Here is a 141665-nt window from a genome sequence, read left to right as displayed (position 1 = left end):
ATGTACTGGGGGGCTTTGGGGAGAAGAAAAAAAAAAGATTGGCAACAGATGTTAGCTCAGCTGCCAATCCTAAGAAAAGAAATTAGCAAATGAAATCAACAACACATAAAAAGAATTATACACCATGACCAAGTAGGATTTATCACAAGTATGCAAGGCTGGTTCAACACTCCAAAGTTAATTAATGTTATCCATCACATCAATAGGCTAAAAAAAACCCCACATGATCATTTCAATAGGTTCAGGAAAAGCATTTGACAAAATCCAAACCTATTCATGATAAAAACTCTCAGTAAACAAGGAGTAGCCAGGAACTTGCTCAACTTGATAAAGAATATCTACAAAAATCCTACAGCTAACATCATACTCAATGATGAGAAATTCGAAGCTATCCCACTAAGATCAGGTATGAGGATGTCCCCTCTCATTACTCCTTTTCAACATCGTACTGGAATTTCTAGTTAATGCAATAAGACAAGAAAAGGAAATAAAAAGCATATAGATTGGGGAGGAAGAAATAAAGCTGTTTTTGTTCACAGATGACATGATCATCTATTTAGAAGATCTGAAAAAATAAACCAAGATAACTCCTGAAACTAACAAGGGATTACTGCAAGGTTGCAGGATACAAGGTTAATATACAAAAGTCAATTGCTTTCTTATATACCAGCAATGAACAAGAGAAATTTGAAATTAACAACACATCATTTACATTACCATCCTCAAAAATGAAAAGCTTAGATATAAATTCGGGAAAACATGTACAAGATCTATATGTGGAAAACTACAAAACTGTGATGAAAGAAATCAAAGAACTAAAGAAATGCAGAGATACTCCATGTTCATGGAGAAGAAGACTCAATATTGTCAAGATCCCAGTTCTTCCTAACTTCATCTATAGATTCAGTGCTATCCCAACCAAAATCTGAGCAAGCAATTTTGTGAGTATTGACAAATTGATTCTAAAGTTTATATGAAGAGGCAAACCCAGAACAGCAAAAACACAACACTGAAGGAGAACAAAGTTGGAGGACTGACACTACCCAACTTCAGGCTACAAGTAATCAAGACAGTGTGGGATTGGCAAAGAAAAGACGAACAGATCAATGGAAAGGAATAGAGAGCCCAGAAATAGACCCACATAAATACAGCCAACTGATATTTGACAAAAAAGAAAAGGCAGTTAAATGGAGAAAGGATAGTCATTTCAACAAATCGTGTCAAAACAACTGGACATCCATGAGTAAAGAAACAAACAAACAAAAAACACCTAATCTAGACATGGATCTTACACTTTTCTCAAAAATTAACTCAAAATGGATCATAGACCTAAATGAAAAAGGGAAAAATATAAAACTCCTAGAAGATAACATAGGAGAAAACCTAGATGACTTTGGGTACAGTGATGACTTTTTAGATAAAACACCAAAGACACAACCCATGACAGACATAATTGATAAGTTGTACTTAATTTAAAACTTCCACTCTGTGAAAGACAAAGTCAAGAGAGCAAGATGACAAGCCACAGGATGGGAGAAAAAATTTGCAAAAGGCATTTCTGATAAATGATTATTATCTAAAATATAAAAAGAACTCTTAAAACTCAACAATAAGAGAACAATCTGATTTAAAAAGGGACCCAACGGGGGCTGGCCCTGTGGCCTAGTGGTTGAGTTCAGTGTGCCTCACTTCAGCGGCCCGTGTTCCCGGGTACGGACTTACACCACTCGTCAGACATGCTGTGGCGGTGACCCACATATAAAATAGAGGAATATTGGGGGCCAGCTCCGTGGCACAGCGGTTAAGTTCACACATTCTGCATCAGTGGCCCAGGGTTCACTGGTTCAGATCCTGGGTGCGGACCTACGCACTGCTTATCAAGCCATGCTGTGGCAGGCGTCTCACATATACAGAGGAAGATAGGCACGAATGTTAGCTCAGGGCCAATGTTCCTCAGCAAAAAGAGGAGGATTGGTGGCAGATGTTAGCTCAGAGCTAATCTTCCTTAAAAAAATAAAAATTGAGGAAGATTGGCACAGATGTTAGCTCAGGGCTCATCTTCCTCAGCAAAAGACCCCACCCCGCACAAGACCCTAACAGACCTCTCACCAAAGAAGATATATAGATGGCAAATAAGCATTTGAAAAGATGCTCCACATCATAATTCATCAGGGAAATGTAGATCAGAACGAGATACCACTAAACACCTATTAGAATGGCCAAATAGCAGAACACTGACAACAGCCAATGCTGAGGATGTGGAGCAACAGGAACTCTCATTCTTTGCTGCTGGGAGTGCAAAATGATACAGCAACTCTGGAAGATATTTTGGCAGTTTCTTACAAATCTAAACATACTCTTACCATATGATCCAGCAATCGTGCCCCTTGATATTTACTCAAAGGAGATGAAAACTTACGTCTGCACAAAAACCTGCACACCGATGTTTACAGCAGCTTTACTCATAATTGCCAAAACTTGGAAGCAACCAACATGTCCCTCAGTATGTGGATGGATAAAGAAACTCTGGTACATCTAGACAATGGAATATTATTCAGCATTTAAAAGAAACGAGCTATCAAGCCCTGAAAAGACATGGAGGAACTTTAAACACATATTACTAAGTGAAATAAATCAATCTGAAAAGTCTACATACTGTATGATTCCCACTATATGGCATTCTGGAAAAGGCAAAACTGGAGATAGTAAAAAGATCAGTGATTACCAAAGATTAGAGGGGAGGGATGAATTGGCAGAGTACAGAGGATTTTCAGGGCAGTAAAAATACTCCTTGTGATACCGTGTTAACAGATACATGTCATTATACATTTGCCCAAACCAGTAGAATGTATATGACCAAGAGTGAACTGTAATGTAAACTATGTACCTTGGGTGATTATCATGAGTCAATGTAGGTTCATCAACTGTAACAAATGTAGCACCCTGGTTGGGGATGCTGATAAAAGGGGAGGCTCTCCATGTGTAAGGGCAGGGAGTATATGGGAAATCTCTTATCTACCCCTCAATTCTGCTGTGAACCTGTAAAATGCTCTAAAAAATAGTCTTAATTAAAAAAATACAAGTGAGAGAGGTCATGATTGATAGAGCGGGTGGGTACGGGATCCAGGGCACAGAAAAAGGCTTAAGCTTTGAACAAGATGAAGGAGCTTTTCCACTAAGACAAGAAGCAAGGGGGTAAAGACAGGTGCCTAGCTATACTAAGAACTTCAATATTACATAATGGTGGCATAATGGCGGGATTTATGCTGTGATTTACAAAGTTACTTGATAAACTGTACACTTCAAAATGGCTAAATGGGGCCGGCTCCGTGGCCGAGTGGTTAAGTTCGCGCGCTCCGCTGCGGCGGCCCAGGGTTCGGATCCTGGGTGTGGACATGGCACCGCTCGTCAGGCCACGTCCCACATCCCACAACTAGAAGGACCTGCAACTAAGATATACAACTATGTCCCGGGGTGGGTTTGGGAAATAAGGCAGAAAAGAGAAAGAAAAAAAAATTGGCAACAGTTAGCCCAGGTGCCAATCCTTAAAAAAAAAAAAAGGAAGATTGGCAACAGTTGTTAGCCTAGGTGCCAATCTTTAAAAAACAAACAAACAAAAAAAAATGGCTAAAATGGTAATTTTTATGTATATTTTACCACAATAAAAAACATACATAAAATTACTTGATTACTACCCAATTTCCATATTCTAAAAGGTTAGCGCTGACCATTACATTTCATGGTTAGCTCAAGTTTAGTTTCTATTTCACTAACTATTCTAGATTTTACATAAGACAAGTCCTATTTAACTTCTTGTGGCCATGGGAAAAGATGTATTCCACTTTTTCCAGTTTACCTATTCCTACTTAATAGAATAAACCAAAGATCTTACCATCTGAAATACATCAGAACCTTCATCAAAATCCACCATACCAAAAAATATCCTGTTGGTTAAATGCACTGGAGTATCGCCAGGAGTTTGCCAGGATCTGGAATTCTTCATCAGCTTGCCTGGATGCAATATGATTTTTGAAGATAACGTATAAAACATTTTTCAAAGCAATCTAGTTCATCAGCAGGAAAACATTCAAAGAAACAAGAGCAGTTTTTACAATGGGGTAAATATTAAAAAAAAAAAAAAAAAAGACAAGCAAATCAGGCACTACCGAGAAGGTTAGGACAAACCTTGGAAAACACTGCCATTGTTTTGGCACAAAAGAAGCCTAATCCCAACTGTTGGGGATTTCAACAGAAAGTAGTAATTACCTGCCTCCGCTTCATAGTTTGTGCCTGTTTTCTTATCTCAAAGCTCTTTCAATAGTCGCTGGAAAAATCCAGCTAATAGTCTCTACAACAATTTTTTTTTAATTAAGATTATGATAGCTGACAACCTTGTGAAGTCCACAACAATTTGAATACCCTAAATTACTTCTAGGAGTTCAAAGACAAGAGTAAAGTATTTCTCCAGAGAAAGTAGACGATAATATTAATCCATTAAAAAAATCTAAAGTACAAAATGCTACTTAGTAAATAAAAATACAGCCGGATGAATTATTAGGGTAAAAGATAAGAAGAATCTAGGGAATTGAGATTAATTGAAATCTCAAGTCATGTTTGACTTTTCCTTTACCACCCGCATTCTTTCAGTTTCCAAGATCTGATAATTCTTCACTTGTGATTATTTTTTAACTCCATCCCCTCCCATTTATTTTCATTGCTATCATCTGAAGTCAGATCCTTAATACCTGACATTAGAATATTAAAATACCAGCTCTAGTTTCTTCCCCTCCAATCTTTCTTACACAGTCTTCCTAAATTACCCCATTTTGAAACTCTTGAAAGATAGCGCCTTAGAGGGTGGTGGCCTCAATGATCACTGGTCTACCTTTCAGCCTTGACGGTCTAAACGAGCTCTGGGCGGGCAGGGGCAGCAGGAAGCAGGAAGCAGGGGGCAGACTGATGGGAACCGACTGGCTGAGGTTTTCTGATGGAGCCAGGAGGATGAGAGTAAGAGGCCGGGGGAGGGCCGGATGCAGAGAGCAGCAGCTAAGGTTATTGGCAACAGCCCTGGGGTCTCCCTCCTCCTCTTTTCAAGAGCAGTTTCTTCCTGAAAGATCCCAGGAGGTAGAAGGCTGGCCTGATCTCTCCCAGCATAAACAACCCCACTCATTATTTCAGAAATTACCGTTCCAGTTGTGCCCTGCAAGACTCGGGTCTGTGTCAAAATCCACAATTAAACTGCGAATACAATGAAAAGAGTAAAGTACTTCAAATTTTTGACAACCTCTCTTGAATCCAATTAATAATCAACAGACTTCTTTTAATTTTTAACAGATTCAACTCAACTATGCAGATTTCACTCTAGTTTATCTAAGCTTAAGAATCAGAAAACAGGCCCGATGAGGTGTAAATACCCAATTTACCAATTTTGGCAGTCGCTTGGAGTAACCATGAATCTCTCTCAGAACAACCCTTGCCAAGCCCAAAAACTTCCTAAACCCAAGTTCCCTATTCGGTAGGCAATTTCTGTCTTTTAAATTGTAAGAGAAAAAAGTTGAATAAGACCATTCCTTGCTTTCCACGACAGCCTGGTGAGGGTGGTAAGCCAGGGATCCCTAGTCCCAATTCATAGAAAAGGAAATGAAACTGTACAAAGGGACTTGTTCAAGGTCGTGCAGCTGAAAGTGACAGGAAGATTAGAAGCAAAGTCTCCTGACTCCTGGTCCAGGACCCTCATCAGCACACAAACTGCTTCCCAGAAAAAGGCGTCCAGTCAAGAAGAGAGAACCTCCCTTAAAGCTCACCCCCCACCCCAGAACACTCACCAGGAAACTGAGGTCCACCCTTTCCCAAGCTGACCTGGCCCTTCTGCCCTGACAATCTATGACTTTGCAGCCTTGTGTGTTTGGTTAAGCTTTTGGTTTTAGATAAAAGGGGTCTTTCGCTGGCTGCTGGGAACCTGACCTCAGAGGAAGGCACCACATCCCAGGCCACAACCCCTGCCCTGCCACCCGACTCCGCTCTGCCATGTAAACAAGTCAAACCCTGGGAGCACTTAAGCACCATGAAAAACAGCCAGGCGAGGCACTTCAAAGCAATGTTTTCCATCTCGGGGGTTCTTCTGCAAAGGGACGGCGACACCTGGGTCACACCGGGCTGGAATGCGAAAGGAGCTCCCCTGGTCTCGTTCGGGGAGGGGAGGGAAAGCTCTTAGAGGATGGAGGCTGGGCAAGACGGCGAGGAGGGGCCACAGACGCCTCCTGAGGAGACGGAGACGAGGCTGGGTTAGGGAGGCAAGGACCCCGCACGTCCGAAAGCCCTGCCCGTGCTCCGGAGAACCCTGGGCGCCGGGAGTGCAGGCGACCGCTGAGGGCCCAAGGGCCACTGGGGACCGCAGCCCAACTTCCCAGGCCGCTGTCACCCACACAAAGCCCTCCTCTCCGAAGCCACTCCAGGGACGGGCCCAGGACTCGGCGTCGTTGGAGGCGGCGGCTCTGACGCCGACCCGGGAGCTCCGGGACGGGTCCGAGCCCTCTCCCGACAGCGCGGGCCAGGCAAGGGGCCCGGCCCTCCGACCCCGTGTCCCCACTCCGCGCCCGGCGGGGAGGAGCCCCAGCCCCCCGCCGACAGCGGGCCCCCCAGCCGAAGTTCGAAGGCCGGACGCTCGTGCCAGCCTTCGGGACCCTGCCCCGCTCTCCGGCCGCCGATGGCGACCACGACGGGGAAGAGGGCGGCTGCGCCAGACCGGAGGGCCGCCCACGGGCCACCCCGCACAGTCCTCCGGCCTCAGCCGCCCCGGGCGGACGAGTCCGAGCCCGGCCCCAAGACAGACGCCGGGGTCCTGGCAGCGGCGGGCCCCTCCCGAGCCCTGTGTCCCCTCCGCGGAGAAGCAGGCACGTTGGAGTCTCGGCACCCCCGGCACGACTCACGCGGCGGTGGGGCCGCGGGGAGCGGGAGGAGGCGCCCCGCGGCCGACCGGAGCGCCTCCCTTTGTCCCGCGCCGCCCGCGCGCTCCCCGCCGCGCCGCGCCCCGGACCCCGCACAGCCCCCCAGCCGGCCGGCGCACCCGCGCCCGCGAGGCCCGCGCGGCCCGCTCACCTGCGTCAAGTCCTCGTCGTTGAGCAGATGGGACTCGCGCGGCTTGAAGCAGTTCTGACACTTGCTCTTGTTGAAGATGTTGGCCTGGAACTTCCTGCACGGGTTCTCCTTGGCCGCCGACATGGTCGCGCGGCGGCGGCGCAGGCCCCGAGACCCCGCCAAGCCCGGCGCGCTGCGCGGCGGACGGCTTGCGGTGCGGCGGCGGCGGCAGCATCCACGGCGGCGGGCGGGCCGCTCAGCGCGGGCTCCGCCGCATGCCTCGCGGCGGCCGCCTCTCACCGGGCCGCGCGGCGGTCGGGGCCTCGCGGGCGCCGCAACGCGGGCGCCTCCCCTCGCGTGGCGGCCCCGGGCGTGGGCCTCACAGAGCGCGAGGTCCCCGCCGCCCGCCCGCACGGCCGCCGAGCGCCCGCCGCAGGCCCATGGACGCGGCCCGCCCCCGGCGCCGGGTCGTGCCGCTCCGGGTCGCTGCCGCCGCCACTGCCCTCGGCGCCGCGCGGCCGCAGCAACTAGGAGCGGGGCGGCTCGCGCGCTCCGGGCGGCGCGGGGCGGGGCGGGGCGGGGCGGGGCCGCGGCCGGGCGACCGGCGGCCCTGCCGGCCTATGGCAGCGGCTCGCCCTGCTAACAAAGGGAGGCCTCGGCCAATGGGAGCTGGGGGCGGGACGAAGGGCCCCCGGGCCCAAGGTAACTTGTGCAGGCGCAGGAAGGTGGGGGCGCGGCCATGGGACGCTCAGGTTTGGTGGACTGGCGCCCAGGCCGCCGAGCCCCTGACCGCTGCGGGGTCGGAGCGGGGGCCTGTCGGGGGCATGCGGGGGCGGGGCAGACCTCCGGCCGGCTCTCCGCAAACCTGGCATCCAGCCTGGTCTTCCTGCGCCCATTCTGGACACCCGGGCCCAGCTCCGAGCTCTTGTTTTAACACCTACTATGCACCAGGCTGGGACTGCAAGAGGCAGGCAACACAGGCGGCCAGCTAGACCACCCCCTCCCTGGACCCCCCATCTGCACCAGGGCCTGGAGGATAGCCAGCTGGCCGGGGCAAGGAAAGGCTGCCGCTCTTCCAGCCTGCAGCCCTGCATGTGGCCAGGCTGTGTTGTGGAGGTTTCTTTGCAGCCCGCATGCCTGAGTTCTGACCCTCTGGTTCACCAGGTCACTGTAGGGGCCATCCCTCTGCATGCGTGCATGCATTTGTGCATGAAAGTTATAGATATAGCATCTCCTTGGGTGTCAGTGTCCGTGCATGTCCAGGTGGGGTCTGGCTGCCTTTGAGAGTGAATAGAGGCATGGCCACGTTATGCATCTACGTGCATAGTGACCTGTTTATCCGTGGGTCCATGACGTGTGAGTGTGCGTGTGGGTTGTACGGAGGCGTACGTCTGTGTGTCTGCTGTGTATGTGTGAGACGGTGCCGCCTGTCTGTGTGTGTCTGTGGGTAGCTGCGCTATCCAGCTGCCCTGATACCTGCATGTCCATGTTTCTGTGGGATTGCCTGTGTGTTTACACTGTGTGTGTGTGTGTGTGTGTGTGTCTGCCTGTCTGCTCTGCCTGGTTGAGTTGTGTTTGCTTGCATGTCTGTTGTATGTATGAGCATCTCGGTGCGTCCATGCCTGTGTGTGAGTGTATGTCAGTTTCTGTAGCTGTGTGCTGTGTCTGACTGAGTGTATATATGTGTGCATGCATGTGAGTGTGTGTGTTGGATGCTGGGGGTCAGGGTTCGAATCTCTCACAATCAGCACCAGCTTCTCAGTTCCCTCTGCCTGTCCCCATAAGACGTACATAAGGTCCAAGCAGCCCCTGCCAGCCTGCTCTGGGGTGCCAAGGGCAAGGGCAGGCTGGCTGCAGGGTCCAGGCTTGGAGGGCTCTGGAGTCCACTCTTGGTGCACTCACACATTGCAGCTGCCAGCCTGGCCTGGCCTGGCTCCTAGGGGCCCCTTGCCCTGACCAGCTGGAGAGTCTGTGATCCGGAACACGGCCCCCACAGCCCGCCACCCCTTCGTCATCTGCCACGAGTGCTGCCTGAGGCCATTTGCTCATGGGCCTGATGTGATCACTCCCCACACACAGCCTGTCTGGTCGCCCTTCCTGTGAGGTGGCTGGGGGGCCCAGGGGTGCCATGGGGAGTTGAGGAGATGCGTAAATGAAGGGCATCTTGGGCATAAGAAAAGGAGCAGGATGCCTCAGAGCCTCAGGACCAGAGGGGCCCTTGGAGACCCTCAGCTCCAGCCCTTTGTTTTATAGATAAAGACACTGGGCCCAGAGAGGGCAAGATCCTGACCTGAGGTCACACTGCAAGTCCCTAGCAGAGCTAGCATTCCGGGGGCCTGCCCCGTGGCACGGCGGTTAAGTTCACACGTTCCGCTCCGGCGGCCCAGGGTTTGCCGGTTTGGATCCTGGCTGCGGACATGACACCGCTTGGCAAGCCATGCTGTGGTAGGCGTCCCACATATGAAGTAGAGAAAGATGGGCACAGATGTGAGCTCAGGGCCAGTCTTCCTCAGCAAAAAGAGGAGGATTGGCAGCAGATATTAGCTCAGGGCAAATCTTCCTCCAAAAAAAAAAAAAGAACTAGCATTCCCTTCAGAGAGCTGGGTAGCTCCAGAGTTCATGGCCCGGACCATAGGAGTCCTTCATTCATTCAATAAATGTGTATTGAGCACCTCCTATGGCCAGGCCCAGTCTGAGCCTGGGGACACAGCAGTGGACAAGACAGACACATTCCTGACCCTCATGGAGCATACACTGTAGTCAGAGAGACAGACAATAGACAAAGAGAGAAGATAAGGTGGAATCATGCTAAGGGAGAGGAAGGGAAAGCACACCTCCAGAAGCCTTGGAGTCGCGCTGTTCAGTACGTCAGCCACCAGCCACATTTAAGTTTCCATTAAGTAAAATTAAAGATTCCTTGGCCTCAGTGGCCACATTTCAGGTGCTCGTAAGCCACATGGGGTTGGTGGGTACTGTACTAGGCAGCAGAGAGAGGACATTTCTGTCATCGCGAAAAGTCCAACTAGACGGTGCCCATCTGGAGAGTGAAGAGAGGCTGGGGCGTTGCGACGGCTGAGGGCGCTGCCCTCTGAGCTGCCCAGTCCCATTGGGCAGGCCGCAGGGCAACGTTCCAGGAGCGAACGGCAGGTGCAGAGTCTGTGAGCTAGGACTGAGCATGGTGTGCTCAAGGGACAGTGAGGGGAGAGGACAAAGAGACGGGACTGGGAGGTCAACAGGAGCCTCTGGGGCCTTGATAAGGAGTTTCTGCTCTATTTTAAGTTCATCAGGAAGCCATGGGTGGTGATTTAAGCAGAGGAGTGACATGGTTTTTAAAATATGTGGAGAATGGATTCGCAGTGGGGCAAGAGTGGAAGGAGGGAGACCTAGTGAGAATGCCATTGTGTCACAGAGAGGAAAGTGACTGTGATTCAGGTGATAAGGGGAGGGGGGAGAGCCAGTTATATTCAGGGTTCCGGGTCAAGCCATACCTGAAGCTAAGATTTGCTTAGCTCCCTCTTTCTCTCCTCTTAGTTCGTGGGCAGTGACCTGAACACCCTCATTAGTACCACCTACCTATTTCCCCCTCCCCCACAGGCTGCCTGAAACCCCTCCAGTTCCTGAATGCAGCACTCAGGCTAGTTCCCCAGGCTACACTCGGTGTCCTGGATCCAGTTTTTTTCCAAGGGCTTTGCCCGTCTTACTGTGTCCCGGGACTGATAAGATAGGCCCATCTTGTTGCCTGGGGTCCGTGGGAAGATGCTTTAGGTCACGTGGTATTTCATTAACGTTCTCCACCGTGATGGTTATCTCAGAGCTGGCGAGGAGGAGGCAGGAAGAACCAGCTTGTTCTGGGTCCAGGGCGCCCTGGAAGAGAAGGCTTAGGCTTCAGATGTGACAGGAGGAACTTTGGTTTGGTCTTAGGAAGAACCTGTTCTCTAAGGAAAGCTGATGGCATAGCTGTGTATTACCAGTGTGGGGGACCCTCCAGAACGTCCTAAGAATGGGACAGGTGGCCCGTTCCCCGGAGAGGTGCTGCAGGAGCCTGCTGTCTGTTCCTCACACACTCCAAGCTCTTCCCCTCCCAGCACCTGCCCTTGTCCTCCTCTCTGCCTGGAGCCTCCTTCACCCAGGACCCCTCTCCGGCCCAATCGGCATTCCCACTCTGAAATCTCACTTGTCTCCTGTATTGGAATGTGAGGTCCGTGAGGACAAAGCTGTAGTTTATCTTGTTTCCTTCTGCGACCCCATGTCTGAAACTGTGCCTGGCCAGTGGTAGAGGCTGCCGTGAGGTTTCCAGAGTGAGCAGATGCTCAGGTGAGCATCAGCTGGCAGCCGCCATTCACACAGAGCCTGGTGTGCACTGCATGCCTCACTGCACACTCTCACTGCACCCCTCTGTGCCCCCCGCCCAGGAAAGGGTTCGAACTCCTGTTGGCTGGATCCAGAAACTGAGGCTGGGAGAGGTGAGGTCTTCCGCCCGAGGTTCCACGGGCAGTTTGCAGCAGGCCAGCCTGGAGGGGTCCCAGGAGGACAGAGGTTGGGCGAGGCTGAGGGCACACTGCCTTTCCTCATGACAGCTCTCAAGTCATGCTCAGGCCTCTGCTTACTGCCCGTGGTCCTCAGGCACACCCCCCCCCGCCCACACTGCCTGAGGGCGCCTGCTGGCGTTGCTCAGTGCCAGGCCCTGCCGCCCAGAGCCACACAGCTAAGGGAAGAGGCACGGCTGAAAATCATGCCCACTGTGGCCTCAGCAGGGCCCTGCTGGAGGAGGGAGGCCGGGCACGTGCGTGGCTCCGTGGTCACAGAGCAGGCAGACCTGCCCTCCGGGGGCTCTTGGCCACACCCTGGGCTTACATCAGCTGGGTGCCGCTGCAGCCTCTCCAAAGAATGCAGCTCATTGTTAGCGCTCCGCCAGGATTCCTTCCCCAACAGTCCCACCCGGAGGCGGGACTGTCCAGGCTGAGAGGGTGGCTGGAGGAGGTGTTGGAGGAAAGCTGGCCCCCTCCTCCCCACAACAATGGTCTGGGCGGCTCGCGGAGTAAGGACCAGAGTCCCCATCACTATCTGACCTTTCGACCACACATAAATATGACTTCTATAATGAGAGTGGAAAAGCAATACATGCTATAAAAATGACATCTATAACATTCACTCAACCCCGGACTATTCTAGTCACTACCTCATTTAATCCTCACATCAACTCTCTGAGGGGAGAGTGTTGCCAACACCCCCATTTTGCAGATGGGGAAACTGAGGCCCAGGTAACTTGCCAAAGTTCACAGAACTAGTGAGCAAGGGAGCCAGCACTCACAGCCAGCGTGGCCCCAGATCCTCCTTGCTCTTAAGCAGTACTCCAAACAGCTCTCAGAATCACGGTGCACACCAGATCTCGCCCTGAACCACGTGGCATGGCTGAGGGTACAGGGCATTTGAAGGATGAGTTCCAACTCCATTCCACTCTTTTTTGTGACCTTGGGCAAGTCGCTTACCCTCACTAGGTCTCATTTCCTCCTCTGTAAAGGGAGGGGTCCTGATACCTACCGCCCCAGCACCATTGGGCCATTCGTTGTGAGAGTGAGATGAAAGCCTGGAGGCAAACTGTCACGTATTCTGTCCCAGTGAGGAGCACCTGTGGCCCCTAGAGCCTGATTTGCAGGGTGATTATTGGTGCGGGATCCTCATCTCTCCTTGACTGTAAGCTCCCTGTATGTAAGAGACCACATCAAAATCACCTAGCCTCCCACAGGGCCTGGCCTGGAGTGACTGCGCGACTCAGCATGCCACGCGGGCTAAAAGCGCCAGCTGTGGCTGGGGCGAGCACTTTGGGAAACAGTTTGGTAGAACCTACTGAAACTAGAGAGACGTGCACCGGGAGACTGAGTCATCCCGCTCCTGGGCATCAGCCCACGGAAATGGGCATGAACGGCCACCAGGAGAGATGTACACAAACGTTCATAGTGGCTTTATTTGTGACAGCCAAGAACTGGAAACAGGGAAATCAGTATCACACACACATTCCCACTCAACGTTGGAAAACACACTGCTGATACATGCAACAGCATGGACGAAGCTGGGAGACGGCGTCGAGTGCAAGAAGCTGGACACAAAAGAAAACGCATAACGTGAATCCATCAGCAAGAATTTCAAGAAGAGACAAATGACTCTATGGTGGTAAAAGTCAGACTAGCGGCTGCCTCTGGCAGAGGAGGGCGTTGCCTGGAGACTGGCACAGGGCAGTCTGCTGGGCTGCTGGACATGCCCTGCATCTTGATCAGTGTGGTGGTCACATGTGTGTGTGCATGTGTTCATAGCAGTACACTTACAATTTATGCACTTTATGGTCTGGGAGTTATATACAATTTTTTTTTTTTGAGGAAGATTAGCCCTGAGCTAACATCTGCTGCCAATCCTCCTCTTTTTGCTGAGGAAGACTGGCCCTGAGTTAACATCCGTGCCCATCTTCCTCTACTTTATATGTGGGACGCCTACCACAGCGTGACTTGCTGAGCAGTGCCATGTCCGCAGCCAGGATCCGAACCAGCGAACCTGGGGCCCCCAAAGCGGAACGTGCGAACTTAACCGCTGTGCTACCGCGCTAGCCCCTATACAGAATTTTTAAAAAAATTAATAACTCTGAAAAAAGATTACAGGCTCAGGAGCCCGGCATGAATCTTGCTGCTACTTTCAAGCTGGGTGGCCTTGGTGAGGCATCTTCCCTGCCTTGCCGGGCCACAGTCTCTCGGTGTGGCAATGACACCCGCCCTGTAACAGTGGGGTCTCCAAGGGTGGAATGAGGCATAAAGCACTGGCCCAGTGCCAAGCCTAGAGCAAGTGTACAGTGTGGTAGCTGTTATCAATAGTGAAAGATTTACGCCCCAAGCTGTGAGACCTTGATTCCTCAAATATTTGCTAAATGCTCCGTGAGCCGGACGCTGGGCTGGGCTGTGCGGGCAGAGCAGACTCAGCACTTCCTTTCATGAGCTGACATTCTGGTTCCTTCACTCAGTCAACACACATACACCGTGACTTGCCCCAAACTGCACAGCTGATAAAGGTTTTGGCCAGGACCCAAGGCTGGCTCTTCCGGCTGTTTGAGAGGTGCCTACAGACCTCTGGGCCCCTGCCCAGCCAGTGGCCCTGGGTGCCTGTCACCACGAGAGGGGCGGATGCAAGTGCTGGGAGTGAGTACCAATGAGAGAGCTGAGTTGGCGAGGGAATCTGTAGCTTCCTTGCCTCGCGGTGGGAAAACCGAGGGGCTTCCCACCATCTTTTCAGGGTCCCCTGAGGGAGTGAGCCAGTGGCAGTCTACTCACTCTTACACACGGTATTGGCCTCCCTTCCTCCTTCCCCCATCTGCTTCCTCACACTCCTATCAGTGCTTCTGGGCGTCATCCCCCCAAAGACGACTCGTCTCCAAATCCTTGTCTCAGAGTCTGCTTTTAGGGAGACCCACCTGAGAAAGCTGGCCATTGACCATCTGATGGGGAACCAGAGGAAGACGGCCTCTGGCTGGGGGTGTGGACCCAGCTGCCCTCCAGGACAGCTAGCCAGGAAGCCTGCTCTCTTTCAGGAAGGTTCTGCAGAGGGCAGAGAGCCTTGCGTGGCCTCGGCCATGACCTGGTTACCCTCCCCAGTCCTGAGTCCATTGGCGGCCACAGTCACCTAGGGAAGGAGGGCTAGCTTCCAGCAGGACAGCATGGTTGGTCCTGGCCCCTGGGAGATGGGACCCACTCACCTGGGGGATGGAGTCAGGTGTGCCCCAGGTGCAGTGCATGTCTAGGGCACCCCTTAGAGAAGAGGATGCCTCAGGCACCCCTGCTGTCCCCGCCTGCTCTGAGCACCCCAAACACCTAGCTCTGGCCCCATGGGGCTCTGCCCCTGCTCCTGCCAGCTACCCAGCCCTGAGGCTGAGTGGCCTTCCATGATGGTCTCTGAGGCTGGGTTTTGATTTCTGCCCCACGCTTCCTGTCTGTACTCTGCTTCTAAGGCCTCTGAGGCTCTCTGACCTTTGCAGGGCTGGGTGTGCTCTTCTGGAGTTTGGTACTGGCACCACAGGGTGCGGGGTGGTGTCAGATCAGGCGTCTGGGGTGAGGGTGGCAGAGCCCCTCGGAGGCCCGGGGAGCTGCTGCAGCCTGGATCCAATGGTCAGGGAGGCTTCAAGTCTATCCTTCTTGCCGTGAGCCCTCCCAAACTCTGCATCAGTAACCACAGTAACAGGAACAATAATAACGTCTCCTTATCTGGAGATGGGGTAGCTACAGAGGTGACCAGGTCACAGTGAGGTCATTAGGGTGGGCCTAAGCAACATGACCAGTGTCCTTATAAAAAGGGGAAATCTTGGTACAGAGTCAGAGACGCACAAAGGGAAGACGACGTGAAGAGTCACAGGGAGACGATGGCAGCATGCAAATGACAGAGAGAGGCCTGGAGCAGCTCTTCCCCCACGGCCCCCACCCACACCTTGGTCTTGGACTTCTGGCCCCCAGAGCTGGAGATGGGAAGCTGGTCTTTTCAGCCCCTGTCTGCTGTGCTTTGTTACAGCAGCTCAGCAAGCTCACACGCAACTTTGTTGAGATATAATTCACACATCACAAAATTGCTCATTTAAAGTGTACAATTCAGTGCTTTCGCTTCTGTTCAGAGTTGCCTAACTCTCACCACAATTTAAATTTAGAGCATTTTCTTTGCCCCAAAGGAAAGTCCTGTACCTGTGAGGCAGTCATTCCTCATCTTCTCTGCTCCCAGCCCCTGACAACTACTCATCTACTTTCTGTCTCTACAGATTTGCTTATTCTGGACATTTCACACACATGGAATCATACAACATGTGGTCTTTTCTGACTGGCCTCTTTCACTTTGTTGTGTGTTCAGAGTTCACCCATGTGGTCGCGTGTGTCAGTACTTCATTCCTTTCTAAGGCTGCGTAATGTTCCGTTATATGGATAGACCACACTTTGTTTTTTCATTCATACGTTGATGTGTAATCTAATTTTGTTTTAGAAAGACGATCTGAAATATGGCAAAATGTTCACATTTGTTAAATCTGGGTGGTGAGAACATGGAATAGTTATGTTCCTTTATCTTTTTCTGGATGTTTGAAAGACTTCATCATTTTTAAATACTAATCAACAGATTTTAAAAATCTATATTGGAAGAGACAGAGAATGAGCCTCCAGCCATTGAAGGAAAATAATAGTTGCCGACATACCAAAGGAAAAGATGGGCACCACTAAGAAAAAAGAGAGGGGCTAGCCCTGTGGCTGAGTGGTTAAGTTTGTGTGCTCCACTGCAGGCGGCCCAGGGTTTCACTGGTCCCAATCCTGGGGGCGGACATGGTACCACTCATCAAGCCACACTGAGGCAGCGTCCCACATGCCACAACTAGAAGGACCCGCAACTAAGAATACACAACTATGTACCGGGGCCTTTGGGGAGAAAAAGGAAAAAAGTAAAATCTTTAAAAAAAAAAAAAAGAAAAAGAAAAAAGAGAAAGGGCTCTTGAAGCTTCTTTCCCAACTTCCTGCTCCCCTGCCGACCCTGATGCCAGGGGGACCAGGAGGTTACTTACCAGCCTTGGATGTGAGCCTGACAGGGACGAGGACCACGTCTGCCCTGTCCTCAGCTGTCTTCCCAGCAGGGCCTAGCCCAGGGTCAGCACTCAGAGAAAGTTTGGACTATTTCCTGAGAATGGTGGGCCTGGCCACTGTGGGAAGGGGCCAGTCAGGCTCCCTCGGCCCTGCCCGGGTCCCTAGCCACTGCAGCCTTCCCCTGTCCCCACCTGAGGGCTCATTCCAGCCAGACTTTGATAACCTGCCTTGTGCATCGACAGGGAGCTCACTCCCTTATGAGGTGGTCATCCAACGGGCAACCACCAGGGATGGACGCTCCAGGATCTCCTCCTGCTGGAGAGAGTCTGGCGGCAAACCCCAAAAGAGCTCAGAGGCCAAATATGTTTGGGGACCATATGTGATCTAACGCATCAGCACCACGTACTGAGCCCCAGGTGTGTGGCAGGCATGGCCCCGGGCTTTATGCTGCATGCCATCCTCCCACAGCTCCAAGTGGAGGACTCTGATTACTCCTGTTTGAAAGATGGTGCTCAGAGGGGCAAAGTCCTGACCAAGGTCCCATGGCTGGTGAGAGGCACTCTCAGGGCTCAGGTTTATTCTGCACCCATGCTCTCCTGTTAACTCACAGTACCAGCAGCAGACAACGGCCCTGGGACTCCCTGGCTCAGCTGATAATGGGATCCCGGCCCCCGTAATCCATGGGAGCAGCCTGCGGGGCCCATCCTGGGCAGTGCAGCTCTGGGCCTCCCACACCAGCTCCATCTGTCAGCCCTGCTCGCTTGTGGAAGCTTTTGCTGGGCGTCTGTGGCCAGGCGCTGAAACAAAGCTTCTCTTCTACGTTTCCTTGAGCCCATTTGGAGTTCATCCCGCTTGCGTCCCACAGCAGGAACGTCTACATTTTCACCCACGGGGATGCCTTGCCTAGCACGAAGGCTGTGACGGCGGAAGTTGAGGCGCAGTGGATGAAACGCAGCCTCAGGCCTGGAGGAGAAGCCAGTTCAGGTCTCCTGTGCGCTGGAGGTGGTGGGGAGGGCAGTGGTCTTGCTCATCTCAGTCTAAGGCAAGGGCTGTGCCTGTGCCACCCCCACGGTGACTGAGCCCAGAAACATCTCAGCGGGTCCCATCCTTCAGGGAGAAGGAACGATTGTGTTTCTTAAGAGTGAGTTTCAGAGAGAGCCAAGATGGGGGTGGGAGGGAGGCCAGACCCACGCTTCCCTCCCACGAGACTGGCATTCTTTCCTCAAAACGTTGCAAACTAAGACCGTGTGGCCTCCCTGCTGTGGCCTCGTGCTCCACGGCATCGCCAAACTGCTGGAAGGGCAGGCGCCCTGGCCGCCCGTGGACTGAACAGTCGCCGGCCGAACCGCCCTGAGCGCATGCAGCTGAGCGGGTGGGCCCTCCCACTGCATCTGAGTCCCAAGAATGTTGTCATCTGGCCACCCACAGCCTTATCAGCTTGGCCTTTCTCAGGATTGCTGGGACAAAGGGCGTGGGTGTTCTCAGGACTCTGGGGGATTCTGGGAATGCATCTTTACCTCCCCAAAATGCCCCCGCTCAGGGCTGGGCAGGACCCTCATCCACCTCCTCAGTGAAGGGGAAACTGAGGCCCAGAGGGGACCGGGACTTGCCTGAGATCGTGACACTTCGTTATGTTACCCCGTTCTTTTTTTTTTTTCTGCTTTTTTTGAGGAAGATTAGCCCTGAGCTAACATCTGCTGCCAATCCTCCTTTTGCTGAGGAAGACTGGCCCTGAGCTCACATCCATGACCATCTTCCTCTACTTTATATGTGGGACACAGCATGGCTTGACAACCAGTGCCATGTCCACACCTGGGATCCGAACTGGTGAACCCCGGGCCACCGAAGCAGAACGTGTGCACTTTAACCGCTGCACCACCGGGCCAGCCCCGTTACCCTGTTCTTGACCTTCTCCCTGGGAGAGAGTGTGCCCCAGACCACTGGGGGCCACGTCAGGGGTCACGGCCCCTTGGAAGCCCAGTCACTGCAGCAGAGGCAAGTGGCAATGGGGCTTCAGCGGGAGGCCCCAGGTGAAGTTGACAGGGCGCTGGGCGAGGAGCTGGCTGGCTTCAGCCCCTGCTCGCCCAGACTTGCCAGAAGGATCTCTAAGGATCATCTCTTTCCAGTTTAGGCGCCTGGAGGCCAGAGGGATCAAACAGGCAGTCAAGGCCGCCAGAATGAGACAGGAAGCAGGAGGAGGTGAGGTCAGCTGCGGGGTTCAGGTCCGAGGTCATCCTGTGGGCCCTGTGGGTGGAGTCAGGGCCCTGAGGAGCCCCTGAGCAGAGGAGGGCCCCATCCGACTTCGTTCCTTCCTCTGCCCTCCAGTTCGCTGACTGCCCAGTTGCTGGCTCGCTGTCCTCCAGCGTTCTTGCTTCCTGGCCAGGGACACGAGCGCGTTCAACAAACAAGACCTGTGAGGGCACAGGGTGGCTGTGAGACAGGGCCCCCGTGTTTCTTGCCCCAGAAACACGACCACCGGGCAGGCGTGGTCAATCCCCTTCCTTCTGTTTTCCTCTCTCTTCTTGCCCAGCATTTCTTCCCAACAGACCCAAAGGCTCTCACTGAAATGATAGGTGCCCCGGCAGCCACCCAAGGCCTGTGAGGTGGTGGGAAGACGACAGCCGTGCATCAGCTGTACCCGTCCAGGTACCATTTGAGGGAAGAAGTCCCTTCCCCTCTCTGAGCCTGTTTCCTCACACGTAAAGAGGGCAGAGGGCAATGGTGGGTGGTGAAAAGGTCACGGCAGAAAGCTGTGTGAGGCTCCATTCATGTCCACGCCCTCCCCAGGGCCCATGTCGAAGAACAAAGCCCAGCAACTGCCTATCTCCCTTCAGTTGGGCTCCCAAGTCCTGACTGCACAGGAGTCTATTGAGAACACAAATTCAGTTCTGGTCACCTTCCTGCTCAACGCACTGCCAATGGCTTCTCAGCCCACCCAGAACTACATTTGGTTGGCCCCCATGGCTTCCTGGCCCCAAAGCTCACACCTGCTTCCCTCTGTGGCTTGATCTCTCTCCTCTACCAGTCTCCTTTTTGGGGTCTCAAAATGCCTGCTCTTTCCTGCCTCAGGGCCTTTGCACTTGCTGTCCTCCTACCCAAACCAGTCTTCGCAGGCTGACCTCTCTGAGCCATCTGCCACACCCACCCCCCAAACTTGCCCATCTGTGCTTGGCCCTCAGAGCTTCCTGCTCGTTCCCTGCCCAGCACTCAAGGCTTTGAGGACTGGCACACGGGCTCCATGCCTGGCCCCCTACTAGCCTTGGCACCCTGTCAGACCAGGCAGCAGATCTCCACTGCCCATCACTGAGTCCTCAGCCCAGCCCTGGTGTTTGGCATGTGGGAGGTGTTCAGTGGTGACAGAAATTCTGGAGTTCATTCTGGACTTTTAGAGGAGCTGAGCACTGTCCCAAGGTGTGGCACCAGGGCAGATCTGGGGTCAGCCTTGTCCAGGCAGGGGCCTGGGACTGGAATGCCTCTGTGGCCCTCTTCTGGTCTATGTGCCCCTGAGTGAGTGGGCAGGGTCCCGGGGGTCTCGCACCCAGCCAGACAGGCTCCCCAGCCAGTTGGGCAGGATTGCCATGGGAAGCACTCAGCCCGCAGAATGGCCCATCCTGACACTCGTGGGCCGGGTCCCTGGTAAAAGGCTTTTGAGCTCTGGGCCCAGGCCTGGCTGAGCCTCTCCCTGGCCTCACTCCCTCAGGCTCCCTGGCCTTCTCTGCAGGAACCACACCCCTGTAACATCCACCAGAGGCCTCCCACTGGCAGGCCCTCTGCCCGGGCTAGGGGGCAAGCAGTGAGCTGAGTGGGAAGGTTGGGATTCCTGGAATTTACAGGTCAGGCGCATCAAACTACATTGACTGGCTGGAGTGTGGGAGCAGGGGAGCATTAGTACTCTTGCAAGAGCTCCACTTTAGTTAGGGTGCCCCCAGCCCGAAATGAGACTCAGCACAGGTGGCTTCCGTGGAGGTAAGCAGAAAACCTCCAGAGGTGACTGGGGAGGTGAGACGGGGAAGCGGAGGGACCCAGATGGGCTGCATTGGTGGGCAGGCCTCCATGGTGGGCACCTGAGGCCCCCTCCCCTGAAGAACTCACCCTACAGCCATCCCAGGCCCACCGCCAGCCAGCCAGGGCACGGAGCCGCCAGCTCCCACCAGGCGTGGGCCTTGGGCTGCTCTGAGATTGGGGTGACAAGGTTAATTCTGCAGTCCCCCCCTGGGGTGCCATGTATCACAGAGAAACACCTTCCCGGGTGAGGCCTGGGGTGGGCTCTGTGACAGCTTCTGCTACAATCTTTAAGGCCCTTTCCAAGGCCATCTGAGGAGTGGCGGTTTCTACGATAAGGCACACCTCTCCCCCCACTACAACATGCACACGTAAGACTTCCGAGGGACACGCAATTATCCCCAAGAATTCTCAGAATAAAAGCAGCCTCTCTGGCCGGGGCAGCCAGCAACAGCGGCACCCTCACTTGGCCTCTTCCCACCTGACTTTGCAGCTTCTGGGCCTTCACACGCCATTCCCTCTGCCTAGAGTGCACTTCGACCTGTTGTTTCCGCTCTTTCCTGGTCTTGGTCAGGGCATGGTCCTCCCAGCCCTCCCCACTGGGCAGTCTCCTGCCAGCTCCTTGCTCCCCGCTCGGCAGTTATCAGGGCTGTGCTTCAGATGGGGTTGGGTTCTTGCTTGTTGAGTGGCCCTGTCTGCACACTGCAGTGCCCAGCTGCTCAGGAATGCTTGCTGCAAGAGTGAATGAATGCTCAGCAGAGATCCAGAATTGGAGTCCAGGCCTGCAGCGTCTCTAACTCAGTGTGTAACCTGGATGAGCGTTTCCTCTGCACAGTGTCTGCTGTCTATGGAGGTGTTGGTCCCCAGGCTCCCTGAGGGCCCTGTGGGCTCAGATCTTTGGGGTTCTGGGACAGAATTATCAAGGGAGAGTTGCTGTCCACAATCCCAGAACTGGAAGCACCAGCAAAGCCTTAGACCAATGACTGCCATTGCCCTCCCAACGAAGGGAGAGGGACCCCTGGCCTGGATCTAAGACGGCGCAGAGGAGGCTGCACGTGCTGGGAAGGCTTACTAGTCGCCTTGGCCTGGAAGTGGGAGAGCTGCAGAGAAAGCAGGGAGTCCAGGCTGGAGGAAGGAGAAGACCCCACTCAGACCCTCCCCCTGGAACCTCGACCTGGTGGGGGAGGGCATATCCACCAAGATTCCTTAAATGACTGAAATCCACGCTGCTAAGTTAAGCCAAAACAAAACATGCAAAGAATGTACTGAGAGTACATGGGCTAGCTCACAGGAGCAAAAGAATAAGTGAAGAGTCAGACACTGGAAAAGACTGGTCTGGCCATGAGCTTTAGGTAACAGAACTCATGGGCAGCCTTTGGAATGAACATACTTTCTCTGCTTCCATCTTTGTGTCATTCCGCTCCAGACTCAAATTTCTTTAATATGTAAAGAGTTCCTACAAGTCACTAAGACAAATCAAATTGCAATAAAAAATGAGCAAGAATACAAACGAATAGTCCACAGAACAGGAAATACAGACGACTCTTAAACTTATGAAAAGATGTTTAGTCTTATTCACAACAGAAGTGCAAAAGGAAACTACAGTCCAATACCATTTTTTACCTATCAGATTGCCAATGATTCAAAACTTCGATAATACTGTGCTGGCGTGGGTATGGGAGATGAGTCCTCTCAACGTTACCAGTGGAAGTGTAAACTGGTAAAGTTGATATAAGAATTTTTTAAATATGCACATGCCTTGACCTAAAAACTCACTCCTAGGAATTCATACTTCCCGAGATATTTGCATGTGTACAAACGACACTAACACAAGGATATTTATTACAATTTTTTTTTGCAATAGCAGAAGATTGAACACAACTTAAATACTCATCAATAGAGGACAATAAACTCCATAATAACATATCCACTCAGTGAACACTGCAGCTGTTAAAAAAAAGGGATGAGGCAGTTTTATACGCTTTGGTCTGGAATGATCTCCAGACCAACTATTAAGTGAAGAGAGCAAGCTGGAGGACAGAGCATTACGTGTGCACGTGGCTGTGTCAAAGCCTCAGTCTCCTGTCCCCTAACTCAGGACACTCCCCTTCGGCCTGGAGCAGGTTCCCACGCACCCCTGCTTTGGCTTCCAACTGTCTGCACCTGAAATTCCTTGGAGCGGACGGTCCTCAGGCTACTGGAGCTACTGTTCCTCCTTGCAGAGAGCTAGAAGTGTCCCCCCAGATGGCCTTAACTGGAAACTGCCAGTTAACTTAACTGGGAGAGTGTGAAAGCTCAGCATCCTAGCTCAGGCTGGGAAACGCTGGCATGCGGCTCAGTGCCCTGCGGGGTCGGCGAGCTCCCCGTGGTAGGACTCTGCCTGGGCTCAGAGCTTTGCCTGGCTGCTTGCCTTCTCGGTGTGCTGCCCCCGCTCCCTCACCACTCCCCCTGGGGGCACTTGCTGAATGGTCAGGCCACATAAATCAGGGCCTACTCCTGGGGAATGTGACCAAGACACCTCCTGTCTTCAACTGCTCCCTCTCTCCTGCCTTCCCACATGCACGAGGGCTAATGTGCTCGATGTCTCCTCGCAGGGGGGCTGTGAATAATATTAGTAAAAATACTAGCGCAGTAACGTTAAGAAAAATAGCTAACACGTGCTGAGCAGTTTTCAGGAGCCAGGCCTGGGTTAAGTGCTGCACCTGCCGTCTCCCGCCAACCCTCCAACAGCCTTTATGACATGGGTGTTAGGACTGTTCTCGGCCCACAGGCAGGGAAACTGAGGATCCCAGAGCTAGGGGACTTGCCCCAGGTCCCGGTTAAGAAGTGGCAAGTGGTTTTGAAGTCTGGCTCCACTGTCAAACTCATCTCCACTATGACATTGAAAATAACCCAACACGGTGAGCAGGAGAGCTCCGTGTGCAAGAAAAATCTGCATTTTCAAAGCAGAGAAAGACCAGGAGATTCTCTACTTTGCGGCATTCCCTTCATACACACACCCCCCAGTCTCAGAAGCAAATCCTAGGATGACAGTTAAGCCATTCAAGGTCGGCAGAGCCCCTGGAGCAGCCATGTCTGCAGAGGTGGGAAGGGAGCCACTGAGAGAGGTGCGCTCGGTCCCACTGCAGTGAGCTGTGGCCTCCCGATTTCCCAGGACCTTGGGTGTGGGAAAGAGCAGGCAGACCGTCGGCAAATTCACATACTTTTACCAGCCAGACTACATGCATTTCAACTCTGCTTCTTCTCCATGAACCAAATGCCACCTAGAACTGCAGGACCCCACCCCTAGCCCTGAACCTCAGTGTCCTGATGCCAGGTGGTGAGTCAGCCCCAGGAGGAAGGAGGATTCCTGGAAGCCAATCCCACACTGGGGTGACTAGAAACAACTTACCTGTACACCTGTGCACTAGACACCTATATGCCATAGGAAGCACCTATGAGCCACGTAAGTACAGCCCATTCAGCCCAAAGGAAGCCTAGCCCAGCTCACCTCCCCACAGCACCCATCCATCCTCCAACGCGCGTGGCCACTCCACCCGCCACACCCGGAGGAGTGTCACAGAAGGGAAGACAGACTGCACAGAGATGGTGGGCTTAGCCCACTGTGGTTAAATATCTCACTTGTGCAAAGTTTTATACAGCACCTGCCCATGTGAACACGTGGCTGGAGGTCTTGGCAGGCCGGCACCCCTGCTGAGGAAGGAGCCACAGGTCAGGCCTTTTTACACAAATCCCAGTCTTGATTCTTGACCCTCCCTTACCACCCTGGCCACAAGACAGACCAGCCAAAGGTGTCCAGCAGTTGGTGGGACCAGCTTCCTAGGAGGCGCCCTGGCCTGGGAGCTCTGCCAGAGAGGACCCTCCCTATTGGATGAATGACCCACTCGCCACCCTCCTTCCTGTGGCATGGGGCTTGAGTTTGAGTCCCACCAAAGACAGCTGGAAAAACAAAGCCCACCTCAGAGGAAGCCGAGGACCCAGGGAGATGTGGAGAAATCAAGAAAACTGCAGGGGTCAGCCCCATGGCCGAGAGGTTAAGTTCACACACTCTGCTTCGGTGGCGCGAACTGCTTTCACCGGTTCGGATCCTGGGTGTGGACATGGCACCGCTCATCAGGCCACACTGAGGCGGCGTCCCACATGCCACAACTAGAAGGACAAGTGAAATATGCAACTATGTACTGGGTAGATTTGGGGAGAAAAAGCAGGAAAAATAAAAAAGATTGGCAGCAGTTGTTAGCTCAGGTGACAATCTTTAAAAAAAAAAGAAAAATGTAGTTGTATTTTGGCAGGGGACCCTAAAGTGATGTCAGCTCCTGATAGGGCCAGGGGATGGGTCACCCTGAACTTGACCCTCTTTCTCCTGGAGGCCCTGCCATGTGGCTCCTAGGAGGAATCTGGACCCTAAGCATCGGCTCTGAGCATCCCTGTGATAAGGCACCTGAGTGCACCTGAGCTGCCACCTGCAACCAGTTGGCTCTGGCACCCAGAGGATCTGAATAGATGTCCCTTGCACTTTCCACTTATTTCACTGCTTTTCTACATCCAGGGTCTTGTATTCAACCCCAGAACTTATGAGTAAATCAGTGGCTTTTGATCACATGGACTGATAACAAATCTCACTAGATTGTCAATTGCAGAAGAGTGAGGACTAGTCTTGTGCCCGCTGGCTCCCCATCTAGAAGAGCGGCTGACAGTAAGAGGCTTCAGGTGGAGGAAGGACAGTGACCGTTTGTTGGGCCCTTTGCAAAAGGCATGGGTACACCCTTAATGTGGATCATCTCCTTCAGCTCGCAGGACAGCCCCATTTTCCAGACGAGTAAATAAAGACTCAGAAAGGAGAACATGCTTGTCCAGCATCACGAGCAAGCAGTGAGGCTGGAATTTGAACCTGTCTGTTAGACTAAATACCTCCTCAGAAAAGGTCAGAAAAGGGAGCTGCCCGAGCCTGCGTTTGGGAACCTGGCCGGGAGGGCCAGAGTGGGAGCTGGGGCCAGGCCTCCCTTGCTCTGCCGTGCGAAGCGTTCTCATGGGCCTCTCCTCCCTTCAGCTTTTCTTCTCTGCCCCCACTCTCCTTCCTGGGGGCACAGAGGAGTGAGCAGAAAAGCATGCTGGAGGGCACAGTGTGCACAGAGGGCCCCCAAACCTGTGCCCCACATGGAGAGCAGCTCCCTGCAAGCTGAGTGTCTGCCAGCCAAGAAGTGATGTGGGCATCCAGGGAAGAGACTGAGGGAGGAAGGAAGGAGCCGCTCCTCTTCAAAGGGGCACCTGCCCTCAGTTCCTGAGGGACCCTCAGTATTTCTGTCCATGGAGACCAGTCCCAAACACACTGGAGCGCAGGCCTTCCTCAGACCCGGGGCCATCCTCAGAGAAGCCAAGAGGACAACCTGTTCATCCCTCGCCGTGGGGCAGGACTTCTGGCCAGCCATCTCTTAGAGCCTCTGAATTACTGAGCATCGAATATAAATATAAAAAACAAAGTAACTTGTGTTCTTTATAGCAGATTTAAAAACACAGAAAAGTATAACAGAATGATAAGATAACCCTCCACTTAGGAATAAACACTTTTCCCCCCACATTTTATGACAAATTTCGAACATCCAAAGCAGTTGGCAGAATCGCACAAAGACCACCCAGGCTCTCGCCGCGGGACGCTGCGTTCGCGAGCCCTCCGGTCTTTACACACCTCTCTCCATCCCCCCACCCCTGCCTCTAGCCGTCCTTCCATTTCCCTTATGTTTTCATGCATTTCAAACTAAGTTGAAGACAATTTTAGCATGAATACTATTAATTAATGTAAAATAACTTTTTAAAAAGCTTTTATTATAGAAATGTTCAAATACACGAAAGTGGAGAAAAATAGTATAATTATACGAGAGCACGCATCTCTTAGCCTCACCAACTGTCAACATTTTTCCAATCTTGTTTCATCTATCCCTCACCTTTTTTTATGAAAAATCACAAATTTTCTAAAAGTAAGTTTTACTTTAAATTGTAAAAGTAATACACACTTGGAATCATCGGGATAATAATTGAGTCAGGCATTTGATGGATGCTAAACTATGAGTAAAAGCTTGGTGGGGAATAGGATATTCACACAGAAATATCACTCAGAAATTACTTATTAATGACATGGGGCCGACCCGGTGGTGCAGCAGTTAAGTGCGCACGTTCTGCACGTTCTGCTTCGGCCAGGGTTCGCCGGTTCGGATCCCAGGTGCGGACATGGCACCGCTTGGCAAGCCACTGCTTGGCTTTATATGTGGCAGGTGTCCCACATATAAAGTAGAGGAAGATGGGCACAGATGTTAGCTTAGGGCCAGTCTTCCTCAGCAAAAAGAAGAGGATTGGCAGCCGTTAGCTCAGGGCTAATCTTCCTCAAAAAAAAAATTTACTTATTAATGACAGAGGGAACAATTACCTCCACACTGGAGGACCTGGCAGACACTACCCTAACCAAGAGGTCAAGGTCAACGTTACCAGTGATGAGAGAAGCCGACTTTGGGTGACTCCTGATAGGATGCACAAGGACAGACACAGTGTCACTGCTGTGAGATCCCAAACCCGCACAGCATGGAGCTAATCACGCGAAAACATCAGACGAACTGAAAGCAGAGACAATATACAAAGCAACCGTCTACACACGTTAAAAAAATCAAGATCATGAAAAACAAAGACAGGCTGAGGAATCGTTCCAGGGTGGAAGGAAAAGAGAGATGTGACGCCTGAAGGCAGTGCGAGGTCCTGGTTTGGGTGGTGGGTCGGGGGAAAGTAACACAGAGGATGCTGTTGGGACACATGGCAAAGTTTGAATATCATCTGAGTTTGACCACCATAGAGAAAGCCCTTGATCCTAGCATCTTAGGAGATCACACTGAAGTAATTGCGGGTGAAGGGCATGAGGTCTGCAGTCTATGCAGGGATGGCTCAGGAGGCAACTTCCCAGACATGTACATACGATGCATCACTATGTATAACCAGAACATATTATATATAACATAACTTAAAAACATTTTTTTTAGGAAGACTAGCCCTGAGCTAACATCTGCCACCAATCCTCCCCTTTTTGCTGAGGAAGACTGGCCCTGAGCTAGCATCTGTGCCCATCTTCCTCTACTTTATACGTGGGACACCTACCACAGCATGGCTTGCCAAGTGGTGCCATGTCCACACCCGGGATCCGAACCGGTGAACCCTGGGCCACCGAAGCGGAACATGCGAACTTAACTGCTGCACCACTGGGCCAGGCCTATATATAACTTATAATGTGTAATATATAATATATTATTATACCATGCATATTACAAAGAGTGAGGGAGAAAACAAAGGTCATAAAATGTTAACAACGGGTGACTCTAGGTGAAGGCTATAAGAATGTTATTTTTTTAATGCTTGTAAATTTTCTGTAGGTTTGAAATTATTTCAGGATAGAACATTTAAAGGTAACGTGTGCACACAGCAGAGGTTCCAGCTGCTCACACGGCACGCGCAGGGAGGCAGGGGCCCCACCACCCAGGCCCCAGGCCCTTGTCCACTCACGGAGGCAGCCTCATCAACCCGCTCATGGGCAATCTTGGCATCTTTTCCAAAATACGCATAGTTCTGTATCCTGCCCTTTTTGTGTAACATCATCTCATGAGCATTTTCCTGTGTTACAAAAATTTCCTCAAAAATACCACTTTTAATGGCTCTCTAGCAGCCTGCCCAAGGTTTCTTTGGGTATTCCCCTCTGTCAGAATGTGTATATTTTTCTGCCTTTTCACCACTGTGAATAATGCTGCAGTGAACAACTTTAAATGCTCATCTCTGCTGCAGCTCTGACCAATCTCTTCAGGAAGATTCTGAGGAGGGAGACCCGGGGGAGTCTTCTAAAGGCATTCTGCAGGTCCCGCCACGCGTGGCCAGGGTTCCAGAATGCTCTGCCGGCGGGAGCGCCGCAGTGCAGGGCGCCTGCTCGGCAGCTCCCGGCACGCTCGGAGCTATTAGAAATCATTCAAACATTTGCCAGTTCAAGACGTCCCTCATGGCTCTCGTTGTCTGCTTTGATTACGGATATTCCCAGCTTTGTTTTTCCCTTTGGTGCAATGTCTGTTTGCCTCCTTTGCCCATTGTTCTCAGTCTGTCCCTGTGTTTTCCTTGTCAGTTTGTGGTGGCTGTGAGGACCCACAGGGGCCCATGCTCATGAAGAGCTGCCGCAGCAGAGAGGCAGCATCCAGCTTGTGCGGGCAAGGGCGCCACAGCACCGCCTGGGTCAAGGTCTGGTTCTGCTGCCTGCTGGCTCTGCCGCCCTGGCTGGGCTGCTCACCCTCAGCGTGCCTCAATTTCCCCTCTGTGAAAGGGGTTGTTGTGAGGGTTTCGGGAGCTCCTGCATGTGAAGTACTCAGACTGTGTCCTGCACACACCAAACACTCCATGAAACTTGCCATTATTTGTACATGAAAGAATTGAGCCCTTCGTCCCTTTTGCTGCCAGTGGCTACCTTCCCCTGTCTGGAAGCTCTGCGATGTGGCTAACCCCGCAGGCTCCCCAGGGAGCCGGGCGGGGAGCCGAGGCTAGTGTTCACTGAGTGCTGTCTTGGAAACAATGTCTACCACTTGAAAACGTTCTCAGAGCCGTAAAGATAGGCCTGGTTGGCCCCAAACCAAAACCCAAATTAGACCCAAGGAAGATGTCACAACTTCCTTTGAGAGATGGCTCCCAGCGATGCCTCCCAGCGTCCCAGGCTTGGGTGGGAGTGTCTTGCTTGAGGGCTAATCCAATTTCTTCCTGCTCTCCTAGCTTCTCCCCAGTCTCCTTGGGTGGAGGTGGCAGGGACTTTACCCCCAAAGAAAGCCCTCCCAGGGTTTGGCAGGTTCGATTCACCTTGGTGCCAGGTGAGGCCCTGAGAGGGCAAGACTGGGGCCTCTCAGCTTCAGCCCACGCCCTGCTTTCATTCCCTTCTTGTGACTCAACAGGGGAGGGACCCTGGTGCCACTCACCCCATCTTCTCAACCTGCCCCTCATCTCTGGATTCCTGGGGCTTCCTCTGCTCTGTATGGAGGAGCTGGGGCAACCTGAGCCAGAAGTGGGCGTCAGGTTGGGGTGGCTTGAAGAGGCCACAACTGCCTGGCATTGGCCTCCTGGCCTCTGGAGAACAGGCTGAGCTTGCAGCCGCATCTCAGCCCAACCTCTGTGCTGCATCACCTGACCTCCAGGGTGACCCCCTTGTGGGCATGTAGGCAACTCCACCCACTGCTCCATACACACCTCTGCCGCCCCTGCTTGAGAATCAGCTAGCTGTGTGATGTTTTAGAAACTTTTCCCGTGTTTGGAAAACATGCAGAGAAGGGCACCACACCACCACACCGTCACAGGAGAAAGCATTTCTTACACCACTGCTCTGTGCAGAGCAGGGGTCCGGACGCTGAGGCCCCAGCCCCCCAGAGAGGACGCCAACAGAATGCCGTCAGCCTCAGCACCCAGCCTGTAAAACCACATGCCTCAGGCCTTCTGGGTGACAGTGCCCAGAGCTCAGGCCTGGCGTTGCCGCCGTGGACAGAACTGTCCAACTCCTGGCTGAGCTGGAAGAAGACCTCCCTCAGCTGGAGGCAGCCTGGCCCTGCGGGGACTTGGCTCCCAGGAAGCACTGCCCATCAGGCTGCAGAGGGACAGAGGAGGACACCGCGCCCTCGCAGAGCTTGGAGCAGGGCTCAGAACGCGCGGGAAGGGATCTGGCATCCAGGCAAAACTGGTGCTTATGTCCACGCAAACGATGCCACCACATTCTACAACCACTGTAAACAAGCGCTCCGCACAGCAGCCTGGACAGAGTGTGCTGTGTTCACACCAGGAGACACCACGCAGCAAAGAAAAAGAGCAAATCCTCCCTCATGCGGCAACTTGGACGAATGTCACAAAGTGGGACAAGAGCATGCAGACACACAAAGAGTGCCAACTGCATGACTCCATTTACACGCAGGTCGCAAACAGGTCAAACTAATCAATGGTGATGGAATCAGGGTAGTGGCTTCCTGGGGGGTTGTTGGCTGGGAGGAGGCGTGAGGGAGCCTTCCGGGCTGCTGGGAATGTTTTAGATTCTCATCTGGGCTGTGGCTACTGCGGGGTACACGTTTGTAAAAAGGCAACACGTTGTACCCTAAGTTTGTGCACTTTGCTGTAAATTATACCTCAATTAAAAAAGGAGAGAAAGGAGGAAGGTGAGACCTGTGAGAATCCGTTGCTGCCGATCCTTGAGCGTTGATTCATTCGGTCCTCCCAGAGCCCAACGAGGTTCAAATTGGAACTCTCTCTGCCAGTGAAACAGATTGCCGGCTCACCCCGGGGCAGAATTTGGGGGCAGAGTTCCTGAGTCAGGAGGTCTGGGGCAGGACCCGGGAATTTGCGTTTCTAACACTTCTGTCGATCAGTCTATCCACAGGCAGCACCAAGGCTGCTGGCGCAGGCAGGGTGCTCTGAGAACCAACTGCTGGTCTGTGCCTCAGAACAGAAGGCAGGAAGGGGGACACGCTACCGTGGTACCATGGGATCTCTCCAAATTGGGAAGGACCCAGGCAAATTCAGGAGGAGTTTCCCTTGAAGGATTAATAAGATCCGAATATGCCAAGTGAGCAGGAGCTGGGGGGTCCAGGGAGGGAAGACAGAGCTAGCCGAGGCAAGGAGGCAGCCGAGTGAGCAGACAGCGTCCAGTGCCCGGGTGCAGAGTGGTGAAGAGGACATTGGGTTTCTGCTTGTGGGGGTTTCTTTTGAGTGATAAAGCCTGAAACTAGGAGGAAGCTGACGACTCCTCTGGAAACATCCACGTACACACCCACTGGGGGTTTACGTTTCAGTCAGAAGGTATAGCAAGTCACCTGTGGTTGTTTACCTGTGACAACCTATCCATGGCCCGTGAAGGGGACACTGGAGCCTGGTCACAACACGTGCTGTTTCACTGGTTGGGTACCAGATGAAAGCATGCATGTGCACTGAGGGGTCACGTGGGGTGACAGCCTGGACGAAGAGGACCCTAGCAGTGCCCTGTAACCTGTGGGAGCTGGGCAGGTGGGCTGAGGCCGAGGGCAGCTGTAGGTAATGTGGGGAGCAGATTTGGGGGCAGCTGGGGTAGGGATGTGGGGGCCTGCACCTGCTGGTAGGTGGGAGGATGAGCTCATTATAAAGGGCTGCCCAGGACCACCTTCCTCCAGGTGTACCAGCTTCTCTCACAGGCTTCCCCGGAATGTTGTCTTTTCAACTTAGTCTTAGAGCTCTCATCCTGAGACACTATATTCATAACTCATTAAAAGTCACGTGTAGAATTAACATGTCATCCAGTAATTCCACTGCTGGGCATACACATAGATTCTCCAAACAACCAAAAGCAGGGATTCAAACAGATATTTGTACCCTTGTGTTCACAGCAGCATTATCCCAATAGCCAAAAGGTAGAAATCACCCAAGCGTCATCGACAGGTGAGTGGATAGACAAAATGTGACATGTGCCTACAATGGAACGTTATTCAGCCTTCAAAAGGGAACACCTACACCTGCAACAACGTGGGTGAACCTTGAGGACATCATGCTGAGTGAAACGAGCCAGACGCAAGGAGACAAACTCTGTGGGATTCCACATATATGAGGTCCCTGGAATAGGTAAATTCATAGGGACAGAAAGTGGAAGGGTGGCTGCCAGGGGCCGGGAGATGGGGGATGGGGAGTTAGTGTTCACTGGGTACAGAGTTTCAGTTTGAAAAGATGAAAAATTTCTGGAGACAGATGGTGGTGATAGTTGTACAATAATGTGAACGTACTTAATGCCACTGAACTATACACTTAAAATGGTTAAAATGGTCAATTTTACATTATACATATTTTATCAATAGAAAAAGTCATCATACCCAAAGGGAGTTCCTCCATCTGCTTCCCCCACCCCCAACTAACCTCCCCTGCTGAGGTGGGGGCCTGCGGCCTGATCCGATCTTTCTCCAGCCGCTATTTGTTGGACAATGTCCTGTTCTGAACAAAGAGATGGGATCCCCATATTCAGGGTCCAGGTGCGTGGAACAGCAGTGGCGTGAGCAGAGGGAAGTCCATTTCTCCCGCACGCAGCCTGCAGGTAGGCAGTGCAGGGCTGGCGCGGCGACTCTGCTCCTCGCAGTCATGCAGGGACCCGGGCTCCTCTCTGGCCCTCCCTATTTCTCTCACCCACGTGGCTCAAGGTGTTTTACCACCACATCCTGTCCTCAGCAGTGGAGGGAAGAATGAGCATGTTTCCTTCCTTTAAGACACTGTCCCTGGGTCTCTGTATTAGAAGGGGAGCGCGACTGCTGCTTGCTGTGTTGTCTGTCCCCTGCATCCCCCAACAAGATGCCAGCTGCACCCATCTCGCCGTGGAGGTGGGCTGCTCAGATCACCTTTCCAGAGAAGCTGACAGCCTCCAGCTGCAGTGCCTTCGGGAACTTCGGCTATGACAGGCTTTGCCCTGGAGCACCCAGCAGACTGGCCGAGGCTCCCTGCCCACCTCCTGCCCACCTCCTCTGTGGGCTGGCGCCTCTCCATGCTTGCTCATGCTCCCTGTCCACTTATTACAGACATTTTCCAACACATTTCTTGCACGTGTAACTCTGTCTTGTTGCTGGCTTCCCGAAGGACCCAAACTGACACCTTTGCTCAAGGTCGCATCCCCAGCACATAGGAGAGTGCTGAGCACACAGTAGGCACTCAATAAAATCTCCCAAGTGACCCAAGAAAATGCAGTAGGAACTCAATAAATGTGTGTTGACCTGAGCAGACTGCAAAGCAGCCAGGACCCAGCCATCTTCCTTCATCTGAGTGGAGTTCCTCTGTCACATTAGCTGGGGCCCTTTGCCAATGAAAACAGGAATGGAAAGTTAGAAACAGATTGGCTCCAGCCACCGGGCCCCCTTCCTGCCACCTGCAAGGCAGGGTCATCCTGAGCCCCAGAGGGCCCAGAGGGAAACATCTGCTCCTGGCCATGCAAACCACCCTGGTATGGGCACCTCGAGAGTCCCGGTCCCAGGAGCCGGGGACAATAAGGATGCTGCCAGGGCTGCCTCCCTGGGACGAGGGCCCAGGGCAGAGAAGGTCCCCCTGGCTTCCTAGCCACAAAGCCGATTGGACTGGATGGGGTTTGTTGGTGGTGACCCTTTTTTCCCTACAGTAGCTCCCCCGTGGACATATTTTCGAGGCCCCTCATGCCACCTACTTCCCCTGCTGCTGGCAGGAGCAAGGAGAACAGCCTCCTAATGGCCTGTGTGTTTATCAGAGGGCCACAGAGTCTGTTGCAGGAGCTTACCTCACGTCTTCTCTGGTCTCCTGGTCTGTGAGAGCTGTGGTGGCATGTGACGAGCTTGGTCTGTAGGTGACGCGCCGCACGAGGCTCAGTAACGGGCAGTGGAGGGGCCAGTGAGGAGCTGCAAGTGGCTCAGGCCACAGGGACAGACAGAAGGAAGTTTGGTCTGAGAAGGCAAGAAGGAGGCACCAGCAGCTATAGATGGTTCCAGGTCATTCCAGAATCATCTGGATGACTGGATGATTCCCTTCCGGTAGAAATGAGGACCTTGTTGGCTCTCTTCTCACCTTTGCTCCCTGGGGTCGCCTCTCTAGAAGGCATCGTCTCAGCCCAGATTCCGGGGTGGAGCACTGAGTGCAGAGCCCCAGGAAGGGACTGTGCAGGTGGGCACCCTGCTCAGGGGCTGGCAGGGCCCTGGCCCCTGGAAGGTGAGGTGGTGATCACCCCGTCATAGCTGACATCCCATTTACAGAGAATCTCGGTGGAGGGAGTGGGAGGGGAGCCTGGGTTTCCTGGTGATGTAGACGGCCGGGCAGGTGAAGGGGCGGCGTGGTGAAAGACTGTGGAAGGCAGCTGCAGAGCCTTGAAGACAGAGCATGGCATCCCTGGGGGCCTGCCGTGAAGGCTGAACAGCTGCAGCTGCTCCCCTGGCATGGCCAGCGTGTGGCTGATCCACGGGGTGGTAGCTGTGGGCCCTCACGGCCCTCCACATCGCGGTCAGTACCCACAGGCAGTGAGGGCGCCCGGAGCCTGGTCAGGGAGGTTCAGACAGGCGCCCCTGGAGTCCTGGGCTCTCTGAGCTGGAAGGGGCAGTCCCTCTCCCTGACAGAGGACAGAGGCCCCCTTACCTGGAGGCCAGAGGTCATGCCAGGCCTCCCAGGCCTTGTGTAAGCATCGTCCTCCTCACCTCGGCTGGTCTCCCCCCGCTCTTCTAGAATAATGACCAGGGTCAGATCCCAGCACAATGCCAGACAGAAATCCTGCAAACAGATTAAACCCAGAGAACACAAACCATCAGGACCCAGGGAAACGGGGCGAGTGGACCCACAAGGACTGGCACAGGCTAGGTGGTGATGAGGGTTGGTGACACGGCTGTGCTGGCCCAGGCTCCCTACTGAGGTCCTGGCCCACAGAGGGTGGTCTTCAGTGAGCTAGGTGGAGGTGCAGCATGGCTGGTCAGTGTGCAGAGAGGGTCAGCTGTCCTCTGGAGACCAGAGCTGACACAGTGGAGCTGGGCCCCTCGAGTCAGCGGAGGCGACTGCAACCCCAGTGGTGGGGACAGGCAGCTCCAGCCACTGAGGCAGGGACAGCTTCTCCAACTAGCTCGCTGGCCACAGGCAGGACCACAGCCCAGGAGTGGGGAGTCACATCCTGCCACCGGGGACCTCGCTGCCCGTGGCTCCCTGCGGCTGTTTGGGTGATGGTGCTGAGAGGCGGGTGGTCCACATGCCAGTCAGCAGGCGTGAGGGATGGAGGCCCAGGGCCTGGGGGGCCACCACTCAACTCACAGCCCCACAGAGCTTCCGCCTCCCCGTCTTTACCTGGTCCCCCTGCCTCTGGGATCACCTTCCAGGAGCTACAGCCTCCCTCAGACTCCGCCTCGAAGAGTCAGAGGCAAACACACTTCGTTAAACTTATTGCTAAGTCACTACCCGCACAACACACATTTCTCTCTAATTCAGAGTGGCTGGTGCCAGGAGTCATCACTGCATCCTCGGCTGTGCCCGGGATGCTGCAGACCCTTCACCGAGCTCTCCCACAGGGCTGGGATGAGGCCCCAAAATCCTCCCCACAGGCAGCAGATGGCCACCCCAACATGACCTGGCTTGGCAAAAAACAAGGGAGCCTGAACACGGGGGAAAAGTGCGGAATTAGCACGGAGCATGAGGACAAAGTCACAGACACCTGGGGAGATAGCACATCCTCAGAGAGGGCTTAAGAGGTCAGACGATTTGGGCCCTTCAGAAAATGCCTCAAACCAAGTCTCAGGGCAGCGTCCTGCAAACAGCGCTGTCCCCCCTTTTTGGGGTGAAGATGGGGCTGTTCCAGCACCAGGCCCTCACCGTGGGTTCTTGTCTGTAGCTGCATCCCGTCTCCCCACAGCTCGGAGGCTAAAACCACACACGCCAATCATCACTGAGTGTCACAGCCGGGCTCCCACTGGGGTCAGGGTGACCGGTCTCCGCGGGGCTCTCCCCGGGGTTGGGTGGGCGGCCGCAGCTGGCTCTTCTCACTCTTGCAGGCTTGGCTTGCGGCTGGTGGTGGCAGGATGACATGGGGAGGAAGGAGTGGCCCATAATTAGGTAACGTGAATGATAATAGAGTTCCCTATGGGACCACTGCACTTCTTGAGGATTGATCCTCTGACACTCCTGCTGAGGCCCTTAGTCACCTAAGGACTCCTTTTGGTAAAGGCCAGGAGGAGCAGGAGTCCCTTTTCTTCAGAGCTGAACCCCTGCAGTCTCTCATTTCTCTATCAAGCAGTTTGTTCAGACTTTACAGACGCAATTCTTTCCAATTTTAAAGCCAAATTAAAAAGGTCAGCCTTCCCCATTCACTCCAAAGTTCCTCAAGGCTGCTCTGGCCTAGCAAATTCCTCCTAGGTTCCTCTTACCGAGGGTATGTACCGGTACCCCTTAAGACACCTAGTCTTAAGACCTTAATGAGCTCATGTAAGCTCTTGGACTGTCAACATAAAATAAGGAGGTCTGGGTTTCAGGAGAATTCACCAGGGTCACCTGAAGAATGCAGTGATCCAGGGGGGCTCAATGGGCCCCTATTGGTACCAAATGCTGGTTCAGTGTAGATTTCAAGTGGTCTCCCTTGGGTTTCTTTGACATCCTGCCACTACTATGCCAGGAAATGTTGACGAAAATAATCCGTAACCAATCTATAAATGAAAATTTTGGTGAGTTTATTCTGAGCTAAAATGTGAGGACCATGGTTCAGGGCCTTTCTTCCCAGTGGAAGGAAGGGCACCAAAGAAGTGGGGTGTACAGAGCGGTTATATACCCCCAAACAGGATGTTTCACATGTGATTGAAATGTCCCTTTTACAATGGTCACGAGACTGCTCTGTCGGCACAGCGATTGATGGACACAGCAGGTAGGTCTGCTGTCTCGGTGGACACAGCAGAGTGGCAGGTCTGTTGTTTTGAGCTGAGTGGTCACAGGTGAGCTGGGTGGTCAAAGATGAGCACAACAATCAGCTCCTAGCCTAAGGAAAGATGCTTATCCTTAAGGAAACGCCAGTGTTGGGGGAAGTTGCACCTTTATCTTAAGGGCATTTGTTCTTGCCATAGGAAATATTTAAAGCAGATATGCAATGCATGCTTGATGACCATGTCAGGCCCCTGTGGAGAAAGAAAGTCAGGCCAATTAGGTTTACACCAAATGGCTTCCTCATATACTCCAATACATCCTATTGCTCGCCATTTCCATTTGTCAGGCCACATGTGGCTATTGAGTACTTGAAGGGTGGCATTGTCATTGGTTTTTATGGGTACTGATTTTTAATGTTACTGAGGTACTAGACTTTTAATTTTATTTAATTAGAATTAATTTTAATGTAAAAAGGCATTTGCCACTCCATATTGGACAACACATCTCTAAGAAGTGACCTGGAGAGAGGTTGCACAAGTAGGGGGACCTGCAACCCTCCCCTGGTGCCCAATGAGTGCTCTGTGTCTCTACCCCCTAGAGTAGATGGCGTAGTTGGCAATAACAGGAACAGATGATTGAAAGTTATAAATGATTTGATGCAAGCCATTCCATACTTGGGATTGGTAATCAGAGAAGACATCCTGAAGGAAATTCCACTGTAGGTGAATCCTGGCATATGACTATGAGACACATGGTAAAGGAGAAAGGGATGAATGTGTTTCTAGACAGGGAAGAAATCATTTGAGAGGGAATTTACAAATTTACCCATGGCCTTGCCAAGTGATGACCCGTGCTCCCCCTCGCCATCATAAGATGGCCTGGTGCAATTTCAGTCCTCTGTGCCCAGAGGTATAAATTTGATTTAATTTGTTACACTCTTGTAATGTGATCATGGCCTTGGATTATGTAGCAAAGTGTCCTAATTTTTCAGATATGCAAACTGAAATGGGGTGAAATATCAGGATGTCTACTTGACTTTAATATTTCATTGAAAATATGGGAGAAAGCATGGGTGGCAGGTCTGAATAATTTACACATTGGATGAAATATGGTTTTAACTGGATGAAGTTTACATTGTTAAATCAGGTCATGGGTGTTTCCAATATTGTTCTCCTTTTCTACCTGTTTCAAAAATTTTATTTAAAAAAGTAAAACACATTCATATGTATTCTCCATTTTATTGACTTCCAGGGTACTTTGCCAACAGAAGTGATGCCTTGACTGAGAATGCGAGTGAGTCTCAAGGAAGTCCTAGCCCAGGTGGGGCTTGTGCTTCATATCTCGATGCTGTGCCTCATCAAAGGGCGCCTTGCACACAGGGTCTTGGCTGATGATGAAAGCTGGCCAGACCATGTCAAGGACTGCTGAGCACAGTGGGCAACAGCAGGAGCCCTGGGGGAATAGCAGGAGGTGGCTCAGCCCAACATTTGTCTCCCCAGACCTCCCCTTCTGTGCCATCGTCCTCATCTGCTTGGCAGGACTCCTGGTGCTCATCACATGCCTGAACTGCTGTCTCCTAGTAAGCAGGGAAGTGGCGCTTGTCTTCTTACTATTGGGTTGTAAGAGCCCTTTGGATATTATAAACATATGTGCTTTGCTAAGGATCTGTTGTGCAGATAGTGTCTCCCATCGGCCAGCTGGTGTTCATAGCTCCTTTAGAGCTTGAACCAGTTGTGAAATTGTCATCTGCCCAACTCTGAGTGACTGACTCCCCTGTCCCACATGTTTCCATCAACCCAAAGGATCATGTTCAAAAATAAATAATTCAGAAACGTATTAACCCACACAAATCCCTGATGGCCGGATTTTGGTCAAACACTCATACAACAGATACCCATTCCTCAAGATCGGAAGTGATGCCACATCACCGTGTTCTCAGCTTAATTTCTCTTCCCCTATTCTGCCATTCCTGCAATCTGTGGTCTGTGATCTCAGTAATTCCCTTGGAGCCGTCCAAAATTTCTTACTGCTCATCATATGTGTCTTGTAAAATTTCAACCCCAGAAGATCCTGATTATCAGCCAGGCCTTAGCTGCTGCCAATCTTATGATCTTATGACAAAACAGGATTTTTTTGGTACCAGTGTAAATGCAAAATCAGCTGCATCAACTGGGAAGCATCCCTAATGCCTGGAAATTCTAATTTCTTTTATGGATTGGCATATTTACGCCTTGATTTTCCACAAAGCCTGTTTTCAATGTTCCCCACATTTCTTTTTCCTTCATACATATTCAGGGTCCCTTAACTTGCCTGATATTTCACAGAGAAATTGCTGTCTCTTCTCCTTCCCTTTTGACATGAACCAGTAAGAAAAGGTCATCTACCTTATGTGTTTCTGTGGCCTCACCTGCAAACACCTCCTCAGAAAACCCCATGCTCCATCTGCTCTCACCATTCTATGGGTTGTTCCCTTGTAAGGCCACACTGACTCCTTTCTTACTAGACCAATAGGGGCTTTTCATCATTCATCTGACATGATCATTCAGTGGGACACTTTGATAAGCTTGGAGCTCCTTAGATACGTGAATCTTATGTTACCTCTGTGAGCATTATAGTATCTCAACACAGATACTGCAGATGAGAAAATATACAACTGACAAATGAAGACTGTGCTCTGAATGGATTTGTAGATCCCGATTAAAACGAAAAAGAATGTGAACTATTTCATTGTTAATTTTTATATAGATTGCATGGACAAATGGTAATAGCTTGGTTATAATGGGTTTAAATATACTATTAAAATTAGTTTCACCTGTTTATTTTTACTTTTTAAAATGTGGCTACTAGAAAAAATTAAATTCCATAAGACAGATTGAGAAATTCTACTGTTGTACAGCACTGTTCAAGCCATGAGAATAAAGCCCAGAGAACGTGGTTATGGACAATTTTTCCAAGGAAAGGAGTCGATCTGAATGCATGGCAAGATGCAGAAAACAGTCTCATACACACATACACACACAAACACACACACACACACATAGAAAACAAGACCAACGTCATCATAGAGTTGCACTACTCTTCTCAAGTGGCAAGAGGTTGCAGTCCTACATTGTCCTAAGTGGACGAACCTCAGGAAAGCAGCCAGGAGTCAAGAGAATTTACCAATCAGGAAGATCTAACACCAGAGAGTAAAGATCAGGATCTTTCGAGAGGTTCCCAGCGGTGGATTCTGTTAGTGATTCAATACATTAGGGAGAACTTTGTAAGAAGCGTTGTTACAGAACTCACCTTTCCTTTCCTATGTAAAAATATACAAGTTTTGTAAAGAATAATAGCTCCTGCCAAACAATGAAAAGATGCTAGAACACGAATATCACTCTTGTAAATCACTCCTGGATTAGTGAGCCAGTCAGGGAACAGATGAACGTGGATTGAGCTGGACCTCATTAGGCTGATTCTGACTTGAAGACCATCCTATGGATCGTCTTGTGCCAGGACCTCTGAAACATGCTGCCCCCGCCACTCTTTCGCCACCAAGGTCCACCAACCAGACAAGTCCTTGCTGAAAAATGCCCTGGCTGGGCCCCTTCTGACCGCACCTGGAGGACTCTCCCCAAATCCCACTCCTTCACGGTGCTCTTCCACCTGCCACCGGCCAGGGAGACATTCCCTCCAAGGCTCACACTGTGTGTGCCCAGCTCTGGGGATGGCACTTCTCCCTCAAGTGAAGAAAAGGATCAGAGTGAAGAGCCTGTGGGCTGCAGCCATTAGGACAAGGCCTGGGGTTTGCTGCCAGAGAGAAGAGAACCTGTAGTGGGTGTGGGTCCCAGGGTTCAAGAAGCCCCCGTGATTCCTGGATAGAATCGCAGAAGATGATGCAGGACAGAGGAGGGATGCTTGGGTGTGATTGTGCTTGGGAATGTCCATAGGGAGGTGGATGTGCCATTGGTAATGCCTTCAACAGTGTTGTTCATTCATCGATTCATCCTGTCTCAGGGAGTGCTGTCTATCTCCTTCCAGCCCCTAGTCTCCCGTCTGGAGCAAACAGATAGCGTCAGAAGAACATTTGCATTTCATTCATAATGTATGTGTACAGGGCATGCAATGTGCTGGATGTTGCAAGCGTTTTGAATCATTAACTCCTTTAATACTCTCCGTATTCTCACAAATTAGGTACGCTTATCATTCTTGCCGACAACAGATGAAGAAAGTGAGGCACCGATGAGGTGAATAACTTGCCCTCTACCAATATCAAGGAAGTGATTGAGCTGGAATTTGAACATAAGTTGTGGCTCCATATTCTCTGCTCTTAACCATGTTCTTTGCTCCCTATGACTTCACACCATGAAGACGTTGGCTCAGTGTATCCATTTTCTTGTTATACCCAGTAGCCCCACTCTTTGATCTCTGTCTGAAAAAGATGCTATTTGCATCAAAACTCTTGCACATACACAACCAAAATGACTTCTCCCCACATCCCATGTCCTGGAAAATACATGGAGAACATTTCAAAACATTTCTTGCCCAGGCTGGGAGTGCTTCTGGGAAATCCCACTGTTCCTCTAAGAAGCCAAGGGCAGACTGGGAGCTGGGTCTGAGGGGAAAGGTGAGCTCAGGAGTTCCCATGGGATTACAAAGCAGATGGGAGGCCTCAGCAGGAACTGACTTCAGGATCTGGTGGTGTTTCAAGATGGGTGCTAATTTTCTGGCTTTGGGTGTAGGGGCTGGTGCCGCATTCCAGGGAGAGGCCAGTCTCCCTGTGTTCTTGGGGAAACCAGACCCTTGAAAGCAAGGGAATGAGAATTTCCTTTCACAATGGACTTGGGAGGGGAAACATTCAGCCCAGAAGAGACAGTCATGATCCTGAGGAAACCAGAAGAAGCTGCCTCCTCGCCCACCAAGCAGAAAGCCCTCCTTCATGGACTCACTTTATCCAGATGAGACCAAGAAGGAGGACATCATGAGATGCCCTTGCAGGTGGGAGACCTGTGACAGTGGAGCCTGTGCCTGGGAGGCTCTGAAAGGCCTCACAGAGGTGACATTTGCTGTGAGCAGAGTGACAGATGAGAGGCACGCCGGCCTGTGTCTGGGAACAGTTTGAGAGTCAGGGAGAAGGCAACGCTGGTGCAGAGACTCACAGGAAGAAGTGAGTGTGACCAGAGAAGGGCGGAGGGTGGGGGTGTGGCGAGAAGGAGCCTGAGAAGGGAGTGGAGGGCAGATGGGGGCACGGCAGGGCCATGTGGTGGGAACTGGTAGGCTGTGCTTTTTGCCATCGCTCTCTGACGACATTGCTCCAAGAGATTGCACCCAAAAAGTACAAATCCTTAACATCTCACAAATTCTGTGTGCCAGGAAGAGGGCACGGCTCGGCTGGGTGCTTCTGCATCAAGGTCTCTCTGAAGCAGGGCCTGTGTCTCTATTGGGGCTCGACTTGGGGAGGGTTTGGTCCCAAGTTCAGTCACATGCGTGTTGATGGGTTTTGTTTGAACTGAAAATCTGAGATCCTGCGTGTCTGTTGGCCGATCATTCCCTCCATTCTCTCCTATGGAGCCTCTTCATAGGACAACTGAAAACATGCACACTTGCTCCCCCAGTTCCAGAGAATTAAGAGGCAGAGAGAGAGACAGAAAGATGGAAACAGGAGGAGGGAAAGAGGGAGGGGGCTGGAGAAAATGGGTTAGAAGAAAGGGCCAGGCTTTTTATTCTTAACCCTGGGTTGCGTGCCATCCCATCACCTTGGCTGCATTCTGTTCAGAAGCCAGTTCCTGAGCACTGTGTGTACCACAAGGACGCGCACAGCAGAAGACAGTGAGCACCAGGAGCCATGGTGGAGGCTGCCCACCACATAGGCCGACACGAGGCACTTGGGTCTGATTCTGTCAAACAGGAGACCGTGCAAGGTTTCATGCCAGTGAATGGAAGTATCTGAATTTCCCCTAATTTCCACCTCTTAAAGGTGCAGACCTGGAAATGAGGCCCAGAGGGGCAGTGACTTTCTCAAGGTCACACAGCTGGAACCCAGTCCTGTTTTGAGGGGTACTCCACACTACATCCCACCCCTTCTTGTCATTCTTTCATCTCTAAGTGTGTGCATCAGACACATGGAAACAGGAGTTGTCGCTATTGTCTCTTCTACACTTGAGGATGTCCCAAGGGAGATATTTCTGGCCTCGTCCCCATCGTGCAGGTTGGGTGATTGAGGAGGCCCTGGGAGGCCCATTGGCATTTCCAGGAGACAGAGCTTGTAGGAAAAAAGAGGTCAGAACTCAGCTGCATGTCCTCAAGCTGGAACCCTGGTTCCGTCTCAAGGTCCTGTGTTGGGATCTGTGCTGGCTATTTGTGTACAGTTCTGGAGGTGACATGGGCAAGGAGGGTGAGCAGTCAAGATCCCAGAGAGGTTTTCGGTGGGTGTGATTGAAGAAGGCGCCCAGGTAAGGGAAACTTGAGCAAGTGACCTCACTTCCTTGGAGACAGACCCCAACAGAACTTAGCACACTGGTCTCCAGGCGCCCACATTCTAGACATAGCATCCTATCGAGCCCACTTGAGTGGTGACACTGAAGACAAGAGGATGTTCTCCTGCTGTCTCCCGAGTTGTGGAGGCTCTGGCTTCAGGAAAGCCAAGAAAAAGAGCCTTTTCAGTCACTATAGACACTGGCTTTGCCCTCACCAGCACCGCCTCTGTCCAATTGGTAGGAGGAGCACTCAGGTAACACAGGGAAAGCCAACAGGGTTAGGCCACAACTGGATGCCACCCGCACAACAATTTGAGCCTCCTTGTGTGTCGGAGGGGAGTGAGAGAGGGACGGCGGTGCTGAGCGGGGACCCACCCTGGGCAGGAGCCATTTGCTCGGTGTTGGAAGCCTGGCAGTGTGTCGTGTTCCCCAGCCTAGGTAGTGGCTAGCAGGTCGGGAGAGTGGGTGCTGGGAACCAAGCTCCTCTACCCATAGGTTAGTCCCGAGCCCTCCAGGTGTCATCTCATTCCCTCCCTGGCTAGAGGTCTATGCAGATGCTGCTCGGTACCTCACCTGTGCTGGGGTTTCCTCCTGTGGCCAAGTCGAGGCAGGCCCCTCAGACCTCCCGGCCCGGCTCTCGGGCACTGTCTTTGCAGAGCTGCACGCAGGAGGGGGTGGAAGAGCTGACGGATGGCTTCGGGTACTCCATCTCCCTGGACAGGGACCAGCTGCACCGCGCCACCATCAATAACCAGGGCTGCTCTGAGGTGAGAGTGGGCACGGAGGGGTCTTCCCACCCAGGCCCCTGAGATGACCAGGGCAGGCCCAGAATCCAACCTCAAACTGCCGTTCTCCTGGGACCCTAACAGGGCTGTCCCCCATGAGTGTCCCACAGTCCCATTCCCAAAGGAATCTGGACTTCCGCTCCTCCCCACCAGCTGCATAGGAGGGTAGGAGGGCACTCTTTGCATTTTCCTAGGAAGATTAGAGAAAACGTTGATGTCGTTGTCACTTCCCAATAGGCCCTGAGTATCTTTGAATTTTGCCTTTTTTGGAAAATGAAACCTCGATAACAAGGGTCTCCAAACTCCCTTTAATGTAAAAGAAATAACCATCAGCGTGTTTGAAAGTCAAAGGGATTCTCAGAACGTGTCACTGCCCTGTACACTGTTTCCAGACCTGGGAGGGGTGAGGTGGCCGCATAACATTTCCCTCCGGGTCAGGGTCCGATGAAGCCTCAGGCAGTTAGAGGGGATGTCCCTCAGCCCTCACTTTGGGCGGTTCTCAGTTCTGAGCCACAGGACCTAGAGAAGCCACTTGGCATGCCAAAGCCTCTGTTCTCCTCTCTAGAGAGGGGTGTCTGTTGGGTGTTCACTGGGCTGGTGCTCTTCACAGAGGGAGCTCTGTTGTCCCTCAGCGAGCAAATGGCCTTGAGGGAGATCAATGTGGAGTCCTTCGCAGGACGAAAGTCAGATTGTACTTTGAGAGCGCAGAACTTTGCTGAGTTGGGACCCCTGTCTCTCCTGTCGCAGATGTCTGGGAGGGGCTAGGAGTTCCTGGGTCAGCTGCAGACCCCGATGACGCTGGTGGTTCGCAGTGGTGACCCTGACTCTGTGTCCCTCCTCGTCCCACCCAGAGTGAAGATGAGTCCACTCTGTCTGTCACTGAGGCCTGCAGGATGCGTGCCCTCCAGGCAGGCATGATGCAGAGGCTCTCAGAGACTGTGCTGCCAGCCTTCCCCAGCAGAGTCCTCTGCAGCGTCATCACCTCCCTCTGCAGCTACTCAGGCTCCAGCACAGCCCACCAGGTGCTGGACCAGCTGTTTCCCAGGTGACTGCCCGCCTCCTCCTCAGCACAGTGGTGACTCTGCCCACTGCCAGCTGTGTGTCTTGCCTTGGGAATGTCACCACATCTCTCTGAGCCTGAGTTGGCTCCTCTGAAACGTGGGGTGGGAGAGGATGAACTTGCTAGGCTTCTCCCAGGGATGAATGGGATCAGCCCTCCAGGTGCTGCCCTGGTGCCCGGCTCTGCAGAGAGGGTGGTGGGCCATGCTGTGGTTGCTGGTGGTGATTATTTCTCTGTCCCCCACGGAAAGTAGTCTTCCTCTCCCTTCACTGGCTTGTGGCTTTTTGAGTTTGGAAAAGCACCTGGAGAGCACCCTGTCAAGGAGTTTGAGATGCCATCCAGCTGGGCCTGGTGCTTGTCCTTGGTGTAGCCAATTAGGGATCTCTAGGGCCACAGAGGGGCCACAGGCCCACTCAGACACCCGGGGTGGTTCTGGTTGGAGGTCATTCAACAATGTCTATGAAGGACCTACTCTGAGCAGGACTTCTGGACACACTAAGTGTCACTCAGTGACTGAAGCAGACAGCCTCCCTGGCCCTCCCCTCTAATCTGAGAGTCACACAGTCACACTTGACATCATTCACAGGTCCCATCTACCCTCCATCCCGGGCGATGCCCTCATCCCCTTTGGGACACACGGAGGCAGCTTGGCCCATTGCGTGCGGGATGCTGGAGGACAGGACCACCTCCCAAAGTGAGTGGTCTTTGGGTCGAGAAGGACGGCCTCCTGTCTCTAGCAAACAGGGTGCGGGGAGAGGATGGAGGCTGTGGCCGGGTCAGGCCTGGGAGAACCCTGCATCTCACCCATCTTGTGATTCCCATGGGAGGGCTGAGTTCTGGTGGCTTCCACTCCGGCAGGACTGGACTCAAAGAGAGCTGTGCATGGGTCCCAGGCCCCTTGAGAATTGGAAGGGAGGCTGGGCTGCGTTGTCCCCTAGAGACCCACTCCCAGCAGAGTCCCAGCCCCTCCTGCCTCCCTTTCTCCACATCCACACCTTGTGAGCACCACCGCCAGGTCCATAGTAGGAGGTGTGTGAGCAAGCTGCTCCCAAATCTGCTGGAGTCTTCATTCCAGTGGCCCACATTCATGCAGGGCTTGGGTGGGCTGTGTCCAGACCCTTGGGGAGGAGAGTATCGGTGGGAACAAGAGACTCTCACAGACTCTGTGTTCAGCCTGCTGGATGAGCAGACCTGCCACAGCCAGGACAGCCAGCCAGGGCTCAGGGCTGGGATGGGGCCCTCCTCTGGAGGGGGAGGGTCTGGCACAGGGGCGCAGATGCTAACAAGAGTGCCTTGGGAGGGCGGTGTTTAAGGAAAGGCCAGGCCACTGACTCTCTGGCCCATCTGCCTCCACGCAGTGCTATCTATTTCCTGCTGGGAACCTGGCTGGGCCAAGGGCAGGATTGCAGGGAGCCCCTGCGGTTTCCCTCTTGGACCCTGCAGCTGGCCACTCTGAACGTCAGCTCTGGTGGCTCCCACGCGGAGGGCCATGCCTACCTTCTGCCAGGCCACCTGGAGCATCTCAAGGCCATTGAGGCCGAACGGAGAGGTGAGGGGACTGGAGTCTGGGAAGACTGTCTGTGTTGAGGTTCATGGGCTAGCGTTCCCTTAGAGGCAGTGGAGCCCTTCCTATCTTTGGAAAGGCACAGAAACCGTCAGGTGTGTGGGTGAAACTTTCTCTTTATCCTGCTCCAGAGCCAGTTCCAAAGCTCCTGCCACTTCCAGAGCCAGAGCCAGTGCCATCCCCCGGGCTGGAGCCAGCTGCACCTCCAGTCTCACCACGTGTGGTAGAGCTGGAGCCAGCAGCCCCTGAGTCGGCCACTCCAGGACCAGAGCAAGGGCCATCATTAAAGGCAGCTTCAGAGCCCAGCTGCCCCTGGGCCGTGACCACCGAGGACCAGCTGCGGGAGGAGAAGCCGAACATCTTGGACTTCCCTCCCCAGCTGGTGGCAGAGCAGCTGACGAGGATGGCTGCGGTGAGCAGAGGAGCTCACTTGGTGGGTGGCCCCTGCCTTCCCGGTGCCATGAGCCGCCCCACACCTGCCATTCCCTGCTAGGGATTCCGATGATCTGGGTCCAAATCCCTGCTCCCTCCCTTATCAACACTGTGACCTGGGCAGCTTTCTTTCTCCCCAAGCCTTCGCTGTCCCCTAGCGAACAGGGGACGGTAGAGACGGACACTCAGCACCTGCTGTACAGGGTGGCTGTGCCGATGAATGAGGTGGGAGAGAGTGGAAGGTGGGCAGAGTCTGGCCCTTTGGTGGGGGATGGGCACTCACTGAAGTGCTGCCAGGTCCTTGGGTGGATCCCCCATCTGCGCAGGTGGCCCGGACAGCCTCAGCACTTATCAGGAAGGTGATGTGTATTGACTCCAGTGGAGACAGTCAAACAAAGCTGGGGGTTGTCCCTGCCTCGGGGGGAATGTGCATGGGAATGGGGAGTGGGACATGAGGGGCACTGGGATGGGTGGATGATGGCCCTTCTGGTGGGCATGTGTGGGCTGCCTTCTGGAGCTTGGAGGAAGTGAGACAGGGCTGGGAGCAAATGTCCCCTCCCTTCCCCACAGTCCTGAGTCCGGGGTCATCCTGGACTGGGTGCATTCAGTGGACACAGACAAAACCCAGGGACTCCCACAAGCCTCAGGCCACATGCTCTGCTTCCTGAGCTCCAGTTCTGATCTCACCCTGCCTGGGCCTATGGGGGACTGTGGACGCCGAGCTGGGCTGCGGCAGGACCGGGTGACACTCCGAATCTTCTGCAGGAGCTGTTCAAGACGTTGGTGCCCGCCCACTGCCTCGGCTCCATCTGGTCCGAGCGCGACAACAGGGAACGAGAGTACCTGGCACCCACCGTCCGTGACACTGTGATGCACGACAACGCCGTGGCCAATTGCATCCTCGTCACCTGCCTTGGGGACGCGAGCATGACAGCGCAGGACAGGGCCAGGGTGGTTGAGGTGTGGATCAGGGTGGCTGAGGTAAGCCTTGGCACGCCCCGTCTGGATGCGTGAGAATTGCCTCTTGTTTCTCAGCTCTCAGGATTGAAGTCTGGGGTCTTAGTCCCTGGACTGTCCCTTGACCCTCATGCCAGGGCCACGTTGACCTTGACTTGAGGTCCCAGTGGGGACAAGCTCACTTCCTCCCTTGTGCTGAGCTACAAATCCTTGTGCCTGGCAGTGTTACTCGTCGGGTGGCAGGTGTGCCCTCCCTGGCTTCCCTGGACATGTGTCTCCTCCAGGACAGGGGAAGTCCATGAGGGGACAGAAACCAGAGGCAGCAGAGCTTCAGCTCCCCCTCACGGCTCCATCTCTTCGCTTCCCCAGGAGTGCCGAGGCCTCGGGAACTTCTGTTCCCTCCACACAATCCTTTCTGCCCTGCAGAGCCCTGCCATTGCCCGTCTCCAAGACACCTGGGGACAAGTTTCCAGGTGGGTAGTGGGTGGTCTGCTCTCCAGCCAAGCACCATGAGGGTGAGGTGGCCCAGGCAGCCTGATTTGGGCCGGCATGTCCCCCAAAGTCAGCTGAGACCACCTGGGAGACAGCGAACGCCGGGCACAGGGACTGACCTGGGTGCTGGGTCTCTGAGTCTCTCAGCGCCCTTAGGCCAGCAGTTCCGTCCCAGGGATTCATTTCCTTCCAGACCAGATCCTGGCTTGAGCCCAGGTGGAGATTGTCAGGTGTTTCCTTTGCAGCAACAGAAGCCTCTATGCAGCTGAAACCAACACTGTTCCAAAGAGATCTGTTTGGGACATCTGGGAATGGAGGCCCCAAGGGACAAGAGGAGAGGCCCCTCCGCAGTCCCATGGGGACCTTAGAGCTCAGAACACCCCAGCGAAATCCCTCATCCAGGCCCCAGGCAGTTTGGATCTGCTGGGTTCTCAAACAAATGGGACTTGCCATCAAGCATCCCACAGTTTTTCTTTCTTTCTTTCCCCACCCCGCAGGGAGAGTTCTCGAACCTGGAAGAAGTGGGTCAGGAGAGAGAAACGCGTGAGCAGGGAGCTGCTGGTGCAGGTAACCTGGAGGCTGGAGATCTGGAAGGAGGCCAGAAGGAGGGGGGAGGGGAGCATCCCGAGGGGATCCTAGGAGGTGAGACTATGGCAAGGCTCGGCCCAGGCTGGGGGTCAGAGAGCCCCGTGAGGGTGGGGCAGGCCGGGGCCACTCGGCCAGGTCCCCCAAGACACCCTGCCCTCCCCCTCCCTGTCTGTTCAGCTGGGGTCTGGACGCACCCCTGGAGTCCAGAGGTCGGGGCCTTGGTCAGATTTGGAGCCAGGGCTGGGATGAAGGCAGCGGGGACAGGGCCTGTAGCTGGCACGGGGAGCAGCCTCTCCCAGTGGGTCCTTGAGCCAGTCGCTGCCCCTCTGGGGGCCTCCGTCTCCTCCTCTGGGAAGTGGAGGGAAATGATCAGCGGTGCAGGCCTCCCAGCGGGGTGCTACCATCCAAGGGAGGACAGGAACGGGAGGAGATTGGTGCCGGCTCCTCCTCGAGAGGTGAGGGCAGAGCAGTGATGACACGCAGATGACTCTGAGTCCTCAGGAGACTCCTGGAAGCAGGTGACGTTCTCCTCACACTTTTCAGCTGAGGAAAGAGGGCCAGGGAGGCCTGGGCAGGCCCAAGGTCACACAGGACTGAGTCCTGGAGCTGGGACTGGTCTAGAATCAGAGCACCCTGGAGGTGGGAGCAGCAGAGGCAGCAGGGGACCGGAGCCGATGGCCAGGGTCTGAGATCAGGGGCCTTGGGGGACATGCGGAGGGGAGTATGGGCGCACTGACCCTGTCCTCGGCCCCGACAGGAGGCCACCTCCGTGTTAAAGACTGCAGAGAGGGCCCGCCAGGGAGCCCAGGAGAGGCAGCGGCAGCAGGTGAGGGTGACTGTGGGGGAGGGGCCCAGGAGTCAGAGGAGAGGGGGCTCCCCCTCCCAGCTGGAGACCTCCCTCAGGAGAGGGGCCTTCCTCCTCAGGCGAATCTGCTGTGGCTGCCAAGCATGACGGGCCTGCAGTGGCAGTGAGCAGGAGGAGGCCTGGAAGGGCTGGCAGCAGGGCAGATTTGGGGTGGGGAAGGGCAGGGGCCACTGCCCCTGGGAGGGGCCAACAGCCAGCCCTGGGACTTGACTGATGGAGTTTGGTGTTCCTGGAGGGGAGCGGGGGAGGGAATTGTGTGTGTTGGGGTATCCCGAGGATCCTAGGCTGCTCTGTGTGGGAGCGTGGGGTGGGCAGGAGGCTGGGCTGAGGGGTTTCAGGGGAAGGTTCATGGGGGCACCTGAGAGCGGGAGCTCATCACCATGCCCATCCCGATGGCGGCACAGGGTGTCATCCCCTCCCTGGTGACGATCTTCCGTTCCCTGGAGCTGCTGGACGCTACGATGGAGGATTATGTGGAGGTGAGTGAGCCTGGAGGTGGGTCCGGGGGCTCAGGCTCCTGAGGGTGGGGAGGAGAGAGTCCTGTCCTGAGCCCTGAGCTCTCTGCATTTGGCAAAGGTCCTCTCAGCAGGGCCTCCAGCCTCGTGTGGGAGTTGGGGTGTCAGGCCCATCTCCCCAGTGGGTGATGCAGGCTCTGCATAAGCCACCGTCCAGGTTCCCTGGGCTGCTGAGGCTCAGAGCTGCCTGACTGTGTGGCCGCAGGAGGTGGTGTCTGAGCTGGACTCAGCCTCTCCCTCTGACCCTGCCAGTGAGGGAAGAGAAGTCGGGCCCCTCCCAGTCAGGAAGCACATCAGAGGCTGAGCTGTCCCTTCCTGCCTGAGGCCTGAGTCTCCCCACGTGTCATCAGAGAGGGTTGGGTCACAAGGTCTGTTGCCTCAGTTGCTCTGCGCCCCCTGCTCTGGAGCCCAGAGACTGGCCCAGGTCCAAGTCCGGGCTCTGGATGGGCCTGCCCACTGGCAGTAGTGCAACATTGCAAGAGGTGTGGACGGGGGCTAGTGCTGGCCCAAGGGGGCTGTTTCTCATGGACTGCGGCTGTCTGCTTTCCAGGGCAATGTGCTCAACTGTCGGAAATGGAATGAGGTAAGCGGCTGCGGCCTCCCGGTGGGGAGGGTGGGGGTTGGAAATCAGAGACCCCCCGTCAGTGGGCAGGACCCCCTCTGGCCCAATCCCCAGGGTGGAACCTTTATTTGCACAGTTCGATATACAGAGCTAGGGATCCTATGGCATTGGCGGGTGGGGGAAGGGCTGGCATCAAAGACTCCTTCCTGGAGGAGGAGCTATTTTGGGCCAAGTGTGAGAGCAGGCAAGCCCTGACTGGAATCTCAGGGAGGGAGGGTTCCCAAGTGGGCAAAGGCCCCAGACTGGCCCCTTGCCCCCTTCCTCACCCCCTCCACGAGCCCTGCAGGGTCCCCCACTCAGGCCCTGTGGGCATCCTGTGCTTGCTCTGTCCTAGCAATTCAAACTGATGGACGAGATCGAGCTGCTCCAGGAGGCTGCAAATCTGTACACCGTGCAGCCCGACGAGCACTTTGGGGCCTGGTTCCAGGCCGTGGAGCCCCTGAGCAAGGAGGAGAGGTGAGTCGGGTCAGGAGTTGGGGGAGGGCAGGGCAGCCTCTCTCTGCTGACCAGCTCCAGAGCCCATGGCCGTTGCTCCATGGTCAGCCCCTGATCTGATTGCATGGCGACCCCTGCGGCCCTTCGACCCCAGCTGCTGGCAGGCTCCAGGATGCACATGTGATGTGTGGCTCCTGAGAGCTCCCAGCTCCGCTCTGTCCTGTAGCTACAGCCTGTCCTGCCAGCTGGAGCCCCGATACCACTGGGTCAGAAAGATTCGACTCTTCTTCAAAGGCAAGAAGAACCGCTCAGGCCAGAGTGAGTGTCCAGACCGGCAGTGGCTGAAACCATGGGCTCAGGAAACATTCAGGCTGAGCGTGGGCCTGGGGAGGCAGACAGCTGGCCCTGGGTTCCAGCTCCACTGCTGAGCAGTCCCGTCCTGGGCGATTGCACTCACGTTTCTGGGACTGGTTTCCTCCTCTGTGAAGTGGGTGACGCTAAATATCAGCCCCTGTGTCAGGGACAGATGGGGTGCTCTTGGCTGACTGAGCACTGAGCACAGGGCTGGAGCACAGAGCGCAGTGGGGGCCGGGATGGGGTGTGCACTGTGGTTCCAGGGCAGGCCGCTCAGGAAATGCCTCTCTTTCTCCAGACACCAGACCCCCAACCAAGGGCCCAGTGGTGGTGGTCGATGACCCTCCTGAGACCAGCTGAGCTACAGCGGGGACACAGCGTTGACACTCAGGGTGCACAGGGCCACCTCCCCTGATTCTGATGAGGAGAACTTTGTGATCCGTTTCTTGGGGTTCCCTGTTGGCCACGAGGGAAGGCACCAACCCCTCTTCCCCCTCCCCCCTTTTGCCCAGCACCTATTTCCCTATTTGGCGGGGCCATATTTTGTTGTCAATGGTAAATGCTCCGTTTGAGTATTATATTAAATTGTTGCTTCTTTCTAATCCTGGGAGTGGAGGTGTGAGTCTTTCGCTCGCAGCGCTCATGGAAACCAGATCCAGAAACTCACATTCCTCCTCGAATTTAGAAATCTCCCAGAGTGAGCGGCTCAGTTTATGTGGAGAAGGGAGAAGTGCCAGTCCCCTCCCTGGCTACTGAAGGACGTGCCCAAGTGCCCCTCCCGCCGAGGACAGGATCATTGCAGTGTGGTTCACCCTGTCCAGGAGCAGAGATGGCCCCTCCGACCTCTTGGGACTAAGCGGTTGGAGGTGTTTTCTCAGGCAGAGCCACAACCACTAAGCTGGGCGTGTCTGTCAAACTAGCACGTGCCTGTCCCTAGCACACGTCCTGCCCAGGACAGTGGCTGCCTTTCGACACTCTGCCAGAAGAGGGAACATTTTCCCGGTTTCTCTTGCACACAGATTAGGACCTTGTTTTCTGATTCAGTCTCCGCAATGGCTTCAGCTCTAAGTGGGGAAAATACCGTCAAAAGCTCAAAACGTGCACATAGAGAGGACGAGGCCAGAGGAAGGTCCTGTGGACATGGACCATGGGCAGGCAGGACTCTTCCTTCTCGGGCCCACTAGGGGCTCCCTGTTCACCTCTGACCTAGACTGGATCCCCCTGGGCTTCTGGTCCCTGACTCCGAATACCATTTCCTGCTTGTTGCCTATCCAATGGGAAAGCTGTGGGATGCAGCTTTTAGGGCCTCAGCCAGGTCTCCCTCCATAAACCTAGTGCTCCCAACAATCTGTTCCAGAAAATATAACCAGAGTCAACACTTTCCAACTCATCTTATGAGCCCAGCAGTACCCTAAAAGCAAAACTAGAGTTTAAAAGTAGGGAAAACTTGAGAACAGCAAGTCTCAGAAATGAGCTGTTACTGTCTTCTACAAATATTAGAAAACTGAAGCCAACAATGTAAAACAATCATACACCAGGACAAAGAGGAAATTTATTCAGGTATGCAAGGTTGTATCAGCATTCCAAAATCAAATCAATGTGATCCACCCTGTCACAGGCTAAAGGAGAAATTTATACATATCTGTCAGTTGATATGGGGGGGCAAGTCATCAAATAGTACATATTAGATATGTCAGGTTCTTTTTCTATCAATTGCACCTCATTAAAGCTCTTACAAAAATGAACATAGATATAGATATAGAATTTACACTTTCACAAACTTTTAGAAAATGGAACAGAGACCTAAATGTAATGCAAAACAATACAACTTCTAAAAAGATTATGCAACAAACTCTAAGTGGACTCGAATCTGGAATTATGTTATTAAGATACAAACTGAAAATGTAATCTATGAAAAAAAACTGATGTTAGACTTTATTTATTATTTTGGTAAGGAAGGTTGACCCTGAGCTAACATCTGTGCCGATTTTCCTCTATTTGGCCTGTGGGATGCTGTCACGGCATGGCTTGACAAGCTGTGTGTAGGTCTACACCCAGGATCCGAACCTGTGAACCCCAGGCTGCCGAAGTGGAGTGCGTGAACTTCACCACTGTGCCAGTGGGCTGGCCCCAAGCTAGACTTTATTAAATTAAAAACTCCTGCTTTGTGGAAGGCAAAATCGATCAGTCAAAGGACAAATTACAGACTGGCAGACGATATTCGCAAAACAGATATATGATAAAGAAAATATGTCCAAGATATATGTAAAGAATTCTTAAAAGTCAACCACAACAGGGGGCTGGCCCCGTGGCTGAGTGGTTACGTTCGCGCGCTCTGCTGCAGGCATCCCAGTGTTTCGTTGGTTCGAATCCTGGGTGCAGACATGGCACTGCTCATCAAGCCACGCTGAGGCAGTGTCCCACGTGCCACAACTAGAAGAACCCACAATGAGAAATATGCAACTATGTGCTGGGGGGCTTTGGGGAGAAAAAGGAAAAAATAAAATCTTCAAAAAAAAAAAGTCAACCACAACAAAAAAATAAACAATCTTATTGAAAAATGGGCAAAAGACCTGAATATATCCCTCACCAAAGAAGACATATAGATGGCAAACGAGCCTGAGGACAGACAACCACCGCCACAGGTCATTCGGGAATTTCAAATAAAACCTCAATGAGACACTTCTACACACCTATTAGAACTGATAAATGCAGGAAACTGACAATACCAACTGCACGTGAGGATGTGGGGCAAAGCAAACTCTCATTCATTGCGATCTGGAAAGCAAAATGGTACAGCCATATCAGAAGACAGTTTGGCAGTTTCTTACAAAGATGAGCATAGTCTTACCACACAATCCAGCAACTGCATTCTTAGGTATTTACCCAAGTAATTTGGAAATAGGTTTACAAAACACCTGTGGGCTAATATAGATAGTAGCTTTATTTATACTTTCTAAGCACTGGAAATGACCAAGATGTTCTTCAATAGGTGAGTGGAGAAAGAACCGGGGTACGGCTATAAAATGCATTATTATTATTTAGTGATAAAAGGAAACAAAGCATTAAGTCACAAAAAGACATGAATGAATTTTAACGCTTATTTCTAAGTGAAAGAAGCGATCTGAAGAGGCTATTGTAGAACACCAATTTTATGTCATTCTAGAAATGGCAAATGTATAGAGACAATAAAATGTCAGTAGTAGCACGGTCTTCATGGAAGAGGAAGGAGAGTCGAATGGATAAAGCACAAGGGATTTTTTAGTGCAGTGAAACTCTTCTGCATAATACTGTAAATATGGACAAAACCTTAGATAGTTATCAAAACTCTGAATTTTACAGCACAGAGAGTGAAACAATGTGTGCAAGCAAAAAGCCACGTATGTGTCCAAGAAAATTCCCGAAGTGAATGAAAACTGTGGAAAAAATCTAACTGTATTACAAATGTATGAAACAGTCTGAATGAAGGGAGTGGGTGAAAAGGTGCAGAAATATGTAATTTGGGAAGTGAGTCGAGTCTGTAAAACTGAAGATGAAAGAAACTGTGCAGACGCACTGTATTGTAGCTGATAAAGTTGTGACCCGGGGGGTATTGTTAACAATGCTGATACTTCTATCCATGTGGACTGAAAATGAGCAGATAAGTAAATGGACAGTGAACAGTGGGCACAAGGTTATTATTTGGAGTAGGAGTTTACAGATAAGCAAGGAGAAGAGGCTAGAATGATCCACGTGGTGATAGAGTTGGAGACATCAGTGTGAACTTACTTTAGCTGAACATAGACACAGAAGGCTGTGTATAGATATATTTATAGGTGTTTGAATACACACAGGCTACTACACACAGATATATTTCCCTGCTATGTCCGCTGAAAGAACCTAATGCCCTGACAGCTGCAAACACACCTGGTACCCAGGTCTTAATTCTAATACCACAGTCCAACAAAAGGAAACAGGGCTCCTTGTAGAAATAACCAATTCTAGGATTCGGGAAGGAAATGTAAGAAAATGAGACTAAAGTGTCATTCAACATAAGAAAGTCATGAAATGCTACTCAAAAAAAGCCAAGAATGCTGGGGGGACGCCAAAGGGACACATCGACTAACTGAAGGAGCTTTCAATCGCCAAAGCTGGAACAACCTGAGCAACAAAATAAATAAAGTTGTTGGATTATAATCCGGAGAATGTATGAATATCAATACTGTACCAATGTAAATAACTGAATAATAAGGAAATGAAAAGACACAAATCTCCTGTGCGGGAGAATACCAATGATTCACTCGGACATTCTGCTCTAAAGGAGGTCGAGGCTAACTCTCCGCTTCTTAGGCACGGGCTGCACAGACAAAAGTCCCTACAAAGGGCACGGTGTGGACAGAGGGGACAGAGTGACTGCGCAGGGGAGACATCTGACAAATGCTGCCTCAGCCAGGTGACCAACATTAACATCAATGGGGGGAAGTCACAGGGAGAGCATGGACCCTTGAAATGATGAGATGAAAATTGCAATTTACCTCTCTGATCTTCTTGCCCCAAATCCATAATCCCAATCTAATCATGAGAATAAAACAGACAAATTCTGTTGGAGAACATTTTACGAAACACCTGACCATTACTCCCTAAAACTACCAAGTTCTTCAAGAACAAGGAAAGCCCGAGAACCTGTCACAGCCAGGGGAGGCTAGGCAGAAAGGACTAAATGTAGTGTAGGATAGCAGACAGGATGTGTTCATAAGAGCAGAAACTGCGAGCGGAGCTGAGGGAAACTCTCTGTACTATCACAGCAAGTTTTTGTAACTGTACAACTGTTCAAAAAATAAAGTGAATTAAAAATCAGAGTACTAGCGAAATGCAAAATACCTGGAAACCATGAGTTCTGAACATGTCTCCAGGCTCCATTATGCGCCCTGCACAAGCACTGTCACTACAGTCACATTCTTCATGAAATAGGATAATGATACCAAATTCATAGTTTCTGGGAGATTTAAATAATGAATATAACATTTCTGGCATTGTTTCTAGTAAAAATTCACTACTTAATGGAAAAATTAATCGGAATTTTGGGATACGTTATTTTTCACCCCTCAGAGACCCGCTCCTCTCCTTCCACTCCCAGGGTTCCTGGGCTGTTTCCGTCCCTCAGTCTCTCTCACACTTTGAAAGCAGCAACAGTCTGTTCCTCACATTGACCTGGGTGACTTTTCCACAGAGCAGACCTGATCATGGCTGTCCCCTCGCAGGAAACCTGCACTTACCGTCCACTAATTTCAGAATCAAACCACAATCCTGTGGCCAAAATATAAGGCTCTTTCTTAACCTGACTGTGTTCTCTCTGACCAGGCTCATTTCCCACCCTCTGCTATGCAGGATTGGTCAAATAGGAATAATCTGCATTACAATTACAATGTCGTATTGCAATTTTATACACACACCTTCCAGTCTAATTACCCCCTAAACGTCCTCCTCTCCCAGCTCATCCTGGAGTGCTCCCACCTCTCGATCACCTGGGAGAATTCCAACACCTTGTTCAAGGCTGAGCGCAGTCACAAGCTTGTCTGTGAAGCTTTCACTAGACTCTCACTGAAGAGTCAACCTCTTTGGATAGACTTCACCAGAGTTCAATGTCACCTCTGGATATTACATTTTTTTACATCTCCCATCATGTTTAGCCAATGAGTGCCTTGTGAGAATAAACAGTGTCTTAGTCATTACTTAACATCCAGAATAAGATTTAGTGCCTACCATACATCAATTGCTGGGAAAAAAAAGATTTTTTAATGACTGCAAAAACAAACTATTGAAGGAGGATAAACAGACATTCCCAAAATGGGAGACAAAGAATAAACCATGAAAGACGGAAATACTATTGAGGAATGAAGACCCCGTGATGAAGCACAGACACTGGAAAAGACAGAACAGAGAAAGAAGCTTGATTCCCGAGTTTCCTTCCAGAATCAGTCTGTACTGGCAGGACTTGGTGTTACTACATTCTCTCTAACTTATTTTCCCTAGTGATGCCCCCAAAGTAACTACCAACAAAAAGGCTCCCTCACACCATCACACGTCCCCTCAGCACTTGTGAAAATGCCGTGCTCACCTAGATGTCATCACAGAACAGCCTGAGAGCACCAATCCACTTTCCTCCGTGGACGAGTCATCGTGTTGGAAGTCACGCCTCTACGAAGGTCAGATGGCCCCTCCCGGGCCCTTTCTCACTTGCTGTCAGCCAGGTTCTACGCTTGACACAGCCCTGCATCATCTCATTGGCTTAACAACTGCTGCAGCGCTGAACACAACAGCAAGCCGTTACCCTGTAAATATCCGTGCAGATCATTCACGCAGATGCTAGCGCTGAAGTGACAGGAGTGCTTCACATGGTGACCTGTTATTAAGTCCAAAAGTTTGGTCACTGTGCCGACCCAGAATCTGAGCGGCACCGTCACGAGGCAGAGAACACCAGCTGCGGCCCCTTCTGCAGAGAAAGCCTTTAAGCGACCTCCCGAGACACCTTCCCTTCTCCAGGGAGCAGAGGAACATCGCCTCATCTACTCAGAAACTTAATGCCAATCACGACACGCCAGTTGCAACAGCATAAACACCAGCAGGACCCAATGGTGACAGGAAATACCTCTGCTTCCCTCTGCAACTGCTTTATGATCATAGACCAAATCCTTCCCCAAACCATCCTGCTCAGCATGGCCTCAAAAGCAAGGGGCTGTCGCTCTGAACTCCTACAAAGAAATGCTGCCCTGTGTTTCCTCCGACGCTTGCGAATTTCAGCCTCGACAGGCGATCCCAGTAAAACAGAGAACAAGAACAAGAACTCAGGAGGCCCTTCGACCGTCCCCCAACCCACCGCCCTCCCACAGGAAAGCAGGGCGTCCCCGTCGTTCCAGGACAGGGAGCTGTGGGGAGACGGGAGGCATCCACACCAGGCGAGGCACAACCAGGTGAGTCGCGGGGAGGCAGGGAGAGAACCAGGCGGCCTCCCGCTCCCTCCGCCCGGACTCAGCCGGCTGTCCCTCCCTCGAGCCCCTGAGAGCGGGGAGCTCAGCAGGCTGCCTCTCTGAGCCTCAGACAGCCGCCAGGACGGCCCCGCCATCGCTGGGGAGCGGGGACGGAGGGGACGGAGGGGACGGAGGCCCCGAGGAGCCCTGTGCAGCCCGCGAGCCCCGCGCCCCGGCCCTCGAGGACAGCGCCCCGCCGGCCTCAGCGGACACGGCGGGCCAGGGCCGCGCCGCCGCCCGGAAGGCTGTCCGGGACCCGTGCCCGGGCTCAGGGCGCGTCTCCCCTCGGAGCGGCCCTCCCGCCCCGCTGCGGCCCTGCCCGCCGTCCTCCGAGGGCCTCCTCGTCTCCGCGGAGCCCCGTCAAAGCGCTCCCGCCCGGGCTCCCCGCGGAAGCGACGCACGGACCCCGGGGGCCTCGCGGGCCAGGGCGGCACAGACCGTCCTCCGCCGGCCGAGCGCCCGACGCGGCGCGCGTTGGACCGGCCGCTCCCGCCCAGAAGGGACGAGGCCTGGACGGGACAGCCCCCGGGCGCACTGGGCTGAGGGGAACCGGATCGTCGCGGACGCCCGCGAGGCCCCAGCTTGCCGGCTCTCCGCGTCAGGCACGCCCCTCACGCCGGTCTGAACCTGCAGCCCCTTTCACCGGCTCCACACGGTGGCACCGCCACGCCTGACGCGGATGTCTGGGGCTTCCCCATTGGCTCAGGGGCGGGGGGCGGAGCTAGTGAGGAGGCGTGGCGAGGGGGGAGGCGCGGAGACAGAGGAGCCGGGGCTGCAGCCTGCAGCCTCACAGGGGAAGGCCCGAGAGCATAACTCTGAGTGACAGGCAGAGCGGAGAGGCGGGGCGGGGGGGGGGGGCGGGCCGAGCAGGGGGCGTGGCCACAGAGGGGCGGGGCAGTCGAGCCGCCCTGAGTTGGGAGACAGCAGGAGCGCGAGGAGCAGTGTGAGCGGAGAGGCTATGCCAGCTCGGGAGCAGAGCGTGTGAGGAGGCGTGGCCAACAGGACGACCCGTGGGGGCGGAGCCCAGGCTGGCCAACTGCCTGCTCACAAACGCCTGGAGCCGCGCCCCTCCCGCCCTCTGCCTGCTGGGAAATGGAGTCTTTTTTTACTGGAAACAGAGAAGCTGCGTGTCTCTGCCCCTTGGCCTTTGGGAAATGTGGTCCACAGTCGGACCTTCGGATCAGATGCCACAGCCCTCCATGCCAGAAAATCTCAAATGAACATGCTAGATCATTGATAACTCTATGTTTAATTTTTTCTAAGCAAAATTCACCTTGAGGTGGAAAGTGGCTCCACGAAGTTGAGTTTCGTCACCCAAAATAACTGCAGTATTTTCCGTATTCTGCCTGCAGGAACCAAAACACACTTGTTTGGGTAGGTTTCCCAGGTTTTCCCTGTAAATCGAGATGAGGCAGTAGGTACAGTCCCGGACAAAGACAGAAGAAAAGAGACAAATCCATTTCCGGCATCCACGGCCTCTGACTCTGTCTTGACCCTGAAACAGAGGTTTTCAGCATATTGCTGCTTAGGAAGACAGAGGCTCGACACAGGAATGTGAACAGCAACTAGAGAAAGCTTTGTGTGCTCGCCCCTGAGGGCTTCCTCAGGGACCCCATGTGTTCTTAGATTTTTCCTAGGTAGGAGCCATCCTTCTTTGTCTCTTTGTATGCCCTGGGACTTTTGGCAGAAAACTTACCATTTGGAATATTATGACGTGACAACTAGGGAAATCATGTTTTCCCCCTCCCCAGCATTTCTGGGGGATGCTGACTGCAATCGATGGTGATAGTTTCTTTAGGGGATACTCTGATCCAACCCTGAAAGTTCTGTAGTGTTTGTCATGTGTGGCCACTGAACACTTGGATCTGTTAGCCTAAGGATCTTCTAGAGATCCTGAGTTCAGTGGGTCTTCGGATGTCCTCCTGGGGAAACAGGGCGAGGGAACACTGTATGTGACGGGGAGAGCGACTGTCTGCTTTGGTGTAGAGAAAGAGCGTGGCAGACTGCATCCAGTTCTCCTTTCATTCTGGCACACACAAGACTAGGTTTCCTAGCCCTCTTGGTTTTCGAATGGATGTGTGGCTACTTCTGCCCAAGGCATCACTTTTAGGCCAAAGGAGAAAGGAGGGTGTGTAAGGCCCCAGGTGCTCTTTGTGTCCTTCAGTGGCAATGGAAGAAGGCGTGAGTTTCAGATGGTGTAGCAACAAGGTCATGGGGTCTCCATCAGCCTTGCCCAACGAGACTTGGGAAGCAGGGTTCCCTTCACCCCGGCGACCAATGTTTGATGTAAATCTGAGGAGAAATACATCTTGAGTCATGGATTTCTTAATCATTGCATTTAATTTCTTACCAGAGCATTACCTAAGGTTGTCCTGAAGATTACGATGACCTACCCTCTCAGATTGTCTAAAAGGTGATTCTCCCAAAGCAGAATTTCCTGAATCTCATGTTGCTATGGTCAGAAGTCGTGTCTGCTGACGGCTGCTTGTCACATATCAGGGCCCTGCCAAGAGACTCTGAGTCTGATGGGGAGTATTGCATGTGGAAAGTGTATGGAAGTGTTCTGGAGAGATATCCCTATGGGAAGGTAGCAAAGCAGAGATGGTCGCAGGAGAAGCTGAAGCCCAAGCCTGCTGCCACTGGGTCTCAGCCAACCCTCAGGGATCTCTGGAGCTGGGACGGCCCTTTGGTGTTGTCCCAAATTGAGACAAGGGAACCAGGCTTCTTACTCTCTTATCTGCCAGACATGGGCCCCTGGCTGTCCCTGGAGAGGGCTGCATCCTCGGATTAGGCGCTTCCCTACACTGTGGGAATGTCCTGTGAGGGACAGAGCTGTGAGCTGTCCTCAGCCAATATTCCCAGGAGCTGTGGGGTGGATGCCTTGGCCTTGAGCATGAGTCTGGGCTGAGTCTCAATGTTTCAACAGCACTTCTCCTTCACCGTGGTCTTCCTTCCCAACCCAGTTAACAATCTCCCCATGGGAGGATGTCCCTGGGAGGACTTATGTAGAGCTCTGCCTTTCCCTGTGATTGGCTGAGAGAAAGGCATGGGGGAAGACCAGAATCTCTCTCTCCAGCATTCAGACCCTCTTACCTGGGGGCTTCTGGAGAGCTCCAGAAGGGTTCCGACCTCGGCTGACAGTGCTGAAGTTGTTCCTGTAACAGTGGCCACGGATTTGCTGTAGTCGGGCGCTTGTAGTTAGGGAGAGTCCGATTCCCTCCAGAGAGCCAGAACAGTGTGCTCTCCAAGGTCTTGGCATCACAGGGACAGGCCTGCTAGACATCGAAACCCAGGGGCAGCTTGGCGAGTCGAGGGGCGTCCTCGTTGGTCTCCTCAAGGGTGAAAGAAAGGCCAGTCTATGCTGGTAATTCTTCCAGACACACCTAAGCCAGGGGGCAGCATTCGGGAGAATGGGCGAGTCATGCCACTCAGGGACAAATCCTAAACCAAGCCTAGGGAAAGGCAGGGTTCTGGACTCAGGTTACCCGTCCAGAGATGCTCCTTTCTTGGCAGATAGAGGGGGTGTGAACATGGTTCTCAGGGCTCTAGAACCCCCTGGCATGGCTCCCTCACTGTGATGAGGCAAATTGTGTCCAAATCAGCAAGACAGGTGTTCAGGGCACTGTGAGTAGGGGGAGACGGCATTAGGCTGGATGGTATGGCTGTCAACTGGACAGATTTTTTGTTAGCTCCCATAAATGGAAGATGCATCTGTGCATGGACCACACGGCAAGATGTTCTCGAGGTCCGTGAGTGAGGAGTACAAACGCCGTCTCATCGACCACTTTGGAAAGACTGAGTTGAATCCCAACGTGGCCTTGTTTTCACTTGCAGTGGAAGCCAAGATGCAAGCATCCATCCCCACCTTAGACCTGGAATAGTTTAAATGGCACCCAACTTAACAGTTCCTCAAACATTTTGAGCATTTCCTGCCAAGACCATATTCACCTGAGGCATTTCAAGGGACTCACATTGTTACTTTCTCTTCCCCTAAGTCAGCTCCTAGGAAGCCAGTTTTGGTAACTTCTGTGTGCCTTGAACAAGAAACATTTCATCCAGATTTGCTAATTTCTTTCCTCGTGGACTTCCACAACCTACTTCCAATTTGGAAACCCAAAGATGGGATGAATGGTGCCTCCTGTGTCCACAGCTGTACTCCCACAACAAACTAAATATTGCTACCTGCCGGGTCGGCTCTCAGGAGCACCCCAGTCCCGGAGGAGACTCTCTTGGGACACCCATGCCTTCATCCCAGCCCTGGGCTAGCCCTGGGACCTGCCACAACTCTTTCTCCTCCGAGGGACTGGACAGCCTTCCCCACCTTCCTCTGGCAAGTCTCTTTGCTGGGTGGCTGTGCCGCATCAGCAAAGACCTGGGCTGCCGGGGACCAGGATTGATCCTCAGCTTCCCGCTGTGCTGAGACGGCCTCCCTGGCAGAGCCCAGCCTGCCTGTGTCTGAGTGACACTTGCAGCCACCAGGAAGGAGGGGATAACTCAGAAGTGCCAAGCGCTTCACCCTGCCCTTGTCTTTCAGGCTCTTTCCAAGGGACGACATTGCAAAGGGTGGGTGGTCACGCTTTCGCTCCTGCTTCTGGACCCGGTGCTCCTGTTGAGCTCAGAGCAGTGTCTGTTTAGCACCCAGATGGGAAGCATTTCAGCATTTCCCTTGGTAAGGCTGTGTCCACGCACATCCACAGATCATCAGGTTGCTGACATTCCCCGCAGGACCCCCAACTCACACCCTTCTTAGGCTTCCTCTTTCAAAGCTCCCAACAGGAAAGGCACACATCCCCACGACAGAACCACAGCACAAGACTGTGGAAAAGAACACAGCCAGCCGAGGGGCTACACACTTGCTGGGCTCAGGCACAGCAACGACTTTAGGAAAATCACTAAAAATACTCCAGATTGTGTAAATTTGGGACTGTCCGACACCACGGGCCTGGGAAGCACACAGGCGCAGAAGTCACCCTCGGCAGCAGGAGGACTGTAGGGTCATTCCTGGTCAGGATGATGATGAGAAAGGCTGGGGGCATCTAGGGAATTTCTGCCCCAAGATACAATTGTATGCAAAAGTGCAGAGATGCTGAAAATCCTAGCTCACAGGGAGCACTAGGTTTATGGAGGGAGACCTGGCTGAGGCCCTAAAAGCTGCATCCCACAGCTTTCCCATTGGATAGGCAACAAGCAGGAAATGGTATTCGGAGTCAGGGACCAGAAGCCCAGGGGGATCCAGTCTAGGTCAGAGGTGAACAGGGAGCCCCTAGTGGGCCCGAGAAGGAAGAGTCCTGCCTGCCCATGGTCCATGTCCACAGGACCTTCCTCTGGCCTCGTCCTCTCTATGTGCACGTTTTGAGCTTTTGACGGTATTTTCCCCACTTAGAGCTGAAGCCATTGCGGAGACTGAATCAGAAAACAAGGTCCTAATCTGTGTGCAAGAGAAACCGGGAAAATGTTCCCTCTTCTGGCAGAGTGTCGAAAGGCAGCCACTGTCCTGGGCAGGACGTGTGCTAGGGACAGGCACGTGCTAGTTTGACAGACACGCCCAGCTTAGTGGTTGTGGCTCTGCCTGAGAAAACACCTCCAACCGCTTAGTCCCAAGAGGTCGGAGGGGCCATCTCTGCTCCTGGACAGGGTGAACCACACTGCAATGATCCTGTCCTCGGCGGGAGGGGCACTTGGGCACGTCCTTCAGTAGCCAGGGAGGGGACTGGCACTTCTCCCTTCTCCACATAAACTGAGCCGCTCACTCTGGGAGATTTCTAAATTCGAGGAGGAATGTGAGTTTCTGGATCTGGTTTCCATGAGCGCTGCGAGCGAAAGACTCACACCTCCACTCCCAGGATTAGAAAGAAGCAACAATTTAATATAATACTCAAACGGAGCATTTACCATTGACAACAAAATATGGCCCCGCCAAATAGGGAAATAGGTGCTGGGCAAAAGGGGGGAGGGGGAAGAGGGGTTGGTGCCTTCCCTCGTGGCCAACAGGGAACCCCAAGAAACGGATCACAAAGTTCTCCTCATCAGAATCAGGGGAGGTGGCCCTGTGCACCCTGAGTGTCAACGCTGTGTCCCCGCTGTAGCTCAGCTGGTCTCAGGAGGGTCATCGACCACCACCACTGGGCCCTTGGTTGGGGGTCTGGTGTCTGGAGAAAGAGAGGCATTTCCTGAGCGGCCTGCCCTGGAACCACAGTGCACACCCCATCCCGGCCCCCACTGCGCTCTGTGCTCCAGCCCTGTGCTCAGTGCTCAGTCAGCCAAGAGCACCCCATCTGTCCCTGACACAGGGGCTGATATTTAGCGTCACCCACTTCACAGAGGAGGAAACCAGTCCCAGAAACGTGAGTGCAATCGCCCAGGACGGGACTGCTCAGCAGTGGAGCTGGAACCCAGGGCCAGCTGTCTGCCTCCCCAGGCCCACGCTCAGCCTGAATGTTTCCTGAGCCCATGGTTTCAGCCACTGCCGGTCTGGACACTCACTCTGGCCTGAGCGGTTCTTCTTGCCTTTGAAGAAGAGTCGAATCTTTCTGACCCAGTGGTATCGGGGCTCCAGCTGGCAGGACAGGCTGTAGCTACAGGACAGAGCGGAGCTGGGAGCTCTCAGGAGCCACACATCACATGTGCATCCTGGAGCCTGCCAGCAGCTGGGGTCGAAGGGCCGCAGGGGTCGCCATGCAATCAGATCAGGGGCTGACCATGGAGCAACGGCCATGGGCTCTGGAGCTGGTCAGCAGAGAGAGGCTGCCCTGCCCTCCCCCAACTCCTGACCCGACTCACCTCTCCTCCTTGCTCAGGGGCTCCACGGCCTGGAACCAGGCCCCAAAGTGCTCGTCGGGCTGCACGGTGTACAGATTTGCAGCCTCCTGGAGCAGCTCGATCTCGTCCATCAGTTTGAATTGCTAGGACAGAGCAAGCACAGGATGCCCACAGGGCCTGAGTGGGGGACCCTGCAGGGCTCGTGGAGGGGGTGAGGAAGGGGGCAAGGGGCCAGTCTGGGGCCTTTGCCCACTTGGGAACCCTCCCTCCCTGCGATTCCAGTCAGGGCTTGCCTGCTCTCACACTTGGCCCAAAATAGCTCCTCCTCCAGGAAGGAGTCTTTGATGCCAGCCCTTCCCCCACCCGCCAATGCCATAGGATCCCTAGCTCTGTATATCGAACTGTGCAAATAAAGGTTCCACCCTGGGGATTGGGCCAGAGGGGGTCCTGCCCACTGACGGGGGGTCTCTGATTTCCAACCCCCACCCTCCCCACCGGGAGGCCGCAGCCGCTTACCTCATTCCATTTCCGACAGTTGAGCACATTGCCCTGGAAAGCAGACAGCCGCAGTCCATGAGAAACAGCCCCCTTGGGCCAGCACTAGCCCCCGTCCACACCTCTTGCAATGTTGCACTACTGCCAGTGGGCAGGCCCATCCAGAGCCCGGACTTGGACCTGGGCCAGTCTCTGGGCTCCAGAGCAGGGGGCGCAGAGCAACTGAGGCAACAGACCTTGTGACCCAACCCTCTCTGATGACACGTGGGGAGACTCAGGCCTCAGGCAGGAAGGGACAGCTCAGCCTCTGATGTGCTTCCTGACTGGGAGGGGCCCGACTTCTCTTCCCTCACTGGCAGGGTCAGAGGGAGAGGCTGAGTCCAGCTCAGACACCACCTCCTGCGGCCACACAGTCAGGCAGCTCTGAGCCTCAGCAGCCCAGGGAACCTGGACGGTGGCTTATGCAGAGCCTGCATCACCCACTGGGGAGATGGGCCTGACACCCCAACTCCCACACGAGGCTGGAGGCCCTGCTGAGAGGACCTTTGCCAAATGCAGAGAGCTCAGGGCTCAGGACAGGACTCTCTCCTCCCCACCCTCAGGAGCCTGAGCCCCCGGACCCACCTCCAGGCTCACTCACCTCCACATAATCCTCCATCGTAGCGTCCAGCAGCTCCAGGGAACGGAAGATCGTCACCAGGGAGGGGATGACACCCTGTGCCGCCATCGGGATGGGCATGGTGATGAGCTCCCGCTCTCAGGTGCCCCCATGAACCTTCCCCTGAAACCCCTCAGCCCAGCCTCCTGCCCACCCCACGCTCCCACACAGAGCAGCCTAGGATCCTCGGGATACCCCAACACACACAATTCCCTCCCCCGCTCCCCTCCAGGAACACCAAACTCCATCAGTCAAGTCCCAGGGCTGGCTGTTGGCCCCTCCCAGGGGCAGTGGCCCCTGCCCTTCCCCACCCCAAATCTGCCCTGCTGCCAGCCCTTCCAGGCCTCCTCCTGCTCACTGCCACTGCAGGCCCGTCATGCTTGGCAGCCACAGCAGATTCGCCTGAGGAGGAAGGCCCCTCTCCTGAGGGAGGTCTCCAGCTGGGAGGGGGAGCCCCCTCTCCTCTGACTCCTGGGCCCCTCCCCCACAGTCACCCTCACCTGCTGCCGCTGCCTCTCCTGGGCTCCCTGGCGGGCCCTCTCTGCAGTCTTTAACACGGAGGTGGCCTCCTGTCGGGGCCGAGGACAGGGTCAGTGCGCCCATACTCCCCTCCGCATGTCCCCCAAGGCCCCTGATCTCAGACCCTGGCCATCGGCTCCGGTCCCCTGCTGCCTCTGCTGCTCCCACCTCCAGGGTGCTCTGATTCTAGACCAGTCCCAGCTCCAGGACTCAGTCCTGTGTGACCTTGGGCCTGCCCAGGCCTCCCTGGCCCTCTTTCCTCAGCTGAAAAGTGTGAGGAGAACGTCACCTGCTTCCAGGAGTCTCCTGAGGACTCAGAGTCATCTGCGTGTCATCACTGCTCTGCCCTCACCTCTCGAGGAGGAGCCGGCACCAATCTCCTCCCGTTCCTGTCCTCCCTTGGATGGTAGCACCCCGCTGGGAGGCCTGCACCGCTGATCATTTCCCTCCACTTCCCAGAGGAGGAGACGGAGGCCCCCAGAGGGGCAGCGACTGGCTCAAGGACCCACTGGGAGAGGCTGCTCCCCGTGCCAGCTACAGGCCCTGTCCCCGCTGCCTTCATCCCAGCCCTGGCTCCAAATCTGACCAAGGCCCCGACCTCTGGACTCCAGGGGTGCGTCCAGACCCCAGCTGAACAGACAGGGAGGGGGAGGGCAGGGTGTCTTGGGGGACCTGGCCGAGTGGCCCCGGCCTGCCCCACCCTCACGGGGCTCTCTGACCCCCAGCCTGGGCCGAGCCTTGCCATAGTCTCACCTCCTAGGATCCCCTCGGGATGCTCCCCTCCCCCCTCCTTCTGGCCTCCTTCCAGATCTCCAGCCTCCAGGTTACCTGCACCAGCAGCTCCCTGCTCACGCGTTTCTCTCTCCTGACCCACTTCTTCCAGGTTCGAGAACTCTCCCTGCGGGGTGGGGAAAGAAAGAAAGAAAAACTGTGGGATGCTTGATGGCAAGTCCCATTTGTTTGAGAACCCAGCAGATCCAAACTGCCTGGGGCCTGGATGAGGGATTTCGCTGGGGTGTTCTGAGCTCTAAGGTCCCCATGGGACTGCGGAGGGGCCTCTCCTCTTGTCCCTTGGGGCCTCCATTCCCAGATGTCCCAAACAGATCTCTTTGGAACAGTGTTGGTTTCAGCTGCATAGAGGCTTCTGTTGCTGCAAAGGAAACACCTGACAATCTCCACCTGGGCTCAAGCCAGGATCTGGTCTGGAAGGAAATGAATCCCTGGGACGGAACTGCTGGCCTAAGGGCGCTGAGAGACTCAGAGACCCAGCACCCAGGTCAGTCCCTGTGCCCGGCGTTCGCTGTCTCCCAGGTGGTCTCAGCTGACTTTGGGGGACATGCCGGCCCAAATCAGGCTGCCTGGGCCACCTCACCCTCATGGTGCTTGGCTGGAGAGCAGACCACCCACTACCCACCTGGAAACTTGTCCCCAGGTGTCTTGGAGACGGGCAATGGCAGGGCTCTGCAGGGCAGAAAGGATTGTGTGGAGGGAACAGAAGTTCCCGAGGCCTCGGCACTCCTGGGGAAGCGAAGAGATGGAGCCGTGAGGGGGAGCTGAAGCTCTGCTGCCTCTGGTTTCTGTCCCCTCATGGACTTCCCCTGTCCTGGAGGAGACACATGTCCAGGGAAGCCAGGGAGGGCACACCTGCCACCCGACGAGTAACACTGCCAGGCACAAGGATTTGTAGCTCAGCACAAGGGAGGAAGTGAGCTTGTCCCCACTGGGACCTCAAGTCAAGGTCAACGTGGCCCTGGCATGAGGGTCAAGGGACAGTCCAGGGACTAAGACCCCAGACTTCAATCCTGAGAGCTGAGAAACAAGAGGCAATTCTCACGCATCCAGACGGGGCGTGCCAAGGCTTACCTCAGCCACCCTGATCCACACCTCAACCACCCTGGCCCTGTCCTGCGCTGTCATGCTCGCGTCCCCAAGGCAGGTGACGAGGATGCAATTGGCCACGGCGTTGTCGTGCATCACAGTGTCACGGACGGTGGGTGCCAGGTACTCTCGTTCCCTGTTGTCGCGCTCGGACCAGATGGAGCCGAGGCAGTGGGCGGGCACCAACGTCTTGAACAGCTCCTGCAGAAGATTCGGAGTGTCACCCGGTCCTGCCGCAGCCCAGCTCGGCGTCCACAGTCCCCCATAGGCCCAGGCAGGGTGAGATCAGAACTGGAGCTCAGGAAGCAGAGCATGTGGCCTGAGGCTTGTGGGAGTCCCTGGGTTTTGTCTGTGTCCACTGAATGCACCCAGTCCAGGATGACCCCGGACTCAGGACTGTGGGGAAGGGAGGGGACATTTGCTCCCAGCCCTGTCTCACTTCCTCCAAGCTCCAGAAGGCAGCCCACACATGCCCACCAGAAGGGCCATCATCCACCCATCCCAGTGCCCCTCATGTCCCACTCCCCATTCCCATGCACATTCCCCCCGAGGCAGGGACAACCCCCAGCTTTGTTTGACTGTCTCCACTGGAGTCAATACACATCACCTTCCTGATAAGTGCTGAGGCTGTCCGGGCCACCTGCGCAGATGGGGGATCCACCCAAGGACCTGGCAGCACTTCAGTGAGTGCCCATCCCCCACCAAAGGGCCAGACTCTGCCCACCTTCCACTCTCTCCCACCTCATTCATCGGCACAGCCACCCTGTACAGCAGGTGCTGAGTGTCCGTCTCTACCGTCCCCTGTTCGCTAGGGGACAGCGAAGGCTTGGGGAGAAAGAAAGCTGCCCAGGTCACAGTGTTGATAAGGGAGGGAGCAGGGATTTGGACCCAGATCATCGGAATCCCTAGCAGGGAATGGCAGGTGTGGGGCGGCTCATGGCACCGGGAAGGCAGGGGCCACCCACCAAGTGAGCTCCTCTGCTCACCGCAGCCATCCTCGTCAGCTGCTCTGCCACCAGCTGGGGAGGGAAGTCCAAGATGTTCGGCTTCTCCTCCCGCAGCTGGTCCTCGGTGGTCACGGCCCAGGGGCAGCTGGGCTCTGAAGCTGCCTTTAATGATGGCCCTTGCTCTGGTCCTGGAGTGGCCGACTCAGGGGCTGCTGGCTCCAGCTCTACCACACGTGGTGAGACTGGAGGTGCAGCTGGCTCCAGCCCGGGGGATGGCACTGGCTCTGGCTCTGGAAGTGGCAGGAGCTTTGGAACTGGCTCTGGAGCAGGATAAAGAGAAAGTTTCACCCACACACCTGACGGTTTCTGTGCCTTTCCAAAGATAGGAAGGGCTCCACTGCCTCTAAGGGAACGCTAGCCCATGAACCTCAACACAGACAGTCTTCCCAGACTCCAGTCCCCTCACCTCTCCGTTCGGCCTCAATGGCCTTGAGATGCTCCAGGTGGCCTGGCAGAAGGTAGGCATGGCCCTCCGCGTGGGAGCCACCAGAGCTGACGTTCAGAGTGGCCAGCTGCAGGGTCCAAGAGGGAAACCGCAGGGGCTCCCTGCAATCCTGCCCTTGGCCCAGCCAGGTTCCCAGCAGGAAATAGATAGCACTGCGTGGAGGCAGATGGGCCAGAGAGTCAGTGGCCTGGCCTTTCCTTAAACACCGCCCTCCCAAGGCACTCTTGTTAGCATCTGCGCCCCTGTGCCAGACCCTCCCCCTCCAGAGGAGGGCCCCATCCCAGCCCTGAGCCCTGGCTGGCTGTCCTGGCTGTGGCAGGTCTGCTCATCCAGCAGGCTGAACACAGAGTCTGTGAGAGTCTCTTGTTCCCACCGATACTCTCCTCCCCAAGGGTCTGGACACAGCCCACCCAAGCCCTGCATGAATGTGGGCCACTGGAATGAAGACTCCAGCAGATTTGGGAGCAGCTTGCTCACACACCTCCTACTATGGACCTGGCGGTGGTGCTCACAAGGTGTGGATGTGGAGAAAGGGAGGCAGGAGGGGCTGGGACTCTGCTGGGAGTGGGTCTCTAGGGGACAACGCAGCCCAGCCTCCCTTCCAATTCTCAAGGGGCCTGGGACCCATGCACAGCTCTCTTTGAGTCCAGTCCTGCCGGAGTGGAAGCCACCAGAACTCAGCCCTCCCATGGGAATCACAAGATGGGTGAGATGCAGGGTTCTCCCAGGCCTGACCCGGCCACAGCCTCCATCCTCTCCCCGCACCCTGTTTGCTAGAGACAGGAGGCCGTCCTTCTCGACCCAAAGACCACTCACTTTGGGAGGTGGTCCTGTCCTCCAGCATCCCGCACGCAATGGGCCAAGCTGCCTCCGTGTGTCCCAAAGGGGATGAGGGCATCGCCCGGGATGGAGGGTAGATGGGACCTGTGAATGATGTCAAGTGTGACTGTGTGACTCTCAGATTAGAGGGGAGGGCCAGGGAGGCTGTCTGCTTCAGTCACTGAGTGACACTTAGTGTGTCCAGAAGTCCTGCTCAGAGTAGGTCCTTCATAGACATTGTTGAATGACCTCCAACCAGAACCACCCCGGGTGTCTGAGTGGGCCTGTGGCCCCTCTGTGGCCCTAGAGATCCCTAATTGGCTACACCAAGGACAAGCACCAGGCCCAGCTGGATGGCATCTCAAACTCCTTGACAGGGTGCTCTCCAGGTGCTTTTCCAAACTCAAAAAGCCACAAGCCAGTGAAGGGAGAGGAAGACTACTTTCCGTGGGGGACAGAGAAATAATCACCACCAGCAACCACAGCATGGCCCACCACCCTCTCTGCAGAGCCGGGCACCAGGGCAGCACCTGGAGGGCTGATCCCATTCATCCCTGGGAGAAGCCTAGCAAGTTCATCCTCTCCCACCCCACGTTTCAGAGGAGCCAACTCAGGCTCAGAGAGATGTGGTGACATTCCCAAGGCAAGACACACAGCTGGCAGTGGGCAGAGTCACCACTGTGCTGAGGAGGAGGCGGGCAGTCACCTGGGAAACAGCTGGTCCAGCACCTGGTGGGCTGTGCTGGAGCCTGAGTAGCTGCAGAGGGAGGTGATGACGCTGCAGAGGACTCTGCTGGGGAAGGCTGGCAGCACAGTCTCTGAGAGCCTCTGCATCATGCCTGCCTGGAGGGCACGCATCCTGCAGGCCTCAGTGACAGACAGAGTGGACTCATCTTCACTCTGGGTGGGACGAGGAGGGACACAGAGTCAGGGTCACCACTGCGAACCACCAGCGTCATCGGGGTCTGCAGCTGACCCAGGAACTCCTAGCCCCTCCCAGACATCTGCGACAGGAGAGACAGGGGTCCCAACTCAGCAAAGTTCTGCGCTCTCAAAGTACAATCTGACTTTCGTCCTGCGAAGGACTCCACATTGATCTCCCTCAAGGCCATTTGCTCGCTGAGGGACAACAGAGCTCCCTCTGTGAAGAGCACCAGCCCAGTGAACACCCAACAGACACCCCTCTCTAGAGAGGAGAACAGAGGCTTTGGCATGCCAAGTGGCTTCTCTAGGTCCTGTGGCTCAGAACTGAGAACCGCCCAAAGTGAGGGCTGAGGGACATCCCCTCTAACTGCCTGAGGCTTCATCGGACCCTGACCCGGAGGGAAATGTTATGCGGCCACCTCACCCCTCCCAGGTCTGGAAACAGTGTACAGGGCAGTGACACGTTCTGAGAATCCCTTTGACTTTCAAACACGCTGATGGTTATTTCTTTTACATTAAAGGGAGTTTGGAGACCCTTGTTATCGAGGTTTCATTTTCCAAAAAAGGCAAAATTCAAAGATACTCAGGGCCTATTGGGAAGTGACAACGACATCAACGTTTTCTCTAATCTTCCTAGGAAAATGCAAAGAGTGCCCTCCTACCCTCCTATGCAGCTGGTGGGGAGGAGCGGAAGTCCAGATTCCTTTGGGAATGGGACTGTGGGACACTCATGGGGGACAGCCCTGTTAGGGTCCCAGGAGAACGGCAGTTTGAGGTTGGATTCTGGGCCTGCCCTGGTCATCTCAGGGGCCTGGGTGGGAAGACCCCTCCGTGCCCACTCTCACCTCAGAGCAGCCCTGGTTATTGATGGTGGCGCGGTGCAGCTGGTCCCTGTCCAGGGAGATGGAGTACCCGAAGCCATCCGTCAGCTCTTCCACCCCCTCCTGCGTGCAGCTCTGCAAAGACAGTGCCCGAGAGCCGGGCCGGGAGGTCTGAGGGGCCTGCCTCGACTTGGCCACAGGAGGAAACCCCAGCACAGGTGAGGTACCGAGCAGCATCTGCATAGACCTCTAGCCAGGGAGGGAATGAGATGACACCTGGAGGGCTCGGGACTAACCTATGGGTAGAGGAGCTTGGTTCCCAGCACCCACTCTCCCGACCTGCTAGCCACTACCTAGGCTGGGGAACACGACACACTGCCAGGCTTCCAACACCGAGCAAATGGCTCCTGCCCAGGGTGGGTCCCCGCTCAGCACCGCCGTCCCTCTCTCACTCCCCTCCGACACACAAGGAGGCTCAAATTGTTGTGCGGGTGGCATCCAGTTGTGGCCTAACCCTGTTGGCTTTCCCTGTGTTACCTGAGTGCTCCTCCTACCAATTGGACAGAGGCGGTGCTGGTGAGGGCAAAGCCAGTGTCTATAGTGACTGAAAAGGCTCTTTTTCTTGGCTTTCCTGAAGCCAGAGCCTCCACAACTCGGGAGACAGCAGGAGAACATCCTCTTGTCTTCAGTGTCACCACTCAAGTGGGCTCGATAGGATGCTATGTCTAGAATGTGGGCGCCTGGAGACCAGTGTGCTAAGTTCTGTTGGGGTCTGTCTCCAAGGAAGTGAGGTCACTTGCTCAAGTTTCCCTTACCTGGGCGCCTTCTTCAATCACACCCACCGAAAACCTCTCTGGGATCTTGACTGCTCACCCTCCTTGCCCATGTCACCTCCAGAACTGTACACAAATAGCCAGCACAGATCCCAACACAGGACCTTGAGACGGAACCAGGGTTCCAGCTTGAGGACATGCAGCTGAGTTCTGACCTCTTTTTTCCTACAAGCTCTGTCTCCTGGAAATGCCAATGGGCCTCCCAGGGCCTCCTCAATCACCCAACCTGCACGATGGGGACGAGGCCAGAAATATCTCCCTTGGGACATCCTCAAGTGTAGAACAGACAATAGCGACAACACCTGTGGTCTGGTTTCCATGTGTCTGATGCACACACTTAGAGATGAAAGAATGACAAGAAGGGGTGGGATGTAGTGTGGAGTACCCCTCAAAACAGGACTGGGTTCCAGCTCTGTGACCTTGAGAAAGTCACTGCCCCTCTGGGCCTCATTTCCAGGTCTGCACCTTTAAGAGGTGGAAATTAGGGGAAATTCAGATACTTCCATTCACTGGCATGAAACCTTGCACGGTCTCCTGTTTGACAGAATCAGACCCAAATGCCTCGTTTCGGCCTATGTAGTGGGCAGCCTCCACTATGGCTCCTGGTGCTCACTGTCTTCTGCTGTGCGCGTCCTTGTGGAACACACAGTGCTCAGGAACTGCCTTCTGAATAGAATGCAGCCAAGGTGATGGGATGGCCTGCAACCCAGGGTTAAGAACAAAAAGCCTGGCCCTTCCTTCTTACTCATTGGCTTTAGTCCCCTCCCTCTTTCCCTCCTTCTGTTTCCATCTGTCTCTCTCCCTCTGCATCTTATATCTCTGGAACTGGGGGAGCAAGTGTGCATGCTTTCGGTTGTCCTATGAAGATGTTCCATAGGAGACAACGGAGGGAATGATCGGCCAACAGACAGGCAGGAACTCAGACTTTCAGTCCAAACAAACCCCGTCAACATGCATGTGAGTGAACTTGGGAGCAAACCCTCCACAAGTCGAGCCGCAATATAGCCGCAGCCCCTGCTTCACAGAGACCTTGAGGCGGAGGCACCCAGCTAAGCTGTGCCCCATTCCTGGCACACAGAATTTGTGAGATGTTAAGGATTTGTATTTTCTAGGTGCAATGTCTTAGAGCAGTGTCATCAGAGAGCGACGGGAAAAGCACAGTCTGCCAGTTCCTGCCCTCTGGCCCTGCCTGTCCCCATCTATCCTCCTCTCTCTTCTCAGGCTCCTTCCAGCTCCACTGCCCTCTTTCGGACATTGTCTGGTCAGACCCACTTCTTCCTGTGAGCCTCTGCGCCAGCGGTGCCTTCTCCCTGACACTCAAACTGTTCCCAGACACAGGCAGGTGTGCCTCTCATCTCGCACCCTGCTCACAGCAAATGTCACCCCTATGATGCCTTTCAGAGCCTCCCAGGCACAGGCTCCACTGTCACAGGTCTCCCACTTGCAAGGGCATCTCATGATGTCCTCCTTCTTGGTCTCATCTGGATAAAGTGAGTCCATGAAGGAGGGCTTTCTGCTTGGCGGACGAGGAGGCAGCTTCTTCTGGTTTCCTCAGGATCATGACTGTGTCTTCTGGGCTGAATGTTTCCCCTCCCAAGTCCATTGTGAAAGGAAATTCTCATTCCCTTGCTTTCAAGGGTCTGGTTTCCCCAAGAACTCAGGGAGACTGGCCTCTCCCTGGAATGCGGCACCAGCCCCTACACCCAAAGCCAGAAAATTAGCACCCATCTTGAAACACCACCAGATCCTGAAGTCAATTCCTGCTGAGGTCCCCCATCCATTTTGTAACCCCATAGTATCTCCTGATCTCACCTTTCCCCTAAGACACAGCTCCCAGCCTGCCCTTGGCTTCTTACAGGAACAGTGGGATTTCCCAGAAGCACTCCCAGACTGGGCAAGAAATGTTTTGAAATGTTCTCTATGTATTTTCCAGGACATGGGATATGGGGAGAAGTCATTTTGGTTGTGTACGTGCAACAGTTTTGATGCGAATAGCATCTTTTTCAGACAGAGATCAAAGAGTGGGGCTACCGGGTGTAACAAGAAAATGGATACACTGAGCCAACGTCTTCATGGTGTGAAGTCATAGGGAGCAAAGAACATGGTTAAGAGCAGAGAATATGGAGCCACAACTTATGTTCAAATTCCACCTCAATCACTTCCTAGATATTGGTAGAGGGCAAAGTTCTTACCTCATTGGTGCCTCAGTTTCTTCATCTGTTGTTGGCAAGAAGGATAAGCGTAGCTAATTTGTGAGGATATGGAGAGTGCTAAAGGAGTTAATGTTTCAAAACTCTTGCAACATCCAGCACATTGCATGCCCTGTACGCATACATTGCAAATGAAATGTAAATGTTCTTCTGACGCTGTCTGTTTGCTCCAGACGGGAGACTAGGGACTGGAAGGATGTAGACAGCACTCCCTGAGACAGGATGAATCGATGAATGAACAACACTGTTGAAGGCATTAGCAATGGCAGATCCGCCTCCCTATGGACATTCCCAAGGACAATCACACCCAAGCATCCCTCCTCCGTCCTGCATCGTCTTCTGGGATTCTATCCAGGAATCACGGGGGCTTCTTGAACCCTGGGACCCACACCCACCACAGGTTCTCTTCTCTCTGACAGCAAACCCCAGGCCTTGTCCTAATGGCTGCAGCCCACAGGCTCTGAACTCAGATCCTTTTCTTCACTTGAGGGAGACGTGTCACTCCCAGAGCTGGGCACACAGAGTGTCAGCCTTGGAGTAAATGCCTCCCTGGCCAGTGGCAGGTGGAAGAGCGCCGTGACGGAGTAGGATTTGGGGAGAGTCCTCCAGGTGTGGTCAGAAGGGGCCCAGCCAGGGCATTTGTCAGCAAGATCTGGTTCGTGGACCTTGGTGGCAAAAGAGTGGTGGGGACAGCATGTTTTAGAGTTCCTGGCATGAGACAATCCACAGGATGGTCATGAAGTCAGAATCAGCCTAATGAGGTCCAGCTCAATCCACTGTCATCTCTTCCCTGACTGGTTCACTAATCCAGGAGTGATTTACAAGGGGGATATTCGTGTTCTACCATCTTTTCGTTGATTGGCAGGAGCTAGTATTCTTTACAAAACTTGTGTATTTTTACATAGGAAAGGATAGGTGAGTTCTGTAACAACCCTTCTTGCAAAGTTCTCACTAACGTATTGAGTCTCTAACAGAATCCACCGCTGGGAACTTCACAAAAGATCCTGACCTTTACTCTCTGGTTTTAGATCTTCCTGGTTGGTAAATTTTCTTGACTCCTGGCTCCTTTCCTGAGGTTCGTCCACTTAGAGCAATGTAGTACTGCAACGTCTTGCCACTTGAGAAGTAGTGGTTCAACTCTATGATGATGTTGGTCTTGCTTACTAAGTGTGTGTGTGTGTATGTATGTGTGTATGAGACTGTTTTCTGCATCTTGCCACGTGGGTCAGATTGACTCCTTTCCTTGGAAAAATTGTCCCTAACCACTTTCTCTGGGCTTTATTTTCACGTCTTGAACAGTGCTGTCCAACAGTAGAATTTCACACTCTATCTAATGAAATTTAAACTTTTTTTAATACTGACATTTAAAAAAGTAAAAATAAACAAGTGAAACTAATTTTTAATGGTATATTTAAACCCATTATAACCAAGATATTACCATTTGTCCAGGCAATCTATATAAAAATTAATAGTGAGATAGTTCACATATTTTTTTTATTGGGATCAACAAATCCATTTACATAGTCTCCATTTGTAAGTTGAAACTTCTTACATACGTGGTTTCTGTGTCCCCCACTCAGAACCTGGGCTGACTTGTTAGAGAGGAAATAAAGCAGAACAGGCATAAGTAACGATCACTGTCAATCCAGCTCAGCACAAACACTCACAACTGACAAAAAGGCTGTCCCTGACCAGGGAGTAGAGGTCCCTCGGGGTCACATGGTGGATCAGCTGGTTCAGCACCCAGGAATGCTGCTCTCTGTCACATGGGGTCTCTGTCACACTCTCCATCATGAGCCATGGGGTCAGGGTGGTAGGTGCACACAGCTTCCATGCTGGAGGCTGCCCCTTCCTCCGCAGGCCCGGGGAGAGAGGAATGTGGGGACTCTAGAGAGATGTCCTGAATCCTCTGATAATGGGGGCCAGAGGGAGGGAGGAGCAAATTGGCAGTCAGTGGGAAGAGTGAAAATTGGGGTGGTCACCGAAAGTGTTCATGACTCTCAAATGCTCAGAAAAGGGACTTCCCTGAGGGAGATCAGTCTACAGCCCAAGACAAGGGGCCCAGGCTGCTCTTCTTGAACAAGGATCCAAGCAGGGGAGAAGGTAGGAGGAGGATGAGCAGGAGAGACAGCAGGTGGGGTGCGGCTGGCTGGGACTCATCCTGCCAGGAGCTGCTGGCACCAGGGTCTCATCAGGTGCTGCAGGACTCTCTCAGTGGAGTTCAATGTGGCTGAGCTCTTGCTCATGTCTGTCAAATACTGGATGTTGGAGATGGTGGAGTTGAGTGTGAGGGCCTTCAGGTCGTGCCCCTTGGCTGCAAGAAGAGAGGGAGAGAGATGGCCATCACTGAGAGCTGGGCTGAGACCAGATCAGAGTCCTGAACTCAGTATCATCTGTTGCCTTTGCTCCCAGTGGAACCACCACCCAATGCTGCGCTCATCCAAGTTGAAGCCAGCATAATCTCAGCTCCTCCTCCCTCACCTGCCGGTAACACAAATTGCACCTACAGATTGCTCCTCAATGCATTCCTTCTGTTCATTCACGTTCCAGGTAGGTCTTATCTTTTCTCATCGGAACCAACACCCTAACATGCTCACTGGATGCATTGTCTAAAGGATGTTCTCTGCCTTGAACATTAGAAGCATTTTTCTGAAATGAAGATCTCACTAGAACACTCCTGCTCTAGCATCACCCATGGCTCCCTAAGTCCTTCAGGGTTAAGTTCAAACTTCTTGACCTGGCACTCAAAGCCCTTGCACATCTGGCTCCTGCTGACTCTTCAGCCTCATTGATGCATTCACTCTGAGTTAGGCTTTGTGCTTCAGGCAAACCAAATTCCTGTCACTTCTCCCGTACACTATGCTGTTTTTGCCTACAGGGCCATTGCTCATGCAATTTCCTCTGCCAGGAACACGCTCCACACCTTATTTCCCTATATAACTCCTACTCCTTCTTAAAGACCCCAATTGGGCAAAACTCCCTCCAGAGAGCTCTTCCCACCCAAAGGATGCCAGGTGCTTCTCCTCAAAACATCCCACCTTGTATTAGAATTTTCCATGACTTTCACAAGACCAGGGGCTCTCTGAGGGCTGTATCAGATTGAAATATTGGTATAATCCTTGTGATCAGCATGCTTGCCCTCAAAGCAGAATTGCACACCTCGGCTTCCCAGCTGCCCAGTAAGAATTGGTCAGTTGAGGTGTGGGGCTGGAGAGCTCCTCTGGGGAAGGAAGAGGGGCCCCCTAGGCTTGTGGTGGCTTCTGGTTGCTCAAGCAATGAGGAAGGAGGCAGGAACATGCTGCCTGGCTCAGGAGCTGTGGAAAGGGCTGTCGTCTGGGAGAGACAGAGACCCCACACAGTGGGTGAAGCCCCACAGGCTCATCTGCACTCCAACAGTGGCTGTCCCGGGACAACCATTCACAGGTGAGCCATAAATGTGAGTGACAGAAGGAGGGATTGTGTGAGTAGAGGGATGTTCGATCCTGTGAGTGAGATGAACCCAAGAGAGACAGTGTGCTTGAAGAAGAGAGAGACGCAACAAAGAGATAGGTAGAGGCACAGACAGAGGGGATACCTGGATGGACAGAGGAAGAGCGGACAAATGGAGGGTCACAGGGAAAGCAGGAAGAACAAAGACAAGGAAGAGAAGTTGAGACATGGGAGGAAAGAGAATGGAAGGAGAGAAGAAGGACAAACAGGCCAACAGGCAGGAGGACAGTTGGACAGATTGATACCTGGACAGATGCTCGGGTGGATAGATGGAAGGAAGGAAGGAAAGAATGGAGGGAGGGAGGGAGGGAGGAATGAAGGATAGGAGGAAGAGAGGAAGGAAGGAGTCTGAGAGGAGGGAGAACTGGGAAAATCACCTGCCCAAGTTCAGAGGGTGCTTTAAAGGGAGGTTAAGGCCGAGAATACAGGACCCCTAACTCCCAGGCTTGTGTCCACCTGTCCCAATGCTGCCTGTTATTACTCGTAGAGATGAGCATATGGATGTAAAAGAAACCTTGAGCCCTACCCTCACAATACACAAAACTCAATTCCTGGACACTTTGACCTAAAGGGGAAAGGTAAAATAATGAAACTTCTAGAAGACAACATAAGAAAACATCCTCGGGACCACAGGGTAGAAAAAACTTCTCAAAGAAGACACACACACACTCTCCATACAAGAAATATCGGTAAACTGGGATTCATTAAAATTTAGGCTTTCGGTTCATCATAAGACACATTACAAGAGGGAATTTGCAAGTCACAGGATGCGAAGAGACTGTCCCAGTTCCAATATTCAACAAAAGATTCACATGCAGAATACAGAAAATCTTCAGCATATTTATTAGATAAAATGCAGTGAAAGAGATACATATTAATGCTGGTTATTTTAATGAGCCACATTTATTTTACAAGGACAGTGAACAAAGCAATCTGAAAAGCAGGGGGTGAAAAACGAACAGTAGATAAACAGAATCCCAGGAGGGTTTGGAAAAAGCAAGAGAAGCCCCTTACATAACAGTTCATTGGCCTTAGAAAAGGAAAGTACTACTGGATTCTGTTAGGAAGTCAGAAAGATTGAAATATCTAGTGGTTTCAGTGGAAAAATAAGATAGGAAAAAATAACTATGATAGTTATTTGATTTTCCTCCAAATGACTTTATCCCTTAGAGAGCAAGGCACTTTCCTTTTCAATCATCAACACATCAAAGTTTAATTTCCCTCCATTTAGCCTTTTTCGTGGCCATAGGTTAGAAGCAGCAAAGGGGCTCAGCAGGCTGAACCAGTCTGCAGACATACTCTGTCCTGTTCCACACTGGCTCACACACGTGCAAAGTGGGTGCTTCTCACAGGGGAAAAGCCTGCAGGGCTGAGGGGCAGCCACCCCTTGGACCCTGTTTGTTTGTACCATTGGAAATTTCTCATGATCCCCTACTCAAAAAGGAAGTGTGTGGGGGGTAGAATAAGAAGGCCATATATTTGAAGGAAATAGGAGAAAATATTTCATTGTGAGATAATAAATATTGCTTTTCAGAAGTCATGTGTATGTTGAAAGTCTATGTCTTAAGGTACCATAATGAAACAATGTACACCTCATCTTCTCCCTCTTTTATCTGAGCATAAGGTTAAAATCCATGAAATTCCTAAGCTTAAAAAAACACACAAAAATCACAAGGAAAGTTTTGGAGGTCATGGATGTGTTCAGCACTTGGTTGTGGGGATGATATCATGGGTGTATGCATATGTCCAAACTAATCAATACACATATAGAAAACGTGTGCATTTTTTGTCTATTACTCATACCTCAACAGAGCTAAAAATTCAAATAAATTCCTAAGTTTACTTTTTGAGGGTGTATAAAAGTCAAAATTTCTAGTAAAATTCAGATTCTTAATTTCTTTTTTTTTTTTTTTTTAAAGATTTTATTTTTTCCTTTTTCTCCCCAAAGCCCCCCGGTACATAGTTGTGTATTCTTCGTTGTGGGTTCTTCTAATTGTGGCATGTGGGACGCTGCCTCAGCGTGGTCTTATGAGCAGTGCCATGTCCGCTCCCAGGATTCGAACCAACGAAGCACTGGGCCACCTGCAGCGGAGCGCTCGAACTTAACCACTCGGCCACGGGGCCAGCCCCCAGATTCTTAATTTCTGAACATAAATAGCATTCCTGCTTTGATGGGTGACCCCACGACTCTCAAAAAAATCAAGAGCAGTTGCTACTGTCAATCTCAGTGGAAGTTATTTTCAACACCTCACCCCCTCCTTTACACCTCATTATTTAAAAACCAAGGAAATAGTCTTCAGCTTTTAAAATGAAGGAGTAAATGAGTCAGCTTGACATTATACTTTATTCAAGATTTAATGTTAAGTAAAGGAAATAACTGAGCATGAGCAGAATCCCTTCTATGACTCATCTTTTCTCCTATGCTGATAATAAAAATGACACTCTACTGAAACATAGTTTGCATGATATATTCTCAAGTAAATATACTTAACTGCTGGACACTTTATTTTGAGATTCTTATTCAATTTCTTCATATTTATCTATAAAACTTATTTGGCATCTTTCATCTTTTTACCATTTTCATCTTTTTAACTTTCAAAGGTTTAACTTTCCAAGAGACTATTTTTTAATGACGAGCTAACTGATGAATTTGTGCACCGACTGTTTTTTTGAGACTGAATATACAAATGGACAAAGGACAGATCATATATGACAGTATAACTCTGACCCCCAACGTGGGAAGCAAACATCCCAAGGAGCCAAATCACAGCCCCTGCAGCATTCAGCACAGAACAGTCAGCACTTGGTCAGTAACTGCCAGTTTCCAAAACTCTCGTTCTGCTTTCAACACAGGACCGCCAGAGAAAGCCACGTATGCTCCCTAAACCATCACATAGGATGCCTGCCTTCTACTTAGTGAGCTCCAGCTTCCCCGTGTCAACAACTTCCAATCAGGCCACCCCTCCCCCACTCCCCTGACCTCTGCCACCCTCTCCCCTCCCTTTCCCTTCTCTCCTCTTCTTGTGCATGCGACAATCCTCTCCTGTCGCATTACAGTCTCTGCAATATTTTTAACGTGTGATAGAGCAGCTCCTCCCTCAGAGTTCTTCCTGGTCCATATTTTCCTAGCTTAGCTTATGCGTTTATTTTTTCCATGTAGGATCATTTATCTAACTCAACAGAAAAGCTCGTTAAAATTTTTATTGGCATTGTATTCAATTTATAAAGTAATGGGACTGACCATTTAATGAAACTTCCTAACTTAAAACATAGACTGACTTTCCATTTGCCAACTATTTTTAATTGAAATTTATAGTGTGATCGTTGTAGATTCTACACTGCTGCAAGGAATAACTCCAAAAGTTCCAGTGTACACTTTACCCAGTTCCTTACAATGATAACATTCTGCAAAACTATAAGACAATACCACAGCCAGCTTGTTGGCATTGATGCAATCCACTATCTTATTCAGATTTCTCCAGTTTTACTTGTACTAATTTGTTCCTGTGTACTTAGTTCTGTACAATTTTATCAGATGTGCAAGTTTCTGTATCCATCACAGCTAAAATAATGACCAGTTTTATCACTACAAGGTATTCTTGTATTGCCTATTAAAAAATCAACGGATGTTATTTTTTAGAGCAGTTTTACGTTTACAGCAAAATTTAATGAAATACACAGTGTTCTCATATAGTCCTTGCCCCCACATATGCATAACCTTTCTGTTGTCAATATCCCTCGTCAGAGTAGTATACTTTTCACAATTGATGAACATACATAGGCACATCATTATCACTCAAAGTCCATAATTTACATTAAGGTTCACTCTTGGTGTCAGAGATCACTAAGGTATAACTCTGTGGTCCATTTCTGGATTCTCTACTCTGTTCCATTGATTTATGTAGCTGTCCTACAATGAAAATGATGATGCTGTGATTACAGTATGTACAAGGCAATACTAAATATTGTTAAAGTGTTTACTGCCGCATTATTCTTCCTGTCATGATTGTTTTAGCTACTCTCAGCTATGTGCCTTTCTATATAAATTTTAGAAAAAGGTGTCTCTGTCTACAAACTGTGGTGGAATTTTTATTAGAATAATATTAGACCTATAGATCAATTTGGGGATAATTGAGACCTGTACTCATTATTCTATCCAGTAACATGGTGAGGACTGCAGAATTCTCAGCACATAACAACTCCTTCCAAACCCCTACACCAGGAGGAGACTCAACCAAACTCTGGTGTGGCTTCTAGCTGCATAAGTCTGTGTAACCGGAATGACTCCAGCCCACCATTAAAATGCCTTCCTGAGAGCTCAAAGCTGACAGAAAAATTTGCTATTTATTTTAGTCAACACCCAATTATAGGCCTCCGATCCCCCTTCTTAGAGTATTTACTAAAGAGGGCTTACAACAGTAGATATGTATCTCTCACAATTCTCTAAAGGACCTAAGAGCCACTCCTTTGAAATACGATCATTAAGACAGATAGAAACTCTTTCTCTCAACTTCTGAGTGAGGATAGAATCCTAACTTTGATAACTGCAAAGTAACGAACACAGTGGGTCTAATCACAGTTACACTGACCAACGTTTGTACTTTTTCACTTCTTTGACTCTACTGAGCCCCTCAACCCTCCTCCTTCATTCCCTCTTTAAAATTCTAGATTCACCTCCGTACAAATCTGAGCGCAGCTCAGCTTCTGTCAGCCATTATTGAATAAAATCTGCTTTCACCACTTTAACTAATTTCTGCTGCATTTGTCTTTGACAATAGTAAGTCTCTCAATTTATTTACATCTTCTTTAATTACCATAATCGGTATTTGATAATTTTCAGCATCAGATCCTGTACACATGTTCTTGAATTTATGCCTGAATATTTCATGTTCTTCAGAGTGGTTTTCAACAATACAACATTTTCAAGTTTATCATCTGCAGGTTCATCATTAGTTGTAGAAATAAAATTGTCTTTTGTGTGTTGATCTTGTACTTTGTACTTGGTGAACTTTTTGTACTCATGTATTAGTTCTGATTTTTTTTTTGTAGATTCCCAGAGTTTTTTTACACAGACAACAATGAAACTAGGAATGGTTACATTTTTTCCTTTCTAAACTCTATGGCTTTTATTTCCTTTACTTCTGTTATTGCCAGAAGCTTCAGTATTTTGTTGAATAAGAGTAGTGAAAGTGGTATTCCTTTCCTTGTTCCTTATTGTGGGGAGAATCATTTAGTCTTTCCCTGTTAAGCATGAAGTCAACTGTGCATTTTCTGTAGATGACCTTCAACAAGTGAAAGTAGTTTCCATCTATTTCAAACTTGCTAGAAAATTTTATGACAAACAGGAGTTGGATTGTATCAAATGTTTTCTCTACATCTCTTGCTTATTAACAAGTCTTGCCCTTAAACAAATAGACAGCCAGTTATTTCTCTGGCAAAAATTGGTTTATCTGGGATTAGCAAAGAATAGCCATTTGGAGTGTGCAACCATGGCAAGCCATGCAGGAACACCCAGCAAGGAAGAGAGGAGAAGCTCTTTTATCTCAGAGTAGGGAAAACTGTGGGGGCTATTGGACACAGTCTTGAGGGCAGTGGCTTTTCATCGGCAGAGTTGTGACAGTCTCTCCTTGGGTTAGTTTCTGACTGGTCAGGAAGAGAAAGTCTTTATTCTTCCTGTTGCACTGCGCCTTTGACATAGGGCATGAGAACTCCCTCTATTAGCCTTCCAACACTATTTCAACTACGTTTCCGTTTATTAACTTTCACATGTCCCCATTTTGATTGCGATCTTTCTCTGAAAGCACTGTTGATCTGCAGTCAGATTTTTCCACTTTCAGTAGCCTCTTGTCCCTCGATGCCAGGAAGGAGCTTCTCTGGGAGTCATGTCCCAGGTTGGAGGAAAAACACACAGATTGGAAACCTATTGTGGCCACATTTGAGGAACACGGAGTGAGAGGAGGGAGAACTCTCTGGCACTTTTTACCTGAAGTTTGCATGTTATCAAGATCAGAGGCATTGGAGATGATCTGAAGTGTCATGTCATCCTCAAAGGTTTGGCAGACAAACTTCCAACAGACCTGGTCCAGACACCTTGGAAACCTTCGCATCAGATACTGTCTGCTTCCATTTGGAGAAATCTTTATTTTTAAGTCACCAAATGAAGTGCAGTTCCCCCCAGAGTTTGTGCTTTCTTCAGGTGTGTCGCATGAATCCAAGTCTTGAGTTTTGTGGCAAAAACTTGGCTAGCAGCGCCCGATCGAGGAAAATACTATCATCTTGGTTGAGTTTTGTTAGTTTGAAATTTTTGGTAAGTTGTTCCTTGTTTTCAAGTTGTTAAATTTATGAGAATGGAGCTGTTTATATTATTTTCAATGGCTGAAGAACCTGCAGTGATCTATCCCTCTAGTGTGTCTCAGGACTTTGAGGGTGAAGAGGCTTCCCCAAAGCTTCTTGAGGCAGAACCCTGTTTGCTGTTGGCCCCTAACAGCTTGAGTGCATCTGGGTTGGGGAGGAGACAGAGACTTCCAAGAACAAGTTGTTTCTTCTTGAAGGAATGCTGAAGATGCCCAAGGTATGGTACTTTGACATACAAATTATTTGGAGCCAAAAGCAATCGAGAGCCAGCAGATGCAGGAAAAACTCTTGATCTCCACCTTGACTGCTTTAAATGAAGGATAGACTTCCTCTTTGGAAAGGAAATTTATGTTTATAAAGGAAATTTCCATTAGTAAAAGCATCTGCACCAGAAAGAGAATGACTCTTAGGGAATTTTTTTTGAGGAAGATTAGCCCTGAGCTAACATTCCCCACCAACCCTCCTCTTTTTGCTTAAAAAGATAGGCCCTGAGCTAACATCCATGCTCATCCTCCTCTACTTTATACGTGGGATGCCTGCCACAGCATGGCTTGATAAGTGTTGTGTAGGTCCGCACCTGGGATCTGAACTGGTGAACCCCAGGCCATCAAAGCAGAATGTGTGAATTTAACCCGTGTGCCACCAGGCCAGCCCCTACAGAATTTTTTTTTTTTTAGGAAGATTAGCCCTGAGCTAACTGCTGCCAATCCTCCTCTTTTTGCTGAGGAAGACTGGCCCTGAGCTAGCATCCACGCCCATCTTCCTCTGCTTTATGTGTGGGACACCTGCCACAGCCTGGCGTGCCAAGTAGTGCCATGTCTGCACCTGGGATCAGAACCGGCAAACCCCAGGCCACCAAAGTGGAACGTGCGCACTTAACCAGTGAACCATCAGGCCAACCCCTAGAGAATTTTTTTAACTGAGAGATTTATCTGCATAACAAGGCAAGCTTTATTTATTATACATTTTCTCCCCTCATCTTCCCATAATTTTTCTTCAGCCACTTCCTGCTGCTGCTCACCCAGATGGCTCCCTGCTTCCAAGCTCCCCCATGTGCACCCAGTGTGGACTGGACTTGCAACTGGCAGCTGGTGTGGAGCTGCCTGCTCGAGGGCTGCAGAGCACCATCCTAAGTCTCATCCCCAGCATGACCTACCTGGCCAGCAATACTCAGGATCTGCCACCACTGCACAGGATTGGGGCAGCTGCACTGATGGTTCAGATTGTGGGCAGTACCCAGCCCAATTCCCACTCACTTTTGTTGACCACACGCCTGTGCTGTTTGCAGATGGTACAGATTTAAAAGAGAAGTCATATCCTGTCGTTAAAGTGGAACTGTTGGACTGACTTGAGGGATTTTTCAACACCTGTAAAACTAAAGAGAAGCTGGGAGAATTATCAGAAGAGTTCTACAAAAGTGAACTACTATCGATTGAAATGTTGAATATACATGTGCCTGCAGTTGCTAAATTGAGACGTCTTTTAGACAGTTCTCCTAGGGAAGATTTACTAGACATTCTGACATCACTTATCCAAACAAGCAACAAAAATGCTCCAAATTTTAGATACTGTGACTCTGGAGGAAACTGTCCAAGATGATGATACCACTGCTGGTGAAACAAATGCAAGAATTGAAATTGCTTTAAAAAAACAGAAAACTTGGGGCCGACCTGGTGGCACAGTGGTTAGGTTTGCATGTTCTCCTTCAGTGGCCTGGAGTTTGCCGGTTCAGATCCTGGGTGCAGACCTATGCACCACTCATCAAGCCATTTTGTGGCAGGAGTCCCACATATAATGTAGAGGAAGGTGGGCATGGATGTTAGCACAGGGCCAGTCTTCCTCAGCAAAAAGAGGAGGATTGGTGGTAGATGTTAGTCAGGGCTAATCTTCCTCAAAAAAAAAAAAAATTATAACAATAAAACAGAAAAAGCAAGAAAGATGATAATAAATGCATTATATGAATATGCCTCAATAGGATTTCACACATCCTAGGTACTCTATTTTCTGGCACATTGTTATGGGATATCACGCAGGTGATTTTGACATATCCTGTGTGTTTTCCATGCGTGTCCGACACCTGATTCTGGCGTGTCCGGCAGGTAATTTCAGTGAATCAGGCACCTGGTTCCGGCGTATCCAACAGGTGGTCCCGGCATGTCTGGTAGGCGATTCTAGCACATGTGACATGTGGTTCCGGCGTATCCGGCAGGGGATTTCGACGTGTCCGGCAGGTGGTTCCAGCATGTCCAGCACCTGGTTCTGGCATGTTTTGCAGGTGGTTCCGTCATGTCGGCACCTGGTTTTGGCATGTGCGACACCTGTGTCTGGTGTATCTGGCAGGTGGTACTCACAAGACTGGCAGGTGGTTCAGATGTGTCTGGCACCTGGTTTTGGCATGTGCGACACCTGCGTCTGGTGTATCCGGCAAGTGGTTCTCACAAGACTGACAGGTGGTTCAGGTGTGTCAAGCAGGTGGTTCTGGCATTTCAGGCACCTGGTTCTGGCCTCTGCTGTACCTGTTTCTGGTGTATCCATCACATGGTTCCAGCGTGGCTGGCACATGGTTCTGGCATATTCGGCAGGTGGCTTCAGCATACAGGGAGCCTGGTTCCGGTGTATCTGACAGTGGGTTCCATGGTTTCTGGCAGGTGGTTCCTGCGTGTCTGGCATGTGGTTCCGGTACGCTCTGAATGTGGTTCCAGCGTGTCCGTCAGGTGGCTACCATGTGTCCAGGACCTGATTCCATCGTGTGCGGTTGGTACTTTCAGAGTGTCCAGGTGTTGGTTCCCGCATGTCCAGGGGTGATTCCGGTGTGTCCGGCAGGTTGTTCCGGCCTTTTCCAGAAATTGCTTCTGGTGTACCCAGGACCTGGTTCTGGTGTATCCGGCAGGTGATTTTGGCGTGTCCAGCAGGTTGTTCCAATGTGTTACGCTGGTGGTTCCGGCCTCCGTGGCAGGTGTTTGTGGCATGTCTGGCACCTGATTCTGGCGTCTACGGCAGGTGGTTTCAGAGTATCTGGTACCTGGGTGCGGCACATCCAACAGGTGGTTCCGAAGTGTCTGGCAGGTGGTTCCAAAGTGTCTAGCATGTGGTTCTAGTACGTTCGGAAGATGGCTCAGGCGTGACCGTTGGGTGCTTCAGGCATGTGCGGGAGTTGGTTCTGGCGTGTCAGAGTCATGGTCCCAGCATGTCTGTCATTTGGTTCCAGGTGGTTCTGGCTTGTCTGGTGGGTGCTTCCAGTGTGTCTGGCGGGTTGTTCTGGCATGTCTGTGTGGTGGTTCCAGAGTGTTTGGCGGGTGGTTACGGCATGTCTACCAGGTTTTTCCAGCATCCAAGGTGCCTGGTTCCAGCATATCAGGCAGGTGATTTTGGCGTGTCCAGCAGGTGGTTCAGGTCTGTCCGGGAGATGGTTCCGGCGTGTCCAACATGTGGTTCTGGCATATCTGAGAGGTGGCTCCGGTGTGTCCGGCAGGTGGTCCCGTTCTGTCTGGCACATGGTTACGGGGTATCATGCAGGTGATTTCAACGTGCCCTGTCGGTTGTCGAGGCCTGTCTGACACCTGGTTCTTGTGTGCCCGGCAGGTAGTTTCAGTGAATCAGGCACCTGGTTCTGGCATATCCAACAGGTGGTCCCGGCATGTCTGGTACGTGATTCCCGCCTGTGCAGCACATGGTTCCAGCGTATCCGGCAGGTGATTTCGACGTGAGCGGCAGGTGGTTCCAGCATGTCAGGCACCTGGTTCTGGCATGTCTTGCAGGTGACTCACTCGTGTCTGGGACTTGGTTCTGGCATTTCTTTAAGGTGGTTCATTCATGTCCAGCACCTGGTTCTGGCATATCCAACAGGTGGTCCCAGCATGTCTGGTATGTGATTCCCGCCTGTGCAGCACATGGTTCTGGCGTATCCGGCAGGTGATTTTGACATGAGCGGCAGGTGGTTCCAGCATGTCAGGCACCTGGTTCTGGCATGTCTTGCAGGTGACTCACTCGTGTCTGGGACTTGGTTCTGGCATTTCTTTAAGGTGGTTCATTCATGTCCACCACCTGGTTTTGGCGTGTGCAACACCTGTTTCTGGAGTTCTTGGCAGGTGGTTCTCACAAGACTGGCAGGTGCTTCAGGCGTGTCCAGCAGGTGGTTCTGGCATGTCGGGCACCTGATTCTGGTGTGCCCAGCATGTGGTTCCAGACTGTCTGTCAAGTGGTTCAAGCTGGTCTAGCAGGTGTTTCAGGTGTGTCCAGCAGCTGTTTCAGGCGTGTCCAGCACCTGGTTCTGGCCTGTGCTGGACCTGTTTCTGGTGTATCCGTCACATGGTTCCAGTGTGTCTGGCACATGGTTCTGGCATATTCGGTAGGTGGCTTCAGCATACAGGGAGCCTGGTTCCGGTGTATCTGACAGTTGGTTCCATGGTGTCTGGCAGGTGGTTCCTGTGTGTCTGGCATATGGTTCTGGTACATTCGAAAGGTGGTTCCGGCATGTCCAGCAGGTTGCAACAGTGTGTCTGGGACCTGATTCCATCCTGTCCGGTTGATGCTTTCAGAGTGTCCTGGCTTTGGTTCCGGCCTGTCTTGCAATTAGTTCCCACATGTCCGGTGGGTGATTCTGGCGTGTCTGGCAGACTTTCCAGCCTTTTCCAGAAATTGGTACTGGCGTATCCAGGACCTGGTTCCGGTGTATCTGGCAGGTGATTTTGGCATATCCAGCAGGTTGTTCTGGCGTGTTAGGATGGTGGTTCCAGCTTGTGTGGCAGGTGTTTGTGGCGTGTCTGGCACCTGGTTCTGGCATATTTGGGAGGTGGTTTCAGTGTATCTGGTACTTGGTTCTGGGATATCCAACAGGTGGTTCTGAAGTGTGTGGCATGTGGTTCTGGTAGGTTCAGAAGATGGTTCCGGCCTGTCCGTTAGGTGCTTCCAGAATGTCTGGAAGTTGGTTCTGGTGTGTCAGACTCATGTTTCCAGTGTGTCCAGTGGGTGGTTCCAGGTGGATCTGGTGTGTCCGGTGGGTGCTTCCGGTGAGTCTGCTGGGTCGTTATGGGATGTCTGTGTGGTGGTTCCAGAGTGTTCGGCGGGTGCTTTTGGCATGCCTGTCGGGTTTTTCCAGCCTCTAAGGTGCCTGGTTCAAGCATATCCAGCAGGTGAGTTCTTTCTCAGCTTCCTAAAGAGCTGGAAGCAAGACAGTTTGTGGCTTGTCTCCGCTTGAGGGACGGAGGCAGTGCTTTGTGCCATCCACCTCTCAAGCAATATGGGGCATGGTTGAGAGCAAATGGGCCTTTCTGACATAGGGGCTTTCTGACACTCTCTCCACGAATGCACAAGGACAGTTGGTTAAAAGCCTCTTGTCTCTATCCTCCTAAGCTTGTGGAATCACAATCATTCTGGCCTTGGCCCCATTGCTTAAGGGGAAGATGTAGCCATTACCCCTGAGCCGGGTTGTCAAGAGGGAAATGTGGCAGAAGCAGAAGTTCTAAAGCAGCGAGTTAAGGGCTGGGAGGAAATGGCGTTCAGCTGCCTGTGTATGAGAGGTTCCCAATATGCTGTAAGAGCACTGTGGAAAGCGACTTCTTTCTCAGCTTCCTAAAGAGCTGGAAGCAAGATGGTTTGTGTCCTGTCTCCCCTTGAGGGATGGAGGTGGTGCTTTGTGCCTTCCACCTCTAGAGCAATGTAGGGCACGGCTGAGAGCAAAGGGGCCTTTCTTCCATAGGTGCTTTCTGACACTCTCTCCTCCAGTGCACAAAAGTGGTTGGTTAAAAGCCTATTGTCTCTCTCCTCCTAAGCATGTGGATGCACAATCATTCGGGCCTCAGCCTCCTTGCTTAAGGAGAAGATGTAGGCATTTTGTCTGAGCCGGGTTGGCAAGATGGAAATGCCCCAAAAGCAGAAGTTCTAAAGCAGCGAGTTAAGGGCTCCAAATAAACAGCATTTCAGGTGCCTTTGTATGAGATGTTCAAGGTACACTATAAGAACAGTGTGGTAAGTGAGTTCTTTCTCAGCTTCCTAAAGAGCTGGAAGAAAGATGGATTATTGCTCATCTCCCCTTGAGGGTTGGAGGCAGTGTTTTGTGCCTTGCAATTTTAGGGCAATGTAGGACTCTGCTGAGCAAACTTGGCCTTTCTTCCATAGCTGCTTTCTGAACACTCTCTCCACCCATGCACAAGGGCGGCATGAGAGGTTGCCAGTATGCTGTAAGAGCACTGTGGAAAGCGAGTTTTTCTTAACTTCCAAAGAGTGGTTGGTTAAAATCCTATTGTCTCTCTCCTCCTAAGCATGTGGAAGGACAACCATTCGTGCCTCAGCCGAATGATTCGGGCGGGACTTGTGTGACCCACCTGCCTTAAATGCTGGAACCAACTGTTGGACACTTCAGAAGCATCATCTGGAAACGGTGGAACCACCCACCGCAGATGTGAGAATCAGGTCCAAAACGTGCCAGAAGCACCTGCAGGACACACCAGAACCATCTGACTCAAATGCCAAAATCACCTGCCGGATACACAAGAACCACTTGATGGACACTCCAGAATCACATGACGGGCATGAAAGAACCATCTCTCAGAGTGCCAGAACCATGTGCTGGAAATGCCGGAACCACATCACTGACAGACATGAACCACCTGCTGGACACGCCTGAACCACCTGCTTCACTCGCCAGAACCACCTTCTGGACAAGCCAAAATCACCTGCCGGATACACTGGAACCAGGCCCCTTAGAAGCCAGAAAAAGCCAACAGACATGCCAGAAGCACCTGCCGCACACTCTGGAACCACCATACAGACATGCCTGAATGACCCGCCATACACACCAGAAGCACCCACCAGACACGCCAGAACCACCTGGAACCACCCGCCGGACACACTGGAACCATGACACTGACACACCAGAACCACCTTGCAGACATGCCAGATGCACCCAAAGGACATGCTGGAACCATCTTCCGAACGTACCAGAACCACATGCCAGACACACAGGAACCACCTGTCACACACTTCGCAACCACCTGTTGGATATGCCGAGACCATGTGCCAGATACACTGAAACCACCTCCCGAATACGCCAGAACCAGGTGCTGGCCATGCCACAAACACCTACCAGACAAGCCAGAACCACCAGCCTAACACGCCAGCACAACCTGCCGGACATGCCAAAATCACCTGCTGGATAAACCGGAACCAGGTCCTGGATATGCCAGAACCAATTTCCAGAAAAAGCCAGAGCAACCTGCCAGACAGCCTGGAATCCCCCGCCAGGCATGCGGGAACCAACTGTCAAACACGCCGGAACCAACACCTGGACACATTGAACGCACCAACCACACACGAAGGAATCAGGTTCCGGACACATGGTAGCCACCAGTCGGACACGCCGGAACCACCTTCAGAACATACTGGAACCATATGCCAGACACACAGGAACTACCTGCCAGACACCACGGAACCAATGGTCAGATACGATGGAACCAGGCGCCCAGTATGCTGAAGCCACCTGCTGAACACGCCCAAACACTGTGCTGGACATGCCAGATCCATATGATGGATACACCAGAAACAGGTCCAGCACAGGCCAGAACCAGGTTCCAGAAACAGCTGAAACAGCGGCTGGACACACCTGAACCACCTGTTAGACCAGCCTGAACCACTAGATGGAGAATCCTGAACCACATGCCAGGCACACTGTAACCAGGTGCCCGACACACCAGAACCACCTTCTGGACACGTCTGAACCACCTACAAGTCTTGTGAGAACCACCTGCCGGATACACCAGATACAGGTGTCACACACACTGAAACCAGGTGATGGACATGACTGACCACCTGCAAGACATGCCAGAACCAGAAATGCCAGATGGGGAAGAGGTGATTTTGGGGGAGAGGAGCTTTGTAGATTTCTCACTCGGGCACTTACCTGTTTTGTTCTCCATCCAGGTTTTTTCTGGGAGCAAGTTCTTGAGAAACCTATAATGAAAAGTACGAGCTATCTACATAGGGAGAACTCAGACTTCGTTCAGCAATTCCCTGCGCATCTGGAGACTGGATAGAATACTTTTTTCTTTTTCCATTGCCAACACCCATGCCCATTCAGGCCTATGTGAGTTTTTACAGTGCTCCTCCAACTGGTCTCCAGGCCTCCAGCGTGCCTCATTTCTCTTCATCGTAGAGGACAATAGCAGATCAATGTTTCTGAGGCATGGCTCCACCAGTGCCCTCTCGGATGCGGAAACCTTCCTCTCACTGCCTACCTGATAGACTCCAACACTCTTCATTAGCACTCAAGGGCCCCTCCGCCTTTCATGTATCCCACAGTCCTGCCAAACGGAACAGTACCCACTACCCAAAAACACACATTGCATTCTTCTCTTTCACCTCTGCCTGATCAGATGATGGAGTTGAAACAAAGCCATCATTTGCTAGTTACGTGACTTTTGCACAGGTCATTTCACCTCCCTGACCCTCAGTTTCTGCATATATAAGTGATGAATAGTAAGATTCACCTCATATTGTTCTTATAAAGAATTAAAATTGACTTAGAGAGCATATGCAAAAACAGCTGGCTCCCTGCCTGACATGCTGCAGTCACCAATAATTATTCGGATCTAAATATTGGCTCATGCCATGCCCTGCTTCTTTTCCTATTAAAACCTTATCCTTCAAAAATCGGTGTGTACCCTTTCTTGAAAACCAGCCCAAGGTGTAAACTGAAGTTCATTTTCCTAAGCTGCTCAGTAACATTTATAACGCAAAGTCTAATGCGTTAGATCGGTTTTTTTTTTTAAGCAAAAGAAGCTAACTCTGGCTAACTTCAGTTTTCTTATTGAAGAAATTGACTAGAAGGATTTACGGTAACTCACATAACTGAAGGGAATTTTTGAAAAAATCAACAAACAAAAAGCAAAAATAAGCTTTGGAAGACACAATAGAGCACAGTGTATAGTTATTATTACTGCCGTTCACCAAATATTGTCGGCTCTTCTCTGGCACACAGAAGGGATGTATCTTCTTGGCCCCTTAAAGTCAAATGTGACTTTGTGAGCCTTTGGCAAATGAAACTTGAGCAAAAATGAGGCTGTCTCTTCCAGACAAACCTTTGGCAAACAGTAGGAGTGTGTTTTTCCTGCCTGGCAGTTGTGCAAGAAGTTGGATCGAGCATCTTTTAGCTGCCATCTACTCAATCCTCCAGAGTGAGCAAGGATAATACAGAGCCAGCCCCTGATGACATGGAGCATGTTCGAGAAATAAACCTTGGTTATTTTTAGCTGAGACTTAGGAGTTTGCTGTGAATACAGCACAACATGGACTATCTGACTGATGAAAACATATGTAGGGGAGGAAGACATTTCCTCTTCCCAAATGTGGGTTCGTCTGGCTGGAGAACGAATTAAATTCACATGAGACAGAAAAGCAAGAGAAAATTAAACAAAGCTTTAAGAGGAACCGTGGCCCGGTGCCTTTCTTCCTGAAGGAAGAAAGGGCACCAAAGAAGTGGGGTGCACATAGTGGTTATATACCGCCAAATGGGGTGTTTCACATGTGATTGAAATGTCCCTCTCACAATAGTCACAAGATTGCCCTGTCGGCACTTGATGGACACAGCAGGTAGTGGGTCTGCTATCTCAGTGGGCATAGCAGGACTCAAGTCGATTGTCTGGAGCTGGGCGGTCACAGGTGAGCTCAGCAATCAGTTCCTAGCCTAAGGAAAGATGCTTAATCCTTAAGAAATGCCAACGTTGGGAGGGGGAGGAAAGTCAGTTACAGGAGGTTACCAGACTAGCACAATAAAATGCAGATTTAAGTCCTTGCCTTTGGTATTGATTAAGAGTTTTTAGAGAGAAGGTCATCTCCTTTCTTCTTCCTGGTACAGAGAGGGAGGCAACTTTTACAGATAGAGATTTACCTTACAAATGTAAATGTGCCCTAACAAAGGGCAAGTTCCATTCCTCCTTCCCTGTCCCAGTTTATCAAAAGCAATCAGCCTCAAATAATCCTGATGCCAAAGAGACATATCTTGGGGTGGCCATTTCCAGGTCCCCACACATACATATTACCAATTTCCTGTGCTGTTGACCAAAATGACTTCAGTGAGCCAATATTAGAATTCCTTTTCACAAAGGTGGATAAGTGACAGATTAGAAGTCTACACTGTCCCAGGAGTGTAGACAGATACCATGCTTATATATAGCAAAAATATTTCCTCATTTTGTCCTTTACCTGTCAATAAAAAAGTATATCTATAGAAATCTGGAGGTAAAGCTCCAGACAAAACCAACATGGTGACAAGGAGGAACATTACATACTTCTAAAAGGAGCGACAGATGAGAAAATAATAATAATGGCTGGGAACTTATAGAACCTTGCATTGAAAGGGATCTCATATGGAACTCAGGAAACATTTATAGCTGAAAGCACTACATGACAAAATCTGGTGGATGGAATTAAACAATACTTAGAAGAAAGATACCTTCAACATATGTATCTAAAAAGAAAAATTAGAAACCAATGAGCTACTTGTTCAAGAAGCTAGACAAAGAGCAAGACAGTAAAGTCAGGAAGAAAGGAAATGAGAAAGAGAAATGCCAAACCTTTGTTTCTATTTACTTGCTCTTTATTTATTGCTATGGACTGAATTCTCTCTCCCCGCCATTCATATATGGAAGCCCTGGCCCCCCTTGTGACCATGTCCAGACACAAGGTCTTTAGGAAGTAATTATGGTGAAAATGAAGTCATAATGGTGGAACCTAAATCAGATAGGACTGTGGCCTCATCAGAAGTGGAAGAGATCTCTCTTTCTGTTTCTTCACACGCATACACACACCCCGCCATCTGAGGACTCAGTGAGAAGGGGACCTTATGCAAGCTGAGGAGAGAGCCCTCGCCAGAATCTGACCATGCTGGCATCCTGCTCTCAGGCTTCCAGCCCCCAGAATGGTGAGAAAATAAATTTCTGTTGTTTAAGTCACCCACGCTATGGCATTTTGTTATGGGAACCCAAGCTAAGACGCTTATCTTTCACAGTTTGTTCCTAGGTTCTGGTACCAATTCCAATGTGTGTGGGGTTGGGGGTCGGGGGAGTCCCCCCACCAACAAGCAATTCTTGGGACACCAGCTGGGTGTCCTACAATTCAACTCGATTCTGACACTATGTACCCAGAGACAGCATCACACCCCACAGGTTAAGGGTTCAGTCCCCCAAGACTGCCCCCACTGCAGGTGCCAATAGCAAGTCTGGGTTGTCGCCTACGCTTCTGAGCAACTGGTTGTCAGTAAGAGGTTCCCAAGACTCTCTGCTCCGGTTCGATGAATTTGCTAGGGCGGCTCACAGAACTCAGAGAAACCTCTTACTTACTAGATTACCTGTTTTTAGAAAAGGATATGACTCGGGAATAGCTCGATGGAACAGACGCATAGGGCAAGACATGGGGAAGGGGCACTGAGCTTCCATGCCCTCTCCAGGTAACCACTCTCCCAGAACCTCCACATGGTCACCAACCAGGACGCTCTTGGAAATCTGTCCTTTTGGGTTTTTATGCATAAGCCGTTTATTTATTCTCTTACCCTCAGCTGCTGTTTTTCCTTCCCCATTTATAGCCCAAAGCCAATCAAAGAAGGACATGTGCAGTGTGATGCTGTTCCTGTACATTTTTTAAGTGCATAACAATGTAAGAATTTGTTAACGGAGACATACACATGTATGTCTTGACTATGCATAAAAATGTAATCTTTTGTTAATGGAGCCATGCACATGGCTATTCTTGGAATCATAAAGAATGTAATTAATTTTAGGATATTGATACCTATGATGAGGGAGGGAGGAGAACGGGATGGAAATGTGAATTTTAGGTGTGACGGCAACATTTTGCTTCTTAAAAACAGAGATATCGTTGTGGGCTGAATCATGTCCCTGAAAATTCATATGTTGAAGTCCTAACTCCAGGACCTCAAAATAGGGCTGTATTTGGAGAGAGGGCCTCTAAAGAGGTAATTAAGGTCAAGTGAGGTCACATGGGTAGGCTCCAATCCAATGTGACTGATAGTCACGTAAGAAGAGAAGATTAGAACTCAGACACACACAGAGGGAAGACCGTGTGAGGACACAGGGAGAAGCGGCCGGGGAGAGAGGCCTCAGAAGAGACTAAACCGGCCAACGCCTTGATCTTGAACTTCGGCCTCCAGAACCGTGAGAAAATAGATTTCTATTGTTTAAGCCACCCTACGTGTGGTATTTTGTCATGGCAGCCCCAGCAAATGAATGCAACATCGGAAGCAAATAGGGCACAATTCAACGTCTGTTCTTTCTGGGTATTGGGGCCGGAGATAGAGGTCATACTATGTACTCTTCTGCTATTCGAAACATTTCCATAATAGTTAAGAAAATAACAAGCAGATCCCGAAAAAGAATAACCAGAGAGTAGAAATTTATGTGTGATTGCCTTGCAGGCCAAGGTGGGTTTCGTGTTGGGCAGGTGGTTCTCTTCCACAGGGTGTGTCAGTCACCCATGAATTCCCGTCTCTTGGCTCCGCCATTCCTGACGCCTGTATCATTGTCTGCAACCAATCTGCACAAGGAGAAAGAAGGAACACGGAAAAGACACACCTGCTTTCAAAAGTTCCAACCTGGAAATGGCACACACCACTTCCACTCCCATTGCATTGGCTGAAACATAGTCACACGCCACACCTCACTGCAAGTTGCTGGGTGACTGCCTTCCTGGGCACCCAGGACAAGGATGTGGACAAACAGCCAGTAGTCCCACCCACAATGTCATCTGGTTGACCCTGGTCTTCATGCTGCTGCTCAGTCTACAGCGTGTCTGCCAGGTCTATGGTTAGGGTTTACATATTTTACAAAGGCGCGGGGTTGGGGGTCATGGTTTGGGACTTCAAAGAGGAGGAAGCCAATTCACAAGGAGACAGAAAACCAAATGTTTGCTGGGCCATCTCTAAACAAATGAGAGAGAACTTGTGTAAAATGGGCCCGGCTAGGTACCTTCTTCTCTACCACATCTAGAGTTCCCTACTTTGACAGCTCCTTCCTGGAACAGGCCTTCTGTCTTAAATTCTTTTAGGCAGTTAGGGGCGAGGCCAAAGTTTCTTTTATATATAAATTTTATGTGTATATATGTAATTTATAGAACTAAATAAATGAATTTAAATATAGATACAATGGATTATATATTCTATTATATATCAATATTAATATATATTATATATATATAGATAATCTCCTTGGTTCTCCAGAGAACCCTGACGAATACAGGAGGAGTTAATATTCTTTTATCGATGGCATTTACATTTAATCATTTGAAATTCTTAGTTATGACATTGTTATGGCTTGCAAGGAAGTGTCCTTTTCAGTGTTTCATTTAGAGGCCTCAAGATACCAATTTTAAAAAGTTTCCCATTTTATTTGTTTGGTTTGATAGGCTTTTTCCAATTGAGTGCACAGATAAACCAATTTAGGAATTTCAAAGGAGCCCCATTTAGGCCAGTGAAGCCTTAAACCACCCTGAGTAATCTGAGCCCAGTGGGACAAAAATCTACATGTAGAAGGTCTGTATTCTTAAAAGACAAAACCAGCAGGAGTCCCAGAGTGGGGCTGTTCTTTGGTGGTCCTCTTAGAAAATGGATTTCTCATTTGTATGAACTTACCAAAGGATCAAAGGCCCAAAAAAGGAGTGAAAGAAACAGAAGTTTCTAACAAAGCTGACAATGGAAGGATGGCCAGAACCAGTATCAAAGGACGCCTACATAAAGAGTCTGGACCTCTACCAAAAATGGGAGGTCCAGGCCCAGGAGGACTTACCACCAGGAACCAGAGCCACCAGGAGGAGACGACAGAGCACAAAAGATTCTTTGCAGGCACCTTGCTTGTGTCTGTGAAGTGGCACCAGAATTGAAGGTCAGTAGCTAGGGATCCCACTTCTGTCACCATGTAAAGTCAGCAAATAAGAGGCATAAACTGCAAAAGAACCAAAAAGTTTATTTGGGGTCTCAAGAATTGCAATTCAGGAGATGTAGATTCGAGTAGAAGCTCAAATGTGCTCCTAGGAAGACAAAGGAGGCAGGGGTATATAAAAGGAAAGGACACAGGCTTACAAAGGTCTACAGTGAACAGTTAATGACTGGTTCTGGCATGGGGTGAGCTGACTTGCCAGAACATAGTTGGTCCTAGGCAGACTGCCCCTTCTTGGAATGAGGAAACACTTCAAGATGTGACCTCTGCTGTCAGGTAAAGCTCAAAAGTTCAGTTAACATCTGGTGGTGGATGTGGTGTACAAGCATAAGCCCCACTTCCTTAATGGCCTCCCAGCTCCATTTTAGAAGGCTTGAAAATGGTACTCCATTTTGTCATTGTCATCCACCACAGTCACGCACCATGTAACAATATTAACGATGTTTCGGTCACTAATGGACCACATATATGACAGTGGTCCCATACGGGTAGCACCACATAGCCTGGGTGTGTAGTAGGCTCTACCACTTAGGTTTGTGTAAGTACACTGTGTGATGTTCACACAACAGTGAAAGTGCCTAATGATGCATTTCTCAAAACATGTCCCTTTCATTAAGTGACGTATGCCCGTACTGATTTTAGTCTTGTGAGTGTTGAATAATGAATTACTCATTTCAATTATTTGAGTCAGCCCCACTGGCTGAAGACGGTAAAGGCTGACTGAAGCAAAAAACTAAAATTTGTTATTCAACATTCACAAAACCAAATGAGTAAAGAACTTTAAGTTCTATATCAGGGTTCATGTGAGGCAAAAACATTCTAAAGGAAAGATGGATTTGAGGACATACATGATTCTGAGTGTAAATGTCTGGGTACTAGCAAAAATTCCAGGGAGCATTTCAGACTTCGAGGCAGTGGAATTGGTGAAACCAAAGTCAAGCTCTCCAAACAGTAAAGCGGGCCCAGGTAATATCTGGAGTACAGGTGGAACAGGCAGAAAATTCCATTAATGTAATTGTATGATATGATGAACGGACAGAGTTGGAAAATAGGATGGCAGGGTAGGGCAGAGGGACCTGGAGGGCCCAGGATGGATGGAGAGATCAGCTGGGCTGGTGGGGGGAAGGGGCCATGGGCACACCCTCTGCATGTCCCCTCCCCCACCCTCTGAAACCCTTTGTGACTCTTCAGTGCTCTGTGATGCAGGCCTGGGATTATAGGCAAGTGTGGACACTCTCAGAGCTCAGTTGCCTCAGGCAGCCTTGCGATTCAGAAAATGGAGTTCAGTCAATGGAATGTTCTCTCATTTCTGAATAGCCATATTGAGTTGTTTTTGAGCATCTGCTCAACATTCTTAGATAGTGACCACAACCTCACCATCGTGTGTGGGTTGTGGTTGCTTCTTCTGTTCCTGTGCTTCCTGGTGGGGATTCCATCTTTACCAACCTTCTGGAAAACCAAAATCTACCAAAAGGTAAGGATCCCTGGGCAAGCCACCAACAGGGATTTTTTATTGTTGTTTCCATTTCTAGTCCCACATTTTTAAATGAGTTGGTCCAGAGAGACTCCTAAGATGGCAAGTCTGAATAGAGGATAGAACATCATCCTTCTAGGGGAATAGGCCAGGCAGGACTAGGGGTTCAGCTGGGACTGTTTCCCATTTAAAACTCACAGACCATCTGGGTGTGGTGGAGGATTCCTGGATAAAATCCCATCACTGATTTCACGGCCCTGCATTAGGTTATTTAGAGAGTTTGGGATCTGTGTAGGAGAACACTGTTCCCAACACTGGATCATGAGTCACATTCCCATGTCGGGCGTCATTCGACCAAACTGTCCTTTGTATTGGGCAGATCAGGAGAGCAGGGCTGAGCCTCTGAGCAGACACTGGAGTGTGAGCTCTGTCCCAGGATACAGGGTCCTATCTGAGGAAGCACAGATGTGACTGTGGGCCTCAGAGTCTATGCCCTCCTTGAGCAGAGGACTTCTGACTGAGAAGATCAAGTGTGGACTCTAGCCAAAAATCCTCCTTCGAGTTTTTCAAAGAAGGAAAAATTGAAAGTATCTTATCACCTTTAGAAATTCAGAAAGGGAAAGAACACAAAGTGCTAGTAATAAAAATGGAGAGTGACATTAATCTTGGATGAATATCTGAGTTTCCTAGAGAGAGGAGCAAGCCAACTAAGTCCTCGCTCCTCATTCTTTTCTTTTTGTTCTCAGCGTCAGGGCAGAGCCAAGAGGAGAAGAAGAGGTGGAACATCAAGTGGTAAGGTTCCACCTATCCCACCTGAGCTCTCCAAGGGTGACCCTTCCTGTCCTCTCCATGAGGTCCCAGGTCCATGGTCTCCGAGGATGTCAGTCGCTAGATAGAGTCCCTCTCAGAAGATAGAGGCCTCAGAGGAAAGGCTCATGGGAAGGTAGTCAGAACCCGAGACATTTCTCAGATTCCTGCTCTGCCCAGCTCTGGGCATGAAGCAGTGATGGGCCTGGACAATGGGTGTTGCCCAGTGGGTGGCCGTGGGAGACGTCAAGAGTCAGAACTTCTGTCTCCTGACCTTGTAGAAACTACGTTGACTTCCTGGATGATCAGACTCCTTGAGGTAACCATTGACCTATGTTCCTCACATGGTGGTTTTGAACATATATGTATGTGACAGTACTTTATAAATGAAGCAACAAACACATGTGAACCTTATTAATATTATCATTGACCGTTTGACCACATCTACTGATTCTTGGGGCTTTCAGAGTTAATAGCCCGTTAATATCCCAAGGGTCTCCCATAAAGGGACTCCTGTGTAACACCTATGCTTCTACCTTTATTACATGTAATTCACTCTTCTGGTTTCCCAGGTTGGAGAAATTACCAGAGGGAAACAGAGGAGAAAAGGAGGCTAATTTCTATTCTGAAAAGGTGACTAGTCTTTTCTTTCCTGATCCCTCTTTAACATGTTCTCTGCAATTCCAGGGATTCAGTACAGCCTGCAGTAGTCATGGGAGGGGTTTGCCATAGGAACGGGTATGTGAATGAAGGCCTTGGGGTGAGGGCTGCTGAGTGTATGGTGAAGTCATAGACGTGGGGCATTGTGAAGGGGCAGCAGGCTTCAGGTGGCCCCTCCCCTGACAGGCCAGCAGGTCCTCCTTTCCTTGTTCTGGTCCTGGCTACAGTTTTCTACTTCCTGTCTCCCGCAGGCCCCTAGGCCGGCCTCTCGATACCACCCGCTTTCGTCAACTATTATGCCCAGACCCCTCCTGTGAGGTGTGTAATAGCACAACTGCTGAGATCAATCGGCTCCTGGAGGACCTGGAAGATGATACCGCCTCTATGTCCTCTATGGCTTCCACAGCTTCTGGGACTGAGTCATCATTCACTCTGTCCTCCGCCTTCTCAGAAGTCCCTCCATGAGACCTAACACAATCCCCTCCACCTGACCCTTCCCCACCGCCCCCCTCCGTCCTCTCACCTAACCCAATGACACCCTTAGCTGACTTTCTTTCACCCTCACCACCGGGTCACTCTATGCCACCAGAGTCTTTTCCTGCCTTGGAGTCCAAATTCCCAGCAGACCGTTCCCCACCCCAACCCCTTGCCCTTCCCCCTCTGCCACCACATGACACCCAGGCAACGGGTCCTATTCTCCAACCAGAGGCCACTCTGTCTCTGAATACGATCTTCTCTCTTGACCGCACCCTTTGCCAAGATATTAACCCCTTACCAAATTTGTCCCAGATAATCAATCCCACTGATTCACTGGCTTGTCATCACACACCACCAAGCCTGTCTGTCTCACCACCGACAGACCACCCTTTAACTGTGACTCAATCTAAATCGGTTTCCATCTTATTGAAGTCTGTTCCAGAGAACTCATCTCCAGATAGCCCTGGTGGGTTGTCCACTTATGTCCCAACAGTCAGAGGCACTGACCATTCAAGCCTGTCAATTTCAGAATTATCCTGGTGGCAAGCTTGTGCCAAAGACTTGTTCTTAGCACCTTCCACCTTGGCACCATGTGATTTTAATCGAGAGTTTCTTGCCCTCCATTCTTCAGAGACCTCTCTGGAGAGACACCCTACAGCTAACCTTATAGAGCCTGGTAACCTCTCATTTCTCAGCCCTCATGTCCTGGCACTCCTGGAGAGACAAGTCCGAAAGAGGAGTGATTTCCTGATGTGGAAAGAAAAGGAGAAGGAGAAGGGTTCTTTTCCAAAAAAACTTAGGCCAGGCCACCAACTAAATCCTTCGGGGAAAACGTTAGAGTCAAATGCTGATGAGTGTGACTCAGCATTCTCCCTTCCCTTCTGGAGCAGTGCAGGCAAACCAAAGGAGCTGCACATGCATGAGCAGCCCCCATATCCTAAAATCTTGGAGGACCATTTACAGGAAAAATGTATGCAGCTCTTCTGGGGTCTTCCATCTCTGCACAGCGAGTCCTTGCCCTCTGCTATCCATGACTCAAGTGACTGCACCACAATCTTCCTTTTCAATACCATCCCAAATGCCTCCACGGGCCAAGAATCCCCAGTACCTCTCCATCGCCCCCCTCCATCCTTGCCTGAGATCCAGCCCCAACACTTGCCTCAAACCCTGCCCCAATCCCAGCCCCTACCTCTCACTCAGGTCAAGTCCCAGGCCCACCTTAAATCCCCACTCCCAATCCTACCATCTGGTCCTCTACCCCAGATAAGGATCTGTGGGGTGTGTCACCATAGACCCCAGGATGAATCAGAGTCTCTCACCTCATCTGAAATTCAACAACTGGAATGGAAAGTGTTGCAGAAGCAACAGGAAAGTTTGTGGGGTTCCCCCTCTGTAGTCCAAAGATCTCAGGAAGAATTTTGTTCTTCAGCTCCCAACTTTCCTTACCATCAGGCCTCCCAGGCCCATGCCTCCATCTCCATCCTTCCCGTAGAGTTTCCTCTCAGTGATGAGCTGAGGAAGAAACTGGAACATCACCTTCGAAAGAGGCTCATCCAACACCGGTGGGGCCTGCCCCGCAGGATCTGTGAGTGTCTGTCACTGATGATGCCTCCAAGAGATTTCTCAGAGATAGCTAAGGCAGAGAGCAATCGTGGACTCTCACGGATCTCGGTGAACAAAGATCTAAATGTTGGATTGAGCCAATCCAAAAGCTTCCATGAGAGGGGTTCAGAACTGCTTCAGGTAGAGAAGGAGATGGGGAAGGATCGGGGGCACAGCCCAGAGAACGGCCCAAAAGCTCATCTGTTGAGTGACCCAGAGAGCTCTTCAGATAAGGATCCGGCATATGACTCTGAGAAAGACCTAAATAGTCACGTGGCAAGTCTGTCAGGGAAAAATTCAAGGGCCTTGGAGGAAAGTCTAGATCAGAAACAACTTGAAAATGTCCTGAAAGCACATTTGAGCAAGAAGTTTGAGGAAATCAGTGAGGCTCGGCTCCCTGGGACGGTGCGCAGTTCATGGCATGCCAGCAAGCAGACATTGCTGCTTTCTGACAAATCCCGCACCCAAATAACACAGAGGAGTTTGCCACCTTCAGTGGGTGGGGACTCCTCCCTGAATACCTTCCAGGAGCTTTGCTTCATTGATTCCAGTGCACAACAGATGATGGAAACCCATATTAAAAGCTTTCGTATGAGAATGGAGTGGGGCCTTCCCTGCAGGGTCCTTGAATCCATACAGGCGTTTAAATCGGAAGATGCTGCATCCCAGTCCTTGCCCTATTTCTACTGTCCTCCCTCAAATAACCCAACTTTGGAAGTGGACTCCAAATCCGAGGGCTTCGAGCCCCATAGAGGAAGCTCTAAATCTGTTCTTCAAGAAAAAGCGGAAACAACAAATTCAGCCCTGGTCCTGGATCGTCTTTGCCCTGCTACTTCACCTATGGGCAGGGAAGGACAAGGGGTGCCGAGACAATCACCCTCTGGTATCAACCAAGAGATTGCAGAGGTTGTTCAGAGGAGTAAGGGTGCCAGGCAGACTCATCTGCCTGTCACATGGGGCATCACAGGCAAAGCGAGTCAGAAATTTACTCAGCTAGGCAACAGATGCCCCCCAGAGCTGCCTGCAAGGCAAGCTGGTGCCAAACATGAGACAAAGGATGAGAGAGTGAGTTCCAGTGATAGAAGAGAAGGGCGACAGGACAAAAAGATGAAGTCGGAACCCTTTTCCGTGCACAACACGGCCAGGGACATATTCAGGGCCAAGGAGCTCAACGCTCTGCAGTCAAAAACTGGTAATGTGTTGACAACCAGCAAGCCAGGAAGCTCCCAAATGATACGTGAGAATCACAGTAAAACAGAAATTACTGGGACCATTGAAAGCCCTGCACCAAAAAGACAAGTTCCCCAAGACCCAAAGTCATCGGATCTTAAGGAACATCTGTTTGGGGAATTAAAGTCGAAACTAGAGAAGAGGAATCAGAGCCAGGTCCAAGGCCAACACACTGACAGGTCCCCTGCCTCAGAGAGTTTGACTTACAAGGCCTCACCGACTCATGCCCACAGTGTCTCCAGTGGGGACATGGGAGCTTCCCAGGTGCTGCATGTCCATCTGGAGGACAGTGGGATCAGCAGGCAGCAGCGGCAGGAGCCTTGGGTCCCTAAGAAAGACCTAAAGAGGTCCGACGATAAGAAATTCCCACCAGCTACAATGAGAGTGAGCCCTCCGGGCCCCAACAATGAAGAGCTTGGTGGAGGGGATGCAGGGTTGGGGACATGCCAACCTACAAGAAAGAGTTTCCCTACTCAGATCACAGCATCAGAGGAGACGCTTGGGAGCAAGTCTTCCCAGACCTCATCACAGAAGGCACAGCCTCCTCCTGAAAGTCTGTTCAGAAAAAAGATGAACCACATTTTTCAATGGCTTCGTCCTGGGACAAAAGGCAAAACCCAAGAACATCCCCAGGAAAAGGGCAGCCCCATATCATCTGCACAGAGCAGAGGCCTGGTTAAAGGGAGAGCTGCCATTACTGGGACCACCACAGCTCAGAAGACCAGGACAGTCCCTGGGAAGTTCCCAGTGGAGAAAGTGGGGCAGCGGTGTGCAGCAGAGGTCACCCGCCCTCAAGAGCCCCTTCCTTCCCTGAGGAAGTTTGTGAAAACTGACCAGAAGGCAGAAGAGCAGACCCAGGCAGAGCCCGTCCAGGGGCATCCTTCCAACTACAGGGCTCCCTCCTGTAAAGTGCCAAGCACCAAGTCCTGCCACCAAGAAGTTGTCTTTGCTGGCCAGAATTATCCTACATGTTCTAGACGGATCAGAGACCAGAACAGACACCCTCAGAAAGTCATGGCGTTTAAAGATCAGCTATTGGATCAGAAGCGTCCCTTATCTGTGCCCCGCAGGGAGCATGTGCCCCATCCAAGCTCCACCTGCAGGCGTCAAGCCGGCCCAGGGGCCTCCAGCTGTTCTCACCACTGCTAAAGGCACTATGTTTAGGGATCTGTCTCTATGTCAACAGAAAACGCTTTTCCAGCGTTTCGAGAGCGGAAAATTTCCCACCGCAAAATAATTCCTTCTTGTGGAGAATATTAATTCTCCCCAATAAATGATTCTCTAATAATAGTGATGTCTTTTCTGTGTCCTGTGTTGGGGGCATGGGTTTCAGGTAACTCAGGGCTTGTGCTTAGGGAAAAGGAGGAGTGAGTTCAGCTCTTACTGATTGCTTCCTCTGGCTTCTAAAAGGTCACCAGTGTTCTGGAGCTCTTGTTGACAAAGAGATATCAGGTGCCCCCAAAAGCCCATTTCCTCCCTGATGAAGTTTGAGGAGGTGGGCTCTGCCTCCTGCCTCTTCGCTTAGCCTTAACGAAAGTGTAGAGCAGCTCACACCTTCCGCTCACTGAATGTTTTACATCCTTCAGAGAGTAGGGAAGACAGGTGTTCTCTATCCGAAGAGGGTCAAGAATAGGTATGCAATTCATAAAACAACAATGAAGAAAAAACAGTGGCTTCATCATGATTTAGAGGTCAGTGACCAGAGGACCCCACAGGTGGGTGAACCCTGAATGGGATTTGGGGGGTGGGGGAGGGTATTGCTGCAGTGGATCCTGGGCTGGTGGGGGAGGGGCTAGGAACAGCACAGACACTCCTTAAGAATCTGTCATGTGAGTATATTAATGTGTTAGGGAAGAATACTTTAAACTTTACATTGAGGTTTCCCTACTGGAAAGGCACCTGGGGGAAGTGGTTTCCCTCTGTAGGTATTTCTTCAGACTGCCAAATGATATTTTGTTGCAGAGCAAAAGCATCACTCAGCTGCCAGTAGTAACAATGTTGATCGGGGAGCCACCTACCTCCCAGGATAAAATAAAGCTGAGAGTAAGGAAAAGATGACTTGGAGTAAACGAGGAGGGAAGAAAAAATGAAGAGGGGAAAGAAGGACCTTGCTGGTAGAACAAAGCTTTATGCCTCATCATCCATATGGTGACCCTGTCCTGTTCCCCCCGCCCCCTCCTCAATCTGATCCAGGCATCACCACCTTGAGGCTGATCCAGGCACTGCACAGCACACTGATGCCTTATTCCAAAAAGGCACTGGGCTGTTCTTTGAATACTAAACAATATCTGCAGGGAGGTCATCAGGCATGGCATCCCCCTCTTTGGGGAAGGTGATCTTGCTGCCTTCCTTCCATCTATGCTTAATAGGAATATACAAGATCTTGCCCTTAGTGTGTACAGTTCACCTATCAGGATGGAAGTGCCGCCTCTGATATTCACGGCCTTGGTGGAGCCATGGCTGGTCTCCCCCAGAACACCTGCAGCTCATGAACCAGAGGTGAGTCCCAGACTATGCACCAGGTTACAGATATATGGGGGTCTCACCATGGACTGCACACATACCCACCCTTACAATAGGGGTTTGGAGGAAAGGCAACTGCACTTAGACAGACTGGGACTCAAAAATTGGCTGAGTGTCAACTGGGGCAAAATTCAAAAAGCATTATGATGGTGAGCGTTAAATACATTAAGTTGTAGACGTCTAAGTAAAATAAAGATGGCTACAAGGGTGGAAAAATAAAATACCAATTTTGTTTTCTAAAAACAACATGATTTTAAAAATGGAAGGGAGGAGAAAAAGGGAAAAATAGAATAAAATGATTGTTCTATAAGTAATAAGAGGGGGTCAAGATATAGGTGACAAACGAAATAAGACTCCGAGTAAGGGAAAGGAATTTGAGGACATTAGAAAAGATACAAGTATAATGGTAACTATTGTAACAAAACCGAACACGCACGCGCGCACACACACACACACACACTACACAAATGGGGTGAGTATCCCAGAGGGCACTGGAGGTAGTTTTCCCAGAAAGGCTTGTGAATGCTAGGTGTTAAAACAAAAACCAAAAACAAAACCGGTGTCCACTACAGCCTCTCTCACTCCACACTTGTATCTTCTTGTCCAGAGTTATGCCATTGAACCCACAATGTCTGAAACTTGAGGTCAAAGAAAGAATGCAGATTCTGTGGAGGTCCTGGGAGGGGGATGGGGCCCAGGGCGGGAGACTTGAAGAGGTGAGGAGGCCATGGAGGGCTCTACCATCGATGTGGATAGACCAGCCAAAGACCAGCCTCTCAGTTTCTGCATCATCTCATCTTAGGGTCCTTTCCTTCCATTCCAGTGTAGTTACTGCCACACTCCAGAGCTTATCACCAGGAACACTTCAGCCATCCAGATTATTACAGTCGGACATTCCACCCCTTGGCCTCGTCTCTCATTCTTCTGATTCATATGCCCCTTGTTAACTTTTCAACTCCAGGCCCTTCATTTTTCCACTTACTCCTTGTCTGTCGGTCAAGCTCTTGTTTACATTTCCTCCCTCTCCGGGGTAGACTCGATAGTCTGTCAGCTAACCAACATTTAAAAAGCTCCACTACTAATGGACCCCATCCAATCCCTTTTAATCCTGCCTGTCTGGCAAAATCCCATCTCTCTGCCTTTCCCAGAAATGCCTTCCTATAACTAATTGATCACTATTGGATTAAATCTCACAATGGAGTCTACCGATGCCACAGTAAATTCAGCCCCAGCACTAGCTGGGAATCACTCACTCATTCCACAAAGAATTATCCCATGCTTACTAACATGAGAACAAGACAAATGGAGCTTAGGTCGCTGTTTCCTTATTCCATTCTCTCTCCAGGGACACTCAAATTTATTTCAAATCTCCTCCACTTTCCTCAAATTTAGGCTGTCTCCATTTGCTCAGTAGATGTGCTGGACCACTGATCACAGAGGAACTAGAAGTCATGAGACAGGAACTTTCCATCAATAAAGCTTCACAAAAACCTTTTCCCGTTCCTCCTTTCCTTCTTTCCTGTTATATGAAAAGAGGTTTCCTTCCTAACCTCAATGATTACACTTCCTGAAATGTCCTTATTGAGAGAGCTAAACCCTCGTCTTGACGGACTGAGCCCCCTTGCCAGGTATCCTCTCGTCCCCTCCCTCTCTTTAGGAGGCACCCAGCTTCTTTCATTATTTTAAGCTTCTATTACAGAAATCTTTAAACATGCACGAGAGCAGTGGAACTTCCCATGTACCCCTTACCCCACTTTCACAGTTATCATCTGGCACGTGTGATATGGCCCGTCTCCTACACTACGGTTAAGGGGCAAAAGCCCATGGGAACATCCTGCCATCCGTCTCTCAGGTGTACGCTTTGTGCCCATGTCACAGCTCTCACGTTTCTTTGACATTTACTACCTGTGGAGCTCACTGACCCAAAACAGATCGACAGAGCCATGGGGAGGAAACGCATTGAGCTTCAGATGCTCTGGCCATCAGTTCTGCTCAGCCCTGTAGTCAAGCCTGAGAAGTCACTGAGTTAACTCCTCCCTCCACCCCACGCAGAAAGGAATCTTCCTAAGCAAATGCAGTGCACGGTGTTGCAGTCCCTCAGTCACACAGTGACTGCAGCACGTAGAGAGCACAGAAGGAGAAAACTGTACATGTGATAAGGACTTCACATCACCATGCAAGTGTTTTCAAATATTTAGAAGAAAGTTTCTTTCCTGTAATACATTTAAAACGAGCTACTGTATGATGAGTTAAACACAGGAGATCAAACACTTTTTTATCTCCTCTCCTTCCCCAAAAGTAAAATATTACATGAAAAGATGCTCCACATCATTAGTCACCAGGGAAATGCAAATCAAAACCACTGTGAGATAGCACTTCACACACAGGATGGCTACAATCAAAAAGTGAGATAATAGCAAGTGTTAGAAGGCCGAGAAACTGAAACCCTTCTATGCTGCTGGTGGGTAGGAAAAATGGTGCAGCTGTTTTGGAAAACCGTCTGGCAGTTCCTCAAAAGTTAAACACAGAATTACCATATTACCTAGAAACTCCACTTCTAGCTATACACTCAAGAGAAATGAAAACATATGTCCTCACAAGAACTTGTACACAAATGTCCATAGCAGTATTATTCATAACGGTCAAAAGACGGAAACAACCTAAACGTCTATCAACTGACGAATGGGTAAATAAATTACGGTATATCCACACAATGTAATATTTTTTGGCAATAAAAAGTACTGATACATGCTACAATATGCACAAACCCTGACAACATTATGCAGAAGTGAAAGAGGCCAGTCACAAATAACCTCATATGATTCCATTCATACGAAATGTCCAGAACAGGGAAATCTAGAGCGAGAGGAAGTAGACTAGTGGTTGCTTAGGGCTGGGGGGATGAGAGGACAGGGGCATGACAGCTAAAGGTTATGAAGTTTCTTTTTGAAGTCATGAAAATGCTTTAAAATTGACTGTGGTGATGGTTACCCACCTGTGAATACACTAAAAATCATGGAATTATACACTTTAAATGGGTAAGTTGTATAGTATGTGAACTATATTTCAATAAAGCTGCTAAAACAAGTAAAGGATTTAAAAAGAACAAGGCCCTTGAGGATGACAAGAAGGGGAGAAGATATGACAAAAGATGTCAACACAATTTTTGAAGACGGAAATCCGGTGCAGGAGTGGTAACTGACTAGCAGAGCAGAGGAAGTGCCGGCAAACCAACTCACACCACAAAACCCCAGAAGATGGACGACCCAGTGGCACCAGATAAGGAAGAAATTAGGGGTTTCATGCTGTACACATGTTGAATATTTTGTTCTTTCCTTTGGTTTTTGTTTTATATTATGTATAATTTTTTTAAAAAAACTTTTGGGGGAGGATGCTCCTTTCCAGTATTTTGTGAAACCCTGTTGAAATGTTAGCACACTTTAAATGTGCAAAGAGGATCCAGGGTTTCTTGCCTGGGACAGAACCTGCGACAACTGTTTTAAAGTCACCATTGCACACTTCTGGGGTCTGGGTAGGCTAGCGATGGCAGGTGCGGGAATAAAAGCAAGAAATTTCAAAGGTTAGGCAAAATTTGGGACAACAGCCAACAGTCCATTTTTAAAATGTATTTATTTAAAGATAAACTTGTGGAAAAGTTGCATGGATGGTAAACAACCTTCCCCCCCCTTATCCAGGTGTACCCATTAGTATTTTGACCCATTTTCGATATCTCTCCATTTTGTCTCTGTCTCCGCTCCCTCCCTCCCCTTTCTCTCTATATCAGCACACACACACACACACACACACACGCATGGATGTCCATGAATGTGCCATGTTCGCGCCCGGGATCCAAACCGGCGAAATGCTGGGCCACCAAAGCGGAGTGTGCAAACTTAACCACTCGACCACGGGGCTGGCCCCACCTGAAACTATTGTTGGTGGAGCTTATCTTGCTCAGACTTTAAAGGATGATTTTACAATCATGAGTCCTGGGGACCTTAGGGGCAGTCAGGACCAGACTTGCTATAAAAAAAACAATGCCAGAGAAGCAAAGATACATAGAGGGATTTGTCTGAACAGAGACCTCCTGCAGTCGAGGGAGGGTACATGAGAGGGGTGGGCTTGAAGTGTACCTTCCTTTTGGGTAGAGACGATGGTGAAGCTGTGGATGAGGGAGAAGACAGGGAAAGAAAGGAGCTGTCATTACTGGTAAACCCTCTCACATGGGAGGGAAAGGATTGGGTGTCTGCGGCCAAGATAGATTCATCAGACTCAGCGAGGGAATGCGGGCAGGCAAAGGGAGGACATGACACAGGGCTTCATTCCAGCAGTTTAGCACTAAACAATGAAGCTGTAAAAGTTATACCTATTAAATGACTAGCTAGCGTGGGGGGAGATGAAATAAATATATATACACCATCAACAAAAATGACATTATTGTTTAAAAAGGTACAGAGATGTCAATGGGAATTTTGGGGAAAAGATAGAAAGTAGATGGGGAAAAAAATCATAAAACCTTTCATGGAAGAAGTAACCATAGGTGTGATTCAAAAAAAATCTAAAGGTACTGTCAAATATGATTACAACTGTGCTCACTAGAAGTTATGCTAAAGAGAAGCCTAGTCCTAAATCAAGATGAGTTTGACCCTGCAGGTCATGGTCCAGCACAATTGCTCTGTAAAATAATGGAAAAGTTTAAAATTTTGCTGGGAGGAGGGGATTTGGCAGAGAAAAAGAGGGAGCAGCAGGGTGAGACACCGTATGGGTGGAAGGGGCCAGATTTGAGAACCTTTAGAGGCTGACTAGCCTAAGAGGGATTCGGGGAAAAGAAGAGCTACCAAACATTTTCAAGTTGTTTGCCCTGGGTCCACGGATGTGCCATGCCCTTGTGGCCCTCTTTCTCATGCTTTCTGTTGGTTGATACAGGCTACTCTGTTCTCTCATGCTTTTTGGTGATAGTGGATTCTTTTGAGGAGATAACGGGAGGTGGGGCTGCTGCTGAGTGTATTTCTGGTTTCATACAGGTAAAAACACATTATGTATGAGGGGAAGTTTTAGTTGAAGGCCGAGTAGATCTTGGGGATGTAAATCCCTGGGCACAGGACCGACTTTCAAAGATGACGTGGGGGTCCAAAAGGAGATCGCCAAGCAATAAAAGGCTCTTAGGTAACAGCTGGGTAACAGAATAAATAGAAAATTTCACCAAGGTGAAATATATGCCTTGGTGAATATGTGGAGTTGGAAGGTAAGTTGGAAGGATCTAAAGGGCCTCAGAGGGGTGGACTGATTTGCTGGCCTGGATGGTGGGGGAAGGGTTGTGGGTTCATCACTTCTGTGTTTTCCCCTCCCCGACCTTCAAGAACCTTTGGTGTCTATGCTAAAGCTCTGTGATGCGGGCCTGGAACTCTAGTCTAGAATGTGCACTCTTAATGCCCAGCTGCCTGAGGTGGCAGTGCACTTCTGGTGATGCAGATCACCCTCTTTGTCTGAGGAATGTTAATGCACCATGGCTGAGCTCCAGCTTGAGTTCCTAGGTATTCCCATCCCTGCCTTCCTGTGTGGGGTGGGGCTCCTTCTTCTGTCACGCTGCTACCTAAAGAGGAGTCCATGTTTCCCAATATTTCGGAAAGAGAGAGACATCAATCAGGTAAGTAAATCAGGTCCCTCAGAAATATCAAATCTTTCTTTTCAAATAGATGCATTCAATGCTATCAATTTCCCCCTAAGTACTGCTTTTGCTATACCTTATAAATTTTAATAAGTTCTATTTTAATTTTCATTTAGTTTAAAATACTTTGAGACTTCTTCCTTGACCAATGTGTTTAGTAGCGTGTTGTTTAATCTCCAAACATTTTAGGATTTCCAGCTATCCTTCTGTAATTGATTCCTAGTTTAATTCCATTATGGTCTGAAAACATACTTTGTCCAATCTCTATTTATTTTTGTTAAAGTGTGTTTTGTGGCCAAGAACGTGGTCTATCTTGGTGAATGTTCCATGAGAGTTTGAGAAGAATGTGTATTATCGGATGAAGTACTCTACAAAATGTCAATTAGATCACGTTGACTGATGGTGCTATTCAGGTCAACTGCATCTATACTGATTTTCTGCCTGCTGAATCTGTCCATTTCTGAGAGAGAGGGTGAAATCTCCAAACATAACAATGGATTCAACTATTTCTCTTTGCAGTTCTACCAGTTTTTGCCTCATATTTTGACACTATGTTGTTCGATGTATACATGTTGAGGACTGTGTGTCTTGTTGGAGCATGGACCCTTTATGGTTATGTAATACCCCTCTTTATCCCTGATAGTTTTCCTTGTTCTGAAGTCTGCTTTGTCTGAAATTAATATAGTTACTCCTGTTTTCTTTTGGTTAGTGTTAGCAGGGTACATTTTTCTCTGTCTTTATTTGTAATCTATCTGTATCTTTATTTTTAAAGTGGGCATTTTGTATACAACATTTAATTGGGTCTTGTTTTTTTATCCACTGACAGTCTCTGTTTTTTAATTGGTGAATTTACACGATTTATATTTAGCGATTTTTTTAAAAATATGGTAGGACTCATACCTACAATGTCTATAACTGTTTACTATTCATTATATCTATTCTTTTTTCTTCTCTTTTTCTGCGTTTTCTGGTTTTATTTTATTTTATTTTTTTTTAAGATTTTATTTTTTCCTTTTTCTCCCCAAAGCCCCCCGGTACATAGTTGTGTATTCTTCGTCGTGGGTTCTTCTAGTTGTGGCATGTGGGATGCTGCCTCAGCGTGGTCTGATGAGCAGTGCCATGTCCGCGCCCAGGATTCGAACTAACGAAACACTGGGCCGCCTGCAGCGGAGCGCGAGAACTTAACCACTCGGCCACGGGGCCAGCCCCCTGCGTTTTCTGGTTTTAGACAAGCATTTTCTATGATTCCATTTTCTCTCATCTCTTACTATATCAATTGTTCTTTAAAAAAAATTTCAGTGGTTGCTGTAGAGTTTGTAATATACGTTTGTAAGTAATGTAAGTCCTCTGTAACATTGTTTTCATTCCTTTCACTTATCCATATACTATAATCACCCAATACATTGTCACTATTATTATTAGCTCAATTGAGAATAAGAAAAATAAAAGTTTCATTTTACCTTGATTTATTCCTTCTCTTCCTCTTTTTAATGAAGATCCAAGTTATCATTTTCCTTCTCCCTGAGGAACTTTTAAAAAATATTTATTGCAGAGCAGGTCTGCTGCTGATGAATTCCCTCAGTTTTTGTTTGTCTGAGAAAGGTTTTATTTCTCCTTCACTTTTGAATGATAATCTCACTAGATATAAAATTCTAGGTGGGTGGTGTTTTTTCTTCTTTCAACACTTTAAATATTTCACTCTCTTCTTGCTTGCATGGTTTATGATGAGAATCCCACAATTCTCATCCTTGTTCCTCTAGCTGTAGGGTGTTTATTTTCCTCTGGATTCTTTCAAGATTTATCTTTTGGTTTCCTACAGTTTGAAGACGATATGTCCAAGTATAGACTTTTTTAGTATTTATCTTGTTGGGGTCTTTTCTGAGCTTCTACAATCTATGGTTAACCTGTCATTAATTTTGGAACATCCTTGGCCATTATTACTTCAAATATTTTTCTACTCTGTTCTTTCTCTTTTCTCCTTCTGGTATGCCAATTACACATGCTACATATTTTGAAACTGTCTCACAGTTCTTGGATAGTCTGGGCTTTAAAATTTTTTTTCTTTTTCTCTGTGCATTTCAGTTTGCAAAGTTTCTATTGACATATATTCAAACTCACATATTCCTTCCTTGGCCGTATGCAATCTACAGATGAGCCAATCACAGGCCTTCTCCATTTCTTGTAGTGTTTTTGGTTTCTAACATTCCTTTTTGATTCTTTCTTAGAATTTCCCTCTGTCTGTTGACATTCCTCATCTGTTCTTGTGTGCCATCTATTTTTTCCATCAGAGCCCTTAACATACTAATCATGGTTATTTTGGATTCTATGTGTGATACTTCCAAAACCTGTGTCAATGTGAATGTGGATCTGATGCTTGCTTTGTCTGTTTAGACTGTTTTTTCTTGCCTTTTAGCATGCCTTGTAATTTTTGGTTGAAAGCCAGACATGCTGTATTAGGAAATAGGAACGGAAATAAATAAACCTTTAGTGTGAAGTTTTATGCTCATCTGGCTAGGTGTTGGGCTGTGTTTAATATTTACCGTAGCTGTGCATGTCAGAGGCTTCAATTTCCTCTAGTGCCCTTGTTTTTGTGTTTCTTGTGTCTTTAGGTTCCGCTAAATCTCCTCCTTAAACAGAGCCTATGCCTTGCAACTCTTTCAGCTATGAGCCCATCACTATACTGCAGCCCTGGGGACGTGGTGGGAAGGTGTTAAGGGAGGGGATACAATTAAATCTTTTAGTGGGCCTGTGTCCCTGGGTTGTGACCTTCACAAGTGTTTCTAAGCTTTTTTTTTTTCTTTTCTTTGAACTCTTTAGATGAGACAGGAAGGCTACAGGGGGCTGCAGTTGGGTAATTGCCCTTCACCCACGTGGGATAAGGCTTGGTACTCTTTTCCCCTGCTGAGGCGGCTTCTATTACGGAGCACACTCAGGGGATATTTCAAAATCCTTTCAAAATGGTAACCTTTCTCCCCCACCCTCCCGTGCCAGAAACATCAGAGTTTCTTCATGGTTCTTCACTATGAGAACTTAGTAGGGTTCCTGGAAGTAAAACTCACGAGTAGGTGGGGCCTCCCCTTAAATGGTCCTCCAGGAGTTTCTCACTTTCATGCTAGCCCACATGCATCCTCACCAGTTTGTCAGTGTCTTTTACGTGTTTCTACCAGTTTATGGCTCTAGTGGCTTCTGCTCCAGGTAAGCTGATCTTAACTGTGATTCTCTGCATTCACCCTCTCTGAAGATTTTGGGTAGCAGTTTGCCCTGCAACCTCAATTCTCTGGTGACTTCAAGAAAAGCCATTGATTTTCAGTTTGCTCAGCTTTTGCTTCTCCTAAGGACCGTAGTAAAGACTCCCAAGATCTTTAAGTGTTGGAGCTGGAACCAAAAGTCACTCCTCAAAGGATAATTCTTTATTTTCCTGTTCCCTTTCTCACATTTTTAAATGAGTTTGGCTGGGCCAGAGAGACACCTAAAATGGGAAGTGTGAGGAGAGGACAGACCATTGCTCCCTTAGGGGAAGAGAACAGGCAGAACTAGGGCTTCAGGGAGGACTAAGGATTCCATTTAAAGCTCACAGACTATCTGGGTGTGCTGGTAGGTTCCCAAATAAAATCCCAAACAGTGATTCTGTAGTCCTTGATTCAGTTATTTAGCGTTTCAGATCTGTGTAGGAGAACATCGTTCCCAGCACTTGATCATGAGTCATCTTGCCATGTCAGGTGCCACTTGCCAAGCCTTCCTTCGTGTTGGGCAGATCAGGAGAACAGAGCTGAGTCTCCGAGCAGATGCTGGAGCAAGAGCTCTGTCCCAGGATACAGGGGCCTATCTGAAGAAGCACAGATGTGACTGTGGGCCTTAGAGTCTATGCCCTCCTTGAGCAGAGGACTTCTGACTGAGAAGATCAAGTGTGGACTCTAGCCAAAAATCCTCCTTCGAGTTTTTCAAAGAAGGAAAGACTGAAAGTATCTTATCACCTTTAAAAATTAATAAAAGGAAGGAATGCAAAATTATAGGAATTAAAATAGAGAGTCATATTATTCTTGGATAACAAATATCTGACTTTCCTAAACAGAGAAGTGAGACCAATGAGTCCCAGCCCTTCATTCTTTTCTTTTTGTTCTCAGTGTCAGGGCAGAGCCAAGAGGAGAAGAAAAAGTGGAACACCAAGTGGTAAGGTTCTACCTATCCCACCTGCGCTCTCCAAGGGTGACCCTTCCTGTCCTTTCCATAAGGTCCCAGGTCCATGGTCTCTGAGGATGTCAGTCACTAGATACAGTCCCTCTCAGAAAACAGAGCCCTCAGAGGAGAGGATCATGGGAAAGCAGTCAGAATCTGAAACACTTCTCAGATTCCTGCTCTGCCCACATCTGGGCATGAAGCAGTGATGGACCTGGGCAATGGGCGTTTCCCACTTAAGTGGCCGTATGAGATGTCAAGAGTCAGAACTTCTGTCTCCTGACCTTGTGAAAGTACTTTGACTTCCTGGATGATCAGATTCTTCCTTGAAGTAACCGGTGACCTATGTTCCTCACATGGTGGTTTTGAGCCTCACATAGGATGACATACATATATGAATGAAAGCCCTTTGTGAATGATAAAGCAACATACATACGTGAGCTTTATTATTATCATTAACCGTGTGATCTTGAATCCCAATTCTTGGAGCTCTCCAAGTCCAATCTACCAAGGGTACCATACAGGACATTCTACTCTGCCTCCTAAAATATCTCTTTGCTTCTGTCTTCATCACTTTCCTGGTTTCCCAGGTTGGAGAGCTTGCCAGAGTGAAGCAGAGGAGGCAAGGGAGGTGCTTTCTCTGCTGCAAAGGTGACTAAATACAATCCTTCTTTCCTGTATCCCGCTTCTTAGCAGGGTCTAAGAATTTCTAGGGCCTCAGTGAAACGTGAGATTGATAAGGGAGGGAAAATCCTCAGATTTTGAAATCCAGATTGTCTAAGTCTTAGGGAGAAGGATACAACATAGATTGTGAGCTCAAGGAAGTGGGGGGATGTGAAAGGACAGTATGCAATGGGTGCCCCTACCTCTGTCAGACCAGGGCCCCATATATTTGTTCTGGTCCCGGCTGCAGCTATGTATATCCTGTCTCCTTCAGTCCCTGGGGCCAGTATCACGATACCACCTGCTTTCGTCAACTGCTATGTCCAGACCCCTCCTGTGAGGTGTGTAATAACACAACCATGGAGGTCAATCGGCTGCTGTTCCTGGAGGACCTGGAAGATGATACTGCCTCTGTGTCCTCTCTGGCTTCCTCAGCTTCTGGGACTGAGTCATCATTCACTCTGTCTTCCGCCTTCTCAGAAGTCCCTCCAGGAGACCTAACACCATCCCCTCCACCTGACCATTCCCCACCGCACCCCTCTGTTCTCTCACCTAACCCAACGACACCCTTAGCTGACTTTCTTTCACCCTCACCACCAGGTCACTCTATGCCACCAGAGCCTTTTCCTCCCTTGGAGTCCAAATTCCCAGCAGACCGTTCCCCACCCCAACCCCTTGCCCTTCCCCCTCTGCCACCACATGACATCCAGGCAACGGGTCCTATTCTCCAACCAGAGGCCACTCTGTCTCTGAATACGATCTTCTCTCTTGACCGCACCCTTTCCCAAGATATTAACCCCTTACCAAATTTGTCCCAGATAATGAATCCCAATGATTCACTGGCTTGTCATCACGCACCACCAAGCCTGTCTGTCTCACCACTGACAGACCACCCTTTAACTGTGACTCAATCTAAATCGGTTTCCATCTTATTGAAGTCTGTTCCAGAGAACTCATCTCCAGATAGCCCTGGTGGGTTGTCCACTTATGTCCCAACAGTCAGAGGCACTGACCATTCAAGTCTGTCAATTTCAGAATTCTCTTGTTGTCAGGCTCCTGCCAAGAGCATGTTCCTCCCCACATTATCACACTCTGATTTTCAACGAGAGCAAGTTTCCCTCCGTCTACCAGAGACCTGTCTCTAGGGAGACTCTGCTACCAATCACATGGAGGCCAGCAGCCATTCTTTCCTTGGCCTTAACGGCCAGGCATTCTTGGCAAGACAAATAAAAAAGAGAATGGATTTCCAGATATTAGAGAAGAAAGAAAAGGAGGAAGGACTATTTTCAAAACAAATGTGCTCAGAAAACCAACGGATGTCTTCAGGGAATTCATTGCAGCCACTTGATGTACAAGACACCACAGCCCCCTAAACTGGCTGGGACATCACAGGCAAACCAGAGCAGCTGAGCATTTGTCAACAGATACTGTATGTCAAGACTTTGGGAGAAAACTTGCAGCAGAAATATACCCAGCTCTTTTGGGGTCTTCCCTCTCTGCACAGTGAGTCCCTGCTGGCCACTCTCCTGGTTTCTAGTAGTAGTGCCCCACTAGGGTCTCATTTTGTCTTATTCAATGGAATCTGTAATGCTTCTGCAGTCAAGATGTGGGATCAAGAATCTCCACCACTTCCCCATTCTCACCCTCCTCCCCTCCCCGATGTACATCTGCAACCCTTCTCTCAGACCAACCCCCAATCCCAGCCCCCACCTTTCACTCAGGTCCAGCCCCATGCCCACCTTCAATCCCCACTCTCAATCCTACCATCTTCTTCTCCATCCCAGATTAGGGACCATGGAGTGTCTTTCCATAGATCCCAGATTGAGTCAGACTCTCATATCTCAACTGAAAATCAACACCTGAAATGGCACATGTTGCAGAAGCAACAAGAAAGTCTGTGGGGTTTAGTCCCTGCATTCCAAAAAACTCAAGAAGCCACTTGTCCTCAAGCTCTCACCCCTCCTTTGGTCAGCCAGTCCTCCCATGCCTATGTACCAGTCTCTGTCCTTCCTGGCCATTTTCATATCACCAGTGAACCCCAGGATAAAATGGAGCTCCACATTCCAAGGAGGCTATTCTCACACTGCTGCCTCTATGCCAGTAGGAATCTAGAGTCTCTGTGTAAATGCACAGAAACATCTCAGCAAAAAGGCAGACATGCTCACTCACAGCTCCGTCAGCTTCAGGGCCAGAGTAGCAAGGATCGAGCAGAGACTGAATTGAGTTTCCCAGGAAGCTTCCATGAGACGATCTCAACAAAGTTTCAACTAAGGCAGGACATGAAGAGGAATCTTGGATATATCCTAGAGAAGAGCCCAGAAGATAGTCCTCCAAGGGTCTCAGAATGCTACCTACTGAAGAGTCTGAGGGCTGCCTCAGAGACAGAAAGTAGCTGTGTGTGTCACTCAAGGAATTACTCAGGGAATGAACTCTTAAATGTCTCAAGGAAGGACACAGACCAGAATGAAATGAAAACCATTCTTAGATTACATCTAAGCCAGAAGTTTTGGCAGATCACTGCGGGGAGGAGCCCCCTTGGGGTGTGTCATTCATGGCTGGCTGAGGACAACCCATCCCCTCCTTCTGGGAGTTCCCAGAACAATATGGAAAACAGAAATTTGAAAAACATAACAGTAGGTGGGGTCCACCCCCAGATGACCACTCCAGAGCTTTCTTTTCTGGATCCCAACACCTGACAGGTGCTAGAAGCCCATATTATAAGGTTTCGTGTGAGTCAGAGGTGGGGCCTACCCCTCAAAGTTCTTGAATCCATAAAATCCTATAAGTTGAGAGAAGCCAAAACATGGCCTCTTCCCCAATTTGACTTTCTCTCCTCAGCCACCTATATTTCTGGGGTGGATTCCAAAGCTGAGGTTTCCAAGCCCCCTGAGGGAAGCTCTAAAAGTTTTCAGGGAAATAAGGTGAAAACAACGAATTCAGTCCCCATCCTGGATCTTCCACTCCCTGCTACCTCATCTGTGGGCAACGAAGGACAGGGGTCCCTAAAACCATCCCACTCTGATATCGACCGGGAGCTTGCCAAGGACATCCAGGCAATCGAGCATGGCAGACAGACTTCAGAGATCCTCACACACAGCTTTATAGACAAAGTGAGTCACAGTAAGACTGCACTAGACAATAACAGATGCAGCTGAGAGGTGCCCACAAGGCAAGCTGGGGCTGGACATGTGCCAAGGGATGAGAATGTGAGTTCCAGTGATAGAGAGGACATGATTCAGGGCCAAAAGATAGTGGAGAAGAATTGAAAACATTTTTCCACGTCCACCATGAACTTCAGGGAGATATTCAAGGCTGAGGAGCTGTGCGTTCTTACATCACAATCTTGTGACATCTTGACAACCAACAAGTTGGGAAGCTCCCAAATGGTAAATATCAATGTGAGCAATGTAGAAACTACCCTGACCAGTGAATGTCCCTCACCAAAAATACCAGTTCCCCAAGATTCCAAACCATCAGACATTAAAAAACAGCTCCCTACCGAGTTCAAGTTTCAATTGAAGAGCAAGGAACATAGCCAGCCTAAAGGCTCTCCCGCTGACATATCCCTTACTTCAGATAGCTTGCCTTCGACTCCTCACTGACTCAGTCCCAGAGCGTCTCCAGTGGGGACATGGGAGCTTCCCAGGTGCTGCAAGTCCACTTGGAGGACAATGGAGATTAGCGGGAACCCTGGGCCTCTAAGCATGTCTCATGAAAATGCCAGGATAGGAATTTCCCACCAGCTGCAAAGACAGTGAGACCTCTGGACTCCAGAGCAGGAGAATGTGGAAGCGAGGATTCAGGAGTTGGGACGTCTAAAGCCAGAAAGAAGAGCCACTCTATTGAGGACAGAGAATTAGAGGGCACTTCCCCATATCTGTCACAGAATGAACAGTTTCCTCCTGAAAGTTACTTCAGAAAAATAATGAGGCAGTTTTTTCAGTGGATTAATTCCAAGAAAAAAATCACAGGGAAGGAAAGTCCCCAGCAAAAAGCCAAGTTCACGTCAACCTTTGCACCGCTCTGAGACCCAGCTCAAAGTGCAGCTCTCGTGAGCTGTGGGCCTCCTGAAGCTCATGAGCTCATGGCAGCCATCGGGAAGATCCTAGAGGAGAAACTGGCATGGAGATACGAACCTGAGGCTGCAGAGCTAAGTCAGCAGAAGGGGGAACTGCAGGCCCAGGTAGAGCCTGACGAGGGGCATCCCTCCAACTACGGGGCTCTCTCTGACCCACAGCCAGGGGAATGGGCAAGGACCACATCCTGCAGCCAAGATGCTGTCCCTCCTGACAAGAGTTTTCGTACAAGGGTTAGACAGAAAAGAGACAGGATCAGACAGCCCTGGAAAGTTGTGGCCTTCAAGGACCAGCATTTATGCCAGAGTCAACCCCCTTCCCCACCCTACAGGGAGTCTGTGCCCCATCCAAGACCCACCTGCATGCATGATGTATGCCACGTCCCTCCGGCCACCCTCACCTCTAATGAAAGCACTGTGTTCAGAGATCTGACTCTTCTATTCAAACAGGAAATGCTTCTCCAACACTTCCAGGGAGGAAAAATGTCCCCAAAGAAATCATTCAGTCCTTGTTGAGAAAGCATTGCAGTTTTCACGAGAACACATCCTCTGATGAGAACCATGGTTAGCACAACCAAGGATACTGATCGTCCTCAATAAATGTTTCTGCTAGGAGAGAGTAGTGTTCTCTGTGTGGTGCTTTGGGGGAGTGGATTTGGGGTTCCCAGTGATTATGCTCAGGGAAAGGAAGGAGGGAAGTCAGCTCTTTTGGTTTCTGCAAGATGACCAGTCCCTTGTAGGGGGCCTGACAGTGGCTTTCTCAGTTTTATCTTGGGTCCTGTATTTGACCTTATTCAGATGTCCTGTACTTAAAACACTTTACTTTTTCATAAAAAGTACAAAAAGTTTACTCTAAAAACTTCCGGGCCTTTTCAAAATGAGAGAAACCCTTCAAGTCCAGAACTTGGCTCAACTTGTCTTTCCATCTGCTCCCTCACTATCCTGAACTATACACAGCTGCAGGGTGGGATGCGTTCCTCTGGAAGGATACAGCCAGAATTTCCCCTTGTTGCCTCAGAAAGTTTTGGAATTGGAAGTGTGGGGGTGTTTAGGCCCTGAGGTGAGTGGCAGGGGGAAATGTTGCTCTTGGATCTCTTGGTGAGGAATGAATGTCACCTGCTCCTAAGAGCCTTTCTCTCCCTCAGGAGGTCTGGGTGGTGGGCCACGTCCCCACGCCTCAGCTGACCCTAACGAAAATGGGGAGCAGTCCACCCTTCCCCTTCCTCTACCCTTCCTGGAGCAGAAGGGAGGAGAGAACTCGCAGCTCTGAAAAGGACCAGAGATAGGAATATTTTCCTGAAAACGGTAACTTACCTTCATTTAGAAAAAGTTGCTGATTCCTGAGTATCTCACAGGTGAGCAGTCAGTGCAGGTGTGCGTATGGATGGGTTTTGCGATTGTGGACACTGGAGTGGCCAGGGCAGGGTCCAGGAACTGGGTGGGTCCCGCTGAAGAATCTGTTATATGTGGGGTGTTAATCTGTCTGTAAGGCACATTCTGAGCTCAACAATGAGGTCTCCCTGCATGTGAGGACACCTCAAGGAATGGGAGGAGCCGCTCCCGAGGGAAACTTCCTCAGGATGCCCAGCTTGGTAGGATTATTGCAAGACCAAGAGATCACCTGGCTATCATTTGTAGGAATGGTCGTCGGGCAGCCACCCAGAATTTGGGGCAAAAGGAGAAAACAAGTAGGGAAAAAGGAATGGTGGAGTGAGTGGAAAAGGAAGGAAAAAATGAGGAGGGGAAGAATGACCTTATCATCACTCCTCATGATCCCTGAGGGTCACTTCGAGCTCACAATGTCCCTTCCAGACAGATTAACACCCCACATCCTGGCCATCCACTCCACCCAGCACTACCTTACCTAGGCCTCACCTCCTGGAGACTAATCAGGGCTGGGGGGAGCACAATGATACCACTGCAGCTAAGAGAACTTGGGATAGTCTTCGAGATTGAAGACAGTATCTCCAGGAATGTTGTCAAGGAGGTTGTCCTCTCATTTGGTGCCTGCCTTCCCAGCCATGCTACATCTTACACCAAGGTTACAGTAATTTAGGGGTGGGTTAGTTACTATATAACAAATACCCCAAAAGTTAGTGGCTTAAAAAACCAAGTATTTATTAATTCATAGTTTCTGTTGGTGAGGAATGTAGGCAAGGCCTACCTGGGTTCTCTGCTCCAAGGTCTCTCACAAGGCTGCAATTAAGGTGTCAGCTGGGGCTGGGGTCTCAGCTGAAGGCTTGCCTGGGGAAATACACACTTCTTTGCTCACTCCTATAGCTGCTGGCTGGATGCAGTTCCTCAAGGCCTGTTGGACTGAGAGCCTCAATTCCTGGATGGCTGTTGGCTGGAGTTGGCCGGAGGCAACCTTCAGTTCCTTGTCATGTAGGCCTCTCCAACATGGCAGCTTGCTTCATCAAAGCCAGGAGAGAGTCTGCTAGCAAGACACAAGTCACAATCTTGTAAACTAATGAGGGAAATGATATCCCATCACCTTTCCCTTATCCTATTAGTCAGAAGCAAATCATGAGGTCCAGCTTACACTCAAGGGGAGCAGTTTATACAAGGGTGTGACTAGCAAAAGAAGGGATCTTTGGAACCTTCTTAGAACTCTTCCTAACACAAGGGTTTCTTCTTGGACATCCCACTGAGTTCACTGAAGCAAAAGTGACCAAAGGGACCAAGTGGATCCTTGTGCTCATCCATATCCACGTCATCAAAGTTAAATCTGTTTAATGGCTAAGTGGAGTAACGTCTGGTAAGAAAAACATCAAAGAGATTGAAGCATCCAAGGAAGGAGGGAAAGGTGGCAGGGAGGTAAAGGCGGTGTGGGGTCATCATGAACGGTAAAGTGAAAGGAGCCCTTAGAACCACCTGCCTCACCACTGCCAGTATTCAGACTTAGAGGGGAGGAAAAATTAGGTGCAACACGGCTCATCCTCACTCCGCCACCGTATCTCCACTCTGCTCTAGCTCCCCAACTACAGGCCTAAAGAAGCAACCTTCAGTTCCCATAGAGATAGCCAGGCTTATAGAGGAAGTAAACCCTACAGCTTGCAAGGTTTAACTTCTGCTCTTATTGATATATTTAATATAGCACATCCATCATTTCAAATTTGCTTCTCACAGCTTGAACATCCGAGAGGATGAATCACACAATCTATGGCAAAGCCAGTACTAGGGAATTCAGCATGTAGCTCCCATTCTGGGATGTTTTCCATGAACCCATTGCCAAAGAGCTTCTAACCAAGGGAGAGGTGGTGGCTCAAAAGGGCTGACTTACTGGCTGGGGTCACAAAACAAGTCATACCTGGTGCCCAGATATTTGCTTCTATTCAGAGAAACACTGGATGAGTCAACGAGACAGAATTTGCACACTCAGCACATCTAGGCAGTGAACTGTCCAAATGAGGTGACAGTACCACCCAGGAGTGATCCCACACTCTTGTTCTGCTTCTAGTACTGTTTTCCTTTTTCCCAGATTCCAGTTCCTATGGGAAAGCAGGACTCTTACCAAAAGAAGGAAAACGTATTAGCTGAACAGTGACTGGAGAGATGAGGATGAATTTCTCTAGAAACAGATTTCATGGGCTTGCTGCTTATACCCAGAGATCAGTGCTGTGCAGCTTGGGGGGTGTGGGGGGTGGGGGTGGGGGTGGGGTTGGGGGTCTCATTTACACCATATTCTGTGGCGCCTGAAGAATTTTCAGTGACATAGAATGTGATGGGAATGGGTTACCTGAATTTTTATACACTCAAGCCCACACTCCAAACCTAATGTCAGGGCCAATAAAATGCATGAATTGACTGGTACCTTGATGTGGCTTGGGTATGGGAACCCCAGATCCCAGCTTCAGGTACTGTGAATTTCTCTGGTACCAGGTGCTGCCTAAGGGAATCAGCTTTCTTGAGGCAGCCTTCACATGGATTAACACTCAGAACTGTGCCCTAATCTGCAGCCACAATGAAGGGGACAAGGCTATGAGAAGGGGCTCTTCTCTCTCTCTCTTTTTTTTTTAAAGATTGGCACCTGAGCTAACAACTGTTGCCAATCTTCTTCTTTTTTTCTCTTTTTGCTCCCCAAATCCCCTCAGTACATAGTTGTATATTTCAGTTGTGGGTCCCTCTAGTTGTGGCATGTGGGACGCCGCCTCAACGTGGCCTGATGAGCAGTGCCATGTCCACACCCAGGATCCGAACCAGTGAAACCCTGGGCCGCCAATGCGGAGGGTGCGAACTTAACCACTTGGCCACGGGGCTGGCCCCGGGGCTCCTCTTGAGGCCTTTCCTCTGGAACTTCCATTGGCCCTGGATCAGAGCCTAAATTAGGCTATTTTCCTGGGGTCACAAGGACACATTTGGTCTTCCTTAGGGAGGCCAAGTGGAAGCTCAGAGATTTGTGGAGGCTGCCTCCCTATCTCTCCCAGGAGACTCGGGGTCTGTTTCTTCCTTCTATGGGGGCCAGGAGGTAGAGAAGGAACTGAGTATTATGCAAGTTTAGCAATGCTTCACTGTGGGAGGGGGTTGGGCTGACAAGAGTAGGTAATTTTCCTTTGCAGGGATTCTTGCCCAGCTTGAGGCAACCTTCATTTGAAGCAGGATAATGCTGTTTCTACCCTCCACCTGAGGGGACTCCAGAAGGAATAAAAGTTACCTTTCCTCATTTGTCTTACAGGAAGTTCTGGGCTTCTGGGTTCAGGAGTTATTAATGGCTTTCATGTTTCCTGAACCCAAGGAGAAGTTGTGAGACACCTGTCGTACAGTTGTGGACACCTGTCCAGACCCTCATGTGGGAGGAGACTTTAGCTGGCTGCTCCAAGGAGAGAGGAGATAGGGGTTGACACAAATGCTGGGGTGAGAGAAGGAGAGTTGCCTAAAGGTAGCAGTGGCTCCAAGACCCTGAGAATCAGCATGTAGACACGAGTCCCTTAGGTGGACGGGTTCTGTGTGGAAGTCCCCTAGGAGACAGCACAATGTTTTAAGGGATGAAGTGATGATGCTGAGATGACTAATCATCAAGCCCCATCATCTTGAGAGCTGTCGCAAGACACGGCATTGCTCACACTTAGCACAGAGGCTGTGCAGCCACTGGCCTTTCAATGGGCCTGAAGGGCTTGGGCAATGAAAATCCCAGGGGCAACCAAGATGGACTCAAGATCACAGGCTCTTACCTACATATTTGATGGTGAATACTTAACTAAATAGGCAAAAAGCTCCCATTAATGACTACTATTGTATATCTTCCTACCCTTTAAAATGGGGTCTTTGAGCCAGATTTAATTTAATTTAGAAAAATTAAGTACTGCTTATTGTACTTCAATGTTGTGAAACAAATTTATGCTTTTTATGTATATTATCCCATTTAAACTTTACAATGCTTTGAAGTAGGTTTCTTTACCCTCTTTTATCGAAGAGCACGACCTGAAGGGCAGAGAAGGTAATATATATTCAGAGTGCTAGCACAGAAGAGGGAGCCAGGGATGGAGAGCCCCCTTACGCTGTGAGGGATTCTTTGGATGTAAATGATGGCAAGTACAATTCAATTGACTTTAAAAACAGGATCTGTTGACTCAGGCACCTGAAAAAGGTCTGGGAGTAAGGCTGCCCTCAGGCAGGAGGATTCATATTGGGGCTCAGCTGATGTCATCAAGTTTCAGTTTCTATCCATTTCTCTGCTCTAGATTCTGGACTGGCTACCTTGTAAGTCTGTCTGGCAAGTTCGTAGCTACATCTTCCAAACTAAAAGCACAGCTAAAAATGGGTTGTTTCTCCCACTAGTCCCTTTAAAAGTCCCACTGTGCCTTATTGTCTCCAGTTGGGTCACATGCCCATCCCTGACGAAACGCTGTTGCCAAAAGCATGGACCAATCTTTTTGGCCAAGCCTGACTTCAATGCCCTCCTTTAAAGTAAGAGCGTTAGTGATAAACAACTCCACTTGACATGGACTGAAACTGACAACGGGGTTAGATCCCCAGAGGGCAAAAGAAGGACTATTTTTAGAAGGTGAGTGAATGCTGAGTGTCAAAATAAAAACAAAAACAAAACGGATGTCTGCTTCAGCCCTCTCTCTCACCACCCCATTTCTGCCTTCTTGTCCAGAGTCATGCCATGGACTGAAGGTTAGAGTTAGAGGAAATGCCAATTCTGTGGAGGACAGGAAAGGAACTCAAAGTGGAAGGAATCAATCAGAGGCCCCAGCATCCATGCGGATAGACCATCCAATGATCTGATCTCTCACTGTCTGCTCCTTCTCATCTTAGAGTCCTTTACCTTCATTCCAGTTCAGTTATGGCCATATCCTAGAACTTATCACCAGCAACATTTGTGTGTTCTGAAAAAATACAGTCTGACATTCCACCCTTTATCCTCTCAGCTTATGCCCTCAGCATGTTAATTCCTCAACCTATTCAGGAACTACAAGCCACTCTATACTTTCCCCTGCTCACCTGACAACCTTTGTCTTCATTTCCTCCCTCTCCAAGGAAAACTTCATGGGGCATCACTTAATCCTAAACCTAAATCTACTGCTCTGCTCTAAACAGCCTACCCCCTTCTTTCATTCGTCCTGTCTAGCAAAATCCAACTCTGCCTTTTTTAGAACTGCCTTCAAATAAGGGCCTGCTTCCTCTTGGATAAAATCACACAAGTGTGTTTGTGCCCCATAAACTTCTGTTCTACATTTGTTGCTCAGCTCCACCACTGCCTCAGAATCCAGTCATTCCTCCTGTGTTACCATGTGCCAGACGCTCTTCCAAGCACTTGGGACACCCAGTGGAGGCAACAGAGGCCCTGTCTCGGGGGAGCTTCTGTGATTGTTTTCTCAGTCAACTCGCTTGCCTAAGTTCTCAAAACAATTCCAGTTTCCTACACCTTGTCCACACTCCTCGCTCATTGATCATATGTGCTGGACCACCAGAGGGAAACAGAGAAGTCATCAGATGGGAACTTTTCTTCATAAAAACTTCAAAACAAAACAAAACCAAAACCAAAATGAGATCCTCCATCTCTTCTTTCCTCCTTCCTTCCCACCATACTGAAATGTTTCCCTCAATGCTTTCCTTAATCCTCCCAACTTGGGATCTGCCCGCCCTTTCCAAGTCACAACACTTTCACATGTGTGGACTATCTGCCTTAATTATCTACTTTTCCAGAGGACCAAGACTACATTTACCTCATCACAGCTGGAAACACCAAGCAGAGCTCAGAATCCTCTGGAGGAATACATCGGCAATAGGAGGGATCTATGGGGAGGTCCTGCCCAGCATGCTCTGGGGCGGGGCCACGTCTGGGGGCAGGGCCTGAGAGACTCTGAGATCCTGTTTGGCTTCTTGAGGGCGACGGCACCAGCAACATGGCCAGACATCTCACCTCAGGCTTCTGGAAGATATGAGTTGAGATTTAATTCAAAGACGGTTCTGAGGAAGGTTTCTGGATGCCTGAGTGACCTTCCCCACTGCCCAGCCTGAAGGATCCTTTCCTCCATCTGCCATTTCCATTACGGTGGGCAGGCCCTCACAGCCCCGGGGCCCCCAAACTCTCACTCCAGGCCCAGCCTTAGAAGGTGCTCAGAGGCCTGGGGGCAGGGCTGTGCCTGCCCAACACCACCCCCTTTGACGATGGCACTCTTAGGAACTCCACCAAGGTGAGAATAGTAATAAATAGAGTAACAACATTGACAACTGTTAAGGCTTCACCTTACACTGGCTGCCTGGCCGTGCACAAGTAGCCTGAGTCTCAGATCTCATCTATTATGCGCAGATACTGATGTGTACTGATAGGGTTGGTCCTCGGAACTGGAATGAATGAGTAAAGAGTTTTGAACAGTGTTTACCTAACACTAGAAGTTTAATATGTGCTACCCATTATTATCACTCATTTAAAATGCTAGGCCTCCTCTTTATTATTTTAGAAGTATCAATTTACCACTCATTCATTCTTCCTTCCTTCAGAATGAATTTATTTAGTACCTAACATGTGCCAGACACTATGCCAGGCTCTGGAATACAATGGTAAGCAAAAAGGTAGAGTCTCTGCCTTCATGGATCTTACAGTCTAGAGGGGAGATCAGGCAGAAATTAATTATACAAGATTGTGTAAATGTCCCATGTTACATTCTATGAAGGGTTCATGAGCTGGTTGTCGGTGCCAAGGGAGCTTAAAACATGGGGATTTGGCCTAACCAAGGAGAAGAGGGTCTTCCTCACCCATCCCTCAGGAGCTGATGAGGCTTAAGAGGTAAAAGGTGAGTAGGAGACAACTTGGCAAAGCAGGGAGGGAGAAGTGTTCCAGGCAGAGGAATCTGGGTGATGAGAGCAGAGAGAGTGAGGAGGGAGGAATGTGATGCAACAAGAAGAGGGAAAAGCGTGGGAGGCACAGATTAAGCAGAGTTCTCTGGGCCAAATCAACTAGTTAAGTCTTTGGAGCAATGGGGAGCCAGGGGAAATTTTTAAGTTAGGATATATTTATATGTGTAGGGTATTCAGATTTTAGTTGTATTATTTGAGTTTCCAAAAGATTACTGTGAATTAATACTGTGAATTAATGATTTACAGCGATTTAATGTGAAGAATGCTTTGGATGGGGTAAAGAGGATGTGAGAGACCAGTGAGAAGGCCACTGCAGTAATCTACGAAAGAAATGATGTCAGCATGGACCACAATGGTGGTGACCAAAGTGGAGTAACGTGGACGGATGTGAGTGGCATGACTTCATTAATTCTAATAAGACGGAACATTTTACCTTTTGTTTCGCTCCAGTGCCCAAGAGGTACAGGTTGGTGCAAGATGTGGGGTCTTTTATAGAGTTGGACAAGTCAGCAGACACGAAACATTTGAAAAGGCTGCTTGAACTGCTGACTAGCCAAAATCAAAGAGGAAGTTGACCTTCAACCCTTTGTTTCATTCCAGCTGCAGAAGTCATTTTCAGTTACTCTCTGACTCAAGTAAACACCACTCCCTGTCACCTTATCCCTTTGAGGGTTGGTTCACTTCTACATTTTCACTGGGACACGATTCTCACTGACAGTAGAAAGTTCGGCACCCAGACCTGCAGATGTGAAGACACTTGCTCCTCTCTCGAACTATTAGTACTTCTGGGAAACACGTCCCAGTGCCAAACTGTCCTGGTCCTGAAATGACCCCGTTATTTGGGGAGGTAGTGAAGGAAACTGCATGTTTTAAACCTCGAGCGGCACTCTCTTTGGACATCGAAAGGTGTAAATGATAAAATACTTACTAGACTTAAAGACCAGGGAGTAAACGGGGGGCTGGATGCTGCCCAGACTCTGTGTGTCAGCAAAACATATCTGAGCTAAGCGAAGGACCAAGACCAGGACCAAGTGTTTTCCTCAGTGGAATAATTAGACAACAGAGGTGGGCAATTTAGGAAAGATAACTTTTTCTGTCCCTGCTTTAGAATTTCTATTACAAACAAAACCCAATCCTTAGCAAGATTTAAGAGCATGGGACAAAGACTGCTAGATGTTGAACTGCTGGGAGTGGGCCCACGTTTTATTTATCTTCGTATCCAAGCACATCCGCAGTGCTTGCCACGAGGCAGATACTCAGTGAATGCTGGGTGGAACAAGGATTCCTCTGTGTTTTCATGGGGTATTTATATGGTATGGGAATTCAGTCATTTTTTGCTCCACTAGGTAGAGATGGATGCTTTCTGTTCTCCATGTTTACTTTGAACACCATTTAGCTACAGGGATGTTCTAAAATGAAATAATAAGGAAACCAGCTTTAATACGATTTTATATATACAGACAGATACACTTTCTGACCACGTGCAGATATGAATGCTCTCCCTGGAAGATGCTTTTGTAACATAATTGCACTAGAATGACGTTAGAGATGGGGAAGAAAGGGAAAGTAAGGTAAAAGTCACAGCTTAATTTGTAGACAGGATTGCTGCTTTAAAAATGAATTTCAGGTGCTTCTTGGCATACTTGGCCCAAGCACTGGAGATTTAACAGTGATTTGTGATTTGGGGGGTGGGGGTGTGGGAAGAGTGGGGGGGTGGGAAGGGTGGGGGTGGGGGGAGGGGGGCGTTTATTGAGCTTTCCCTCAGGGAACGGGAACCTCACTTGCCTTAGTGCTGCAGCATCAGAAAGCGCGCGAGGGCGCCCACTCCCGGGACAGTAGGAAGAAAGGGGAAGGGCACCAACGTGCAGCGGGCATCCAAACTTCACGAGGAAAGCTTGCTTTCCCCCGGCTCGGTCCTCCTCCTCTTTCCACTGCCTGGGAAACCGCCCTCGGGTGCTCTGCGGCCTCTGGGACAGAGAGGAAAACTCCTAAGCACGGGAGGATCTTATTCCCTGACTCGCTTTGGGTTGCAAAGCCAGTCACCAGACCTCAGAGATCTTTGCAAGGGTTTACGAACTGCTTCTTGTTGTTTTCCAAAGCAGGGGTCTGTGGTCTGTGGTCCGGATGGACACCGACTGACTGAACCGGCGCCTCGCGATGGGCATGGAAGCCGCTTCCGCCCCCAAGCCCATCAGAGGGCCGTGGTCAACCCGCCCCGATTCCTCAACAGCCCCTCCAAATCATCTCCATCGCCTGCCTCAAGCGGGATCGTCCCGAAGACATCAGAGGCCAGCTAGTCAAGAACTCTCCGTTTCCCCGCACCACCCCCCACCCCCGTTTGAACGTCCCTCTATTTCTCTCCACCCACCCCTCCCCTTTCCCTTTGGTTTTCCAGGAAGAGGGATTCAGCTTGGCAGTTCCAGGGTCCTGGCTCCACGTGGGGTGCCCTGGGAACCGTCTGCTCAGCCTCCCCCAAAGATCTCGTTCCCTCAGTTTGCCAGCTGCTTTCTCTTCGGCCCGTCTCTTTCTTTCCTTAAGCCGCTGAGCACACCCAAGTCTCTCCCAGCATCCACACCTCTCCTTTCCGCTCCTCCACCACCGCCTTCTCTCTCTACCTTTCACGGCTAAGCTGCTGCCAAAAGACCTCGACTCCTCGTCAGCCATCCAGTCATCGCCTCGTCTCTCACCGGCTCCTCGAAAGACTCCCCAAATCTCGTCGCCGTCCCGTCCTAGCAAGAGGCCAGGGCACGCCCTTCGGTTCCTTCGCCTTCCTAAACTCTCTGTGGTGTCTGAGGAATGCTGCCCACGCCTTCAGTCTCTGCAAGTTCTCTCCACCCTCTTTCTCTGGGGGATGGCCCCCTCCCCAGGTGCCCTTCCTAACCTCAGACCCCTCTGTCTCCCTTTCCTCTGCGGCTTCTCCTCCCGACCACTTCTCCAAGGGTTCTGTTCTCGGAGGCAAGGCATGGTCTTCAGGGAACAGGAACCCCTCGGGTCTCAGAGCAAGCTCATGCGCTCTCCTACGATTCGACTCGCCCCCCGGATGCCCAGGGCTTCTGAGTGCGTACGACTGACGTCACCCTGCCCCTGACTCCACGCTGCTTTCTCTAACTGTCTGCTGGACGCACCTCTCGGGATGTCCAAAGGCTTCTCAAAACCGACACGTCCAAAAGGGAGCCCGGTATCCTCCAAAAGAACCCTCCCCCTCCTCTTACCTTCCTTTCATCACCTCAGAAAACCTCTGCCCATCTCATCCCCGCCCCCCCCCCCCACCGAGAGCGAGAGGCCTCAGGGCCACGCTTGAGCTCTCTGTCTCACCCACTTGGCAGCCTACCGACTCCCAAAGGGAGCCGAGCGCCTTCCCGTCTTTGCCGTCCCCGCTGCTCTGCCGCATGCCTTCCTGTCTCTTGCACGCAACCAGCCCAGTAGACTCCTTACTGATCTTGCCGGCTGGCCTCCTGGCACACCGCACCCCCCCCTCCCCGCTTGAACCCATCCTCCACACTGTTGGGAGGGTGACCCAAGAGGAAAACCCTGCCGTTACTGACACCACGGTGCCCGGCCCCCACAGGGGTGGACGTGGGCGAGAAAGTAACCAAAGTTTCTGAGGTTGTTTTGCAGAACAACAGGAAGACGGCAGATCAGAGAGCAGCTTGATGGCAGCCCCCCCGGACCCCGCCCGAGCGGACATCGTGCAGAGGCTTGGACCAGCCGAAATGACGGATCGCCCACTTTCCGCGTCACGGACAGAGATCCTCGGCGTGCAACGCGTCGAACCCCACTGACTTCGCACTTGTGACCCACGAAGAAATACGAGTGACAGTCGCACCTGAGCAGAGGACTCTTCAAGCTTCACCCCCAGCGCTCTCCTGGTCCCACCCCTACCCCAACCCCAGATAAACGCCCCAACGTTTTGTTTTCCCTTTGAGGAGGCGGGTTTGAGTTTTACGCCCACCTCCTTGTCTGGCCGCCTCTTGATCATAAACCTCTTTCCTTGCTGCAACCCTGACTTCTCACTGATTGGCTTGGCTGCGAAATCGGGTACCCGGACCTGAGTTTGTGTGTGGTCCCATCGCTTCCCTGCTTGAAAGGAATCCAGGGTTCTCCACTGCCTGCAGGCCAAACTGGAGCAGAATCTCCAAGGCCTCGCCCCTGCAGCCTTCCTCCCTGCTCCTCACCCACACGCGGGCCACCCTCCCGCCACGTGCGACTCTCTGCAGACCCCAAACAGGTTCTGACTCAAAGGACTTCAAGCTCATCGAGCGAGCCTAATCCTAGCAGGGTAATCCCTTCGATCCAGTGCACACCGCAAGTGTTCGACCTGCCTCTTCTTGGCAGGACTCAGAGGAGAGAGAGGTTGGACGGGAGGACGGGAGGACGGGCGGAGGCGGAAGGGGTGGAAGTCCAAGGCTCAGGGAAAGGCAGCAAGCGGAGAGCAAGGAAAGGTGGATCACCTTTCCTGCAGCGCCTGCTCCCCCCACCCATGCCGGCTCGCCTTCTTCCATCCTCAACCTCTTCCCCGCCCCGCTTCCTGGGGCATTTCACACTCAGCGCCCGCCGGAAGAGCACGGCAGCAGGACCAAAGCAACACGGAGAAGCAGCTGCTGCCAAAGCCAAAGGGAGGAAGAGGATCCGGAGAACCCTTTTCCCTTTCACTGGCGCCCGGCGCCTGCATCCTGCTCCCGATTCCAAATTTCACGCGGTCAACAACTGGCACCGCTCCTTCCTCCTCGCCCTGGGCTGGAGGCAGCACCGCCTCCCGCTTCCCTGAAGGCCCAAGGGAAACGCACGCACCGAGGGGATCCCACCGGCTGGAAGCCCCTTTACAGATTTCCGCTGTCTGCACTTGGACCTCAAGGGTCTGCGCGGCGCGCCCTGCCCCCACGACCACCCCGCGTCACTCCTTAATCGCCCCCCCACCCCGCCCCGCTGGAGCCCAAGGCTGAGAATCCGGTCCCAGCACCCGCCAGCCCGCCGCGCCCCGCCCCGCGCCCCCCACCCCAGCGCCGCCGTCAGCGCCTGTGCAAAGGCACGCGCCCCAGGGATGGGAGTGGTGGCCCCAGGCAGCCAGCACGGGCGCCAGGGTCGCCGGCAGGACAGGAGAAGGCGCAGGTCCCTGCTCCCGGGGGCGGGGCCCGGGCGGTGGAGACCCCGACGGGTGCACGGAGGGAGGCGGCCGCCCGGGGCCCTCACCTGCCCATGCTCTGGTGGGCCCGCGGCCTCCCGCAGTGCAACGGCCACTACCTGGCGGCGGCGGCGGCGGCGGCGGCGGCGGCTCCCCAGCCTGCGGGGCTCCTGGCGCGCGCATCGGGACGGCCTGGCGGCTGCTCCCGCGCCACACTGCCGAGCCGCCGGCGGCGGCGGCCGCGGCGGCGGCTGCGGCGGCGGCGGCGGCGGCGCCGGGCTCCCAGGCCCGCGGAGCTCGGGGCAGGCTGACCGGGACTTTCTGGTCGCTGCGGCGGCGGGTCCCCAGGCCCGCGGGGCCAGCCGCGCCGCCCCCGCGCCCCGCGCCGGGGCAGGAGCGCACGGCAGGCCCAGGGGGCGGCGCGCAGCCGGGCCTCGGCCGCCGGCCCCGAGTCGGGCCCCGAGGACGACGTTCCGCCGGGCTCAGCGGGGCTGGGGGCCGCGCGCTGCACGAGCACCTCTGGGTCCTTTCCCCGCTCCACCGCCCGCTCGACGCATGGGGAAGACTCCCTTCCCCGACCACAGCCCGCCCCGCGCTGACAGAAGCGGGCGCACAGCGTGCACGCGGTGTGCCACACCCCGCCTGTGGCGCCCGAGAGCCCCCAGGCTCCTCCCGGGGACCGCTTCTCCAGGCAGGGCCGCAGGAAGAGGGCGGCGAGGCGGCGGGGCAAGGACCCCGGCGACTGTGTGGGGGATGGCCACGGTCAGGGTGCTCAGGAGGGTCGTGCTTCTGCGCAGGGGGCCGACGTGTGTCCAAACACACTCGTCGGAACTCTGCAGGTGGAGGCGGGTCCCCACCTACCTTGGCCCTCCGAGTGTTCTCCAAGCCGGCTGGGAAGATTCCCGGCCGCAGGACAGGAGGGAGCGTGGGAGGCGCTTGGCGGCAGTCAGAGCCCTGGGGTCCTTTCTGCCCACACGCGCTGCCACGCGCACAGGTGGCGGTGGTGTGGGGATGGCGGCCTTCAGCGCGGCGTTCCTGGCGGGCGGCCCCAGGGGGCAGGAGGGCCGCCTGGCCCCCGGGGGCGGCACTGAAGCAGAGGGAGAGGGGGGCCCACCGCCGTGGTGGGAAGCCCTGGGGATGAGCGGAGGCCCACGGGGCTGGCGGTGGGGGGTGGAGGGGGGCGGAGCGGGGCACGCGTGTCAGGAGGTGGCCATGGGTGAGGGCCAGGCGGCAGGCCTCGCGGTTGCGGGCAGCCCCTCCCCTCCCCTCCCCTCCGGGAGCCCCGAGCCCAACGGTTGGAGCCCGCGCCCCGCCCAGGCCCCGCCCAGGCCCCGCCCCAGCCCCGCCCAGGCCCCGCCCCCAGGCCGCCAGCCCGCCGTTGCCTAGCAGCGCCTGGCTGTGATTTGACCCTTAGCCTCGCGCAGCCGCCGGGGCCCTGACACTTGGCGGGGCTGTCCGGCTGGGCTGGACGCTCTTCGCGGAGCGCACCAGGTCAGTGCTGTGACCCGCAGCGATGGCCTCCTGGTTTGGCCGCCCCGGCCTCGGCTCCGGCTTAGGCCATTCCCTGGGGCGAGTGGGCGGCAGCGTGGCTTCCCTCCCCGCACACCTCTCTGACTTCACCAGAGGTGTGCTGAGGAAGGGGACGCAAAAGCTGCCAGACTTACCCGACTCGGGGAGAACGGAGACGGAAGCCATTCGGGCGACCGGACCACCCGAGAAGGAGAGACCGGCAACTCCAGCTCGGAGAGACACCGCAACTCTGCGGGAAAGCCTCGAGGAAGGAGACACGAGGCTCGCCTCCCTGCAAGAAGAAGGCAGTCACCTGAGGGAAGCACTGGAGCCACAGAGACAACGGGCTCGAGCCGCTCCAGTGGTTGACCCGAACACCCTCGACGCCGGGACACAACTAGAATCTGAGGGGTCTCAACTGAAAGGGATCGAAGGTCACCTGGAGGAGGAAACCCAGCATCCTCCAAGGACCACTGAAGAGCAAAAGCAGAGGAAGGCGCTGAAACTTGGGGCCGAAAAGACGATCCCTCTGACCGAGCGGCTTGATGAGCCGGACGACGATGAGACCGGGCCACGAACTCAGACGATCCAGCCGCAAGACTGGCAGAGCCAGGGCCTTCCCGCTCGCCTAGCTTCGGCTGCCTCCGTCCAGGATGCGGGGGGCCTCCAGCAGCAACTGCAAGCCTCTGCTTTGGAAAGGGAACGAGTGTTGGCCGTTTTCGACGAGAAGCTGAGGGAAAACAGCCACCTGAAAAGGGCGTATCACACAATGATGGACCTGCTGGTGGCCAAAGAAGCAGAGCTCGCGAAGCTGCGAGGCGAAAGTCAGACACGGCGCCCTCGATCTGACAGCGGCGGTGAGGACATGTTTCGAGAAGCGATCCGGCACTTATCACGCCTCGTCCGAGCCAAAGACATTGAAATCGGTGCCTTGAGCCAGAAATGTCAGACTTTACTGACCATCTGGCAAACGTCCGACGCTGGCCATGAGGTTCGGGGCGTGGACGCGAATCAGTTGGAGGAGCTTCTCCGGGAACGGGGCACGTTGAAGCAGCGGGTCAACGTGCTGGAGGAGTGGCAGCGGCTGGTGCTCACCGAGGTGCACCATCTGCAGCGGGAGTCATCCCAACTTCAGAAAGAACTCCCACCACTCGAGGCACGGGCCTCAGTGGACAGCGAGGAGAAGTGTCGGCGACAGATGCACTCTGCCGCCCCGTTCCCGCGTCCTCGAGGGGATGCGACCCAACTCCGGCTCTTGGGGAAGAGACTGGCACAGATGCAGCTCGGCCTAGAGCAGCTCTGCAATGCCAAGGAGGTTCTCTTGGGTCCACCCGCCCTCACGTCACCACAGCCGCCCGCCGCATCGTCGCGGACTTGCGAGGCGGCCGGCTCTCAGGAGGCAATTAAGTCCGAGGCGCCGGGCGAGTCTTCGAAAGGGCCGCCAGCAGAGGTGGAAGCCTTAAGGCGAGCCACGGAGGAAAAAGACGCAGCCATCAGAAGCCTCCAGGAGGAGACTCAGAGACTGTCCGAGGCGATGGCCGCCACCTCGGAACGGGAGAGAGAACGGCACGCACAGACGGATTCCGAAATTCAGCGGCTCAAGGAGAAACAGGAGGCTTTACAGAACACGCTGGAGGACAGAGAGCTCTTAATCGAGGCGCAGAGGGAGGAATTCCTTTCTCTGAGGGAAACCCTCACGACCCGAGCGAGCGAAAACGAACTGTTGAGGCAGGCGGTGACAAACCTGAAGGAGAGGATAGTCCATCTGGAAGCGGATGCGTGCCAAGTCAAACGGGAGAATGCAAAACTGCTGGAAAGGTCCAGGGAGAAGGACACCGAAAACCAAGCCTTACAAGAGACGAACAGGCGCCTCTCTACGATGCTGAGGGAGAAGGAATTCGAATGCGTCTCCGTGAAGAAGAAGGCTCTGGCTTTTGAGTGCCTCCTGAGAGAAAAAGAAGAGGGCCGGGCTGGGGAATTGAGCCAGCTTCTCAATGCAGTGACCTCCATGCAGGAAAAGAGCATTGTCTTTCAGCACGAGAGAGATGAGGCGGCGCTGGCGCTGAGACAGGAACGAGTGGAAAAGTGCGCCCTGCGGGAGGAGGTTCGCCTTTTGCGCGACAAGGGAGCGCGCTTAGGCCAGGAGCTGGGGAGGTCTCGGACGCAGGCTTCAGAATGCGAAGACTGGCATCTCCGGGCAGCGCGGCTGGCAGAAGACAGAGCGGCTCAACTCAGGAGGAAAGTCACGGCGCTAGAGGAGAGGCTCCTGTCATCTTCCCACGCCATGCAGAAGGCGAGCCAGCGGGCCGCTGCCCGGGTCGGGTCCCTGCAGGAACAACTGACTGCGGTCACCCAGCAGAAAGAGGAGACTGCCCTCCAGCTGTCCGCCTCCCGGGAAGCAGAGAAGCAGCAGGCCGGAGCCCTGGCCAACCTGAAGGTGGTCCTGGCCGAATGGATGCAAAAGGCAGACGGCCTGGAAGGGAAGCTGAGGTCGCTGCAGGGACGGCTGGAGAGAGCGCAAGCCGCCTCGCGCCTGCAGGAGGAGCAGATCGGAGGACTGCAGCGACAAGACGAGGCCCGACGGGAAGTGCTGGAGGACGTCCAAAAGAAGTGGACCGACTTAGTGAGCACCCTGGAAGGAAAAGCAGACAAGGCCCTCCTGAGAAAGCTCTTCACGGACGCCTTGCAAAGCGCCAGACACGAACGCCGGGAAGCGTTCCGACGGATGGGAAGCACCCTGGGTGTGGAAAGGGAGGCCATGGAGCAGTTGCTGCAGGAAGAGCAGGGCGGCCTTACCGGATGGGTGACCGGGCGGCTCGGATCCCGCAGTGCCCCCGACACGCCTCCTCCTCGGAGACCCAACCAGCAACCCGAGCTCAAGAGTTCCTTCTCGGAGCTTTTCGTGAACTTTCTAGAAGCTGAGTCTCAGGGAGCTTCTCCACCACGACAGCTCCCCGCTCAGCCCAGGAAGCGTCCCGGAGCACCCGCCAGGAAGACACTGCCTAAGAACGTGCCAGCTCTTCTGAGAACCGCCC

General features: G+C 51.2%; 3 protein-coding genes and 2 long non-coding RNA genes across 6 annotated transcripts; 3 read left to right on the top strand and 2 right to left on the bottom strand.

The window, feature by feature from the left end:
- Positions 1 to 44058: 44058 nt before the first annotated feature.
- LOC138918609 (ral guanine nucleotide dissociation stimulator-like) lies at positions 44059 to 46504 on the top strand. The gene is made up of 3 exons (XM_070240551.1): positions 44059 to 44277; positions 45147 to 45340; positions 45942 to 46504. Exons 1-3 carry the CDS (start codon positions 44059 to 44061, stop codon positions 46051 to 46053), a joined length of 525 nt encoding a protein of 174 aa, XP_070096652.1. The 3' UTR covers positions 46054 to 46504.
- Positions 46505 to 50608: 4104 nt separating this feature from the next.
- Positions 50609 to 52781, top strand: LOC138918333 (ral guanine nucleotide dissociation stimulator-like). The gene is made up of 5 exons (XM_070239389.1): positions 50609 to 50732; positions 51319 to 51351; positions 51725 to 51846; positions 52052 to 52143; positions 52478 to 52781. The coding sequence occupies exons 1-5, from the start codon at positions 50634 to 50636 to the stop codon at positions 52537 to 52539; spliced, it is 408 nt and encodes a 135-aa protein (XP_070095490.1). The 5' UTR covers positions 50609 to 50633; the 3' UTR covers positions 52540 to 52781.
- Positions 52782 to 65031: 12250 nt separating this feature from the next.
- On the bottom strand, positions 65032 to 67205 carry LOC138918482 (ral guanine nucleotide dissociation stimulator-like). The gene is made up of 5 exons (XM_070240065.1): positions 67081 to 67205; positions 66462 to 66494; positions 65967 to 66088; positions 65670 to 65761; positions 65032 to 65335 (listed from the first exon to the last, which is right to left on the bottom strand). The coding sequence occupies exons 1-5, from the start codon at positions 67177 to 67179 to the stop codon at positions 65274 to 65276; spliced, it is 408 nt and encodes a 135-aa protein (XP_070096166.1). The 5' UTR covers positions 67180 to 67205; the 3' UTR covers positions 65032 to 65273.
- A 10741-nt stretch (positions 67206 to 77946) lies between these two features.
- LOC138918327 (uncharacterized) lies at positions 77947 to 138372 on the bottom strand. Of its 2 annotated transcripts, XR_011427621.1 has the most exons (8): positions 137983 to 138372; positions 134615 to 134728; positions 133785 to 133966; positions 130865 to 131070; positions 125857 to 126126; positions 100188 to 100343; positions 98815 to 98940; positions 77947 to 78868 (listed from the first exon to the last, which is right to left on the bottom strand). It is a non-coding gene; the product is annotated as an uncharacterized lncRNA (long non-coding RNA). The 2 variants fall into 2 exon arrangements; XR_011427622.1 differs by lacking the exons at positions 133785 to 133966; positions 134615 to 134728; positions 137983 to 138372 and adding an exon at positions 94295 to 94344 and having other exon boundaries at positions 125857 to 126129.
- Positions 101583 to 107877, top strand: LOC138918329 (uncharacterized). Its single transcript, XR_011427624.1, has 4 exons — positions 101583 to 101811; positions 102558 to 102603; positions 103191 to 103251; positions 103530 to 107877. It is a non-coding gene; the product is annotated as an uncharacterized lncRNA (long non-coding RNA).
- Positions 138373 to 141665: the final 3293 nt, after the last annotated feature.

Source organism: Equus caballus, chromosome 17 (assembly GCF_041296265.1).
Source record: "Equus caballus isolate H_3958 breed thoroughbred chromosome 17, TB-T2T, whole genome shotgun sequence".
Lineage (NCBI taxonomy): Eukaryota > Metazoa > Chordata > Mammalia > Perissodactyla > Equidae > Equus > Equus caballus.
This window is presented reverse-complemented; position numbering and strand designations above follow the sequence as displayed.

Bases quoted from the DNA above. Each gene is read 5' to 3' on its own strand.
- LOC138918609 (XM_070240551.1), top strand. From the start codon at position 44,059: ATGCAGATGCTGCTCGGTACCTCACCTGTGCTGGGGTTTCCTCCTGTG. The intron at 44,278-45,146 runs GTGAGAGTGGGC...CGTCCCACCCAG, and splicing joins ATAACCAGGGCTGCTCTGAG to AGTGAAGATGAGTCCACTCT. The intron at 45,341-45,941 runs GTGACTGCCCGC...CATCATTCACAG, and splicing joins CTGGACCAGCTGTTTCCCAG to GTCCCATCTACCCTCCATCC.
- LOC138918482 (XM_070240065.1), bottom strand. From the start codon at position 67,179: ATGCCCATCCCGATGGCGGCACAGGGTGTCATCCCCTCCCTGGTGACG. The intron at 66,495-67,080 runs GTGAGTGAGCCT...TCTGCTTTCCAG, and splicing joins CGATGGAGGATTATGTGGAG to GGCAATGTGCTCAACTGTCG. The intron at 65,336-65,669 runs GTGAGTGTCCAG...CTCTTTCTCCAG, and splicing joins GAAGAACCGCTCAGGCCAGA to ACACCAGACCCCCAACCAAG.
- LOC138918333 (XM_070239389.1), top strand. From the start codon at position 50,634: ATGCCCATCCCGATGGCGGCACAGGGTGTCATCCCCTCCCTGGTGACG. The intron at 51,847-52,051 runs GTGAGTCGGGTC...TCTGTCCTGTAG, and splicing joins CCCCTGAGCAAGGAGGAGAG to CTACAGCCTGTCCTGCCAGC. The intron at 52,144-52,477 runs GTGAGTGTCCAG...CTCTTTCTCCAG, and splicing joins GAAGAACCGCTCAGGCCAGA to ACACCAGACCCCCAACCAAG.